Raw genomic sequence first — 109,282 nt, 5'->3', positions numbered from 1 at the left:
TTGCTTTGCGTAGTAAAAGTTTTTCACTTCACTTTTCTTAGCGACATCTACGCGACAATAGCGTTGCAGTACGAATTCACAATAGCGTTGCAGTACAAATTGATTTTTTTGTGCATTCACAATCGTTTTTTTTTTAATAATTAATTTTTATAAAATACGATTAAACAAAAGCACCCCGCTAATTAAAAGATGGTTTTGCATGTAGAGCTAACCGCCACCTTTAAAACGATACCTTATTTATTAATATTGGTTCCAAATGAGACCAGAAAATTAGGAACTAACACAAAAAGACCTTACAGAAATAATATATATGATGATATTTTCGGGGATATTGATATTAAATAACAAGTTAAAAATCATGATTTTATCATTATATTTGTATATATGAGCAAAAAATAGTAAGGTGTTGTTTATATTTTTACCCTTCTTAATTTATTCTTCAAAATCTATGTATGTCATCTCCCTCAAATTAATTCCCCAAGTTGACGGAGCAAACGAGTCATAATACTCATATAAATTTCCTTCTTGACAGTTTTGCTACTCGAATGGAATTCGAGGTGCACAACATGTCGAAAATCGATAAAACCGTCAACATTACCTCAATTTTCGATCCACTTTGACGAGGTTTCTTCGGCTTCGGCTCACCTTTGCCACGAAATTCAGCCGAGTGAGTGTCTGTTTCCAGGTCGCAAGCATAGATCCCATATTCATCACTAATAATACGTTTCATGACATCCTGGTAGTGGAAAAGCAATATTTCACAGACGTTAACGTGACTTTCCGTAGGTCCAAATAATCTTTTAAAATGGTTCTAGCTGATCCTTTCAATATTGCACCAATTCCTTTATTGACGTATTGAGCATCAATTGATGTTAATGGCCGTACTGGACGTGTTTCGTTGTCAACGCCTTCTCGACTCGCTTCGAATAATTTGTACTAATAAACAAGTAAGGAAGGGCTAAGTTCGGGTGTCACCGAACATTTTATACTCTCGCATGATAAAGTGATAATAATTTACATATTTTTTTATTTTGCTGTAAAATTAATTAGATTAGATCAATTTGTGTACTTTGAGTATTGAATTGTATTTTCATTTCCTAATGTATATATTATACATAGAAGGCATCAGATGGAATTCAAAATAGCGTTATATTGGAAGAAGGCGTGGTTGTGAACCGCGTGAAAATATTATATACCGAATTTCATTAAAATCGGTAGAGTATATCCTGAGATATGGTTTTTGGTCCATAAGTGGGCGACGCCACGCCCATTTTCAAATTTAAAAAAAAGCCTGGGTGCAGCTTCCTTCTGCCACTTCTTCCGTAAAATTTAGTGTTTCTGACGTTTTTTGTTAGTCCGTTAACGCACTTTTAGTGATTTTCAACATAACCTTTGTATGGGAGGTGGGCGTGGTTATTATCCGATTTCTTCCATTTTTGAACTGTATATGGAAATATCTGAAGGAAACGACTCTATAGAGTTTGGTTGACATAGCTATAGTAGTTTCCGAGATATGTACAAAAACGTAACTTTTCCAAAAAAATTACATCCATATATGCCCCTCCCTAATGCGATCCTTTGTGCCAAATTTCACTTTAATATCTTTATTTATGGCTTAGTTATGACAGTTTATAGGTTTTCGGTTTCCGCCATTTTGTGGGCGTGGCAGTAGGCCGATTTTGCCCATCTTCGAGCTTAACCTTCTTATGGAGCCAAGAAATACGTGTACCAAGTTTCATCATGATATCTCAATTTTTACTCAAGTTACAGCTTGCACGGACAGACGGACGGACGGACAAACAGACATCCGGATTTCAACTCTACTCGTCACCCTGATCATTTTGGTATATACAACCCTATATCTGACTGTTTTAGTTTTAGGACTTACAAACAACCGTTATGTGAACAAAACTATAATACTCTCCTTAGCAGCTTTGTTGCGAGAGTATAAAAACACTCGTTAGTGACATACTATTATCACCGAATGCCGTTTTCGCACATTCTGATGTTTCGGCACCCAAAATTTGATGAAACTTCTTTGTTGTTGAACCGTAAAAGTCGCCGAGTGCACTTCATGCACTTCAGAAAGGCATGAATATGCTAAAAACCAGTGATTATTATACCTGAGCAGGGTATATTAAGTTTGTCACGAAGTTTGTAACGCCCAGAAGGAAGCGTCGGAGGCCCTATAAAGTATATATATAAATAAATGATCAGTATGTTGAGCTGAATCGATTTAGCCATGTCCGTCTGCATATATCTGTCTGTATATATACAAACTAGTCCCTCAGTTTTTAAGATATCGTGTTGAAATTTTGTCCTCAATTGTCGGAACTGCCGATATCGGACCACTATAACATATAGCTGCCATACAAACTGAACGATCGGAATCAAGTTCTTGTATGGACAACTTTCACATTTGACAATGTATCTTCACAAAAGTTGGCACAGGTTATTTTCTAAGGCAAAAATGTAAGATACGAAGAAATTGTTCAGATCGGCTTGCCACAGCATATAGCTGCTGTACAAACTGAACGATCGGAATCTAGTGCTGGTATGGAAAACTTTTGCATTTGACAAGATATATTTACGAATTTTGGTATAGATTATTTCCTAAGGCAACAATGTAATCTCCGAAGAAATTGTTCAGATCGGTTAACTGAATGATCGGAATCAAATGTTTGCATAGAAAACTTCCTCATTTGACGATATATCTATATAGCGAAATTTTGTATGAGTTATTGTTCATAGAAATAATGTAATCTGCGAAGAAATTGTACAGATCGGCTAACTATAGCATATGGTTGCCATACAAACCGAACGATCGGAATCAAGGGCTTGTATGGAAAACTTTCGCATTTGACGTGGTATCTTCACGAAATTCGACATGGATTACTGCTTAAGGTAATAACATAATCTCCGACAAAATTGGTTAGATCGGATTACTATAGTATATAGCTTCCATACAAACTGGACACATAGTTACTCAAACAAATGCACCTGTCAAGGGTATAGGGTACGGTGCAGCCGAAGTTACCGTTTTTTCTTGTTTTGGATATTGATATGTAGTTCCAAATTGGTTTAAGTGTTTATTACTTCAAATTGTTCACTTATGACATAAGTTGCTGTTAAAAATCCATATTCCTATGTCAGGGTATGAAAGTGGGCGAAATCCGAGCATAACCACGCCTACTTCACATATAACACAATTAAAATTCTTTTTGATTCCTTTACTTTCTTGTACACTAATCAACTAATACTAATAATTCTTTTAAATATGCCTAAGATGACCAAAAATTGTTCAATTCCCAGCAAAATTGTTCAAGCCCCTAGGTATCGAATATGTGGACCCCAATATTTACAGTTGAATCAATTGATAATTGGCCGAAAATGTCGGTCTGTGTGTGAGATATACTTTATAATAGAAATTCAGACAGAATAAAGGATATTTTGACAAGAGTAATTCTTTGTAATAAAAATGAGTTGAATAGGGTCGATAATTCCCTGAGCCACTTATACCTAATATAAGGTTTTGAAACTTCCTGGTGACTTTATGCTAGATATATCACCCAATATTTAAGATATCTCTATGAAAATTACAGAACATATACAACATTTTATAGTTACCAGGATTTTGAACCTCCGGCTCACTTTGCTTCATATGATTGTATGTGAGGTATGTTAATGATACTCAGAACGCATTTAGTTAGTAGGTGGTATAGAGTTATGTATTTTACATATGGATCGATTGGTATTATATGGTATAGTTTTTACTTTGATTACAACGGTCAACACGATTTTTGGGTCTGACTTCTACATGTTAAATTTTTGTTTCTCCTATGACAAAAATAAGGAAAATTTTTTTTCCGGTTAAAGTTTGCTTTCGTACAAATTAGAGCAATTTTTCGATGATTTTTATATTTTTTCTACAATTTCAGTATAGATAATAATTAGAAAACTTTTTTTTAGATACAAGAGTCGTTTTTATTCAAGTTGTGTGGTAAACAATAAAATATAAATGTAAAATAACAAGAAATTACTGTCTAAAAGTGAATATTTTTATACTCTCGCAACAAAGTTGCTAAGGAGAGTATTATAGTTTTGTTCACATAACGGTTGTTTGTAAGTCCTAAGACTAAAAGAGTCAGATAGAGGGTTATGTATACCAAAGTGATCAGGGCGACGAGTAGAGTCGAAATCCGGATGTCTGTCTGTCCGTCCGTCCGTCTGTCCGTCCGTCCGTCTCCGTCTGTCCGTCCGTCCATCCGTGCAAGCTGTAACTTGAGTAAAAATTGAGATATCATGATGAAACACGTATTTCTTGGCTCCATAAGAAGGTTAAGTTCGAAGATGGGCAAAATCGGCCCACTGCCACGTCCACAAAATGGCGAAAACCCAAAACCTATACAGTGTCATAACTAAGCCATAAATAAAGATGTTAAAGTAAAATTTGGCACAAAGGATCGCATTAGGGAGGGGCATATTTGGACGTAATTTTTTGGAAAAGTGGGCATAGCCCCGCCCCCTACTAAGCTTTTTGTACGTATCTCGGAAACTACTATAGCTATGTCAACCAAACTCTACAGAGTCGTTTTCTTCAGGCATTTCCATATACAGTTCAAAAATGGAAGAAATCGGATAATAACCACGCCCACCCCCATACAAAGGTTATGTTGAAAATCACTAAAAGTGTGTTAACGGACTAACAAAAAACGTCAGAAACACTAAATTTTACGGAAGAAATTGCAGAAGGAAGCTGCACCCAGGCTTTTTTTTAAAATTGAAAATGGGCGTGGCCTCGCCCACTTATGGACCAAAAACCATATCTCAGGAACTACTCTACTGATTTCAATGAAATTCGGTATATAATATTTTCTTAACACCCTGATGACATGTACGAAATATAGGTGAAATCGGTTCACAACCACGCCTTCTTCCAATATAACGCTCTTTTGAATTCCATCTGATGCCTTCTCTATAATATATAGTACATTAGGAACCAATGATGATAGCGGAATAAAACTTTACAAAAGTACGGTATTTGAAAAATATGTAAATGACGTATAATGAAATCTCGATTATCACTTTATCATGCGAGAGTATAAAATGTTCGGTGACACCCGAACTTAGCCCTTCCTTACTTGTTTGTATTTCTTTTATGCTCACACAAGCTCTCTCGTATTAAACCCCAAATATACTTATCGATGTAGATCAGCCCAAAGCAAACCTAATGAACTAAAGATTAATATTTAAGTGTTTTTCAATGTCTAGAATCAAAATTCAAGCATGATAACAGAAACCCCAAAAAAATATTTTTTTTGTTGACCGGTGTTATAGTCCATTCACGATTTCATCGAACAATGAAGTTGAACCCATTCGCTTAATTTTCCAATATTGCCAACGCATGAAGTTATTTAGCCGGCTGAGATACTTGTAAGTTGCAAGAGTATAAACTGTTCGGTTACACCCGAAGTTAGCCTTGCCTTTCTTGTTTATTTATATATTTGTTCCTTAACAGACTTAATATAATCTTTTTAATGTAGAAAAATACAATACAACTGCTGTATGAATGTATTTTACTGAGTGATTTAAATCATTTTCGGTACTTTGATAATTTACTTCTTTATTTGTAATTTCATATTATTTTCGAACAAAAATTAATATATTTCAAAAATTTATGTTCAATTCCATTATTGCAAAATTTTTATTTAGGTTATAATAATAACAAACTTTTGTGTCCTAGTGGCAGATATAATGGACTGGAATTTGTATTATTTGAGGAAATACTTTAAGGTTAACTTAGATCTCTATAAAGTCATACGACTCATGGTATTTCAAAGGAGAATGTTTAGTGCGAAGTCATTTTACTTCCTTCAGCAAGGTAATTATCAAAACTGCCATGAAAAAGTAAAGCGAATATGCTGCAAACGCAAAAGTTTACACCTGTATTCCCTACATTTCCATCCGGGTACAAGCTCGGCTCGACTATATGACTGCAATTTTGCCATTAATAACACTAGTAAGTGTTTACAGCGTAGTAAACATCAAATGATATCGATGTTTTGGTAGCAGTTTCATACAATAGAGTAAAACAAATTACTTAATGAGGCGCCAATAAATGCAGCTGGCTGTAACGCCCAAAAGTAGGCAAGAAAATAAATATATTTTGCGATACAGAGAAAATACGAGAAAGAGGGGAATAAAACTTTGCATTTCGAATGCTATCTAAATAAAACTGCTATTTCAAGCTAACACGGTTTGATATTTGCTAATATGTACATGAGCTTCCATTGAACTTCTTCTTCTTCTTAATTGGCGTAGACACCGCTTACGCGATTATAGCCGAGTTAACAACAGCGCGCCAGTCGTTTCTCCTTTTCGCTACGTGGCGCCAATTGGATATTCCAAGCGTAGCCAGGTCCTTCTCCACTTGGTCCTTCCAACGGAGTGGAGGTCTTCCTCTTCCTCTGCTTCCCCCGGCGGGTACAGCGTCGAATACTTTCAGAGCTGGAGTGTTTTCGTCCATTCGGACAACATGACCTAGCCAGCGTAGCCGCTGTCTTTTAATTCGCTGAACTATGTCAATGTCGTCGTATATCTCGTACAGCTCATCGTTCCATCGAATGCGATATTCGCCGTGGCCAACGCGCAAAGGACCATAGATCTTTCGCAGAACTTTTCTCTCGAAAACTCGCAACGTCGACTCATCAGTTGTTGACATCGTCAAAGCCTCTGCACCATATAGCAGGACGGGAATTATGAGCGACTTATAGAGTTTGGCTTTTTGTTCGTCGAGAGAGGACTTTACTTTTCAATTGCCTACTCAGTCCGAAGTAGCACCTGTTGGCAAGAGCAATCCTGCGTTGGATTTCCAGGCTGACATTGTTGGTGGTGTTAATACTGGTTCCTAAATAGACGAAATTATCTACAACTTCAAAGTTATGACTGTCAACAGTGACGTGAGTGCCTAGTCGCGAGTGCGACGACTGTTTGTTTGATGACAGGAGATATTTCGTCTTGCCCTCGTTCACTGCCAGACCCATTTGTTTTGCTTCCTTGTCTAGTCTGGAGAAAGCAGAACTAACGGCGCGGGTGTTGAGGCCGATGATATCAATATCATCAGCATACGCCAGCATCTGTACACTCTTATAAAAGATGGTGCCTTCTCTACTAAGTTCTGCAGCTCGAACTATTTTCTCCAGAAGCAGGTTGAAAAAGTCACACGATAGGGAATCGCCTTGTCTGAAACCTCGTTTGCTCGGAGAGGTCCTTCCCGATCCTAAGGGAGCTTTTCGTGTTGCTCAGCGTCAGTTTACACAGCCGTATTAGTTTTGCGGGGATACCAAATTCAGACATCGCGGCATAGAGGCAGTTCCTTTTCGTGCTGTCGAAAGCAGCTTTGAAATCGACGAAGAGGTGGTGTGTGTCGATTCTCATTTCACGGGTCTTTTCCAAGATTTGGCGCATGGTGAATATCTGGTCGGTTGTTGATTTTCCAGGTCTAAAGCCACACTGATAAGGTCCAATCAGTTTGTTGACGGTGGGCTTTAATCTTTCACACAATACGCTCGATATAACCTTATATGCGATGTTGAGGAGTATAATCCCACGGTAGTTGGCGCAGATTGTGGGGTCTCCTTTTTTTTATGGATTGGGCATAGCACACTTAAATTCCAATCGTTGGGCATGCTTTCGTCCGACCATATTTTACAAAGAAGCTGATGCATGCTCCTTATCAGTTCTTCGCCGCCGTGTTTGAATAGCTCGGCCGGTAATCCATCGGCCCCCGCCGCTTTGTTGTTTTTCAGGCGGGTAATTGCTATTCGAACTTCTTCATGGTCGGGCAATGGGACGTCTGCTCCATCGTCATCGATTGGGGAATCGGGTTCGCCTTCTCCTGGCGTTGTGCATTCTCTGCCATTCAGCAGGCTGGAGAAGTGTTCCCTCCATAATTTAAGTATGCTCTGGGCATCGGACACTAGATCACCTTTGGGGGTTCTACAAGAGTATGCTCCGGTCTTGAAACCTTCTGTAAGCCGCCGCATTTTTTCGTAGAATTTTCGAGCATTCCCCCGTCGGCCAGTTTATCAAGCTCTTCGTACTCACGCATTTCAGCCTCTTTCTTTTTCTGTCTGCAGATGCGTCTCGCTTCCCTCTTCAATTCTCGGTATCTATCCCATCCCGCACGTGTTGTGGTCGATCGTAACGTTGCAAGGTAGGCAGCCTGTTTTCTCTCCGCTGCGGCGCGGCACTCCTCGTCGTACCAGTTGTTCTTTTGCACTTTCCGAAAACCAATGGTTTCGGATGCAGCTGTACGTAAGGAGTTTGAAATGCCGTCCCACAGTTCTCTTATACCGAGTTGTTGATGAGTGCTCTCAGAGAGCAGGAGTGCAAGCCGAGTAGAAAATCGTTCGGCTGTCTGTTGTTATTGCAGCTTTTCGACGTGGAACCTTCCTTGTGTTTGTTGGCGTGCGTTTTTTGCTGCACAGAGGCGGGTGCGAATCTTGGCTGCAACAAGATAGTGGTCCGAGTCGATGTTAGGACCTCGGAGCGCACGCACATCTAAAACACTGGAGACGTGTCTTCCGTCTATCACAACATGATCGATCTGGTTGGTAGTTTTTCGATCCGGAGACAGCCAGGTAGCTTGATGAATTTTTTTGTGCTGGAATCTAGTACTACAGATAACCATATTTCGGGCCCCGGCGAAGTCGATCAGCCTCAACCCATTTGGGGATGTTTCCTCGTGGAGGCTGAATTTACCGACCATAGTGCCAAAGATACCTGCTTTGCCCACCCTGGCGTTAAAGTCGCCAGGCACGATTTTGACATCGTGGCGGGGGCATCTCTCATAAGTGCGTTCCAAGCATTCATAAAAGGCATCTTTGGTCACATCGTCCTTCTCATCCATCGGAGCGTGGGCGCAAATCAGCGATATGTTGAAGAACCTCGCTTTGATGCGGATTGTGGCTAGACGTTCATTCACCGGATTGAATGATAGTACTCGGCGACGGAGTCTCTCTCCCACCACGAATCCCACACCAAACTTGCGCTCCTTTATATGGCCACTGTAGTAAATGTCACAAGGACCTACTCGTCTTTGTCCTTGTCCCGTCCATCGCATTTCTTGGACGGCGGTGATGTCAGCCTTTGTTTTTACTAGGACATCAACCAGCTGGGCAGCGGCACCTTCCCAATTAAGGGACCGGACATTCCAGGTGCATGCCCTTAAATCGTAGTCCTTATTTCGTTTGCCGTGGTCGTCATCAAAAGGGGGGTCTCTCATCCGAGGCTGGTTGTTACTGTTCATTGGGGTAGGCTTTTTACGTGGCGGGTCCCAAACCCAGCGCACAACCCTATGCAGGGGATGTTTCGCCTTCTCACTTTAGCTCACCTTCGAACGGATGTTCTTAGGCTACCCAGAGGATACTTGGTCAAAGACCGGAAGTCGTGAGCTGCTTGAGTCATATGTAAAAGAGTCGTTTCTGGCCACTCCCAAGTGAATGGCGATCAGAGAACTTTCCTCACTTGCGTGAACTTCTACACATGACCCCATCCTATATTTTCTAGATATGTGTGTTAAGGTGAAGCAGTCCGCGTCAAGTAGGCGTGATCTACACATTTAACTCTTATATAGTTACTAGGCAACAGTTCAATTGCCCCACTCTTGCTTATGTGTTGAAAATCATTTATATAGGCTAATTTTTAATGTGTACTTTCTTATATATTCGTAAATGTTCTGAAATTTAGTTTAAAATACGTAAAATTTTATAATTTTATTAAAGGAATCCTTATGAAAATACCCCCAGCTTTTTGTCGTATATGTAATTTCAGAACCATCAATTCTGATAAATAATTTTCGGAAAGTACAAAGTAATAAATTTTAGTTAATTTAATCTGTCAATATATACTAATGATCTCTTTGTAATTATTTTCTTAATTTTAGCTATGAGAAATCGTTAAGATATTTCGTAGTATTTTAAAAATGTATAGCTAAAAGCTTCTCAAACCTTGAAAGCTTTAGTCCGGACTTACCATTACCAACATTCTTCTGCAAAATCTTCCACAAAATGGACGAGCATAGCTCTAATTATTTCTCGCTATGACAGTCGGGCTCATTCAGGTTTTCTTCGATAATCTGCTCCACAGTATCAATAGTATCTGCGACAAATAAAGACAAGTGGGCCCTGAAAAATTCGAAAAATCTTCGATTTTGAAAATTAGCATTTCATTAGGAAGGGGACCAGACGCATAGCCAGTGAAATAAATATTTCGTCAAAATTCAATTTTTTGTTAAAGTTATTGAAGACTAAAATTTAGAAAAATTGGTAAAATGGTAAATTTGTAAAATTGTGAAATTACTTCCTCATAAACTACTGAAATTAAATCGATGAAACTTTGTGAATATTATAAATATCTTTCTACTGTCAATTTGTTTAAATAATAGTATTAACTATAGTTTTTTGTTAAAGAATTGACATTTTTAGTGTGTTTTTCACGGTTAAAAAAATTTGATAAGTATGTGACACAACGCGGAGTTATATGTTTGTAATATGGAGACTAGGTCAAATTTTCGCCCATTTTTATTAAATTTAGGCACAAAGATACACTGTTAATACGCTCCCTTATTTAAATTGAGATAAATCGCACGTAAGCCGATATTTCCGAAATAAAGTCACCACGAAGATCGAAAATCTTTATATTAGGTATTTGGGAATTCACAAAAAGCCTCTCCAACATCTCATATAAGGTTGTATTGAGCGAATTGTGTGAAAGATTAAAGCCCACCGTCAACAAGCTGATTGGACCTTATCAGTGTGGGTTCAGACCTAGAAAATCGACAACTTACCAGATTTCCACTATGCGCCAAGTCTTAGAAAAGACTCGTGAAAAGAGGATCGACATACAAAATCTATTCATTTATTTTAAAGTTGCTTTTGACAGCACAAAAAGGACCTGCTTTTATCCCGCTTTGTATCTCCAAAAACTTATACAGCTATGTAAACTGACGTTGAATAATACCAAAAACTCCGTCAGGATCGAAAAGGATCTTTCCGAGCAGTTCGATACAAAACGAGATCTCCAACACGGTGACTTCCTATCTTGCAATTTCTTCAACTTATACTTGGAGAAAATAATTTGAGTTGCAGAGCTCAATCAAGAAGTTAAAATCTTTTACAAGAGTTTACAGCTGCTGGCATACGTCGACAATAATCATATCATTGACCTCATTATCCGCGCCGTTAGTTCTCTCCTTTTTCCCGTGAAAAAAGATAAAAGGAAATATTTCCTGTCATCAAAACAACAGTTGTCGCATTCATAGCTTCGAAGTGGTAGATAGTTTTGTATATTTGGGAACCAGTATAAACACCACCAACAATCCAACGCAGAATAACTCTTGCCAACAGGTACTACTTCGGACTGAGTAGGCTATTGAAAAGTCCTGTTTCGACGAACAAATACCAAACTCAACAAGCCCCTCAATCAATCCCGGGACAATGACATCATCTGATTACTCGGTCTTAGGAGTATTGGAGAGAAAGGCTCTGTGGAAGATTTATAGTCCTTTGCGCATTGGTAACGGCGAATACCGCATTCGATGGAACAATGAGTTGTACAAGATATACGACGACATTAACATAGTTCAGCGTGGCTAAAAGAGGCCATATACGGCACACATACATATGCGTTAGATCTGTGTGAAATCGTTTCGCCATACACGACATACAAATCCATTTTGCGTTCGTTCTTCACAAAGTGAACATGTGCGACAGGCAAGCGGAACATATCTTGCAATTTATTTCTAATGTAGCACTTTTATTTATTTCTTTGTATTTCGTTAATAAGTAATTCCAACTTTTATTTTTCTCAATTTTATTTTTATATCTATCACTTGTAATGGGTTTTCGTCCATAGCTGAGGTATGCTCAGCCGCTCCAGGGTCAGCTTTGGGACCCACGAACCCTTAGCAAAAAAAGAGACGAGTTTTATCCTCGTAAAGTTATATCCACACCCCCACCCCTTATGCGGACAGCCAGACCAGCGTGATGTATACAGTGGTGATGAAAACCAACGAGATTGGCAAGCCAGGCGTTGACGCTTGTTGAAGCTGGCACGGTGATGAAAACGAACGGGATTGATGAGCCAGGCGTTGACGCTTGTTGAGGCTGGCACGGTGATGAAAATGAACGAAATTGATGAGCCAGGCATTGACGCTTGTTGCGACTAGCACGGTGATGAAAACGAACGGGATTGATGAGTCAGGCGCTGACGCTTGCTGCGACTGGCACGGTGATGAAAACGAACGGGCTCCTCTGTGTAGGAGAGATTTCATTAATAGCCAACCGTCTTCGTTGGCCTCCAGCTATCAACTGTCTTGCACTGTCCTTACATTACATGTCGCCTGTTAGTCGCGTTAGTTTTAATAACGGTGCCGTAAGCAGCGGTACTGATGCCACGTGTTCTCGACGCGGCTACGGCAGTGCCATCGCGAGCACTGGCATCACCCGGCGGTGATGCCTTTTCTGCGCGAGGCCTGCGCATTCCCCCAACTACCGGGCAGGGCCATCGCGAGCACTGGCATCACCCGGCGGTGATGCCTTTTCTGCGCGAGGCCTGCGCATTCCCTCAACTACCGGGCAGGGCCATCGCGAGCACTGGCATCACCCGGCGGTGATGCCTTTTCTGCGCGAGGCCTGCGCTTCCCCCCTTCTACTGTATAGGGCAGTCATCGCGAGCACTGGCATGATGCCTTTTCTGCGCGACACTGCCTACTTCTACTTCCTACTTCTATTGTTTTTAACTTACCCCTGCCTGATGCTGTCGATGGCGACCGTCCTCCCCAGAGTGCTGGAAGGAATGATCGCACTCGATGCTTATATAGCAGCACAGCGCAGCTTTCTTCACCGTAGCGAGGTAAGTATGCGTATGGTGCGTTAGGACGTATGGTGGACACCTCTAGAAGCTTTCAACATCGTAGTGAGGTAAGTTGTGTGCGCATGGTGCGGGTACACGGTGGAAGGCTCTAGCGGCGTTCAACATCGTAGTGAGGTAAGTTGACGTAAATTATTGTAAGGTGGTAAAAGCCAATTGCATGAATAACTATGGTAACTGGTAAAAAAAAACTAGTTTTAATTTCTGGCCTACGGGATGGATTGTACAGTTAAAGGTAATGCAAATACATACTTAAAGCTCATGACTTAATTATAACGGCTGCTCTGAGGTGTTACTCGTATAAGTGAAGCATGCATCTGTCCTCGCCGTAGCGCACCAGAACCCGGCCGCCTTCTAGCTTCTGGAGAGCTAGACGTCGGCCCCGGAAGAACAGCGTTCGCTTGGAGCGCTTGATAAAATGCTGTCTGGTCATCACCAGCCCTTCCAGGAACCCTGGGATTTCGCCCACCGGTGTCACTTGTGGGGGTGATGTGTCAGGCGTGGCCGGTTGTGCGCTGATCTCGGCAGTTGGAGGCCGGGTCGTCGTCGGGGTTGGCGTCGCTTTTGGGTGAGGCGGCGTCGTCTCGACGTTGGTCTTGTCAATTGCTGGGGCAGACGCCCCATCGTCGTTCGAGCATGCCGGCGTTGTTGTAGCGGGCGCCTCTTGTACCTTCTCTGCGAGTGACTCCGCGGTACTGGCTTCCTTCCTCGCGGTACTCTTTGCCGTGCCTCGCTGGCCGAGTTGGAGCGAAGCTGCAGTCAGCAGGTCGCTTTGTTTGGCGGAGAGCGTTACCTGGGCCTTCGCTTGGCCTGCTGGGTGCGTCGAGGTTTGGGCGGCGCGCGGCTCTGTCGCAGCACCAGCTTCACGGTCTACTTCCCGTTACGTTGGGGCTCGCCTGGTGGTCGTTAGCTTCCGGGCGTTGGTGCTGAGCGGCGTCTGTCGTGGCAATGCTTCTAATACCGCTGGTGCTGTGGCCGGCCGACTTCGGGTGGAGGCGTTGATGACGCTGCGCTCCAGGTGCTGTCTGGGTACCCTAGGACGAGTTCGGGCAGCTGACCCAGTGTTATCGGTACTTATCGCATGTAACGCGGTTGTATTCGGGTGCACCCGCGGTCGTGCTTCCGGGGGTGGCCGCAATGGTTGTGGCTTTTGAGGCTCATCTGGTGGTTGTGGTTGGCGCTTGGTTAGGCGGCCCGATGCGTGTGGCATTCCGCTGACTACGTGTTTCATTTCGTTGATCTGGAAAGAGATGAGCAAACGGTCTAGGATCGTGTTTATCTGGGGAAGTGGGTATGCGTCTGGTATGCCTGCTGCGTTAAGTTGCCTCTCGGTTACCATAGCAAGATGATCGGTGGGTGCCGGTGTGCTTAGGCGTGGAGCGGTTAGGGGTTGGTCATCGATGGTGATAGTCAGGTCTCGCTTCCTTAAGAAATCCATGCCTAAGATGACATGTTCCGAAAGCGTCGATAGAGCTGATACAAGTAGTCGCGTAGACTTGTTACCCAGCTCTATTGTAACAGGATACATTTTCGTGCTAGGTATATACGTCTGGTTAGCTAGCTGAATGCGACGAGTCTGACGTCTGGCTTTAATTTGGTGTTTATCTAGATGACGTTGAAGTTCTTTACCGATATATGTGAGCGTGGCTCCGGTGTCCACCAGAGCTTCTATCTGCATGCCTGCGATAGTAATTGGCAAATAATAACGGTCATCTTGTTTCCCTTCTTGGTACGGAATCGTTGCGTTGAGTGCTATTATACTGGGTTTGGACGGAGTAGCTCGTATCGTCGCATGTGTAGGACAATTGCAGTCTCGAGACATGATTCCGTCGCGTCCACAGCGAGAGCAAAATATTCGCTGCTGGTTGCGACATTGGTGCCTTCGGTGTCCCGGCTGCTTACATCGCCAACAAACTTTCTCGCAGCAATACTTAGTACTTACCGCCGTCAAACAGTGATTGGTGTTTCTTGCTTGCCTGGCCTCCTCGCTTCTTAACAATTCGTAGTCTTCCGTTAATTCGAGTAGTTCGTCTACGCTGTTGAAATCGCTCCGAAGGACATATAAGCGATATTCCACCCTTAGACCGTCGTATATACGCTGGGTGTGATCTTCATCGCGAAGTTTCGGGTGTTGGCGAATAAGCTTTTGGATAGCCAGCACATAATCCTTTGCCTTCTCTCTGGGAAATTGCTTGCGCTGATGGAAGGTTTCTTCCAGATGTGCGAGGTGACGTTTCGGTAAAAAGAACCGTTCAGCCTCGTAACGAAAAGCGTCCCACGTGTTGATGGCGTTGCGTTTTACACGAAACCATTGCAGCGCTTTGTCCTGCAAAATTTCCGGCATAGTAGCAAGAAGCTGGTTATTTGCTATAGAGTAGCATTCGGCGAGTTCCTCGCATCGCTCTAAAAAGTCGTATAAATTTTCGCAACCGCTGTAGCGTATGTTCCATCGCCGCACGGAGTTCATAACCTCCAAATCTGGCAATTTTGGAGCCAGTGTGATGTCACGTGTCGCTATCGCTTTGCTGGGGATTCTCACTGTGGTGGTTGGAACGAGTATGGTGGCTTTATCTTCCTCCTTCATTTCCCTTTCCAAAGCTTTTACCAGATCCTCCGTGGATTTATTGTGGCGCTTTGCACGGATGCAGGCGCTCAGCTCGCTACGGAGATCTGCTACCGTGCGCCCTTCGACAGCGATGTGGTGTCGTCTGCACTCGGTGATTAATCGGTCCTTCTTCAGCCAGTAAATCCAACTGGTCGTGTCCGTCTCCAGCGTTAGAGCCTTATTCGCTGGAGTACTGCGATGCTTGTGATTGTGTGGGGGGCGCGGCGAACCTGATTCATGAGCGTTGGTGACTGTTTCATGTTTTTCACTGTCACTCACGAAGTCAGGTCCCTGCTCGGGCGCCATTTGTAATGGGTTTTCGTCCATAGCTGAGGTATGCTCAGCCGCTCCAGGGTCAGCCTTGATACCCACGAACCCTTAGCAAAAAAGAGACGAGTTTTATCCTCGTAAAGTTATATCCACACCCCCACCCCCTATGCGGACAGCCAGACCAGCGTGATGTATACAGTGGTGATGAAAACCAACGAGATTGGCAAGCCAGGCGTTGACGCTTGTTGAAGCTGGCACGGTGATGAAAACGAACGGGATTGATGAGCCAGGCGTTGACGCTTGTTGAGGCTGGCACGGTGATGAAAATGAACGAAATTGATGAGCCAGGCGTTGACGCTTGTTGCGACTGGCACGGTGATGAAAACGAACGGGATTGATGAGTCAGGCGCTGACGCTTGCTGCGACTGGCACGGTGATGAAAACGAACGGGATTGATGAGTCAGGCGCTGACGCTTGCTGCGACTGGCACGGTGATGAAAACGAACGGGCTCCTCTGTGTAGGAGAGATTTCATTAATAGCCAACCGTCTTCGTTGGCCTCCAGCTATCAACTGTCTTGCACTGTCCTTACATTACATGTCGCCTGTTAGTCGCGTTAGTTTTAATAACGGTGCCGTAAGCAGCGGTACTGACGCCACGTGTTCTCGACGCGGCTACGGCAGTGCCATCGCGAGCATTGGCATCACCCAGCGGTGATTCCTTTTCTGCGCGAGGCCTGCGCATTCCCTCAACTACCGGACATTGCCATCGCGAGCACTGGCATCACCCGGCGGTGATGCCTTTTCTGCGCGAGGCCTGCGCTTCCCCCCTTCTACTGTATAGGGCAGTCATCGCGAGCACTGGCATGATGCCTTTTCTGCGCGATTTTCTACCCCATACTGCGTACTTCTACTTCCTACTTCTATTGTTTTTAACTTACCCCTGCCTAATGCTGTCGATGGCAACCGTGCTGGTGCTGGAAGGAATGATCGCACTCGATGTGAAGTGCTTGCTTATATAGCAGCACAGCGCAGCTTTCGTCACCGTAGCGAGGTAAGTATGCGTATGGTGCGTTAGGACGTATGGTGGAAAGCTCTAGCAGCTTTCAGCATCGTAGTGAGGTAAGTTGTGTGCGCATGGTGCGGGTACACGGTGGAAGGCTCTCGCGGCGTTCAACATCGTAGTGAGGTAAGTTGACGTAAATTATTGTAAGGTGGTAAAAGCCACACACTTTTCGTTTGCCAAATTGCCAATTCATTTTTTAAAAGACCAATAAATTCTGAAACGAAATCTTTATTAAGGGGGGAGCCTGCTTTAGAAGCTTCAAACAATCGTTTTTTTTTTTGCTTAAATCTCTTTAAAAATAATCTGAGAATATGTCCCCAAGTTTTAGATTCGAATTCGAAATATTATCGAAGCTAGAAGGAAAATAGTGACGGAGCGTCTAGCAGATATATGAGCGCTTGGATAAACAGCGAAAACTTTGAAGCGCGATTTCTCGGTTTTTAATTTTTGCGGTTATTCTTAATTGGCGGCAGGATAGAAAAAAAATAAACGTTGTATGGAATTGGGGAAAAGTTTATTATCTTTGGCATAAAATTATCTTCTATTTAAACTAAAAAAAACTAAGAAAAGTCAAGTTTGAACAAATTTTTAAACAACATAAAGTAAAATTTCTTGGGTCAAAAACCACTTTTTTCAATTTTTAAAATTTTACACTTTTTTTTTGGAATTTTCTTAGTTAAACTAGAAGATAAATTATTAAAAAAATGAATCTTTCGAATTTTTTGTTTCAGATAGAATTTGCGACCTGCATCCTGCCCACCGTCCGACAAATGCACATGCGAGATGCATCGGGCAATTGCTTCCCAAAGGTAGAATATCAAAGATTTCGTATCCAAAAAATTTGTGAAAAATGTGCAAATATATAACTATAAAACCTAGAAATTTCGCTGAATCAATTATTTCTTTCCCTAGCAAAAAAATTTTCAAAAAAATCGATTTTTTGAAGCCTCTAAAGTAGGCTCCCCCCTTAACACTTGCCATTGTTCGTCCGCGATCTTCACTGTTCGGCGACACGAGAGAAATGAGATTTTGTGTGCACACAGCGCCATACACGACACACATGTGTGCACACCGATCGTAAAAAATCAAACATTTTCGCGAACATGGATCGGTATGCGCACAAGTCCATACACGAGTAAACCGCAAACGCACGCGTACCGATCGAACGCATATGTGTGTCGTGTATGGCCACTCCTCAGACCCCCCCTCAATACTACCACACCACACATATTACCTACACCATATCAACACTACACACCACATCTTCATTACACACCCCATCATCATTACATTCCACATCACGCGCATCATAGGTTTAGTGCCACTGGAGTCTATTTTAAAAGTACTATTCGCATAACTTATTAATAACATTTGGAAAGCTACTTGAGCTTTTTTACACTTATCTTAATGTCCGTTAGGGCATAAGATTTTCATGCTTTATTTTTATCCAATACCTTTTGCCATCTTTCGGTCAAGTAAAATTGGTACAAGTGGTTTTTTTCGTCCTGATTTGAGGTGAAGGTTCTCCTATAAAAAATTTTTTGCAGAGACGGGAATAAGTAATATTTCGAAAATGCCAAGTCTAAGGAATACGGTGGGTGTGGTAGCACATCACATTCAAGTTGCAAAAGCTTTTGACACTTTATGAGACTTGTAAGAGGTTTTACATTATTTTGGTGTAACACTACACCTTTTATATTGATCAATTCTAAACTCTTCCCTTTGAGTACATCACCCAATTTGTCAAGCTGATCACAATACATTTCAGAATCAAACGTTATATTGTCGGTCAAAAGCTCAAAATAAGAGATTCCTCTGCAATACCATCAAACAGACAACATAACCTTTTTCCTGGTGACTATCGCCCTTTGATCGGATTTGAGATGATTCAATTTTTACGAAAATTTATTTGCGAAAAAAAATTCATTAAGATCAGCTGTTGTCATGAAACGAAATTAATTAGTGAACTTGTCGTTCAAAAAAAACATAACATTAATTTGCTAGCCTCTACTTTTTAGATTTTAAAAGGCGGTGTAATTATTTTTTTTTGTCAAAACTAGTTGCTTCAGCAATGAAAATCTTACTTACTTTTTACGACCTTCAACACAAACTCATATATGTTCAAACATTTTATTATGTAATTCTTTTTTTTAGTAACGATTAAGTACAAAAATAAATACATATTTTTTACATATTAACAGTACATATTTCTATACAAACATACATGCACATATAACCGATTTAAAATAAATTGGCGAAGCTATGGTATTATAAACACACAAGTGCTCTTAATTAAATATCTTTTTGTAGTATTCTCAGCATATTCCTCTTGTGCTATCCAATATTGAAAGCTTTGGCTGTACAACTCATTTTATGCGAATCTTCGTTGCGCCATTATTTCAAACACCCGTCACGTGGTTCTGTAGAAAAAAAATTAAAGGAGTCGAAATTTTTCCTTTTTTAAATTCATTTTAAGGACTTGCTAAATAATACCGACCTGGAATCTATTTAAGCTTCTGTTATAATTAATCGTTTCAAACGGTGGTACAGTTTTCAACTCCTTTATGTTTATGTTATATAGATATATGTGATGGCATTTGGACGAACTCTCCGCAATATGACAGTTGTTGCCTTCAAATCGTATGTTGGCCACTTTCTACTTTATATCAAGTAATGAGGCAATGGTCGCAGACCCTCGGGTCACCTAAATAACATGTATAATCCTTGAAGGAGATACGTCCAGTAAACTTCATTAAGATGTGACTTATGATTGGAAGAAAAGGCGCTTGAAAAATCCACTGATGGTGAAACCAGTTGGTCAGCTGGCTTTGTACCGCAGAGTACATTTGACTTCATATCGGGTTTACAAGGTAAAGCTAAAAAGAAAAGAATAGTTAGTTTTTCAAAGGATAAACAAGCATAAATTAGTTCATTATACTATATAATCATGTGGGTAAGACTTTTTAATTTAAATTTTGCGCGTAAACCTGTACTTCAAAATATTTTCTTTCTAGATCGGTATGATTATTAGTGACATTTGTGCCAAAAGATGGATCAAAGTAATAATTAGTGTCTAGTATACGCTTGTCTTTCTGAAGTGCACTCGGAGGTTTTAACGATGAGTGAAATTATTCAAGAAAGAAATTACACTAAATTTTGTGAGCGGCATCAAACTTTTCGTGTCAAAACGTTCAGAATGTTGGAAAAGGTCTCCAGTAATAATTATTTTTCGTTAACAAGGGTTTTTAATTGTTATAAATTACCCAAAGGGAGCAGAGAATGGGTTGACGATGAACCACGTCCAGGGCGGCCAATAACATCAACTGATGATAAACACGTCGATAAAATAAAGGAACTGGTACTTAGGAATCGACAATTAAACGTCAGAGATATTCCTGGTATCATTGGAATTTCGGAAGAATAAGTGAAGACATTTTGAAAGATCATTTGGATCTAATTAATAGGATTCCATCATTGGTTCCAAAATCACTAATTTTATTCGAAAAAATCGATTAAAATCTGTAAAGCAATGCTTTCCCTCTATCAGCACGTCATAAAACGTACATACGTGTTTTTTTTTTTTGTTTGATATACTATATGCTTACGATCCGAAAATCGTGGCAGAGATGAGCCGAAGCCTAAAAATCCACGCCATAACAAATAAAAATCAAGGTTATGTTAACAGTTTTCTTCGATGCCATCCGAATTTCTACCCACCGGACAAACTGTCACTGTTATGAGTCATTTGCGCGAGGCTATTCGTAAAAGGAAGTCGGAATTATAGCCGACAGCTGTTGTTTTTGCACCACGTAAATACACTTTCGAATACTGCATTGATTCTTCGCGGGTTTTTCGCCAAACTTTGATCCAATATCTTACCGCATCCACTGTTAAGCAAACTCAAACGACCGCTCCGGCGAAGATTTGAGTCAATTGAAGACATTAATCATGAATTTCTAGGCGCCTTGAAGGCAATTCCGGTAATTAACTTCTACAAATGTTTCAAGGTTTGGAAAAAACGTTATCACAAGTGTATTGGGCCAAGGGGGATTTTTTGGAATAAATTAAGAATTCTAACTTTGCGAACAAAGTTATTTTTCCTAATATATACAATAGGGGATTCTCTTGCTCTTGCAAGATTGCAGATTGCAAAAATCCTATACCGAAATATACAAGGGCAGGAGAGCAGACATTGCGGAATCTAGTGATATATGAACGGCTGATTCGGTCAATTTATTGTGAATGACTATTATGCATGGCTATTGTGAATTGGCGCACCTTCTGCATTCATTCTTAACACAAAAAACTATAACAAATCTTTATAATTTAAATAGAAATCATAAAATCTATTTAAAATTTACCTTCCTCAAATTTAACGTCAAAATATGTATTTAAGTAAAATGACAGCTAGCACAGTGTTGCAATTATTTTGTTACGTGTCATTGCACAAAATTAAAAATGGGTTTTGGTCTGACATATTTTGCAGCCATTGCAAATAATTTTCTCCGTGTGTTTGCTGTTGTGCCGTTGCAACAAGAGGAAAGTTCTGCAATTCGTGCACCGTGCAAGGGTTTTGCAAGAGCAAGAGAACCCCCTAATACACCCAACTCTTTTTTTACACGGTAGATACGTTCCACGGAAAACCGTGTAAAAAAAGAGGCGTTTCCTATAGTAAAATGGGGGATACGTTCCATGTCATCTGAAAACCGTTTAAGATGAAATAAGGAACTATATTTACTTCGAAAAACCGTGTAAAAAATGCTGAAAACTATAAAATTTCAGATATGCATACAAATTGTAAATTCATGTGGCATTTAATTGAATAGATTAAGCAAAAGCAAATGAAATCTGTTAATCCAGCATTAAGAACAAAAAGCTTAGAATAAAAATAAAGGAAAAATATTTACATAGCTACATAATTATTCGCCGCTTTTTGATAACAAGCGCAATTGTTTGCGACGAACTGTACTAAAGCCGGTATCATCACTGGAGATATCCATTTCAGCAATGTACTATAAATACCATGCGAACAAAATGTGTACGTAAGAGTAATCGAATAAAGGGATTTCCCAGTTGCTAATATGTATGTTCATTTCAGCAATGGTGTTAATTGTGGTAAAAACAAACATAATTACAAGGCAGAGATTTTAAAACCGTACTAGATTAAAAATTTTTTACAAACATTTTTTTATTTTTTCAGCCCTGTAAAAAAAGAGTTGGGTGTATATACATACATATATACTCATAAATATAAGAATCAAGAGTTTGAACTAGTAATTTTATATCAATAACCATCAAAAAATATGCATATCATATGTATGTATAAAAGACAAACAGGCTCTTCTTCAGAATGAATACATATGTATGCTACCAAAATTCTTAGTTTCCATCTCAAAGTTTATTAAATCTTAGATATAAAAATTAATCGCAACATGTGTTGCTAAGCGCACAACTCAACAACGCCTAGACCAATTTGGCTAATTCTGTTTTTTAAATGTTCGTTGAAGTTCAAAGATGGTTTGTACGGAGAGAAAAATTCCAATAATTGCCGGAAAATCTCTAAAAACAGCCTTTTTTTTCCCATACAAACGTTATATAAAAACAAGTAAGGAAGGGCTAAGTTCGGGTGTCACCGAACATTTTATACTCTCGCATGATAAAGTGATAATCGAGATTTCATTATCCGTCATTTACATATTTTTTTATTTTGCTGTAAAATTAATTAGATTAGATCAATTTGTGTACTTTGAGTATTGAATTGCATTTTCATTTCCTCATGTATACATTATACAGAGAAGGCATCAGATGGAATTCAAAATAGCGTTACATTGGAAGAAGGCGTGGTTGTTAACCGATTTCACCCATATTTCATACATGTCATCAGGGTGTTAAGAAAATATTATATACCAAATTTCATTGATATCGGTAGAGTAGTTCCTGAGATATGGTTTTTGGTCCATAAGTGGCCGACGCCACGCCCATTTTCAATTTTTAAGAAAAGCCTGGGTGCAGCTTCCTTCTGCTATTTCTTCCGTAAAATTTAGTGTTTCTGACGTTTTTGTTAGTCGGTTAACGCACTTTTAGTGAATTTCAACATAACCTTTGTATGGGAGGTGGGCGTGGTTATTATCCGATTTCTTCCATTTTTTAACTGTATATGGAAATATATGAAGGAAACGACTCTATAGAGTTTGGTTGACATAGCTATAGTAGTTTCCGAGATATGTACAAAAAACTTATTGGGGGCGGGGCCACGCCCACTTTTCCAAAAGACTACGTACAAATATGCCCCACCCTAATGTGATCCTTTGTGCCAAATTTCACTTTAATATTTTTATTTATGGCTTAGTTATGACACTTTATAGGTTTTCGGTTTTCGAAAATTGGACAATTGCAAAAAGTAGCTTTTTTCCATATACATTTTGTTTTCAATTTTTGTTTGTTTTGTTTTTCAATATTTTGATTTGTAAATTATTTTAATCGTTCAATTTCGGTCGCTTGCTTTTTCCGGCTATTCAAAAGAAAAATTATTTAGTGAAAACTTTATGTGTGCTTCACACAAAATGATAAATTACATATTGAAATTTGTTATGAAGCCATGAAGATGTCGCGCTAATATCGGTCGGCGTTCTTTTTGCCTTCAGCGTACGGCAGCCCATGGCAAGGCAAGAAGTACTCCCAGGAAGCGATGACATACGTGCGGAATTATAAATCGCGGTCAATCAGCAAGCGATCGCCACGATGGCACAGCGCGACAGTTGCGATGTTTGATGCACTTTATCTTGAAGGAATATACATATATGTGACCTGGTCTACGGAAAGGGGGCTTAGGTGTCAAAAAATCAATTTTCACTTTTTAGTTGATTCGGATGGAAGATGAGATGCTTTTTTCACGTGATAGAATCCAAAAAATCATAACTTGTTTGAAAGTTCCCTAAAAATGTAGAGAAAGAAGAGTAAAAATACGAAAAAATATAATTTTTTTTAATGAACAAAATACATTGAGTTATAAGCTGTAAAGACATGATTATACACTAGAAAAACGTATTATGGGCCAAAAATAATAATGCTGAGTAGTTGATGTATTTTTCTTTGTTGTCGTTTTCCTTGAGATCTTTTTACGTGTTGATCCTGAGGAAGATGGACCTGGTTCCTCGTATGGTTTGAGAACATCTTCACTAGTTTTTGCCTTCCGTTTCTTCGATGGCAAATCTTTCGGCAATGGAGCCACAATATCTACTTTAGATATATCCGAAACTAAGCTGCGAAGATTGTGATAGATGTACCACTGACGTTCCAAAGATAAACCGGCTGGTTGTATAACTTTCGGCATTTCAGGATCGATAGGTTTTAACAGAAGCTTAAAGGACTGCACTTCTTCACTGTCTGCGAATTTCTTTGTTTTTACACAATCTGTAGAGATTATAAAATGATGGAATTGCGTTATTCCAACAAGTGACTTGTACAGTGGTTTAAAATAGCTGTCCCATTCATACCAGACGACTTTTTCAGGCGATACAGCTTTATTATAACCCCCAGGTGATGATGCCTCGACACACTGCAGTAAATCTGCATACGTGTCGATGTTACTGACAGCATACTTACTTTTGAAAATACCGAAGTAACGATCAGGCGCGAACTTAGTGTGCCCTGTAAGTAGAAAATTGAATAAAATAGTTTTGTTAAGACCCCGAGCCAAACGCCATTGCAGATATGATAGCACAGTGTTATTCTTATTCTGCCCAACACAATTGGCACAGAAAAGTTGGCGCACTGTTACACCCTGTGCGGTAAAATGACGTACTAAATGTTCGTAAAGCTTCTTCCCACACGCATGTACAAAAAGGAAAAACGAACGACAAACAGGTACTCTGTAGAAGGTAAATGTAATTTTATGCCTCATAACTTCTGTATCCTGTCTCTGTCCATATTTCTTCCGCCCAGCAAGCTTTGCGTATACACTTTCTAGCTTTTCGTTACTCATAATTCCAGCTTCGATGTGACTTAGTATCACTAAATCAAGTTCATTTTTCGACATCCCTAAACAATTGTTCCGCGTACTCTCGATCATTTCCCGTGGTTTCAGTGTGTGACATTTATTATTACAACAATCTTTTGACAGAAATTTTGTTACCAGCTCCTCCTTCTTTACTTTAACAACAGACAGGTCAATCTTAACAAAAGTTTGTTCGGTATCATCTTCTGCCTGAGATACACATACTTCGTCTTCATCATAATCATCTTTTCATTGTTTTCATCACCCTTTTCATGGAAATATTGTCCGTATACGGCGCTGAACTCCTCATCAACACTCATGTTTCATTTCATGCGAAATGCGAAGACGATAATCAACAGAAACACTTACACAAATGTGATAACAGAACATCCGGAAAGAGAGACGAATGAAAACAAGACAACAGCAGCTGCGCGGTATTAGAGTAAACGTCACTTCTTCAATGTTACTTTTTTAAATGTTCCTCACTAGCAACTTACACGATAAACTATAATAATATTCCGACCAAAAACAACACTTACTGGACGTCCTTGCAGCCTCTGGAAAGGAGAACAATTAATGAGATAACGAGAAACTGACGAAACGAGTTGTTTATTTTTAACATCTGTTTCCCAGAAAACTAGTTTTCGCACGTTGGCTCCCTTTTCATAGACCAGGTCACATATGATGCTGTTAGATGCTAGATGTACTCCATTGAGTGGCAAAAGAGAGGTTTGCCGCACGCATACATTCTTCTTTGGATGGTGCAGATCAAATTGAAGGAATCATTTCTTCCGAAATTCTTGATTCAGAGAAAGATCCAGTATTATACGAAGTGATGAAAAATAATATGGACTTCACAATTCCACTTCGGTTTGTATGTCTGGCAATAAATGCACGAAACACTATCCACGTGCTTTTTTTTTTCGGAAACACAAACTAGAAATGATAGATATCCATTCTATCAGCATCGCTCACCAGGCGACAATGGCATAACATTCAGCACTCAATTTACGAGATTTTGCTCAACTTTCGTCAATGATCCGTTTGCGGGAACATTCCTCTATTCGGAAACTACTTGATATTATACGTGGAATGTACCGTCGAAGAAATAGCTACGCAGAAAGAAAGACCAACCAATAGATTGACATCCATATGTGTTCTCAACTAGTGCATTAGGACGAATTTATGTACATAATCCAACCGAAAAACGCCGATTGCTTCTACCTTCGGTTGCTATTGATTAATGTACGTGGTTCAACTTTATTTGAGTCATTTCGTACTGTGAATGGTAAAGTGTGTGCAACTTTTTGAGAAGCCAGCCAGCAATTACAATTGCTGGAACATGATTATCACTGGAATCAAACTATGGATGATGCGATAGGTACTTCGAATGCAAATGAAGATCGCACATTTTTCGTGATGATCATTTCGACATATCAGCCTTCAAATTAGCGTCAATTATGGGATACGAACAAACATGACATTGCTTTAAACAATTTACATCGTATTCGCTAAGAATTGGAAATAGGCAAATTCGGTTAATATTTCCAGTGGCTTGATATCAAGTCACCAGCCTTTTGTCAATTCACTTCAACGAAAGATGAACTCATCACGAATGTTTATCTGAACATTGGCCAAATTATCGTAACTACGATTCTTGAGTGCACGCGTAATTTTAGCTACCAAAAATACCGATGTTAATGATTTAAACTGGAAAATTCAAAGTCAAATTCGGATTCGATTTGATCGTCTTGACAATGAATACGACACCGTGAATTATCCAGTGGAATTTCTAAATTCTTTGATGAGGCTTGGTATGCCGCCGTATTACTTGCGCCTCAAAATTGGATCTGTCATTATTACGTTTCCCATTCTTCATGCGCCGAAACTGTGTAAGGGAACCCGACTGATTGTGACGCAGCAATCGAATACAAGGGGGCAGAATGCTTGATTCTACGAATTCCTTTGAGTTCCAACGATTTGCCATTTCAGTTCGAACGTATTTAGTTTCCAGTGAAAATTGCATTTGCGATGACAATCAATAGGGCACAAGGATAGTCGTTAAAAGTGTGTGGCATAAATCTGGAAATTCCATGTTTTTCACACGGCCAGTTATACGTGGCGTGTTCACGAGTTGGAAAACCATCCTCTCCGTACATACCATATACATATATGTGGGAACGAATAAAGGACAGACTAGAAGTGGGCGAACGTACGGACAGTAAGATGCAACACTGATCGCAATAGACAACGAGTAGCGACGAAGACAACGAGTAGCGATGAAGAAACAAGTAACGAAGACTTTGAAAACGACAGTCAAAGTGTAAACACAATGGCTACGACAGACTGCAAACTACATCTGTCAAATATTAAAATACACACGTTCTTATGGGCAGTGTTATTTTTACAGCTGCACGACTACACGACTGCAGGCCGACAGTTGTCGTTCTCGCTAACTTCAATATCCTCCTATTTTTGCCAACGACAGTACGACGACAGTAGAGTTGACAGTAGAATGGAAGATAGAAAGAGGAGGTAGAGTGGTGATGCCACTAATATGTAAAATGTAAAATTATTCACAGCTCTAACAAACTTGACGTTATTTTACAAATAAAAGCATAAAATAGCTATATTATAGCTCTATTATATCATTTGTAATAACAAGTGATAATTTAAAGCAAAAATATTTACCTATTTACTTATTTTTTGCATAAAAAATTTCACTTTGAACAAAATATTAAAATTTCATTGAAGTGAAAGGTATTAGTATGGCCACAACGAAATTGTGTACATGCAAAATGGACAACTGCGTTGTTTTGTGTACATGCTGGCCATTGTGTTGTTGTTGCTTCTCAAAATGTACATGTAGTAAGATGAACAACGACGTTTTCAGTTCACTGTCATGCCGCTGCAGTCTGTCGTAGCCATTGTGTTTACACTTTCAGTCGACACGCGGACGAGCACGGTGCCAGTTGAAAATAAAAACTAAAACATTGTTAAGAACATTTCATGTAAAATAAAATAAGAACATTTTATGTAAAATAAAATAAGAACACTTTTGTAAAATAAACACTTTTCTTATAATAAATACGAATCCACCCCTACATATATAGAAACCAAAAAATGTTATTTATCAAGCTGCGTTACAGTGAGAAAAATTTGTAAAAATCGAAAATAAATGATTTTTAACACAACGTAAACTCAACTTTCTTTTCTTTTCAAAACACATAGTCTCACTCAGGACAACGCCTGCGGGTTCAGTTACTTTTATATAAATTTGTTGCCGACATAGTGAAAAAACTAAAGTAAATGCCAAACTCAATCGAGAGCGAAAGTGGCGGATTGCTAACAGCTTGCGGTCAGTGTTCAAGTGCAACTAAGCGCCGCCCCGGTTCATTACCTCTCGCAATGCACAGGAAGTGTCGCTACGCTGCAATAGTCAAAGCTGTCATCACTAAGCGACAAAGAATTGCTAGCGAATTGCAATCTAATCCGGTAAGCAAAGAAACAAAAAAGTGTGGAAAATTAAAACAACGCAAAAGACCCGCACCATAAATTCTCAACCATGAATTAGCGTGGAAATTATAATGCAAACGAATATATGTGACCTGGTCTACAAAAAGGGAGCTAACGTGCGAAAACTAGTTTTCTGGGAAAAGCTGTTAAAAATAATCGTCAGTTTTTCATTATCTCATTAATTGTTCTCCTTTTTTTTGACACCTAAGCCCCCTTTCCGTAGACCAGGTCACATATACATGTGTAGCATTATAGCAGCATGTAGCCATTGTTTTTCTCTTGCTCAGAGGGTGGGGTATGAAACCGTAACACCAGTGCCATACGTCGATTAATGCGTGTACACGACGACATTTCAGCCGGCAGCTCGTAATTTAATCATCAGATATGGGCAATGAAAAGGCAAACAATGGTGACAAAGTGAAAAAATGTGTGGCATAAATCTTATTGCTCGTTTTTAAGTAATAATAGTTTCCTAATGTTAAAAAGTACTAGGTACATGTTTTTTGAGAAACAAAAATAAATATGTGCTAGGCAAATGTCCTGCGAAAAAAAAAGAAATACATGGAGTTTTAGTTCAAAAAAAAGCAATTTTTAGATATCTTGTGTGGGCAATATACACAGATATATATTATACATATATCCAACATATTAAAGACGACTTCAGGATAGTATGATAACTCTGAAAAATTTGTTGAAAAAGTGGTGTGGCTCCGCCATCTAATAAGTTTAATGTACATATCTCCTATACCACTTAAGCTACAACAACCAGATTTGTTGATTACAAATCTTATAAGAACTTCTACCGACATTGTGAAAATGGAAATCGGATGGAAACTCCACTCATTCCCCATATAACGGTACTGTTAAAAACTACTAAAAGCGCTATAAATCAATAACTACATAAGCCAGAGACATTAAATTTTACCACTAAGATGATATGAAAGAGCTCTACGAGAGACGTTGTGAAAATTGGACGATGACCGTGGTACCGCTCACTTTTGGTTAAGTCCCATATCTTGGGACCCGACAAACCGATTTCGACGAAATTTAGTATGTACAATTTTTTTAACATTCCGTTACAGTGTGAAAATAGGCAAAATCGGGCAACAATTACTCCCACTTCCCATATAGCACAGTTTAAAATTCCACTCGATTAGTTCAGTTTCCAGTACATAAATCAAGAATCAACTAATATTACGGGATAAAACTTTGCACGAATAATCTCTTTCCTCTTCTTCTTAATTGGCGTAGACACCGCTTACGCGATTCTTCTTCTTTTCGCTACGTGGCGCCATTGGATATTCCAAGCGAAGCCAGGTCCTTCTCCACTTGGTCCTTCCAACGGAGTGAGGTCTTCCTCTTGTTCTGCTTCACTCGGCGTTTACTCCATCGAATAATCCCAGAGCTGGAGTGTTTTCATCCATCCGGACAACATGACCTAGCCAGCGTAGCCGCTGTCTTTTAATTCGCTGAACTATGTCAATGTCGTCGTATATCTCGAACAGCTCATCGTTCCATCGAACGCGATATTCGCCGTGGCCAATGCGCAAAGGACCATAAATCTTTCGCAGAATTTTCGAAAACTCGCAACGTCGACTCATCGGAGGACTTAACTTTTCAATTGCCTACTCAGTCCGAAGTAGCACCTGTTGGCAAAAGCAATCCTGCGTTGGATTTCTAGGCTGACATTGTTGGTGGTGTTTACGCTGGTTCCAAGATAGACGAAATTATCTACGACTTCAAAGTTATGACTGTCAACAGTGACGTGAGTGCCAAGTCGCGAGTGCGACGACTGTTTGTTTGATGACAGGAGATATTTCGTTTTGCCCTCGTTCACTGCCAGACCCATTTGTTTTGCTTCCTTGTCCAGCCTGGAGAAAGCAGAACTAACGGCGCGGGTGTTGAGGCCGATGATATCAATATCATCGGCATACGCCAGTAGCTGTACACTCTTATAGAAGATGGTACCTTCTCTATTTAGTTCTGCAGCTCGAACTATTTTCTCCAAAAGCAGGTTGAAGAAGTCGCACGATAGGGAGTCACCTTGTCTGAAACCTCGTTTGGTATCGAACGGCTCGGAGAGCTCCTTCCCGATCCTGACGGAGCTTTTTTCTTTTTAGTATATGCCAATTTATGACCAAAAATTGTTAAAATCTAATAAAAGCTGTTCAAGCCCCTAGGTACCGAATATTTAGACCCCTGTACCCATAGTTGACTTTTGATCGAAAATGTAGGTCAATGTGTGATATATATAACTGGAAATAAAAAATAATTCTTCTCCTATAATAGTATGTCGGTATGTCAAAAATTGGTTCAATACTTCCCTGAGCACCCATATACCTAATATAAAGATTTTCGAACTTTTAGGTGACTTTGTACCGCATATGTATATCGACCAATATGTGAGTTATCACCATGAAAATAAGAGAGAGTGTTTTATTCATAACAGAGTATCTTTTTGCCTAAAATAGTTAAATTTGAGCAAAACCTTGACCTAGTCCCTATATAACTAATATCGGGATTTTCGAACATCCGGCTGACTTTACTCTATATGATTGGTTTTACGCCTTAAAGAATTTCCCTGGCTTTGATTCTTGCAATTTGCAAGATTATGAAATGTTCGGTTGCACCCGAGCTTACCCTCTTATTACTTGTTTTAATTTTATTTCCTTAATTTACGTATATTTAAGGAAACACACAGACAATTTCATATCGTTCCGGTGAATATGTCCGAAGTTACACGCAAATTTGAAAAGACGTTTCAGAGCGCTTGGGAGTGCAAGGCCAAACTTTAACCGCGTTGACCAACATTACTCGAAAACGACTAAACGGATTAGTCTCAAATTTAAACACAAGCTTCTTAAATATAGTTTTTAGTAATTAATTCAAGATTTTTTCTAACCGATTAATATTTGTTTTTTTTACTTTAAGGCTGAAATTTATGGAGAAATCGGTATTTTGTCAACAAAATTTATTTTGCTTATTCCTTCTATTAATTATTAGATAACTCTAACGAAATCTGTTTGGTTAATTAATTTTAGAGTATCCAATTCACAGATATAGTGGTCACCGCAAAACGTCTTTTTTGAGAGGAGCTCCCGGAAGTCGGCTGTAGTTCCGCTCTAAATAAATATTTTTACTAAGGCAAAGCCTATATGTACAAACTTTGGAATTAATAAACTAAAAAGTGTTTTTAGAAAAAGTTTTGGAAAATTCGTTTCTTTCGGCCTAACTGTGTAGAACCCATTAAGGGACCCACTTAGTGTGAAACTTGAAAAAAAAAAAATATTTTCATAATTCTATGGGACACATCCTCATTTTTATTAACATTCTAAAATTTAAAATCGATATTACAGAAAAATTTTTCGAAATACACTCGCTCCGTTCAATTAGGTCCATCAGCTTAGCAATATGTTGTAGGAATATAATTTAAAAAAACTGCAAATCAAACCTCTTACTATAGCCTGAAGATAATTTTTCCAGAAGGAAACATGCAATAAGGAAATATCCGAGATCCTATTTGCTTATTCTGTCAGTGTATTATCCTTTAGCTTTTCGATATCGATCTGATATTTCGCACACGTCCTCTTCTCCGTTAGAAACTGCATATTGGTCGGAACTGCCGATATCGAAAAATAGAAATTGATCGGTTTGAAAATTGAATTATATTAACAAAATTCGGCGAAGATTATAGTGCTAAGCAAAGCAACAGATCGGCATAATGTAGCATTTATACCGATTAAAAATACGATAAAATGCTTTTATTAGTGCAATCTTTATGTATAGTACGTTACCTTGTGATGTGTCTTTTTTCGGAACTTAAATCCAATAATATATATTTGATTGTGTGAAAGTTATCAACAGTTTGCAAAATCTTAAAAAATGCCTCGAAAGTATATAGGGTGTTGTTGTAACGGCAGAAATGCCGTCCTTGCCTGCGGGTCCGTTCCGCTTACGTGGACCCGACTATCATGGGAATGGGAATATAGGGCATATTAACTATCGCTGTCTTTCGGATAACAAATTTACCTAACACATGCTTAAGGACAGGGAAAACACTGAATGTAGCTACATAATATTATGAATACTCTTTGGGTATCACAGCTTCATTTCGAAGTTAACTGCGTTGAGAATGATAGTAGACAATTTAATTTTGAAACATATTCTGCTAAGCTAAAACTTTGTCCTTTGGCTTACATGAATGAAAACAATTAACAAACACTTGTGTTTAACGCAAAAAGTATATCTGTCTATAAATATCAATGCCTATAAATCTAAAGTGAGTATTACAAGTATATTTCGTCGAAAAAATAATTGTACTTAAAAGGTACAGAAGGCTTACTACTGTACGCAATCAAGCAGCTGAGAATGCATGTGTCTACCTAGCAATCCTTTAATATTAGAATATTGGCAATTTTTGTATACGTACTAATGTCAGCTTTCATTGGCAGTTGGATACTTCAGACATCTTACTGTTAAGCCAGTTAACAGCCAAGACTTCTATACCACAGATGCTTTTTTTTTCATAGCACATATGGGTATGTTCAGTTTATGTGATAACTTTATGCTCTGGTAATGCTATATAGACAATCTCGTTGCAGATTATAGTGTCAGCTTAGGAATAATACTAAATAAATAAATTTGCAGATTGTAAAGTCGCCTTAGATTGACGCCTAGCCTTAAAAGTCAGTGCTTTTAGTGAAGAAGGGAATTATTTAACAACGAGCATTCTTTTGAGGCCTGAGAACAGAAAATAGTCTCTTCGGGCCAGATCAGAACACCCGAATGACTATCAAGTGGATTTCAGAGTGAAACAATGGAGTTTCATCCAATAGCGCATTTCGATGCAAAAACTTGGGTTTGTTACGCTTGAACATCTTCAAACATTGTTCCGAATCATCAATTCGTTGTTGTTTATGGTCAAAAGTCAGCTCGCGAGTCACCCACTTTGCGCAGGGCTTTCTCATACCTAAATATTCATCTAGAGTGTGCGCAAAACAACTATACTTTCATTCGAAATTATTTTGTTTACTTTTTTGATGTTAACTCATCATCTAGTGAAGTTTTTGCTTTAACTGTATTTGTTTCCTTCAAAAGGCAATATTTTATCAACACGCGAAATTCATTTTTATCCATATTTTTCACTATGAAAAGAGTTACTTTATTCAAAATGATTTAATTCACGAACTAAAAATCTGCCAGCTGTCAAATTTATTTACGCATTTTATGAAAGTTAGGGCTAACTTAAAATCATATATTGTATGTCAGTACGGAGAATTTTCATTTTGCCTATTATTCTTACACACTTTTGTCACTTACTGTATATTTTATTGGGTCTCCGGTGTTTTGTTCTGGGTATTACAAACTTCGAAGTAAACGTTGCTCTCCCTGTTCAGGGTATAAAAAGGAAACTGTTTATATACCTTTCACTTACTGAACCGGAGCGACTTAGCAAGCTCTGCAAATACCCACATGAAAATGCATTTTCTGTGCTTTTTCCTTCCCCTTTGCGGTGTGAGCGATATTGACAGGCACAATTTTAACTGACATCTTTTGGGTTTATAGTGTTGAGTGTGACATGAAAAAAGAGAGAAGTCACCCGACAGCCGAGAGTAAGTGCTGACATCTCAAGTGGCATAATCGTTTGTCATATTGCCATAGTGGAAAGTGTGGTGCTGCTGTTGAATGCAAATCGTATGCACAAATATTGAAACTAAAGAAATCTATGAAAAATATGTTAAGAATAAATCAAAAATATATTAATGTTGCTTGTGCTTTTTTCTCTTACAACAGTTTGGAGAATACATGAAATCTAAAGCAACAACCGTTTATTGTCTTCTTGTAGGAATATTTCCAAAGATTGAGCTCAATTGAAGCGTAAAGGGAGAATATTGTGGGTAGAATCTTTTTAGTATACGGCGTAAACTAATTTCTATTACTTGAGCAGCATACATTTTCATGGATCTTCAAACAAAAGAACCGCTAGCAACTGCTAATTTCTTCAAGTGGTTTTGTTTCAGTGGGCACCTGTTGGTCTCTCTTTGGACAACTTCATTTCTCACATAGGAAAGTGCACTCACTATTGTGCGAAGAACTTTTTTTATGAAAGTCCTAAACCGGCACAAAATTATTTGATAACATTTTCTTTGTAATTTTTCTCCTAGAAATTAAAAAATATCGAATATAGTATCATATTTCTATTATGTACTCACATTGATTATACTCTCGCCCTGTGCCGTGATCCTGTGAATTCCATAAGCTCGATGTAGCACCAATATAAACATTGTTCAAGGGTGATGACGATGATATATCTGCAACATTCGATTTTGTGCGGTGAATTTTTATACTGAAACGTTGATCTATTTTGTCGAAACGTGCACCCATTAGAATTGTGTTTGTCATTTTAAAAGAAATTAAATAGATAACGTTAACCTCATTTATATTGTACTAATACACCCCAAGAAACACGATAAAACAAAAAGCATTGCTATGGAATAATAACATAAATGGGACAAGTTGATGTGTTAATTAGTTGAGGGACTTGCTCAGGTAAGTTAAAGTCAGTCAAAGTGAAGTTATGGATCTTAGGGGAAGCGTAAGAACTTGTGATGCTATAGACATAACAGTATCTATATTGTTTGTTGTGAGGTGGAGAACATGCGAGGAGCAGCAAAATAAATTTATGTAAAAGTACAAAATAATTGTGTTTGAGCATTTATTTGAATTAATTTTTATCTTTTCGGTTTATTACATTTATACACACCTTTGTTGTTGTATTTCGTAACCACTACTGGCACAGTATTTAGAGCCACCGTAGGTGCTAACGCGGTTACTGTCGTTGTTTGCGGAATATCTGCAATGAAAAAAGAGAAAATATAGAACAGAGGCAAGGAAAGTGAGAAAGAGTCGAGTGAATAGAGTGTAGTAACTATAAGACTTGAATTGGAAGTTGCATAGTTTAACTTTACACTAATTAAATGAGTGAATGAGTTAAATGAATATCACATATGTATAAAGAGATTTTATGATATTTTGTTGTTATATTGTAAGAAATATTTTGAATGGAATCAATTGGTAATAGTTTTTAGCAAAACTATAAAAAAGGGAATATAAAAACGTTTGTATTAAGTAAGTAGAACTCAACGTAGAAAATATTTGTATAAAACGAAAGTTAAAGTTTCGCATTCCAACTCACAGCAAAAAAATAGAACCAATTGGGAAATACATGCAACTGGTAATTAGGGCTATTTATAATTACTTTACTTCACTAAAACGAAAACGTACTAACGAATGTACCACCGAAAAGTTTTTTGGAAAATAATTCATTAATATTATTTTTTGTTACTAAGAACTTTAAGTTTTAATTCCTATTGTGTAGAAATCCTCGTTAATATTAGATTCGGTCTGTCGCTTTGCAAAAGTTTCCCTTGAAGCGATTTTTAATTTCATCAGCAGACTAATTTGCAAAGCCAGCCATCTCAAGAAGTTACACTTACACTGCCGCTCAACATCCAGGAAGTGTTCCCTCCATAATTTTAGTATGCTCTGAACATCAACTACTAGATAACCACTTTGGGTTCTAAAAGACTATGCTCCGGTATCGAAACTTCCCGTTAGTTGCCGTATACTTTCGTAGAAACTTCAATGGCCCGTGTTGGCCAGCTTTTCACACATTTCCTTTGTTCGTCCTCATTTGCGTCTTGCTTCCCTCTTCAACTCTCGGTATCTATCCCATCCCACACGTGGTTTGGTCATTCGTATCGGTGCAAGGTAGGCAGTCTGTTTTCTCTCCTCTGCGACACGGCAGTGGTCATCGTACCAGCTGTTCTTTCTGTTTTCCGAATACCGAGTTGCTGATAAGTGCTCTCAGAGAGCAGAAGTGTAAGTGAGTTGAAAACCGTTTAGCTGTCGGTTGTTATAGTAGCTTCTCGACTTTGGAGGCGTGTCGTCCACCTAACTTTTCGATCCGAAGACAGTTAAGCAGCTTGATGAATTTTCTTGTGTTGGAATCTAGTACTGCAGACAATCATATTTCGGGCCCCTGCCAAGTCGATCAGCCATGAGGGCTGAATTTTCCAACTGCTGTAACAAGGATGCCCGCGTCGGTACCATCCTAATGTAGAGACCGGACATTCCAGGTGCAAGCCCTATAATCAAAGTCCTTAATACGTTTGCTGTGGTGGTCACCAAAAGTGCGATCCTTCATCCGAGGCTGTTGTTTCCTTTTAATTGGGCGTGGTTTCTATGAGGCGTGTCGAACGACGAAATCCATATGTCGTAGCCCGATCAAGATATGTTTCTAATACCACACATTGGGAAAATAATGATTTAGTTCAGTGATTTAAATTATATATTGACTTCTTTTGTTCACATTTTCCTGATAACTTTTTTTGGTTTAGTTACACCAACAACTAAGTTAAAAAACTAACTCACTGTGGTTCTAAACTGTTGACTAAAGTTATAATACTTACGCAACGAAATTTTAGAAGTTTGTTTTCACTGACTCTAAGTGGTATACTATATCTAATCACAATACCCACATTATTATAATTTACTAGCTGACCCCGCAGCCGTTGTCCTGCGTGAAATTATGTGTTTTGAAATGAAAAGAAAGTTTTATTTATATATTGTTGAAAATCATTTATTTTCGATTTTTCTTAATTTTTTCAATGTAGCGCAGCTTGATAAACAACATTTTTTGGTTTCTGTTCTGGTGCGTAAATGTACAGAGAAGATGGTTTCCCAACTCGTGAACACGCCACGTATATCTGGTCGTGTGAAAAACATAACATATCCAGATTTATGCCACACTCTTCTAGCGACTATCCTTGTGTCCTGTTGATTATCACCGCAATTGCAGTTTTCCTAGAAACTGAATACGTTTGATCTGAAATGATTGTCCCCTTTTATTCGATAACTGCGTCGCAATCAGTAAGGTTCCATTACACAGTTTCGGCGCATAAGGATTGGGAAACATAATAATGACAGATCCAACTTTGAAACGCAAATGATGCTGCGACATACCAAGCCTCTCCAAAGAATTTAGAAACACCACTGGATAATTCGCGGCTTCGTTTTCATTGTCAATACGATCGATCGAACCTCCCGGAATTTAACTTTGAATCTTCCAGTTTAAGTCATTAGCATCGGTATTTTAAGCAGCTGAAATTGCTCGTGCACTCAAGTAATCGCACTGACGATAATTTGGCCAATGTTTGGATAAACATTCGTGATGAGTTCATCTTTCGTTGAAGTGAACTGACAAAAGGCAGGTGAAATTGATATCAATCCACTGGAAGTATCAACCGAAATTGGGCCATTTCCAATTCTTAGCCAATACAAAGTAAAATATCATTGGCAATATCTTTTTTTTCGTATCCCATAATTGACGCTAATTTCAAGGCTGCTATGTCGAAACGAGCTTCGCGAAAAGTATGCGAACTTCAGTGGCATGCGAAGTAGATATCGCATTGTCCATCGTTTGTTTCCAGTGATTATCATATTCCACCAATTGTAATTTCTAGCATGCTTCTAAAAAATTTGCACACAGTTTACCATTCACAATACGCAATGACTTAAAAGAATTTGAACCGCGAGACGCACAACAGTCGGAAATCTTTCATGAATAGCAAAAGTAAATATCCTAAAAAACGCTTTATTGCAGTTCACGTATCGACCCATTTGATACTTGCTAATCTCATCTTGTTCAAGGCCAACAATCGCCATGATGCTTTCTTTGGTGACGTATTTGCAAATGTATTTGATCGATTTCAGTAAACTGTAATACACAACATTGACAGGAGTTTTGAATGTGAATTAGACAACAGTGGCGAATATGGTACGATCCATGTGTTGTCAACTTCGATACTCACGCCTCTAAATTGAATGCTGAATGATCTGCCATTGTCATCTGGTGAGCGACACTGATAGAATGAATATTACCAGTTCACGTGGATAATGTTTCGTGCATTTATTGTCAGATATACAAACCGGAGTGGGATTTGTGATGTCCGCAAGGTCCATGAACCATATTGGTTTTCACCACTTCGTATAATTGTGGAACCCTTTGTTACGTTTACAACACCATCCTTTAGCAACGCTGTACTACCTTTTTTCATTCTAGCTGTAAGCAACCCGTTTCCCAGAATCCTATCATTCTTCCCTTTTTCCTACAAACCGTCATACCGAACGGACGTGTTCATTTGTAATAAAAAATTAATTCTATTATGCATCAAATTACAAAACGTTTCATGAAATATATTTAAATTTCGCATTTTCTTTGATTTTCATTGTTTTAAATTTTTATTAGCGATCTTGAACGGCGGCAACAAATTCCTCCGTTCACATATATTTTTGGTATAATTTCAATCTGGCCGTTCAACTGTCAAATTTCGGTAGGTGAGCGGCTTTCACATTTCCAGTGACAGGAGAGTTGGGGATCTCTTTATCTCTGACGAAACGTTGATGTGCTCGGTCGTTGGCGCGGTAGACAGGCGAAAACGAAAGCAAAGAAATACCATAAAATCTCGCCGTTATCGGCAAGAACAATTTGTGCAATTAAAATACACATATTATTGAACAAAACAGGTCTGACTACCTGCGGTCGTAAAGTCTTGCTATTTTTAATAGCTAAGAACTTAGTAAATATTAAACAACTTACTGCGAGTGTTAATTACAAAAACAAGTGTATTTTGGTGAACTAATTATGAATACTGTCAGCTGGCAGGTTGTCGGCACAACCTCAGCCAAGAGAAAACGAATGCTCTCACCTAATGGTGATAACCCAAAAACCGCGCGGCTTTCAAATGAAACTACAAGCGAACATCAATTTGATATACTACAGGATGAATATGTGGAAGATGATAAAAATCCTGAAACCTCTAAAAAAGATAAAACTCCTAAACCACCACCAATTTTTATCCCTAACGTTACAAATATAATATATATAATAATGATTGAATGTTTCAAAGAACTCATTGCAGTATCAGAATTTACTTATAAATCTCTTAGAGATGGACAAATTAAAGTGATTACAACTAGAATAGAATCATATAGAAAAATAATTGAGTTTTTGAATAAAACCAACACAATGTATCACTCATATCAGATAAAACAACAAAAAGCCTACAGGGTGGTAATTAAAAATTTGCATCAATCTACGCCAACTAGTCACATTGAAAGTGAACTAACTCAACATGGACACAAAGTTCGAAATATTATAAACGTGAGAAGTAGAATAACAAAGGAGCAATTGCCGATATTTTTTGTGGATTTAGAGCCTGACCAAAATAATAAATCCATTTATGATATGAAATATCTCAACAATGCTGTGATTAATGTCGAGCCACCCAGAAAATTTAATGATATAGTGCAATGTCACCGCTGTCAACAATATGGGCAAACCCAAAACTACTGCAAAAAAGGATTCCGATGTGTTAAATGCGGCATGGATCATTCAAGCAAAGACTGTAAAAAAACATTAGAAATGCCGCCTCGGTGTATCCACTGCCTACAAAATCACACCGCGAATTATAAGGGCTGCCAGATTTATAAAGAACTAATTAATAAAAAAAAATAATAATATCATGCAAAGAAAAATAAATAATAGCCAATGTATATCAGAAAATAACCCTTTTCCCAACAGTTACAAACCAAACACAACTAATGGAAACATGTCTTATGCACAAGCAGGAAGAGAAAATTCAAATCATCAATCTCAAGAAAATGTTTTCAAAAATATAGAAGTTCTAATGAATAAACAGGTTGAACTTACAAACACCTTAATGAATATGATGTCAATGTTAATTAACAAATTATGCAAATAGGTACTAGAATTGTTGCCTGGAATGTCAATGGTATTTCCAATCACTTATTAGAATTAGAACACTGGTCTCAGAAACTCACTAACATCCAAATCTTTCTGTAAATTAAAAGGTTATGACATTGTTCGTGCCAATCATCCAGACGAAAAAGCTCACGCAGGGTCAGCTATAATTATTAAATCTAGTATAAAATACACTGTACTTGATCCCGTTAGGGAAAAATATCTTCAAGCTGCAATAATCAAAGTTAAACATGACGACAGTGAGATAGTTATTTCTTCATTGTACTTTCCTCCATGATTTGCAGTCAAGTGCCATACTTTTATTAACTTTTTTGAAACTCTAGGACCAAAGTTTATTGCAGGAGGTGACCTGAACGCAAAACATCCTTGGTGGGGTTCAAAGCTGGCGAATCCAAAAGGCAAAGAATTCTACAAGTGCATACGAACCAAAAAATTTGTTACCTTATCTACTGGTAATCCAGCTTACTGTCCATCTGATATTAACAAAATTCCAGACCTTCTTGACTTTTTTGTAATTAATGGTATTCCTACGAGCTGCCTTGCAATCTTTGACTCAAATGATCTTAGCTCTGATCATTCGCCTATAATATTAAACTACAATAATTTCATGCACTCCTATACTAGAAGAAGAGGAATTTTTTCCAAATCCACAAATGTCGACCTTTTTCAAAAAGAGCTAGAACAAAACGCTAATTTGAAACTAAATATCAGTCTCAAAACATTTGAAGAACTGGATGAAGCTGTTGAAAATTTTAATATAGCGATTCACGAAGCAGCAATCTTGTCAACCCTTCAATGTAGGCAGGAGCTAAACCAAAATAGCAGCATTATACTCACAATAGAGATCAGAAAATTAATACAAACAAAAAGAACTATAAGAAAAAGGTGGCAAATCAGTAGGAATCGAAATGATAAAACTACCCTCAATAAAATAACCAAAGAGCTTAAACAACGTTTATTTGAATTTAAAAACGATTGTATACAAAATTACTTAAAATCTTTAGGCACAAAAAATGATGACTTCTCGTTGTGGAAAGCCACCAAATATATTAAACGCCCAACCCTTAAAAATTCCCTGATCGAAAACTTAAATGGTGAATGGTGTCGCTCTGACCTTTCAAAAGCTGATGCATTCGCTATGCACTTAACGAAAATTTTCCAACCTTTTAATCTTTGTACTGCAACAGATAATGATGAAATAAACGAATTCTTAGTTAGTCCCTCTCAAATGGATTTGCCCATCGAACCTTTCCATTCACACGAAATCGCTAACCAAATAATGATACTCAGCAACAATAAAGCACCCGGCTATGATCAAATTAATGCAAAAGTTTTAAAATCCTTGCCAGACACAACACTCAAATATATAACACTTCTATTTAACGCAGTACTTCGTTTACAACACTTTCCTCTTCAATGGAAGTGCTCAGAAATTATTATGATACAAAAACCGAAGAAGCCAGAAAGTGAAATGGAGTCGTATAGGCCAATAAGTTTACTGCCAACGCTCTCCAAAGTATTTGAAAAAATACTTCTTAGAAGACTACTGCCTGAGCTAGAAAAACAATCTATCATTCCCGAACACCAGTTCGGTTTTCGTCAAAATCACGGAACACCAGAGCAATGCCATCGTATTGTTAATACTATTCGAAATGCACTAGAATCTAAACAGTACTGCTCTGCTGTTTTTCTCGATATTCAACAGGCTTTTGATCGTGTTTGGCACACTGGGCTCATGTACAAACTCAAAAAACTATTACCTGCTCCATTTTTTCTATTGCTTAAATCTTATCTGAATGATAGATTTTTCTACGTCAAAGTTCGGGAAGAGCGATCAAATATTTATAGAATTGAGGCAGGAATCCCACAAGGTAGCGTGTTAGGCCCAGTTTTATATACAATATACATATTCCTTTGTTAGATAACGTACTAACTGCCACATATGCAGATGACACAGCAATTTTAGCATGCAGCCCTTGTGCAATTGAAGCTTCGATTATGGTACAAGAAGTAGTTAGAAGTATTGATGATTTGGCTCAAAAAGTGGAATATTGCAGTGAACACAGACAAATCTGTGCACGTCACCTTCACCTTGAGAAAAGGTAATTGTCCAAGTATTTTTCTGAATAATTCTGATGTTAAGTACCTAGGCTTGCATCTGGACAGAAGACTGACCTGGAAATTGCACATTCAAACTAAGAGAAAACAATTAAATCTGAAGCTTAAAAGAATGTACTGGCTTTTAGGGGAGAAATCAGAACTAAGTACAGAAAACAAATTACTACTTTACAAAACTATGCTTAAACTTATTTGGACGTACGGCATCCAGCTGTGGGGTACAGCAAGTACTTCAAACATCGAAATTCTCGAAAGATTTCAAAATATTGCACTTAGGAAAATTTTAAATGCAGCCTGGTTTGTGTCAAATAAAACAATCATTAAAGATACAGGTTTAGATTTAGTTAAAAATGAAATCAAAAGATTCAGTAGAAATTATTTTAATAGATTGAGTTATCATACTAACCCAGTTGCAATAGCCCTATTAGATGACTCAAACGAAATTAACCGTCTTAAACGGCTTCATATATTAGATTTGCCATATAGAAAATAAGCTGTTTATAAGTATGTACATAAGTATGTATATCTTATATGCACTTCTGTATATTAGTTCTGTACTCGTTGGAGTACAGCAACTTAGGTTAAGTTAATGTAGTATTACACAATTTGCTTATTGTCCTCGGACAGATTGTAAATAAAGGAAATCGAAAAAAAAAAAGAAAATAAATTGTTAAATAATATTTAAGTATTTCTAAATAAACTGTAAATAAACAATAAACTTCCAAAACTAGTGACCCCGAACAAGTGAAACGAATCTACAGATGGAACAGCAAGGAGAAACCACCGCACAGGCATCTCCGCCCGCATCCGTACGACCGGCAGTGCAGGCGAATCAACCTCAAGGCATTCTGGCCAGATCAGCTATCGAAGTGCATCAGCCCGATCTCCACGTGGATGCAGCAATGGTTCTCGCATTAGCCCGCCTAATATGAACGACACCAACATCGGATCTTATTTTTTGTCACTGGAATTCTGGTTCGCTGATGCAGGTGTGACCCACGACGCACGAAAATACAATCTGGTCATGGCACAAGTTCCACCAAGCATGCTAATGGAGCTGAAGGCCGTAATCGACTCTACTCCCTCTATAAATTGTTACGACTACATCAAGCCCAAACTTACATATAGTTCAATTCGCGGATAGCCAACAACGACGCGTACAACGTGTTCTTTCCGATATGCCATTAGGCGACTTAAACCCAAGTCAACTGTTCAACGAAATGCGCCGGGTGGCCGGCACAGCACTTTACGAGAGAGTAGTAATCGATATCTGGGCCTCGCGTCTACCTCCTCACGCTCAAGCTGCTGTGATCGCATCAAAGGGTGACGTAGCAGATATAGTTGCTATTGCAGACGCCATCGCGGACTCCATGAATTTTCGACAAATTAGCATGGTAGGTAACCAAGCACCGGCAACAGGCACCCGCACGCAAACTAACAATGAGCCAACCACGCTAGAGGAATTAAGGAAGGAAATCGCGCAACTGACGAGCCAAATCGAATCCATAAAAACGCACCGATCACGAAGCCGCAGCCGAAGCCGACCGAGACATGAACGAAATACACGACAGGAGTGCGCACAGGCAATCGAATTATGCTGGTATCACCATAAATTTGGGGCTAAAGCTCGAACTTGTAGGAAACCCTGCTCTTCTAATAACAGGCAAAAGAGCGAATGACTATATCGGTAACGGAACTCCTGCAGTCACACACCGCTTGAAACTCTTCGACGGACTTTCTCAATAAAACTTTTTGATAGACACCGGAGCAGACGCATCGGTATTTCCCAAAACCACTCGAAACAACAACATGAAGCCATCAACCGTTAAACTGTTTGCGGCAAACGGCACCCCAATACGGCGAAGAGCTTCTTAAAATCAATTTAGGCTTAAGACGAGAATTCCTTTGGAACTTCCTCATCGCCGACGTCACGAGCGGAATTATTGAAGCCGACTTTATAAGTCACTATGGACTGTTGGTTGACTTAAAAAAGAAACGATTAGTCAACAACCTGACTTCAGTGACATCGCCTGGAAAGCTCTTAAGTAACAATAAATTATCAATAAAAACATTCGACACGTCATGCGCATATGCAAGCCTTCTCAAAGAATTTAGTAATTTAACACGCGTGGCACAACCCGGAAACCAAGCCGTATCCTCAGTCCTCAGTTGGGCCAGCCCTCTTCACATGGTAATGAAAGCAGACGGTACCTGGCGACCATGTGGAGATTTCAGGGCACTCAACAGTGTAACAGTTCCAGACCGATATCCAATTCCATATCTACAGGACTTCACCTCTAATTTAAATGGTAAGACGATCTTTTCAAAGATCGATCTGCAAAAAGCCTTCCACCAAATTCCCGTAAATCCAGGAGGTGTTCCGAAAACAGCTATTACTATGCCTTTCGGCCTCTTCGAATTTATTTATATGCCTTTCGGTCTTTGCAACGCAGCGCAGACACTACAAAGACTAATACACGATGTCCTACGAGGACTAGATTTTGTATTTCCATACATGGATGACATCTGTGTAGCATCATCATCCTTAGACAAACATCTATCTCACCTCCGTCAACTCTTCGAGCGAACAAAAACATAACTTAAGACTAAACGCTACAAAGTCAATCTTTGGAAAGTCCGAAATCACATTCTCAGTACACACCGTCTCAGCAGAAGGAATACGACCTCTAAAAAAACGCGTACAAGCTATCAAAGATCTTGACAAACCAACTACAGTCAATGGTCTCAAACGATTCTTGGCCACAATAAAGTTTTACAGACGCTTTATCCAACATGCAATAGAAGCGCAAATATCTCTTTTAGCCAAGTGTCCCGGAAACAAAAAATTATCGCTCTAAGCTCCACTGGACGGAAATTACGACAGCAGCTTTTGAAGAATGTAAAACTCAGCTTTCGAATGCATCTCTTTTAGCACACCCCTCGAGTAACGCCGAGTTGTCTTTATGGGTCGACGCATCGGATAAAGCTGCAGGAGCTGTCTTACACCAGGTAACGGACAGATACTTTGAACCCTTAGCATGCTTTTCAAAAAAATTCGACAAAACGCAGGTACGTTACAGCACTTATGACAGAGAACTTACAGCAATAGTCATGGCCGTTCGTCATTTTAAATACATGCTAAAACGACACATCTGTCACATCTGCAGCGATCACAAACCACTAATTTAGGCCGACAAGCTCGCCAGCTTGATTACATTTCCCAGATAACTACAGACATTCGCCACGTGGAAGTAAAAGAGAATGTAACAGCTAACATGCTCTCCAGAATTGCACAAATCCAAATAACCAGTATAGACTACAACAAACTCGATGAAGACCAAGAAGTCGATCACGAACTCAAGCTTCTACTCCAAAACAACGTTAACTCATCGCTTCAGTTAAAATTATTCCCAATACCCGGATGCGATAAACCAATAGTCTGCGACGCATCGACCGGAAACATAAGATCATTCATCACAAAGAAGTTCCGCTCTGAAGTGTTACGAGCTACCCATGGGTTATGCCACCCAGGTACTCGCCCTACAGCCAGATTACTGACAAGCAGATTTGTTTGGCCTGGAATTCAAAATGACAGTATTGCATTCGCAAGAGTATGCGAACAATGTCAAAAGGCAAAAATCACTCGACGCACATTTACGCCTCTTAAACGCTATGAGTCCGGAGACTCGCGATTCGACCACATTAGTATCGACGTTGTAGGACCATTTCCCTTACATGCGTGTAATCGTTATTGTCTAACAATCATCGAACGCTCTCGAAATGGCCAGAAGCTATTCCTATACCCGATATGACAGCACCAACTATCGCAAAAGCTCTCATCCCCAATTGGATCGCAAGATTTGGAGTTCGAGCTGTCATTACATCAGATCGTGGACGTCAATTTACGTCTACCTTATTTGCAGAGCTAACAACATCGCTTGGCATAACACATCTGAAGACAACACCATATCACCCACAAGCAAACGGGTATAGTAGAAAGATGGCAGCGAACGTTGAAGGCTGCAATTTTATGCATTAACTCCGACCGTTGGACCGACTTTCTACCATCAATACTCTTGGGCCTACGAACCGTCTACAAACAAGACTTATGAGCGTCACCGGCAGAATTAATCTACGGTACAACGCTGCGAATTCCTTCAGAATTTTTCGTACACGATAGCCGAATTAAAACACAGTCAGAATTCGTTACTCAACTCCGAGACTTAATGAACACCATCAGACCATCCACAACATCATGGCACGGTCCAAGGAAAGTATTTGTACATCCCGATCTTGCGACGTGCGAAAACGTTTTCGTCAGAAATGATTCAGTGTGCCCAACACTTTCAAAACCATACGAAGGATCTTATAAAGTTTTATCACGAGATTAAAGGTATTACAGAATCGAAATAAAAGGAAAACCAGAAAATATTTCTATAGACCGATTAAAGCCAGCATATCTACCGAATGAAGATTTATCGCCACAAACTCACGGAACCTTATCAACTGGAGCAGAACGCCTACGAGTATCTTTCGTTACGCTTTAGCCACGATCTTAACCGTTCTTTTAGCATCCTTTAGCAACACTGTACTACTTTTTTTTCATTCTAGCTGTAAGCAACCCGTTTCCCAGAATCCTATCATTCTTCCCTTTTTCCTACAAACCGTCATTTCGAACGGATGTGTTCACGGACAACCTCTCGCCTTGTTAAATAATACTTAAGTATTTCTAAATAAACTGTAAATAAACAATAAACTTCCAAATATACCTTATATTCCTTCAAGATAAAGTCCATCAAATATCGCAACTGTCATGCTGTGACATCGTGGCGATCGCTTACTGATTGACCGCGATTCATAATTCCGCACTTGTGTCATCGCATACTGGGAGTACTTACTTCTTGCCTTGCCTTGGGCTGCCGTACGTTGGTGACAAAAAGAACGCCGACCGATATTAGCGCGACCTCTTCGTGGCTTCGTATTTTGTGTGAATCACACATAAAATTTTCACTGAATAATTTTTCTTTTGAATAGCCGGAATCAAAAAGCAAGCGACCGAAATTGAACGATTAAAATGATTTACAAATCAAAATATTGAAAAACAAAACAAACAAAAATTGAAAAAAAATGTATATGGAAAAAAGTTACTTTTTGGAATTGTCCAATTTTCCGACTTTTCCTCATGAAAAGTATAAGTATTTTTATTTCTAAACCTTCCCCGATCCACAACGAACAACCTCTGAAAATTTCATCAAGGTTGGTTCAGCCGTTCTCTTAGCGTTACCAACAAACAAATATTCATTTTCATATAACGTTTGTATGGAAAAAAGAAAGAGACTGTTTTTCAGAGTTTTCCGGCAATTATTGGAATTTTTCTCGCCGTAGAAACCATCTTTGAACTTCAACGAACATTTTTAAAAAGAATTGGCCAAATTGGTCCAGGCGTTGTTGAGTTATACGCTCAGCAACACATTTTGCGATTTATTTTTATATGTATACTAGCAGACCCCGCAGCCGTTGTCCTGCGTGAAATTATATGTTTTGAAATGAAAAGAAAGTTAAATTTATCATTTAGTTGTTTTTTTTTCATTATAACGGAGCTTGATAAACAACACTATTTGGTTTCTGTTCCGGTGTACGGAAAATATGGTTTTCCAACATAGCGTTTCCAAATTTATGCCACATACTATGCGACTATCCTTGTGTCCTGTTGATTGCCATCTCAAATGAAATTTTCACTGGAAACGTAATACGTTTGAACTGAAATGGCAAATCGCTAGAACTGAAAGGAATTCGTAGAATCAAGCATTTTGCCCCCTTGTATTCGATAGCGCAGATTGCGAAACATAATAACGACAGATCCAACTTTGAGACGCAAATGATGCGGTCGCATATCAAGCCTCTCCAAAGAATTTAGAAATTCCACTGGATAATTCACGGCGTCGTCTTCATTGTCAAGACGATCGATCGATTTGTATGAGCGCAAGTCTCCCGGAATTTGACTTTGAATCTTCCAGTTTAAGACAACAACATCGGCATTTTTGGTAGCTAACATTGCGCGTGCACTTAAGGAATCGTAGTTACGAAAATTTAGCCAATGTCCGAACATTCGTGATGAGTTCATCTTTCGTGAATTGATAAACGGCGGATGGAATTGCGTCGAACTACCGGAAGTATCAACCGGAATTGACTTATTTCCAATTTTTTGCGAAGATGATGTAAAATGTCTTCGGCAATGTCATTTTTGTTCGTATCCTATAATTGATCATAGCGAAAAGTGTGCGAACTTCATTTGCATTTGAAGTAGCTATCGCATCGTCCATCGTTTGACTCCAGTGATTATCATGTTCCAGCAATTGTAATTGCTGGCTTACTTCTCCAACACTTGCACACACCGTACCATTCACAGTACGCAATGACTCAAATGAAGTTGAACCGCGCACATTAATCAATAGCACCCGAAGGTAGAAGCAATCGTCGCTTTTCTTTGGGATTGTGTAAATTTGTCCAAATGCATTAGTTGACAACACACCTGGATGTCCATCTACTGATTGGGCTTGCTTTCTGCGCAACTATTTCTCGACGATGCATTTCATGTATAATATCAAGGCATTTCCGAATAGAGCAATATTCTCGCAAACGGAGCACTGACGAAAGTTGAGAAAAAAAAACTCGTAAATGTTAATTTAGTTTCTGGCGGTGCTTCCACTGGCTGTACTGTGTTCTTTGGGTTGAAACACACTCTTATTACACCAAATTGCAATACTCACCATTGATATGAGTTTTGAATGTGAATTAGACAATTATGGTGAATATAGCACGATTCGTGGGATGCTAACTTCGATATTCACTCTTCTAAATTAAATGTTAAATGTTCTGCCATTTTCGTCTGGTGAGCGACACCGATATCCATTACTTCTAGTTTGCGTTTCCGAAAGAAAAGCACGTGGTTAGTGTTTCGTGCATTTATTGTCAGAATACAACCCGAAGTGGGATTGTGGTGTGCGCAAGGTCCATGAACCATATTGGTTTTCACCATTTGGTATAATACTGTATCTTTCTCTGCATCAGGAATTTCCGCAGAAATGATTTCATCAATTTGATCTGGTTTAATCACCATCTACCATCCAAAGAAGAATGTGTGCGTGCGGCAAACCTCTCTTTTGCCACTCAATAGAGTACATCTAGCATCAAACTGGACCATATATACTATTCATACGTTGCTTCAAGATAAAGTCCATCAAACATTGCAACTGTTGTTTGAAAAGTCGTGCTGTGACCTCGTGACGATCGCTTTCTGATTGACCGCGATTCATAATTCCGCAAATATGTCATCGCATCCTGGGAGTACTTCTTGCCTTGCTATATTAGCGCGACCTCTTCGTGGCTTCGTAACAAATTTAATCAGTAATTGATCAATCTGTGTGAAACACACTTACATTTCACTGAATAATTTTCAATAATTTTTCCTTTGGATAGCCGGAATAAAAAAGCAAGCGACCAAAATTGAACGATTCAAATAATTTACAAATCAAAATATTGAAAAACAAAACAAACAAAAATTGAAAAAATGTGTATGAAAAATGTTACTTTTTGGAATTGTCCAATTTTCCGACTTCTCCTCATGAAAAGTATGAGGTATTTGTTTCTAAACCTTTCCCGATCCACAACAAACAACCTTTAAAAATTTCATCAACCGTTCTCTTAGTGTTACTAACAAACAAACATTCATGTTTATATGTGTACAAATGTATGTACATATGTATGTATGTATGTATGAAACGTTTGTATGGGGAAAAGAAAAAGGCTGTTTTTAGGGGTTTTCCGGAAATTATTAGAATTTTTCTCGCCGTAAAACCCATCTTTGAACTTCAACGAACATTTAAGAAAAAGAATTGGCCAAATTGGTCCAGGCGTTATTGAGTTATGAGCGTACGTACATTTTGGCGATTCATTTTTATTTATACTTACATACATACATATATACATAGATGTATAAGAAGATATAAAATTAGTTTTAATAAAATTTAACTCTTATTATTCAAAGAACGGTCATGAAATCTTGAATGCAAAACTATTTTAATTAGTAGTCCTTCTCAACTACATGTTAGTTAATTATTTAAGTTGAAATAATAAGTTATTCCTATATGGTTTCAAACATTATGCATCAGTAACTATTTATATTGTAATCTCGCATATAAAATAATTCAATTATTTGCAAACCGAAATGTTTTGATTTAATTTCTAACACCCATCTTAAATAATTAACACCTGCTTCAATGCAGGCCAACCACATAGCAACTTGACTATTGACCTAAGTGCCTAAGGCTCCCATATAACGAGTACAATTAAGCAAATGTTTATTATATTGGAGTGTAGTTGTATAGTACATATCTACATCCTTGTTCAACTCCATTAAAATTAGTGCCACATTACCTATGCAATACGCTTCGGTTGATCACAACTTTGTAAATACCTATGTATATATGAAATTACAATGGCTAAAGATGCCCTGTAAATTCGACATTTTGTAATTCTGCTAAACTAAAACTGAAGCCAAATGCAATAAAGTATTATATATAAGTGAATACTTAAATAATACAATTGCTTTTAAGTTTGGCTTACGAGCCAATTTATACCTAGAATTAACGAATATATTTTATTTTTGTATATATACATACATGTATGTTTGTGTACGTTTCTTTAAAATTTTTTTGTTGCTCTGTATTTTCTTCCATGTTTAGCTATCTACATTGAAAACATCTGTGTATAATTAATTAAAAACATAGTATGTTATTTTAACACAGTAGACACCAGCCTGTAATCAAAGTACGTCTTTTGTATATAGTACATTATTGATTGAATTTCTTCTTTCTCTATCGGCGTAGACGCCGCTTACGAAGTTATAACCGAGTTTGCAACAGCGCACCCATCATTCTTCCTTTTCGATGTTTAGTACCAATTGAAGATTCTAATTGTAGCAAGGTCCGGCCAGCCTTACGCAGAACCTTTCTCTCGAAAACTGGTAAAGCCGACTCGTCAGATCTTGCCATCGCCCATGCTTCTTCACCACATAGCAGGACGGGATTAATTAGTGAGTTATAGAGAAAAGTTTTTGTTCGTCGAGAGAGGACTTTACTTCACAATTGCCTACTCAGTCCGAAGTAGCACCTGTCGGCAAGAGTTGTTCTGTGTTGGATTTCAAGGCTGAACTTATTGTTGGTGTTAATGCTGGTTCTAAGACTGACGAAATTATTTACAACTTCGTCGTTGTTTATACGACATCTGGTCGTGAGATATTTTGCTACGCCGCGCATATCATCCTCACAGCACTCATCACACACAATCCACACCCAACATACTAAAGGTCACATAACCCAATACAACACAACATGTCATCCACACAAACACAGCTACACATCATACCAACCAAACTACACACCAACACTTCGCCGTTTTCACCACTCACAACCGATACAAAAGGATTGGTCACATCGGAATGAGCGCCTTTTCGAGACGTTCGTCGACACATCGCTCTACAAGTTTAAAAATCATTAAGTTAAACCAAAGTGCTAGTGGAATTTGAACATTTGTTGTGAAAAGAAAAAAGAGAAAATAAATACAAAAACCATTCATTTGAAAGTGAAATACTTCTTTTCTTTATTTCAAAGAAAATTTGCTAACTAAAAAATTCCAGGTGCAAGTGCAAGTGCAACAAGTGAGTATATCACCGACATCCGGGTGAACAAAAGGTTTGCAATTAAACAAATGGTCCTTCGAGCCTCTTTGAAAGGCACCTAGAAGAAAAAAAAAGAAAAATACAGAGTACAAGATACTCATACATACATATTAACAGTGAAAATAAATTATAATAAACGGGCGCGAAACAAATTGAAACAAAACTAACATAAAACTCAGTAAAAACTAAAAGCGGGCGCAATTTAATGAGAATAAATGGAAAAAAGAACAAAACATTAAGCACGGGAGAGGAATCCAGCAGGAAAGCAGAGAGAAGGAATGCTACATACAGCAATAACGCCGGAGCAAGGAAAAAAAACTAAACTCAGAGGAGAAGGAATATTCGCTTAAATAAGTATCTCACCCTGAAAGACCCTTGGCGGAAATTGATGTGAGTCCAGTCCAATTTATTTTTTTAAAAATTGAAGTTTTATGCACGCATGTATATACATATGTATGTATTTTTTTCTTTTAAGTAACAGTTAGTAATATTTCGGCATACAGTTACTTATAAAAAATTCTCAACTGTTCTTGATAATATATATGTATATATATATATTATATATATACAGTAAGACGGTTCGGTATATATGTATGTATGTACCGAAATAACTGACCTGCCTATAAGCTTATTTTGTGTTTCCAAACACACCGCAATATAACTCAAAAAATAAAATTAAATTAAAATTTTACAAAGTCAAGTATACCAACGTGCAACTATCCGGCGATACCCCTTGGGCTAGTAAGCAACAAGCAGGATCGTGTACAACTAATAAGCAAAGGCGAAAAAAAAAAAAAGGATTTTTTATTCTATTACACAAATATGTGTACATGCCTATGTAATTAAGTAATCAAATGGTACATACATAAATTAAATAACGCCAAGGTTCAACAACCTGCCTTTTCGCTTAATTCGTGTTTCCAAACACATCACAAAATAAAATACCAAAAAAAAACAACAAAAAATTTCCTAAGTCAAGTATAACTTGCGATAATTCTTACGATACCCCTTGGGCTAAAGAAACAAAAAAAAAAAAAGCAACAAGTAGGGTCGCTTTAAACATAAGCAAAGGCAAAAGAGAGAACCACAAAAGGTAATAAGCGAAATTTATGTATGTACACATATTTACCTTTACCTTTGCATGTCCCCCGCCGAAATTTATACCGCAATCACACTCACCTTTATGCTCATGCTCTTTCCGTACTCAATCTCTCACTAAAGAGATCCTTATAAAAACAATTGATACATATGTATGTACTGAACTGGGAACAAATACTTATAATCTTTCAATATAACACATTATTCATATATAATTATTTTTCGCGCTCTCATCGACCGGTTACCGATACATATATACATTTATGTGCATTTAGCATTTTTGCTATATTGGACATACGTTTATAAACATATATACAAATATATATACAACAATTGCAACAAAAGTTATAGAAACCTATGCAAATAAATATACAAATATTCTTGCTTATTACGGCTGTCCTTTCGCGTTCTTAAAACAGATAAGATACAGAATATAAAAAACAAAACAAGAATACAAATTAACCGCGAATGAAGCGAAGATAAATTAATTTGATACACGGTAAAAAAAAAAAAAAAAAAAAAAAAAAAAAAACATATTTAACAAAAACAATTACATACGAATACATACATATATGCATGAAACAAAGGATTAATCGATTTATGCGGTGAATAAGCGTTCGCAAAGTCATAATCTATTTCATTTATAATACACTTACAAAAAATTCTTTTTTTCACACATTTTTTTTCACAATACCAATCTTATAATTGTATATCGAACGAAATATTTACAAAAAAATTGTTTATATATTTTGTCATAATACTACCAATTTTACAATTGTAGTATTTCAAACGAAACATTTTAAGCTCAAAGCTTCCAATTCAATTTAATTAATGCAATCTGACAAATCAAGAGAGGTTAAGCCAAAAACACCTCTATCATTAGAAATTCCGAAAATGGCTGATGAAGATAAACCACAAGGCGCACCTGCTGAAGCTATACGCTCAAAGCAGAGTATAAAACAAAAATGATCAAAAGATCAGACAATATCTAGATTCATCACAGAAAGTGACAGTTTTATAAGATATTGTACAAGATTTCAAGCTTCCCCTATTACTGACATTACGGAATCAGTTTTAAATATAAAATTAGAAAGTGTTAACAATCTATGGGCTCGCCTTCTGGCAGCGTACGATACAGTACTAGATACCGACGACGCAGAACTCCCAGAAAACGCAAAAGCTTCGGCGACAGCCAAGTGTGATAACTGCCGCGATCAGTATGAGTTAACAAAGGGAATGATAACTGAACAAATAAGTTTAGTAAGGCCATGTAGAGCCACTACTCCCCCTCCCAGAGTAGTTACAACACCAAAAGAAGACCTAGATAAAGGCATGTATCTCAAAGTACCAGCTTGTGATACTGAAGTTTTCAATGGATGTTATGACCAGTGACCGTCCTTTCGGGACATGTTCACTGCCGTTTATATAAACCATCCAAAACTTTCACAAGCACAAAAGCTATATCATCTCAGGTATAAAACAAAAGTGGAAGCAGGCAGTATCGTCAAGCAATTCGCTTTAAATGACGAAAATTTTAAACTGGCTTGGGAAGCACTTGTCGAAAGGTACGAAAATGAAAGGGTTATGATAGAAAACACAATAAAAACTTCGTTGCATTTGCCAAAAATCCAACAAGAAACTAGCCAGGAATTTCAAAACTTACACTCCACAGTGACCAATTGTTTATCAGTGTTAAAACACAAAATATCTCCACAGAATCGTGGGACCCTATTATAGTTACAATTTGCGCAGAAACACTGCCTGATGCTGCGTTACTACGATGGGAACAATCACTAGTGGAAAGAAAAATAATGCCCACCTGGCAACAGATGAAAACATTCCTCACTGCTCAATACGAGATAGCTGAGCGAATAGACCAAAAAACTATAAAGCCAAAAAGTCATCACAATGACTCAAGTAAAAACTTGTTCAAACCCCAAGCCAGTAATAACATACAATATAATAGACACGCTAATAGAAGTCACACTTTCGTGTCAAACCAAACAAATAAATGGCAACCATTATGTGAAATTTGTAAGGGAGGTCATAACATAAGATCTTGCGAGAAATTTAAAAAATTATCCGTTTCTGACAGAAACAATCTTGTCAGACAACATAAACTTTGCATCAACTGTCTGTCGAATGCTCATACGACAAAAGACTGTGAAAGCAAATTTAGTTGTGTGTACTGTCAACGAAGACATCACTCATTGCTTCATATTACAAATTTTCAAAAATATGAAGCAAAATCAATTTCATAAAACCACCGGGTTAGTCACTACAACCAAAAGTGATAATCCCGAAAAAAGGGAAGAACAACCATGCTGCTCTAAAGCAGCAAAAATTCAAGCTCTTCATTCCGAAAATGAAAGCAAAATTCTTTTACCCACTGCGGTCATCACCATAGAACATAAGGGTGATTTGTTCAAACTAAGAGCACTAATAGATCAAGGATCTCAAAGATCCTTTATATCATCAAAGGCTCAAAATCGGCTAAAATTGCCTGTCAAAAATTCAAATTTCCAAATTTCAGGAATGGGCGGAAGAATTATACATACAAAATTCAATCAAAATTTGCCCAATTACTATAGTCTCCCCAAACGCGGATATAAGAATAGATGCACAAGCCATCGTTCTACCGCAACTCACAAATTTGCTTCCAAGCTGTGAAGTAAATAAAAAGCAATGGGAAAAATGCTCATATCTCAAATTAGCAGATCCCAACTGCCATACCCCATCACAAATCGATTTGTTATTAGGTAGTGACTTAATACCTCAAATAATTCCTGAAGGTATAGAAAAAATATCCAATAAATTGTTAGCCCAAAATACAATCTTTGGGTGGATAATAAGTGGCCAAGTCACAGAGAAAATTAATTCTTTTATAACTGAAGTTGAAAATATTTCAAACGAATATTTAAATGATGAACTCAAAAAATTCTGGGAAGTAGAAGAATTACCTCAGACTAATCAACTTTCAGAAGAAGATCAGGCATGCGAAGCCTATTACAAGTCCACAACAACAAGAAACGAACATGGTCGTTATGTTGTGCGACTACCATTCAAACCAACTTTTCCTGAAACCATAGCTCTAGGCCACTCTAGAATATCAGCAGTCCAGCAATTTCTAAGCCTGGAAAAAAGCCTGATGAAAAAAGGTGAGCTTAAATCAGCATATGATAATGTGATGGACGAATATCTAGACCTCAATCATATGGAAGAAGCTGTACCATATGAAAAGGTATCTAAAGGCAGATATTTATCTTTTTATCTACCACATCACGGGGTAATATGACCTGATAAAATCACAACAAAGGTACGAGTGGTTTTCAATGCCTCAAAGTGTACAAGCTCAGGCAAATCACTCAACGACGTACTATATACTGGCCCAACCTTACAACCTCATGCTGCTAATACTAAATTGGCGCATGTTTAAATACGTTTTCAATGGGGATGTAAAAAAAATGTACAGGCAAATTCTAGTACATGAAGATGACCAAGATTTCCAACGTATAGTCTTCCGCAAATCAAGTAATAGTCCAATCAGCGACTATAAACTTAAAACCGTCACCTTTGGCATCAATTGTGCACCCTATTTGGCCATTAGAACATTACATGAAGTGGCACAAACAAATGCAACAAATTTGCCTTTAGCATCTTCTGTGTTGCAAACACAAACATACGTTGACGACATACTATCAGGTAGCCACAGTCTGTCATTAGCGTGCGAATCACTATCTCAAGTGATCAAAGCACTAAATTCAGCGGGATTCCCCTTAAAGAAAATTACATCAAATCATCCCGAAATAATAAAAAACATAAAAAAGGAAGACTTATTAGATACAAATTTCCTTAAATTTGAAACGGCCAGTACAACAAAAACCCTAGGGATTCAATGGAATGCGATAACAGATCAATTCTCATATACAATTGAGTCAATATCTGCAATGTCCGCCAGTACAAAACGCCAAATACTTTCCTCGGTGGCAAAACTTTTCGACCCCGCAGGATGGCTTTCGCCAATAATGATTCAAGCAAAAATCCTCATTCAAGAATTGTGGCAAGATGGCACTGAATGGGATGAACATGTTAAAACCTGTACGTTTAACAAAATGGGTACAATTTGCTAACAATTTGCATACTATTTCAGAAATTCGAATCCCTCGATGGGTAAATTTCACCCCTAACATTAACACAGAATTACACGGTTTCTGTGATGCCTCTGAAAAGGCTTATTGCGCAACAGTTTACGTACGCACACAGTACGATAACAAAATATCTGCACACCTCTTGGTAGCCAAAGCCAAAGTTGCACCTTTGAAGACACTCAGTCTGCCACGGCTTGAACTGAATGGTGCTCTTCTGTTAGCAAAATTGATTTCAATAGTTCAAACCCATCTGAAATTAACCGATCACAAAACGTATCTTTGGTCAGACTCAGAGATAGTTTTACGGCTGGTAATCATAAATTCAATTATGAGGAGTTTACTACAGTACTCACTCGTATCGAAGCCGTATTAAATTCAAGACCTATATTACCACTCTTGCAAGATCCCTCCGATTTCACAGCTCTTACACCTGGTCATTTCCTCAGAGGAGCTCCTCTTCTCGCCATACCTGAGACAGAAGGAGACTCACTCACTTTGATAAATCGATGGGAAAGAACCAAGATTCTCCATCATGAATTCAGCCACAGATGGAAGGAGGACTATCTTAAAGATCTCCATAAGATATATCGATGGAAAACGATCCAGAAGGAACCCAGTACAGGCGAATGCGTCATCATACAGGACGAATGCCTTCCCCCAACCGAATGGCGACTCGGCCGCATTGAAAAGGTACATCGGGGACGAGATGGTCATATTAGAGTGGTAGATGTACGAACACAAACTGGCATACTAACTCGACCGTTGGTAAAATTTTTTTTTCTTCCGACCACCGAATAACTAATTACACAAACTCCTCGAAAAAAAACATTTTATTATTAAAATTAATCCGTTTAATCCTAAGTACTACCGTTATACAAACGATACATGCAAACCTAAAACCAATGAGCGATAACAATTAAACCGTAAAAAAAAAAACAAAAATATGTATAGTATATGATGATATATGTATCTATCTCTAAAACAAGTACCCAATTACATAATTCAATACATGAACCATACAATGTTCTAATATAGTATATTCCTATTCCAATAGAAATGGACATAGAAGACATCCAACTTACTCCCAAGACTGTGAAGTCCGCCATTGCTGCACCTAGAGCATCAGCTCCACCCATCGCCGCACCAAGGACACGAAGAGTCTTGAGTCCGCCAAGGCAATCATCTGTTGCAACACCCAGGGATGCATATGAAGATCCATTTGAGGAAAATTTGCCTCCACGATGCAGCTTATGCCATCGACCCCACGTTCTGAAGAGGTGCACTATCTTCAAAAGCATGAAGCCAGCTCAACGCCTACAGATCGCTCGCGCACACGGCCATTGCATGAATTGCTTGGCAGACTCCCACACCACCTTCGAATGTCCAACCGACGGGTTATGCCAATACTGTCAACGCCCTCATCATACGCTGTTTCATCGATTCCCTCGTCGAGTCGATCCGCCAGCAATAACAGACACAGACAACACGAGGATCCTGTCCAGCGCCGAAGAGGGCACCATTCCAAACACACCAGGGGAGCGCACTCACGACCACCTGCACCAACCTACGGTCATCGTAATCCACCCCGCAGACCCATTGGACTGAACGCCGTAGTGAGCACTCTGCAACGGTTGCAACGTCTTCTAGGCGATTAATCCGCCTAGGGGGGCCGGGATGTTTATGCGACATCTGGTCGTGAGATATTTTGCTACGCCGCGCATATCATCCTCACAGCACTCATCACACACAATCCACACCCAACATACTAAAGGTCACATAACCCAATACAACACAACATGTCATCCACACAAACACAGCTACACATCATACCAACCACACTACACACCAACACTTCGCCGTTTTCACCACTCACAACCGATACAAAAGGATTGGTCACATCGGAATGAGCGCCTTTTTTCGTTTTTACCCGTGACCGCTAAGGTTTTTCGCCATCGAGACGTTCGTCGACACATCGCTCTACAAGTTTAAAAATCATTAAGTTAAACCAAAGTGTTAGTGGAATTTGAACATTTGTTGTGAAAAGAAAAAAGAGAAAATAAATACAAAAACCATTCATTTGAAAGTGAAATACTTCTTTTCTTTATTTCAAAGAAAATTTGCTAACTAAAAAATTCCAGGTGCAAGTGCAAGTGCAACAAGTGAGTATATCACCGACATCCGGGTGAACAAAAGGTTTGCAATTAAACAAGTGCAAGTGCAACAAGTGCAAGTGCAAGTGCAACAAGTGAGTATATCACCAACATCCGGGTGAACAAAAGGTTTGCAATTAAACAAATGACTGCCAACAGTGACGTCGGATCCAAGTCGCGAGTGCAACGACTGTTTCTCTGATGACAGGAGATATTTTCTGAACAGATCCATTAGCTTCATTTCTTTGTTTTCTCTGAAGGGACTTTATAATGGTAAGGCAATGGAACGTCTGTTCCATCGTCATCGATTGGGTAGTCGGGTTCACGGGATCACCTCTAGGGGTTCTACAAGAGAATGTTCCGGGCTTTAAACCTTCTGTTAATACCCTAGTCGGCCAGCTCGTTTAACTCTTCGTAGTCACGCATTTCGGCTTTCAGCTTTTCTCTTGTATTTGCAGATGCGTCTCAATTCTCTCTTTGACTCTCGGTACTTATTCCATCCCGCACGTGTTATGGTCAGAAAATCGTTTGGCTGCTTGTTGTGATTGCAGATTCTCGACGTCGAACTTTCCTCGCGATTGTTGACGTGAGTTTTTTGCTGCACAGAGGAAAGTGGGTATCTTCGCTGCAACAAGATAGTGATCAACCACTGGAGACGTGTCTTCCTTCTATCACAACATGATCGCTCAGCTTGTTGGCTTTTCGATCCGAAGTCAGCCAAGTAGCTTGATGATTTTTCCACTGGGGAACCTGCTACTGCAGAAACCCAGTGCACAAGCGTAGTTAAGGATGGTTCGTTTTCACAGATTAGCTCGCCTTTAAACGGATATTTTTTGATACTTAGTCTAAGACCGGAAATAGTGTGCTGTAGACATATGAAAAAAATCATTTCTGGCCACTTCCTAGTCAATTGCGCTCAGAGAACTTTCCTCAGTTGACTGAACTTCTACACATGGCTCCATCCTCCTGATGGAATACTAAGTTAAAAAACTTGCCTTGATTTATTCCATTTAGAACTATGCTTTCCAGAAAGAAAATGTTAAAAAATTCCTATTTCGTTGTTACTCATTTCTTTAAGTTATTCTAAGTTAAGTCATAGAGTTGTCATTTATGTATATTTCAAGATTAAAGGACAAAAAGGAATATCGCAAATCAGCTTATTGTTTTCAAGGTTTTCTCCATTAAGATCTATACACTCTTTCATACATTTGAAACAATTGTCAAATCACTTTTGAAACACAGTTTGAGGTATGTTCAAAATATGCGTTCTGAGCTCATCAACCGCTTCTTCAGGTACCGAAAATCGTTGACCTGTTAGTTTATTTTATCGAATAAAAAGAAGTCATTCAATGCCAAGTAAAGAATAAATGGTACATGACTCATCAAATCGATGTTTTGAGTGCTCCAAAATGCAGTTATTTCAGACGGTACGTGAGAGCTTCGTATTGTTGTGCTGATGTGTGATTCGTCCTTGGCAATAGGGTTTGCTGATTCCTCGCAAATGGTTATGTCTACTCAAAATTAACTAATCTTTGTTGTTTTAATGGTATGGTTGTAACATGTAAAGTTTTTTCAGAAAAAAATTGGCAACTATTGCCGGAAGTTTGGTTAGATTTGGCTCAACAGGAAACACCCATACATTTGACTGCTGTTTACTTTCGGGCTTATACGTAACATATAAATCCACAATTTACCACCTGTAACGATGTCAAAAACGTGTTTCGAAGCATCGCTATCATATTTTTTTATGAGGCTTTTTTGAGCGAATGACAAATTGAGTTGGATCGAACGTGAAAAAAATGTTTACAGTCAATAAATATTGAATGTATGAATTGTCAAGATGACGATATATCGGCATGTGACCTGATCTGGCAATATAGGTTTGGTCACATTATCAAGAGCTTACGGACCAATAATTGATTTTAGACCACCTACACAAAATTCAACTTGTAGTGATGTCGTAGATTAAATTGGCTATTGTATTGATAAAAACTGGAGTTTCATTGTTAAATTTTTAATTAAGTTCATTGATGAATTGTTTCTGAGTTATGAATATTTTGAGTTGCTGTAAACAACACATGTAGCGTTCGTAAGTCAAAACGTTCTGAGTTATATATCAAACGTTTAAAATTTTACCATAAAATTGTAAGTTGCCAGATGGCAACATTAGAGGTCTACCATTAACGCACTAAACAATGTTATGGGCACTGCGAAATGCGCAGTAAGTGGCAAGCGATGGAAAGGCGGAACAAAATAATGTTGCTAGCTGCTTACAATGTGAAGAATTCCTTCAACACAGCAAAGTGGGCAAACATAATCAAGGCTCTATATGACATACGCGCTCCTTAATATCTTATGAAAATTATTACGAGTTATTTTCAAAACTGGCGACTATTATTCGATACTGATGAAGGCACCAAGAGTTTCTCAAAAGACGTTAAATTAATTACATAAGCAGACGACCTTATTGTGGTAGCAGTGGCTAAGAGGCCAATCGTTCTCCGTAATGAGTTTAGAATTGGCTGAGCAACAGAGATTAGTCTTGCTCGTGCTAGTAAAGTGGAGGAAAATATATCTCTCACCAAAGGGGATCGTGAGGTTCATTCACAGTCACAACTAAAGTATCTTGGATTAATAATAGAATTTAGGCTCAAATTTAAGGATCACCTAAAAAACACTGCAGGTAAAGCGAATAAAATTCTAAACGCTTTATCAAAAATGATGAGCACAGACTGCGTGCGTTTCAGCCGGCGAGTTTTACTCGCAAAGGTAATAGGATCGGTTGTATTATATGCGGCTCCAATATGAATTTATATAGGGGCAAGGCATTAAAGCATATGTCAGACAAATAAGCACCGTGCATAGGCTGACAGCACTAAGAGAACTCTTTTAACTCGGCACTAAGAGAACTCTATAACTTCATCAGTGCTTTCCGAACAATACTAAGTAACGCTGCTGAAGTAATAGCCAGTATGATGTCCATTGACATCTAGGGTGACGAATACAAGCGGGTATGCAAGTTATCAGAGACGTCTATAAAAGTGAAGAAAAGGTCAAGTCCGTGCCATAGAGAAGCCTTAAATGTATTATCACTTCCACGAAATAATAATTAATTAGGTGGTTTCATGGGAGTCTGGTCTGAAGTTGTGAGTAGGTTAGGCTTAACGCATTGAAGTTCCGCACTCCGGCTTTCGATGCTTCCCTCTTTTAAAAAAAAAATCAAAATAACAACACTAGGGGTTTTAAATCCCGAAAAAAGGAAAACTACCTAATTAGTTGCTTTATAGTTTCCTATAATGCGTTTGTGTATTGCAGCATCGTCCAAAAACTATTTTTTTACAAAATTTTGATTTAATATTTCGACTTCCAAGTGCAAAAATATAATTATTTCACTGCCCTTCTTTGGCAGTGGCCTAATTGATGATGATAGTACATATATCGAAAAAACACCCCATTTCTCTACAGTGTATCAAACTCATATTTAACATACAATGTGAGTTCCAAAGTAAACAGGACTTAATAAAAACAGAACAAATGGTTTCTTCGGCAAAATCAATTTATTTTATTCAAAATAGTCTCCTTCTGATTCAATACAGCTTTTTGCATGGTCTAAAAGCATGTCGAAGGAGTGTTTTAGCTCGTTGGGTGGTATGGCCGCCAGTATGCCGGTGCAAGCCTTTTGAATAGCCTCTACGCTTTCCTTTCGTGGGCAAATTCATTTTTCCGAGAAGAAAGAAGTCACACGGTGCCATATCAGGTGAATACGTGGAGTTGTTAACGATTAAAATGTGATTTTTGGTCAAATAATCGGTCAAAAGTGTCGATCGAATGATGGATTCTGAGGAAATTTTGGTCGTAAGTCAATTTGTGCGGAACAAACCGTGCACACACCTTTCGTAAGCCCAAATGTTCGGTTAAAATGCGTTTAATGGATTTTGGAGATGTTCAATTTCATTTCCATGAGTTTCAATGATGATTTCGCCTGATTTTGATGAATTCACGCACAGTTTCGATGGAATTTCCGGTAATCACGGATTTTGATGTTAATCGTCATTTATGTCCTCCCGACCACTTTGAAAACGTTGAAACCACTCTTGCGCTCTGCTACGGGATAGGCAATCATCGCCATAAACTTGTTTCATCAATTGAAACGTTTCGGTAAAAGTTTTACCAATTTAAAAGAAAATTTAATGTTGGCTTTTTGATCGAAGCTCATTTTCGCACCGATAACACAAAAATACTGACACTTATAACACAATAACTTCACTTCCAATCCATGAAATGAAATGAAATTCTCACTGGACAATCGATAGAGATAGCAGATTCTAACGAATCAGTCGAAATATAGATGGCGTCACCAGGAGGCGCTAGATTCAAACTTACTGCGGAAACAGACCTTCTATGTATTAGTATATAGGTTAAAGTGTTTTTCTGTTGTTTTCTTATGATTACATATATTATATTTGTATAAGAATATTTGTTTTTCATTTTCATCGTTCACTTACGATAGAGTTTAATTATGCCATCCGTATCACCAAGAGAATTCTTTGCCACACAACGGTAAGAACCGAAATCGGTTGTGTCAACCTCTTTTATGGTTAAACGAATAGTTATTTTGTAGCCACTTTCAAAAGTTTCGGATGCAAAGTGCTCACCTGTAAAATAAAATCATAATATGTTGTGTTAGATATATGTTATAAGCAACAGTATGTGTTTATAACTGCGCTTACGAAAACGCATAAATGTGGATACGATAATACGTATTGTCAATATGTATGCATGGACTTTCTCAAAGTATGGATTTATTTATTTATAAATTGAAATTCAAAAATACTACTGTTCTGGTTTAACAATTACCAATATGGCCAAGAAGTAAGCTTAGCTTCACTTGCAGAGTATAAGGAAACAAGAAAATAGTAGCCGATTGCAGACATAAATATGTAGTCAATTTGGACATCCTTTATTTGCCTTTGTAGTCATGTTGTTACCGTACGTGTTATCAGGCTATATATGAATTACATGTACCTTTGCTTAACGCTTAAATTGGAGTATTCCACAACCAGACGGGAACAAATGTATACGAGAAATAAAGAGATGCCCAACTTATCTGCCATTCATGAGAAAGAACTGCTAAACGTCAAAACAAAAATTGGTTTGAGGAGGAAATAAACATTTACTTCAAACATAAATTTTGGTGTATTAAATATAGTAGTCTTTATACTGCTTGATATCACGGTGAAAAATTTTCAAATCGACCTTCTTATATCAAATCCTACTAAATTAAAAAAACACATTATAAATCGAAGACGTGCGGACATACATATTATATTGCAATGTATACTACTGTAGACAGTTCGTGTATTGAATACAATAATTTTACAAAAACAAAATGATATGAGTCAAGTTTTGAAAATTTTTCGAGAACTTCTTCTGTAGTGACTTCGATGTCTTAATGAGTGTGCAGCAATCAATCTATCTTGAAACATGTTCATCCTCAACCAAATTTTCATGTGGCGAAGTGTCGAAAAAGAGCATTCAGAGCTCGCATTCCTCACAGGAAATGTGCAGAATATCTGAAGAAACCTATGAATTATGGGGTATAAATCTACATTGCAGTTCTTCAACGTTTCCAATGCAGTAGTCAGTAACTTGCTATCTTTTGACTTTTGCTTCTTCCTCCAATGGCACTGCCAGTGATCAAGTTCACCTTTGAGATTCAAACGCCACTCGACATTATCATTATATAAAAAACCTACAAATCTATCTATAAAGCAGTCAATAAGATTTTCCATTTCTTTGGTTTTCCAATCACATACTTTTTCTGGAAGCAGCAAAGTCGGTTGAAATCCATCCAATACTTCTCTGGAAAAGCCTGTTTTCAAATCTACGCCAATTATATCCAACAGAGGGATGTACTTCTTCTTCTTTAATGGCGTAGTCACCGCTTACGCGATTATAGCCGAGTTAACAACAGCCCTCCAGTCGTTTCTTCTTTTCGCTACGTGGCGCCAATTGGATATTCCAAGCGTAGCCAGGTCCTTCTTCACTTGGTCCTTCCAACGGAGAGGAGGTCTTCCTCTTCCTCTGCTTCCCCCGGCGGGTACTGCGTCGAATACTCTCAGAGCTGGAGTGTTTTCGTCCATTCGGAAAACATGACCCAGCTAGCGGAGCCGCTGTCTTTTAATTCGCTTAACTATGTCAATGGCGTCGTATATATCGTACATCGAATGCGATATCCGCCGTGGCCAATACGCAAAGGACCATAAATCTTTCGCAGAACTTTTCTCTCGAAAACTCGCAACGTCGACTCATCAGTTGTTGTCATCGTCCAGGCCTCTGCACCATATAGCAGGACGGGAATTATGAGTGACTTATAGAGTTTGGTATTTGTTCGTCGAGAGAGGACTTTACTTCTCAATTGCCTACTCAGTCCGAAGTAGCACCTGTTGGCAAGAGTTATCCTGCGTTGGATTTCCGGGCTGACATTGTTGGTGGTGTTTATGCTGGTTCCAAGATAGACGAAACTATCTACAACTTCAAAGTTATGACTGTCAACAGTGACGTGAGAGCCAAGCCGCGAGTGCGAAGACTGTTTGTTTGATGACAGGAGATATTTCGTTTGCCCTCGTTCACTGCCAGACCCATTTACTTCGCTTCCTTGTCTAGTCTCGAGAAAGCAGAATTAACGGCGCGGGTATTGAGGCCGATGATATCAATATCATCGGCGTACGCCAGCAGCTGTACACTCTTATAAAAAATTGTACCTGCTCTATTAAGTTCTGCAGCGCGAATTATTTTCGCCAGGTGTCACCCTGTCTGAAACCTCGATTGGTATCGAATGGCTCGGAGAGGTCCTTCCCGATCCTGACGGAGCTGTTGGTGTTGCTCAACGTCAGTTTACACAGCCGTATTAGTTTTGCGGGGATACCAAATTCAGACATCGCGGCATAAAGGCAGCTCCTTTTCGTGCTGTCGAAAGCAGCTTTGAAATCGACGAAGAGGTGGTGTGTCGATTCTCCTTTGACGGGTATTTTCCAAGATTTGGCGCATGGTGAATATCTGGTCGGTTGTTGATTTGCCAAGTCTAAAGCCACACTGATAAGGTTCAATCAGTTTGTTGACGGTGGGCTTTAATCTTTCACACAAATCACGCTCGATAGAACCTTATAAGCGATGCTGAGGAGGCTTATCCCACGGTAGATGTGGGGTCTCCCTTTTTGTGGATTGGGCAGAGCACACTTAAATTCCAATCGTTAGGCATGCTTTCGTCCGACCATATTTTACAAAGATGCTGATGCATGCTCCATCGGCCCCCGCCGCTTTGTTGTTCTTCAGGCGGGTAATTGCTATTCGAACTTCTTCATGATCGGGCAATGAAACGTCTGCTCCATCATCATCGATCATGGAATCGGGTTCGCCTTCTCTTAGCGTTGTACTTTCACTGCCATTCAGCAGGTTGGGGAAGAGTTCCCTCCATAATTTAAGTATGCTCTGGGCATCGGTGACCAGATCACCTTTGGTCGTTCTACAAGAGTATGCTCCTGTCTTGAAACCTTCTGTAAGCAGCCGCATTTCTTCGTAGAATTTTTGAGCATTACCCCTGTCGGCCAGCTTATCAAGCTCTTCATACTCACGCATTTCAGCCTCTTTCTTTTTCTGTCTGCAAATGCGTCTCGCTTTCCTCTTCAACTCTTGGTATCTATCCCATCCCGCACGTGTTATGGTCGATCATAACGTTGCGAGGTAGGCAGCCTGTTTTCACTCCGCTGCGACGCGGCACTTCTCGTCGTACCAGCTGTTCTTCTGCACTTTCCGAAAACCAATGGTTTCGGTTGCAGATGTACGTAAGGAGTTTGAAATCCCGCCGCACAGTTCCCTAATACCGAGTTGTTGACGAGTGCTCTAAGAGAGCAGGAGTGCAAGTACGTCTAGAAAACTGGGGACGTGCTTCCCGCATTGCACCACTATATGATGAAAAAATGCATTCAGAGGCTCATGACCCGTAAACAGAGAACCCAGACTCAGACAAAATCTGAAGTCTGGGTTATCCTCAACGAACCCAGCGTCCCGAATGTACTCGAAGGTCACTCGACCGTTAGGACGGCCCAACGTTCTAGCCACTTACACCTAACCCTATCATCTAGAAGCCTCTTGCTCCTTAGATATCCCTCCCTCTCCACATCATCGCCGGAAATCCAGTCATTCCGCAGCAATGACACACTCGAGCCCCTTGTTAACCTGAATGAAACAGCACTATGTATGACAATCAGGTCAAGAAGGGGTGCACCTAATAAAACCTGCATAGCATACGTTGAGACGGTGCGACATACAGGCAAACAAGAAAGCATCATACAACGCTGGATTAAGAGGTGATTTTGAGACCCCAAGACAGTCCTTTCACTCATCAATGCCGAATATCACATCACGACAAGTCGACGTTACGAGTTTTCGAGAGAAAGGTTATACGAAAGATTTATGATCCTTTGCACGTTGGCCACGGCGAATATCGCATTCGATGGAACGATGAGCTGTATGAGATATACGACGACATTGACAAATTTCAGCGAATTACAGCGACTACGCTGGCTAGGTCATGTTGTCCGAATCAACGAAAACACTCCAGCTCTGAAAGTATTCGACGTAGTAGTAGTTAAAACACACATTCTTTATCTTCATTTACTCTGAATTTTTTGAGTATAGCTAAATTATTAATAAGGCATTTAGTCCTTGGGAGGGGATATTTAAATCGCCACTGCGATTAGTATTGGAACGACTGAAATGGCCGGTTGACATTCAAACCAAAAATATTTGCGAACAGATTGATTTGTTGCCTTTTGCAAGTAAATTACTTTATTAAGAATCGAAAGAATAAAAGTCAGTTGTTTCAATAAATTATAAAATCATAAAAATTGTTAAATAGTTTTTGATATATGTATTAAATGGTAAACCTATATATAATAACAAATGTTGAATATTTTAATGCCAATAAACCAAACCCAAAAACAAGTATTTTGTCTGATCTGGCTACAATGCCAAATGTTTTAAAAACAACACTTTTGAGGCGCTCCCACACTGTAATAAGTTGGACATTCATTTATCACTGTATATACAATGACAATTAATTTATGTATTCAATTACATAATTTAGGAAAAGTGAGGATATTTAATCATAAAAATATTAGCTTATAAGATGATGTATTGTTAAAAAATGATACATAGGGTATGAAAGAAAAATTTAATGAGATGAAATATAATTGATTAACAAGCCCAAAAATTTATTCGAAGTTGCACTCTGTACGTGTCAATTTGACTTCAAGTTCATTGTTAAAAAAGTAATATAGTAAAGTGGCTATTTCAGCTTTTTTCCCAATTTTTTCTAAGTTGAATTAAAAAATAGAAATAAATAGTTGACTCATATATATCGCCTGTGTGAATTGACTTACTTAGAAAACGGAAAATATTTTACCTTAATACCTATTCTCATATGTTTAGGTTCAAGATATCCGTTCAATACAGTATGTCAAAAATTAAGAACAAACAAGAAAAAACGTTAACTTTGGTTGCACCGAAGCAAATATACCCTTCACAGGTGCATTTCTTTAAGTAACTATGGGTTCAGTTTGTATGGAAGCTATATGCTATAGTAATCCGATCAGAACAATTTTTTCGGAGATTAAAATTATCTTAAACAGTAATCCATGTCAAATTTCGTCAAGACACCACGTCAAATGTGAAATTTTTCCATACAAGCCCTTGATTCCGATCGTTCGGGTTGTATGGCATCTATAAGCTATAGTCAGCCGATCTGAACAATTTCTTCTGATATTACATTATTTCTATAAACAATACCTCGTTCTAAATTTCATGAAGATGTATCGCCAAATGAGGAAGCTTCCCATGCAAGCATTTGATTCCAATCATTCAGTTTGTACAGCAGATATATGCTGTAGTAAGCCGATCTGAACAATTTCTTCGTATATTACATTATTATCTTAGAAAATAACCTGTACCAACTTTTGTGAAGATACATTGTCAAATGTGAAAGTTTTCCACACAAGAACTTGATTCCGATCATTCAGTTTGTATGGCAGCTATATGTTATAGTGGTCCGATGTCGGCAGTTCCGACAAATGAGCAGCTTCTTGAAGAGAAAATGCCGTTTGCAAAATTTCAGAACGATATCTTAAAAACTGAGGAACTAGTTCGTATACATACAGGCAGACAGAGAGACGGACAGACAGACAGATAGACGGACATGGTTAAATCAACTCAGCTCAACATACTAATCATTTATATACATACTTTATAGGGTCTCCCGTATATAAGCAGGCAGACAGACAGACGGACAGATAGACGGACATTGTTAAATCATACTTTATAAGGTCTCCGACGCTTCCTTTTGGGTGCTACAAACTTCGTGACAAACTTAGTATACACTGTTCAGGGTATAAAAATATTTCGTCACGACTGAACCTAATTAATTTTGAAATTTTAATTTATTTGTGTGCATGTTTGTCGCTCAACATCTTTTTTTTCATCGACCTTATTTACATATTACTCCAAAAGCACCACATAATATGCACATGCAAATTCATTAGGGTGAACCAGAAAACTAATATATCGAATTCTTGGGTTTAAGTACACCACCTTATGTTGCTTGCCATTGTTAACCTAGGCGACTTTGAATACTCACCAAAAAGGTTTAAAAATTAAGCAAAACCTTTTCCTTTGTAGACATATAATATTTTTACATTTTATGTAACTATATTTTACTATAAATTTCAACAGTTTAGTGTTTGACTCTCCCTAACATAAATAGAAAAGCAAACCAGGACATTAACATTCGCCTGACAGGTTTTATTTGCGGTAGGGTGTACGAATCTTAACATGATGTGTTATATACGAGTATACATACATATATACATATATGTAGTTTTAAAAACATACTATCTATCGCTCATTGCGAACTTCAGTTTATTTAAGTTCTGTTCACATATTGATTGATTAATATGAGGAATGCACTGCGACCTTTGGTCTATTGTGCCCTCTCCTAACTTACATAGACTCACCTAGCCCCAGCGCATCGATGAAGTTCAGTAGCCTTCTGGGCGCTAGTGAGGCTATGCTATCCCTATCCGGAAGCACTGCTCCGAGGGCCTTAGTCCTGCGTCTACAGACTGCTGCGCAGTCAATCAGCAGATGCTCCGGGGTTTCAGGCTCCAGGTCGCAGAACCGGCAGTTAATGCAAGAGGATAGGCCCATGTTATACAGGTGCCTATTCAGCTTACAGTGGCCGGTATACCATGCGACCAGCAGCCTGAGTTTGTTCCTGGGAAGGTTTATTATAACCTTGAACCTGCTTAGATTGTATCCTCCCATTAGCAGTTTGGCATGTCTCATACCACGCGTTTGCCACCAATGCTCCTCTCTGCCCACTCCTTCTTCCCTGCGAAGTAGCTCCTTTATGGTGTGTGGACCTACCCCAATAAAGGGTTCCGGTCCCACCATCTTGGTGGAGGCTGCGGAGCGGGCTAGCTCATCCGCCAGTTCATTGCCGGCTATACCTCTGTGACCGGGCACCCAGATTAGGTGTACCTGGTTACGTTCTGCAAGGCTATTCAGCCTCTCCCTGCACTCCTGCACTAATAGCGATTTGATTTCGTAGGAAGTGATCGCTTTTAGCGCCGCTTGGCTATCACTGAGAATGGCTATTCTCTCATTGCGATAGTTGCGGTGGAGGTTTATTTCTATACACCGACTTATGGCATAAACTTCTGCCTGGAAAATGCTCGGGAACTCTCCCATGGGTATGGAGAGCTTAGTGCGTGGGCCAGCAATCCCCGCACCGATCCCCTCCGACATTTTTGATCCGTCGGTGTACCACCTTAGCGTACTATTCCTCAGCATCAGTTCGAGGTTGGACTCATTCCACTCATCCTTGCTGCCGAGGGTGACCTTAAACTTTCTCTTAAAGTTAACTATTTTGGTAGTGCTGTCCCTCGGGAGGAGGGCTGATGGTACATCGCCACTTATCTTTTCCATCCTCTGGGACGAGATTACTCTACCTTTGCCCCACCCCTCTGCCGTTAATTGCAGAATTGTGTGCTTGGCTACCTGACCGATAATCAAGTGAAGCGGAGTAAGCTCCGTCAGAGCCTCCAGTGCTGCCGTTGGACAGGTGCGCATTGCGCCCGTCATGCAGACACAGGCTAGCCGTTGCAGCTTCGATAGCTTGGTCCTAACCGAAGTCTGCGACGCTATTGAGGCCCAGGCTACCGCCCCATATGTGATTATAGGTCGCACTATCATGGTGTACAACCACCTGAGGATCCTTGGCTTACAGCCCCAGGATTTGCCCGCCAGCCGGTTGCACACCATTAAAGCTTTTGTTGCCTTGTCAGGTTTACATGCTGATTCCACCGCAACGAAGAGTCTAGCATTAACCCTAGGTATTTGACACTTCTGGTCATTCCTATCTCTCTGCCCCCAAGTGTAAGGTTCCTGAGACCGGGTAGGGACCTGCGTCTCGTAAACGGGACTACGGTCGTCTTAGAGGGATTGATGTTTAATTCAACCTTTTTACACCACATCTTCGCCAGGTTTAGACATCTTTGTATTAGGTCACAGAGAGTGTCTTCGTATTTGCCTCTTGCTATAATTACAATGTCGTCCGCATACCCTTGGCAGCGGATCCCATTGTTTGTTAGCAGTACTAACAGGTCGTCTACAACTAGACTCCATAGCAGGGGTGATAACACACCTCCCTGTGGGCAGCCTCTTGTTGTGCCAAGACGAATCCTTTTGTCACCTACTGTGGTCTCAGCAATCCATCTGCGCACCGGTGCTGCCACATTCCTTTTCTCCAATGCCTTGGCTACACTTTTATGAGATGTGTTGTCAAAGGCACCTTCGATGTCCAAGAACGCGCAAAGCATCACCTCTCCATGCTCCAGTGAACTCTCTATTTCAGAGGTTATCTGGTACAGAGCAGTGTTAGTGGATCTACCCGCTCTGTAGGCGTGCTGAGCCGCATGCAGGGGTGCTCTCTTCAGCGCTGTTGACCTTATTTCATTGTCCACGATCTTCTCCATGGTTTTTAGTAGGAAAGACGTTAGACTGATTGGCCTGAAGGATTTCGCCAATGAGTAGTCCTTCCTACCCACCTTGGGTATAAAGATCACCTTCGCTGTCCTCCATACTTCAGGGATGTACGCCAGTGCGAGGCTTTCCCTCAGCAGCCGAATCAGGTGAGGCAGTAAATGCTGCTCCCCCTGTTGTAACAGCGCTGGAAAAATACCATCCACTCCCGGAGACTTGAATCTCTCAAACGAGGCCATTGCCCACCGGATCGAGTCCGCCGTAAAAAGCCGTTTGGCGGTACTCCAATCCTCGCGGGTTGGCCTGTGCTCGATCGCAGGGAGACACTGGTCTTCCCGAACCGTCTCCGGGAAGTGCGTCCGCAGGAGCTCCGTCGCTCTGTCCTCTGCGCTGGTCGTGAATGTCCCATCACCTCTTTTGATTGCTACTACTGCGTCGTTGGTGCCTTTCGCCAGAGCTTTATGCAGCCGGGCTGCCTCTGGCGTTGAGGTAACGTTCTCGCAGAATCTCCTGAAGCTAGCCTGCTTTGCAGACCTGATCTCCTTATTGTATAAAGTGAGATAGCTCCTATATTCCTCCCAGACCCCCGTACGCTTCGCTTTGTTGAATAGTCTGCGTACTTTTTTACGGAGGTCTGATAGTTTCCTGGACCACCAGGGACTGTTTCGCCTTTCTGTGGTCACTTGTAGGGGGCAGCTGCCATGATAAGCGTTAATGACAGACTCGTTTAGCTTAGATAGCCTAAACTCCAAGCCCGGGCCTGACACGCTGTTATCGGTCTGCTCCGTAGAGACCCTCCATTGCGAGACCAATCCATTTGCAGGCTCATTACTCAAGGTGAGGTCCAACACCTCCCTCCTGTTAATGGTTACGAAAGTGGGTTCACACCCTACATTTTCAATCTCTAAATTGCTTCCTAAAACATATTCTAATAGGGACTCACCTCTCGCGTGCTGCCCCATTCTGTGTGGTGAGCGTTAGCATCGCAGCCGATGACGAGGGGGAGCTTGTGCCGTTTGCAGTGCTCTACCAGCCTTTCCACCGCCTCCGGGGGCGCCGTTGCTGTCTCTCCCGGAAAGTATGCTGAGGCCAGGACGAAGTCTTTGCCTTCAGTATCCCTGGCCTGTACCGCCACCAAGTCCTGTGTCAGAAACTCTGAAATGCAAAAGAAATCAATATTGCTTCTGACAACTATACACGTCCTAGGCCTCTCGCTAGAGAGGTCCCAGATTACCTTATTTGCCTCCGTCTTGAGGCCCTTTATCTCTCCCTTATATATCCAAGGCTCTTGGATCAGCAGTGCGCCCAGTTTCTCCGCAGTGAACCTGCTTGCAATGACAGCCGAGGCTGCCGCCGCATGATGCAGGTTCACTTGGGCAATTTCTATGACGCCGACCATCATAGAGTGGGCTCGAGGAGGGAGAGATCCTCTACCCCGCCGTCAATCGCACTGCTGCCCATTGGGCCTCCTAGTCCGTCTAGGAGCTCCTGCGTTGAGGGTAGCTCCGTGCTCCGGTCATCCGCGGGGACGTCAGTGGTCGTTGCTGGCCCTGCCTGTCCGGACTTGCTCCCGCAGGGCTGCTCCGACGACTCGTCCACCTCCATTTTTGTTTCCTCCGGGGCGGACTCAGGCACTGCCTGATTGTCGACGCCCTTGTCCTGAAGAGTCTCAGGCGCTTTAGCTTCCTTGCTCACGGTGTCAGCAGGCTTGTAGGGCCGCATGACGACCGTGCTATACCTGTAAAACAGGCGGAAGCTCGCGGCCCGGACATACTTGTTTGACTCATCGTTGATGTAGAGGTGCAACCTCCATCCCTCGATGTCACCTAGCTTCTCCTTCTTGCTGCCTGCAACACACCAGGACGAGATACTGAGTCCCCGGTTCTGGTTCCTCACCAGGTTTAGGGCGTGCTCGTATGTCCTGTCCCCGCTCCGAGGGAGGAACATCGTCATGCTGTGCATGATTGGCACATCCTCCTCCCTCTTCACGCAGAGGACAGGGCCCGTCCAGCCTTCCAACTTTGGAGCATGCTCCCTCAGCCAGTCGGCGGACGACTCGTCCAGGCAGTCTACCTGCATCATGCCTCCCCTGAAGTCGATGCCTAGGAAGGACGCCGTGTATTCCTCTCCTTTGGATCGCCTGAGCTCCTCCGGTTTCAGCGACTCCCGCCGGGTATCAGGATGTCTTGAAGCACGGTGAGCTCCTCCGGTTTCAGCGACTCCGCCGGGTATTTGAAAGGCAGGACAGCCATGCGGACGCCTCTGACAGCATCCGCATACCCGCGCCGCCCTTCCTCCACCCGGTGAGGAGCCGGTCCAGATGGTTGGCCCCCGGCTGCCTTTGTATCCGTGCCTCGCACCCTTTTGGATCGGGGGGGCTCCTGCGGCGTGATTTGGCCGCTCTTTCTTTTTCCGGCTTGAGCGAACGTGCCCGCGGGCATTGCCCTGCTGTCGCCTCGCCTTACGGTCCGAGCTGTGCTGACCTGGCCGCGGTTGCTGATACCGCTGCCTTGCGCGCGAGCTGGCACGTTGCTGTTGTTGCCTTTTGCCGGAGACGCGTCGTTCTTTTGGCCCTTGCTCCTCGCTAGAGCCTCCGCTGCCTCCGGGGATTTCCCTTCACGGAGGTGCCGTAGGTACCACTTCATGGTGGACCCACTCATGCCTTTCCTGTGAGGGTCGTAGCACCCGCCGGGTTGGCCACCTTCAGGGAGGGGGCGTTGCCCACCTCTTCTGCGCCTTCTCCTCCTTCTCCCTCTTGCGGCGTCAGGCTCTGCCTGATGGGGCCCGCTCAAGGCAGACCCACTACACCTGTCGGTGGGGGTCTTGGTGTCCTTAGTTGGTAATGCAGGGGCACCAGGCGTTGCCACCAGTTGCGCTCCGCTGCAGGAGGGCACGTCATCCTCATCCTCCCTGGCGTGCTCCTCAAACAGCGAACGCTCCTCTGGCGAAAGAGCGTCGAGGAAGCTAAACTTCCGCCTAGCCCCTCGACCCCCCGCACCTTCCGCTGCCTCGAACTCCTTCTTCGTATCAGCTGTCGTAGTCCTTCGTCGTTGCTCTTGTCCGTCATCAGGTTTAGTGCTTGTGTTTGTTTTGTTGTTGTTGCTCATTCTGATTTTCGACCCTTAGCTCAAACAGGGTGAGCTGTCGGGTCTATGTACTATATGGGGAACTAAGAGGTCCGCCACGCCAGAGCCCCTTGACGCGGTAAGGCCACCGTTACTTCCCAATTCGGCCCGGTGTTGGGAAGGCTCCGTTATAATACAGCCACATTAACTCCCGGCTGCAAAGTTCCAATGGGCACGGGAGTCGCATAACACCCTGGATTAGGAGGTGGTAGCTCTTGGTTGACGCACGCATGCGGCATCCGACATCCCGCGTGGTCCGTGCTTAACAGCACCAACCGCACAGGATTGGGGGGCGCCGGTATGCCTTGCGCCTAAGCCCCTGCACCGCGGCAAGGTGCCTACCAAACGCAGAGGTCACATATAGTATATCTAATTTTCCTATAAATATATTATTTATAGAGGGTAATAAATTCTAAACTCCTTACTTATTTAAGTAAAAACACAGAAACTTCAAATTTAATAGGGAACGTTTAATTCATTCGAAATAACATTCTTTGGCATTTATTTTTTGAAGATTATCTCCTGAGCTATGTTTCAGATGATTCATCCGTTGATTCCAATTTTCGGTAACTCGCTCGATCACTTCGACGGACAACTGGCGAATGACACGCGAGTTATGGTTTTTGGAATAAAAAAGAGCTTCGGCCTTTTTTTCGCAACCGCCTTTATTGAGCTGATCCTTAATGTCATTGCTTGTTAGTTTTCTTACTCCTAATCATAAGGCTAGCTGTACTAACATTCTTTGTTAGTGCGCTTAATTCTAATATTAAGATTAACTGTATGGACATTCTTTGTATGTATGTTTATAGTTGAGTTGAAGTTGACATAACAGGAATACGCTCACTTTAAACTCAACTTAACTGAATTTGGAAGCCATATGTTATTACGATATTATTATGCTTGTACGAGACTAAGCATTTACTATACATATACAATATATGTATATAATTACAACATGTTTAAAGTATAGGAATGTAACTCCTCCACCCTTGGATTTGTATATATAATAATTTTATTAAATTTTAATTAATTCAGAAGTATAAAGTAAGTTATTTTTTTTTTTTTTTTATAAATGTTTAATTGTTAACATTTTCAATTTGGAGTTTTAAATATGATTTTAATAGCTTAGCGTATCTATAGAGCTTAAACAAAAGAAACGTTGTTTCATATTAATATTAATATAAGTTATGATAGGTAATTATTGTTTTATATTTTTACAATTTTATTTTATTTTTCGTTTACAAATTTAAAAGGACGTTTAATATTTGATCTATGTATGTACGTCTTCTAGATTTGTTTTAATAAATTTTGGTTCTTCTTTGTGTCTAATGCTTTTGTAATTTCCAATAAAACCTTCTCTCCTTGTTTTTAGGTAATTTTCCTTTCTTGTATTATATTTAGAAATGATCTTCAATTTTGCTTCATCTAACCGATTTTTAATTATGCTATGATTAATTTTGTTATATTTAACATCTAAAGGTGTAGTTTTTATTGTAGCATGAAATGAATTGTTATAAAGCTTTACGGCTTTACACATTTGAATATTAATTGGAACTTTTTCTTCTAAATTTAGTGTTCTGATACGTTCGGTAAGAGTATTATTTTTTCTTTCTAGGGTGGCATGAAATTTTATATTTGCTCTATTTAAAAATTCACGGATTGGTTTTGAATTAAATTCATTATCGAAAACAAACTTTTTTATATGGCCTTTAATTGACAAAAATGCATTAATTTTATCTATGATCGTTTGACTATTTCTATCGGGTAAATGGAAAGAAATGACATGATTTGAAAATCTATCGATAGATATTTTAAATGACTATTTACTGTTAACATAAGTATCTATATGAACAATTTCATTAACTGTATTTGGTGTTTCGGTAATTTGAAATTTAGCTTTGATCGGATTTCTATCATATTTTGCACCATTACATATGTGGCAATTTTTTATTATTTCATGGATTTTAATTTTTAGTTGTGGATGGTATACGTTACGCTTCATTCCCTCGTAACTTGGATTAATGCCTGAATGTCCTACTTCGATTTTATGGAAAAACGATATTTGTCTCTTTAGTTCATATTCATCTTCGATGTCTTTGGCAAAGTTTGTACAATTTACAAAATAAATATTTTGATTGTTTGCGTAAGTATTTAAAAGTATTTATTCCACTTAATTATGTTCTTTTTCATCAAGTTTAAAATATATAGCGGTCTTAACTTTTTCACAATGTTTATTTACAATATTATTGACGTTGTGAGAGTTGATATCTCTTATATCGATAAAAATGCGTTTGCATTGGAAAATATTTTCTACTTCTTTTTCTTTTGCTTCAACTAAAATTAATTGCTGTTTGAAATGATTACCGACTGTGTTGGAGCAAGAAGCGTTTTTCTTACTTTATTTATTATTTTAAAAATGCGGGGGTGTAAAACAAATTAAAGTGCAGTGTGCTCCTGTTCACGGTTCCTTAGCGAGTGATTTATTTTCAAAGTTGTTCATATGTATATACATAATTGCTCTTTCGAAGATTGGAGTATTGACATAAGTAAAGAAAATTATGAGTACAATAGGTGTATGTATGTATACATGTGTGTACAAATGTAAGTAAGCGTAAGCAATTGAGTTATTAACAAGCAATGAGATAAAGAGAGATTTATAATAACAATATGTTGCTTTTATCCGGAGCACGGGTCACTGTCATTAGGGTGACCCAACATCCCGGCCCGCGTTGAAAGAACTATCTTTCAAGAAATTGGAAGAATGGCTAATTTATGTATCGGCCTACAAAGAGTTCCATTGGCAGTTCGGAGATTCACCACTCTAACATGGCCATCTCGTCCAAGCACGGTTGATTCGACCCGACCTAATCTCCAACGTTGCGGTGGCAGATTGTCATCATGTATGATCACTAAAGCACCCTTAGTGAGATCAGGTGAAGGTGTTGTCCACTTTACTCGGGCTCGTAGTTCGTTTATATAATCCACAGACCAACGACGCCAAAAACTTTGTTTGATGGCAGTGATTGTGTTGTAGCGATCAACGTGTGAAACGGTCTTCAGCTCCAGTGAGCGCTCAGGCAAGCCACGCAAAGAATCACCGACCAAAAAATGACCAGCTGTCAGTGCACCAAAGTCGTTGGGATCTGATGACATTGAACATAGTGGACGTGAATTAAGAATGGCTTCTACTTCTACAGCAACGGTGCTTAACTCTTCGAATGTCAATTTAGTGTTTGCCAATGTGCGATTTAACAACCCTTTCGCGCTCTTCACCGCAGCTTCCCAAAGGCCGCCGAAATGAGGTGCCCTGGGTGGAATAAAATGGAAATTAATAAAATCAGAGGAACAATATTTATAGATTTCATTTAACGTTTCAGTCTTGAATAAGAACTGTTTGAGGTCCTTTAACTGGTTAGATGCGCCCACAAAATTGGTAGCATTGTCGCAAAAGATATCACATGGCATTTTACGGCGACCACTCATTCGCTTTAATGCATTTAGAAATGCGTTTGTTGATAGGTCGGAGACCACCTCGATGTGCACAGCTTTAGTTACGAGGCATACAAATACAGCTAAATATGACTTGGTGGGTGGTTTTCCTCGAATTCGAAGATATGTGTTAATTGGTCCACAAAAGTCGATTCCGCAACGTTCAAATGGGCGTGCAGGAGTAATACGTGTAACTGGTAGTGGGCCCATTACCTGTTGTAACAGCACTGGCTTGTAACGAACACAATGCACGCAGGAACGAACGATGCGACGAGCAACATCTCTAGCGTTGACAATCCAAAATTCTAATCTGATGAAGGCGACCAATGCCTTTGGGCCTGCATGAAAATTTCGCAAATGTAGATGTCGAACGTACTTTAGTACAAATTGGGAATCGCTGGGTAGTAGAATCGGATGTTTCTGCGAGTTGGGTAAATCTGCATAATCTAGACGTCCGCCAACTTTTATGAGTTCAAAACCGGTTACGTTGTCCAATTTTGAGAATGTTAAAGTGATTATAAAGATTTTCTCCATAAGAATGGCTAGTTTGGACTTCTATTGAAAGCATTGTTTGGTCCTGTTGTTCACCAGCATTTAAATCTTTTATTTGCAACATTTTGTTAAGGGTCATTCCCAAGTTTTCGACTTTCGACATTCACCATGTTTATTTGATTACTGTGAATTCAATTTAGAAAATCTGCTATGCTATTTTCTGTACCGGTTATTTAATTGATTTTTGCATCGTACTCTCCTAATTGTACCAGCCAACGTTGTAGTCTTGGATTTATATCCTTACCAGAATATTTTTTCTGTAGCCATTCAAGTGGTTGGTGATCTGTTTTTAGATCGAATTCTCTTCCATATAAGTTGGGTCTGTAGTGTTTTACTGACCACACTATTGCTAATAGTTCCTTTTCAATGGTTGAATAGTTTTTCTCGTGAGTATTTAATGTGCGTGAAGCATATGAAATTGGATAGTCGTCTTGTGTGAGAGCTGCGCCAATAGCAAAGTTGCTAGCGTCTTTAGCTAGCGTCAATTTAAATCTTTTTGTAAAAATTGGATACCTTAAAATGGGGGAATTTGCAATAATATTTTTTAAATTTTCGAAGGCGGTTATATAACTTGGGTTATTAACGTTAATTTTTGCATCTTTTTTCAGATATGCGACCATAAGATAAGCTATTTTAGAATAGTATTTTATAAATTTCCTATAGAAGCCGGTTATGCATAAGAAAGATTTTATTTGCTTTTGAGAAATTGGTTACTTTAATTTTTGGATAACTTCAACTTTATTTGGATTTGCTTTTATTCCTTTAGGAATTAGTATATGGCCTAGAAAATCTGTTTCTTTCTTTAAAAAACTGCATTTTTCTAAACGTATTTTCAATTTTGCTTGTTTTAGTTTTGTAAAAATTTTCCGCATATTATTTATATGTTTTGACAAGGAAGTACTAAAAGTTAAAATGTCGTCAAAGTATACAACGCATATCTTGTTTATAAAATATCGAAGTACTGAGTTCATAAGACGTTGGAATGTCGATGGAGCATTTTTAAGACCGAATGGCATTCCTAAGAATTCATGATGTCCTAACGGAGTAGAAAACGCTGTTTTCTTTCTATCGATTTCATCTACCAGTATTTGATGAAGTCGTTTCGCGAGGTCGATAGAGGAAAAATATTGTGCTCTTCCTAGTTTATCCATGATATCATCGATATTAGGTATAGGGAATTTATCGCTAATAGTAATTTCATTTAATCTCCTGTAATTGACAACGGTACGCCATTTTTTATTTCCGTTTGCATCCTCTTTTTTGGGGACTATCCACAAAGGGCTGTTGTAAGCAGAGTTGCTTTCTCTAATTATATTACTTTCTAACATTTCTTTTATTTATTTTTGTCTTTCTAATTCATGAACTTGTGGATACCTATTAATTGTCGAACAAATAAGTATATCGTTTGTTGTAATAATTTGATGTTAGATTTCATACGTAAAAGAAAGTTTATCTCCTTCTTTGAAAAATAATTCGTTAAATTCTTGTAATAGATCTTTTATCGATCGGCTTTCTTCGATATTTAAATGGTTCAAGTTTAATTTTTCCATATCACTGAATTCGAGTGCGCAAATTTCCATTTTTTCATAAGGAATTCGTTGATCAAAATGGATTATGTTTCCTAATTTATCAATAAATGTGTTTTCAACATCAATTTTAGCTTTAAAAGGAATAAGAAAATTTTATTCTATGTTACAATTTTATGTTTTATTTCGTTAATTCCGTTGATAGTTCCATAGCTTAACGGTTTGGAAAGTTTTTCCTTTTGAAAATTTTCGAATAGGGCGTTTGGTGTTACTGTTATTATGGGGAGTTGAGACGGTGTTAAAAAATTTACTTCTTTTTCTTCACCATTACCAATTACCATCAAATTTGAATTATTGGACAAACAACTTGTACTTGGATTGTAATCGACGCTCATGTGAGAGCTTTTAGTTTGTATCGATAGATTTGGTTGTATTTTATTTGTAGAATTGTTGTCCCGTAATCGTAATTATTCCTATTGTTGTAATTGTTTCGATTAAAATTTGTATTATGTATGTAATTGTTATTGTTCCCGCTTTGTTGTCTATTTGGTTGTTTATTATCGATATTGGTTTGTCTATTGTCTGAAATTTTATTATGTTCATAAAATCTATAATTTTTCTTGAGACCTTCGTAATTTGATTTGTTTTTGTAGACATATTTTCGATGTCTCTGAAGTAATTTTAATTTTGAATATTTTACGATTATATCATTTAGTGTTTCCGTTTCGGTTATACGTGGCCTTATAGGCCCATCGATTTTCTCTAACAGTATATCGACTAGGTCCCTATCTACATTATCGGGTTTGTAAATGCCCGGTTTTAAAGGATCGAATATGAATATTTCGCTTATGTCTGCTTTACATTTTTCAAAAATTACAAATAATTCATTGATATTACTCACTTTGACCATCCGACAATAGTTGAATACGTCTGCGTACGTTTTTTTTTTTGGACGAGAGCCTTGTAGAACATTTGGCTTTGATTGTTTCCCGCGATGAGTTATCCTCCAGCTCTCTCGTTCTTTTTAACGCGGTGCCCAGTATTTTCTCGTTGGTTATAATGTTGATGCGATATTGGATGAGTTCCTGGTCTGTGCCGCAGAGAGAAATGTTGGTTTCGACTCCTTCGATAAACCCTTTAGGTTTGTGGTGGTCGTCTAGTGGTAGATGTTGAGCTTGTTGTTATTGCATTTCTTATTGTTGAGTTTGTTTCAAGTTTGTTCCAGCTCGGCGATGGTTTGGTTTAGATTTTCCATTGTTGTAGTAGTTGTACATAAGTCGTTTAATTGTATGTATCCTCCTTTTTTATTTAGCAAACGTTTTAACGTTGTAGAAACTTTTTTATTTGTAATTTGTTTCTATTTCTGGATGCACATGAACCTAGTTAGTTGTAGACCGCTGTCCTTATTATTTTTCGCGTATCTAACTGTATATATGTCTTTGCTTTAGAAATTTTTCGATTATTTTTTTCTGTTTTCAATATTTTCACTATTACCAGTATTACTTGGTGTGTTTTGTTTTATTTTGATAGTTATATTCGATTGTCCGTAACTGTATATATTTTTATGTTTTAGAATTATCTTTGTTTTGTTTTTTTAATAATTGTTAAATTGATTAACTTTCAAAAAAATATTTCATCACTTTCAATATACATATATGTATATATTTTTTGACACATTAATAACACTGTGATAGTCAAAAAAAAGGCAAGACCAAATTCGACGGTTTCCCCCTATTTCGGGTCCTACGAATCGAACTGCATCATTACTTTTTTGAGTTACAATCATGGTTTCATACAAAAATTTTTGTTGAAGTTTTTCATCAAAGTGGCCCATTGTAAGAGAAAGGCACATTTTTCTTCGGTCTCTAACTTTTTTAATGTTGACTTTTTTGGTAAACTTTCTTTGGCAAAGCTTCTCAGAATAAGTCCGTCTTTAAGTTCTTAGATGACTGTAAACCACAAAATCAATGTTTTTTGTGTCCTTATAGCCAATATGTCGAAAAAACTGAAATTTAATCCATTTTTTTTTAATGTTTTTTCCCTCACGTTTCGTCAATATTTTAATTTACCCTTTGATACTTATACATTAAGTGACATCTTGTAACAGTAAGAAACTTAAGCAAAGACAACGTTCTGAGCAAACTAACCATTAGAAAAAAAACAAATTAACAAAATTTGTATTTTTTAAAAAAGCTACACTAACTATGTTTGTGTGCTGTTTTATTTTTTTTGTATCTTATAAGTGTTATCAATAAGTATCATAAATTTGTACAAAATATTTAAATTAAATTTAATAAGACTTATCTATCAATGTCCAACACAAATCAGCAAGCAACAAGTCAAGCTTTTGCCGCTGTACCAATGCTCAAGGGGGCGGCGACTTGGTGAAATCTTTCTCCATGCTCATCGGATTCAGTCGGAACTTGCTGCTCAAAATGGTCCTTGTGATGGTGAAGGAAATGAATTTTTAAGGACATATTCACACCTATTTCTTCAAAAGCGTCTACCATGTCATCCACATATTTTTTCCAATCTTTGGACCGGTGCACTCCTAAGCAATGGTTTATAACGGTCATAACGGAGTTCCAGGCAATTTTTTCATTTGGCCTTAGAAGTTCTCCGAATTTTGCGTTCTTCATAAGTTTTCTTATATCGGGGCCATTGAGAACACCTGAAAAGAATGTATCAACATAACATTCGTTCTATTAAAAGACTTAAAATACCTTCTTTTATTTTCGCAACACTTAGTCTTGGAAATATTTCTGTCAAACATTTAAAATCTTCGGCATCTCGACTTATTGCTTTTATGAAATTTTTGACAATTCCCAATTTTATGTGCAGTGGTGGTAGCAAAATGTTATTAGCTGGTATCAGCGGAATATGGATAACATTTGCCACATTTAAATGATATTCTGTGCGAAGCTTCCAATCACGCATTCTATATTGGTTTCCGCGGTACCTTGAGTCCCAATGACAAATGAAGCACATATTTTTTGTGTATCCTGTCTGCAAACCAGTAAGCAAGGCGATAACTTTTAAATCCGCACATATCTTCCATTAATGCTGCTGATACTGAACTCTGTCCAAAATTAATTTCATTGCTTCGTACGTTTCCTTTATGCTGGAGCTTATGGCGATTGGAACCGGATTTTTTGTTATCCACATACAGCAATACTGCTTTTAAACTATTTTTCGACGAGTCAATAAACAAGCGCCATTGCTCTGGTTTGTACTCACAGTTCATGTATTGCATAAGACCAGGAATATTTTTACAATACGAAAAAGTATTGTCGCCATTAACCTCAAAGAAATCTAAAAGCTCCTCCTGTCTTTTGCGGTATCCATACACCTTCACATCTTTAGACAATATATTTACCGATCGAAGATGATGTGCTAGGCAAATCGCTTGTCTTTGCGATAATTTCAGCTGCCGTACCATCGTATTCAAACGGGCTTGGGAAATCTCCAAGTGACGACATGGGCTTTCAACTTCGGTTGGGTTATACATTTGGAGTAGCTCTGTAGGCTCGGTGGAAAATGTTGGCGAAATATATCCGTCAGTTGGACTTGGACATCTCGGTATCGGAACATTTTCTGAGTGAGATACTGGTAGCTGTGCAGATTGAACACTTTTGTAAACTGTGTTTTTTTGTTGAGTCTTGCAAATTTGTTCTTGCACGCGTAGCAGTTACCAGTATGATGCCCTTGTGGATCTATCCAAATCATTGGGATGCCGAACCCCATTTTTAGGCACAGTTTTTTTGACCAGTTATGCAGGTTGTTGTTGCATTGCGTGCAAATGGTATTTGGCACCCAATCTACGTCTCTTAAAACGGGCAAATCGAAATATTCCTCGTAGATGCCGGCAGTTCCCGGAGATATTTTGCGTCTACTCCGAGGGCTTGTAAATTTTCCACATACGTAGCAGAACAACGATAGGCCAATTGGACACTTATTCATTTTAATTTATTTTCTTAATTACAAGGCATTAAAACAATGTTCTTTCCGCGAAGTCAAAGTCAAATTAATTACTGCAATCTATGCTTAAATTTTGACTCTTAGACAAGCATTTAACGTTTCTTTCAAACGTTACTTGTTGTTAAAAAAATAAAACAGTACACAAACATAGTTAGTGTAGTTTTTTTAAAAAATACAAATTTTGTTAAGTTTTTTTTCTAATGGTTAGTTTGCTCAGAACGTTGTCTTTGCTTAAGTTTCTTACTATTACAAGATGTCACTTAATGTATAAGTATCAAAGGGTAAATTAAAATATTGACGAAACGTGAGGGAAAAAACATTAAAAAAAAATGGATTAAATTTCAGTTTTTTCGACATATTGGCTATAAGGACACAAAAAACACTGATTTTGTGGTTTACAGTCATCTAAGAACTTAAAGACGGACTTATTCTGAGAAGCTTTACCAAAGAAAGTTTACCAAAAAAGTCAACATTAAAAAAGTTAGAGACCGAAGAAAAATGTGCCTTTCTCTTACAATGGGCCACTTTGATGAAAAACTTCAACAAAAATCTTTGTATGAAACCATGATTGTAACTCAAAAAAGTAATGCAGTTGATTCGTAGGACCCGAAATAGGGGGAAACCGTCGAATTTGGTCTTGTCTTTTTTTTTTTTTGAAAAAAGCTATCACAGTGTAATATATCACTTCTTTTTCTTAATATTTTTCGTTTTTGTTTTAATTGTTTTACTTTTTTCTCCAATAAAAAAAAAGAAGAAGAATAAGGTAGGTGGCACGCTTTACTATGTTGAAAGTTGGCTTTAATTTTGTTACCATGTGAATATTTTTTGTTTAAACTGTGAATTGGTTTTGTTGGTTCCGCAAAAATATTTGTTTTTAACTTGCTTTTTTGTTGCGTTTTACAAAACGTTTGTAAAAATGTAGTTGCTTGTTTTCGAAACTGTACATATATATTAGGGTGTGTCATTCTGAGGCAAAATGTGAAAAAGAAAGTCACTCGAAAGATGAGCTCTTAATATTAAAATTAAGAGGTGCCTATTTCAAATTTTCTGTTTTCCATATAAATTACATGGAAAAAAATCATTTTTTTTTGTGGTGGTTATTGTGCGGAGGTTATTATATGTGCACGCGATGGCTGCCAGTAGGGATGGTAAACTCGATTCCGATTCTACTGGAAAATCGAGTTTTCTCGTAAAATAATCGATTTTTCGAATGTCAAGAATCGATTCTCAATCGATTTCGACTACTGAAGAAAAAAAAAATTAATTTTTGATGGATGTATTTAATGACCTAAGTTAATTATATTTTACTTATGTATATGTAAAAAAATATGTAAAAAAGAGTAATGTCCGAAAATGTATATACATATGTACATACATTGAACGGCTATGAGCGGATGCTTTTACGAATCGCAATAGCAGCGCTTACTGATGGACTGTGTCCATAGCATTTTCTCCTTCTGTTTTGTTAACTCTCTTATCAATTATTTTATGGCATACGTACATTTCTTATTCATAGAATTTGTGTGCTATTTTCTGGTGAAAAATATTTGAAATTAATTTATTTCTGCATTAAGTTTAAATTCCTTTCATTTTACTTACCCGGCACAATGATCGTGTTATTTTTCGTCCAGTAATTGATAGACTTTGGATACGCCTCTGACTGACACTCAAGTGCTATGTGTTGGCCGGTGGCAGCACCGACTAGCTGATTTTGTATCCAAATCATTGGAGGAACTGTAAGAAAAAAAAAGACAACAATCAGAAAGATTATGTAGTGTATATACATAACTAAATCTGAGAGCGGAACCGGTCAAAGGTCGCCATTCAAGGGAACACGTTTTCCTAATCTTACAGACGAATTAAGGTTACCTCAAAATTATGAAATGTTCTATATAAAGATCTTTATGTTGATTTTTATCGGTCAGTTTAAATAGCAGCTGTATGTTTTATTCGGTTTTTCTCAACAATTGTTTCGAAAATTATATTCCTCTAGCAATATTATGTACCGAATATCGTGAAGAGATTTAGTCACATAAACATTTTCCATTCAAGAACATGATTCCGATTGAGTAGTTTCATAGTTCATGCTATAATGGTTCGATATCGGCGCCCCGTAGATGTGCAGTTTTTGGAAAGGAAGAAGTTTAGTGAACTCTTTGTCGTCAGTAAGGCTAGCCTCTCACCAGTTGTGTGGCTTTTAACTGGTCTATTTCCTCTTGGTGTTCACGTAGTAAGGTTAAGAATCTCGTATGCGAGTTGCCAACTGGAAGTTTGAAAATCTTGTATTAGGTAGATGGGAGAGAGGCGTGGTATTGCTCTCTGAGTTTCATTAAGTTGTCTCACATAGCACACCGGAAACAATATATAAGCAGAAAAGTTAACCGGATGTTTGAAAATCCTGATATTAGTGATAAGAGGGCTAGGCAAGTTTTCGCGTGTTTTTTAAGTTTTAGGGTAGAGCTGCACCGTTAAATAAAAAACTCGCTCACAAAATTTAGAATATCACCTGATATATGGGATTTTTAGTCTGGTTGTTGTTCTAAAATCTACCTATAAGGTAAATAGGGTTAAGGGAAAGAAATATTGACCCGATTGACCCGATTCAACCAATTTTTTACCAATTTCATTTTGGGGAACAAGTAAAAATTACACGGAGCCAAATCTGGTGAATACGGTGGTTGATCTATGGTATTCATTGCGTTTTTGGCTTTAAATTCGGCAACAATCGTGCTTTGATACGATGGTGGATTATCATAATTTAAAATCCATTATTGTTCTTACTACTGTGATCAAAATTAAAGGTAAATTTGTAATTTATACTTCGCGTGTTTTTCGAACCAGTAATTTTTTTTGTTAATTGGTAGTACTGTTAGTGACATCTATGCCAAATTTCATGTCAAAATATTCATTAGTATTTGGGATACGCGCCGTTTTGTGAGGCTCTAAAAGTGAATTCTTCGATTTTTACTATGTCTGAATTCGTGATCATTTCGTCACATTTTCGTGCCGCAACCACCGCATTCGATTGATTAACCTTCGTGTAACTTCTGGCCCTTCAGCAAATTCACATGACCACTCCGAGGACACCATTTTGACTCAATTGAAGATATAAAAGCTGAATCAAAAAAGGCTTTGATGGCCATCACGAAGGAGGATTTTTTCAAGTGCTATGATGACTGGAAAATTTGGCATAAGTGCATTGCAGCGGGAGAGGATTACCTTAAAGAAGATGAAATTGACAAAATTCACATTTCAATTTGATCACAGTAATATACAATTCTGGCCGTTTTCGACGAATCTTCTCACGCAAAGAAATTAATATAGCCAAATAGAACTCCTTATTGACCGTCTGTTCTTCCAGAACATACTCATGATGTACGAAACCACGAATATCGAAAAAAGCAATGAGTATCATCCTAATTTTTCCCCTTCATTCCGAATAATGTTGACTTGTTTGCATGTCAACCTCATGTAACCATCTCTCATCGTTAGTTATAATGGTCTCTATGAATGTGGGATCGGAATTCAAATGGTCAGGCATGCTTAAAGAGATATGTTTACCACACTCTTTTTGAAAGAAATTCAGTTTTATCGGGGCGAGTTGAGCAAGAAAGCGTTTCATGCCCAAAATATTCACCAAAATCTTTCGAACGGACTCGAAGGAGATGTCAAAGGCTCTTTACCTCTCGTAGGCTTGTATTTTTGATAAAACTGATTTACCGTAAGGCTTTTCCAACATTCGCAACGATTCCGTGCACAAAATTTGGTTAGGAATACAAAAGTACAAACAAATTCTTTGTTCCATATTTGTAGCCATTTTAAAAATCGCAACGCGCTACTGAGGTATACCGACTTATGTAAGCATCTACTGTAAGCAAATTGGTTGACTGTTCGCGCTCATACAAGTATTTGGCACAATAATTTTCTACCAACTTAGCAAAATACATTTTTTGGAAACATCATTTGTTTGGAGAATTTAATTACAATTTCCGGGTGCTTGTTTGCCACAATGTATATTTCACAAATTATAGTTTTGTGTCTTAATATGCAGCTTAGTTATGCCTTTTAAGTTTTCTTCTAATGACGTTTTGTGCGCGTGGCAGTGATTACGGTTACGCCCATTTACCACCTTCTGATCATATATGTATGTACTTACATACATATTTACTATGTATAAGCTTATATCTCTGTAGCAACTTGTAACAAGAGTATCAAAAGCGCTGACATCGGTTCCATAGCAGAAATAATAAATTTCGTAATTCCTTAAAATAACTTGGTGCCGCTAATGATCAGCTTTTTGGAAGAGTTCTGCATAATTTCAGATCGACATTTCGAAAATTGAGGAACTAACTCGCAGACTATATAACTTTACAGACGGACAGACAAACATGGCTACATCTACTCAAACCTTCTGGCTACTACAATGAAATCAGAATGAAGGAATTGCTTGAGAAAAACAATGATAGTCATAGATGAAAAGTCATTACCATATTGTGTGTACAATATTAATTTCATAACCTTTCCTTAAGCAAGTAGATATACTTACAGTGCACAATCAACATTACGCGCTTGCTAACCGTTGGAGGAATGCCATTGAAGGCGATGCACAAATATGCACCCATATTAAGGCGTCGTACTTTAGTGATCGTCAGGTAGGAGCCATTGTAGGCGATGACTGGAAAAATAGAAAAAGAGAAAAGGTGTTTTAAAAAAATTCAATTATTTTTAAGTTCACGAGCAAGGAATATAAAATTTATATTTAGAGAAGACTAGCTGACCCCGCAGCCGTTGTCCTGCGTGAAATTATGTGTTTTGAAATGAAAAGAAAGTTGAATTTATATTGTGTTGAAAATCATTTATTTTCGATTTTTCTTAATTTTTTTCAATGTAGCGCAGCTTGATAAACAACATTTTTTGGTTTCTGTTCTGGTGCGTAAATTTACAGAGAAGATGGTTTTCCAACTCGTGAACACGCCACGTATATCTGGCCGTGTGAAAAACATAACATATCGAGATTTATGCCACACTCTTTTAGCGACTATCCTTGTGTCCTGTTGTTTGTTATCGCAAATGTAATTTTCCCTGGAAACTGAATACGTTTGACAATCATTTCATCCCTTTTTATTCGATAAGTACGTCACAATCAGTCAGGTTCTATTACATAGTTTCGGCACATGAAGATTGGGAAACATAATAATGACATGATGGATGTTTCACGGCTTCGTTTTCATTGTCAATACGATCGATCGATTTGTATGAGCGCAAACCTCCCGGAATTTAACTTTGAATCTTCCAGTTTAAGTCATTAGCATCGGTATTTTAAGTAGCTGAAATTGCTCGTGCACTCAAGTAATCGCACTGACGATAATTTGGCCAATGTTTGGATAAACATTCGTGATGAGTTCATCTTTCGTTGAAGTGAACTGACAAGAGGCAGGTGAAATTGATATCAATCCACTGGAAGTATCCACCGAAATTAGGCCATTTCCAATTCTTAGCCAACACAAAGTAAAATATCATTGGTAATATCATTTTTTTCGTATCCCATAATTGACGCTAATTTCAAGGCTTCTATGTCGAAACGAGCTTCGCAAAAAGTATGCGAACTTCAGTGGCATGCGAAGTAGATATCGCATTGTCCATCGTTTGTTTCCAGTGATTATCATATTCCAGCAATTGTAATTTCTAGCATGCTTCTGAAAAATTTGCACACACTTTACCATTCACAATACGCAATGACTTAAAAGAATTTGAACCGCGAGACGCACAACAGTCGGAAAACTTTCATGAATAGCAAAAGTAAATATCCTAAAAAACGCTTTATTGCAGTTCACGTATCGACCCATTTGATACTTGCTGATCTCATCTTGTTCAAGGCCAATAATCGCCATGATGCTTTCTTTGGTGACGTATTTGCAAATATATTTGATCGATTTCAGCAAACTGCAATACTCAACATTGACAGGAGTTTTGAATGTGAATTAGACAACAGTGGCGAATATGGTACGATACATGTGTTGTCAACTTCGATACTCACGCCTCTAAATTGAATGCTAAATGCTCTGCCATTGTCGTCTTGCGAGCGACGCTGATAGAGTGAATATCCATCATTTCCAGTTCACGTGGATAATGTTTCGTGCATTTATTGTCAGATATACAAACCGAAGTGGTATTGTGATGTCCGCAAGGTCCATGAACCATATTGGTTTTCACCACTTTGTGTAATTCTGGATCTATCTCTAGATCAGGAATTTCCGCAGAAATGATTTCATCAATTTGATCTGGTGTAACCACCATCCCCATCCAAAGAAGAATGTGTGCGTGCGGCAAACCTCTTGTTTGCTTGTTGCTCAACAGAATACATCCAGCATCTAACATCATCATATATACCATATATTCCTTCAAGATAAAGTCCATCAAACATCGCAACTGTCGTGCTGTGACATCGTGACGATCTCTTGCTGATTGACCGCGATTCATAATTCCGCACTTGTGTCATCGCATCCTGGGAGTACTTCTTGCCTTGCCATGGGCTGCCGTACGTTGAAGGTAAAAAGAACGCCGACCGATATTAGCGCGACCTCTTCGTGGTTAACAAATTTCACACACACATAAAGTTTTCGCTGAATAATTTTCAATAATTTTTCTTTTGAATTACCGGAATCAAAAAGCAAAGGACCGAAATTGAACGATTCAAATAATTTACAAATCAAAATAATAAAAAACAAAACAAACAAAAATTGAAAAAAAAAATGTATAAGGAAAAAAGTTACTTTTTGGAATTGTCCAATTTTCCGACTTTTCCTCATAAAAAATATGCGGTATTTTTATTTCTAAACCTTCCCCGATCCACAGCGAACAACCTTTGAAAATTTCATCAAGATTGCTGCAGCCGTTCTCTTCGCGTTACCAACAAACAAACATTTATTTCTATATAAATAGAAGGGCTGTTTTTTTGGGTTTTCCGGCAATTATTGGAATTTTTCTAGCCGTAAAAACCATCCTTGAACTTCAGCGAACATTTAAAAAAAAAATTGGCCAAATTGGTCCAGGCGTTATTGAGTTATGCGCTTAGCACCACATTTTGCGATCCATTTTTATACGTACATATATAAGATAAGTATGTATGTACATATGTACATATGCAAGTATTTAGTGAGATTTTGGGGAGAGCAAATTTTAGGTATTAGTATGTTGTTTTGAATACTATTGAATACTACCGGTGTGTCCGGTTCCTAAATTAGGAAGGCGGTTGATGTCCTCGTAAGAGTAAAGGCTGACATTACCGCCGTTCAAGAAATGCGTTGAACAGGACAAGGACGGAGACGAGTTGGTCTTTGTAACATTTACTAAAGCGGGCATATAACGGAGCGCAAATTTTGTGTGCGACTCATTGTGGGAGAAAGCTTCAAACCGTATGACAGGAAATTTTTCGCCCCCGGACGATATAACCAAAACTGCCTTTTATGAACACTCATCAGCAAATAATAGCTGGAACGAAAAGAACTGTTGTGTCGCAGGGAAGAGACATCAGACAGACAGCTTTCCTCGCAATATTACGATCGACGACAACACGAGCGTAGTGGGATAAATACCGAGAGTTGAAGAGGTGGGCGATGCATGAGTATGAAGAGCTTGACTACCTGCCCGAAAGGGGTTATGCTGGAAAATTCTACGAAAAGATACGGCAATTAATGGGACGGTTCAAGACCGGGAACACTTCTCCAGCCTGCTGAACGCCAGTGAAGGTGTAACGCTTGGAAATTGCGAACCTCATTCTACAATCGATGACGATGGAATAGATGTTCCATTGCCCGACTATGATAAGGTTCGATTAACAATTAGATTATGGGGTTAATTTTTTTTTGTACACATTCCTTAATTAGACTATTCACTACATGTATAAGTGAGATACTTTCTTGTTTTAATATGGACTTTTTCTAAATCCGCAATTGATTTGATAGAAATATAAAAAATATTAACAAATTTGTCACGAAAGAATTTCGTTCAGAACTTAACTAAATTTTATATATACACACGAGATGCATTTTGAATTGCATGTCTGCTGAAACTACCGAAATTGGCTTTAATATTCATAAAACTTTTTCGACGAAGATTACAAATTTATTTCGTTTGCAATCACAAAGTATGAAGTCTAATCGCTATGCAATTGGGGAGCGTATCCTTGCAAAAATTATGTCATAAAATTTGCATCCAATAAAAATGCAAAGCCATTTTGCCAATGACGTTGATGGTTTTCCCCTATTTAAAAATAGTTAGAATCGTTATCTATGACCCTTTCATTGTTGAAAGAATTACTCAGTTTTTGCCGTAAAATTTCAGTCACATGGTTTAAATGCGGAAATCAATAAAAGAACGCGCAATTTCGTGCAGAATTCAATGAGCTTATCTAAAACAATTGGTTTGTAGAAATTTTAAAGAATTTAATTACGGTTTCGAGTTTCGAATTAAATAGCTTCATGATTTTGTCAAATTTTGTTGCAATTTGCAGTTTCACAATATTTAAATTTCAGAGTTTCTTAAAAATTGACAATAGACACACTGATGGATAGACAATATCCGGAATTTGTAATTTAATTCCCCGGATAAACGACATTTCAAAAAAATTAATTGTCCTAAGTTGGACTGTCCTTAATTGCTGTGCCAAATGTGAGATATGAACAATCAATTTGTCAGCCAGTTAGTTTACAGCAGCTGCTTAAGTCGGTACACCTCATGAATTCTTACTGATGAAAATATGAGCTCAATATCTCTCGCGATTAGAAACGCGTTCTTGCTCAACTCGTTCCGATGAAGCCGATTTGTTTTAAAAAATAATACGTAATTTGACTGCCAAGAATTATGCTTTATTACTAAGTTAAGACTAAGCCATTCCAGTTATTACGACACTAAAACGAATACAACTTTAAACATAATTTGAATTTTAAAAACTCTTTTAGGGAGATATTTTTTTATAATGAGATCATGGTATTATGAAAATACCTATTATGTTTTAATTTTTAGACTAGAATACCTCTTAAATCCATTAGTTGCAAATATTTCAAAATTAATTGTGTTAAGATTTTCACTGAGTACGCGTCAAGTAAAACTAAAATAAAACTTACACAGCGGCACCTTTTAACACACACACATTTTTGTTATTTTAAGGCCAGAAACAATGTAATTTAAACATAATGTCAGCGAAATGAAAACTGTTGAATTAATCGCTAATTTCAATATGTGCTTTGTAATAAAATAATAGTAACTTTGGATTTAAATGCGCAATTTTTGTTGTACACATTTCTATTTAAAATTTGATCTAATACTTGTATGTTGAAATAAAATTTTGACCGTTGTTTTTATTAAGTCGTCGTGTTCGAAGTGTACGGTGTTTATTTAATTCGCTCCGTGCATTCAATCTTTACAAAAAAATAAATAATAATAATCAAGCAAAAAGTAAAACAAAAAAAAACAATTTATTGAATTGTAAACAAACAAAGAACAGTGCACACAAATTAATAATAATAAACATAAAACAAATAGTGCTCGAATCAACAAGTGAAAACAAAAAATCAAACAAACAATAATGTGTGCTTCGCAGCCTCCATAAATGCCTACTTCAGCTTTGTCGATCCAACAACAACATCTACTACTAGCAATAAAAAGTGTTACGGCGATGATGAGTCATCGCGGCGATCAGCTGAAAAGGAAACGAAGCAAAGAACGCAGTCAGCAGAAGCAGCAGAAAACAACAATCGGGCAACAACAAATGCGCTGACAGCAACCAGCAGAGGATAATGGGATGCCCAACTTATTCCAGTGGTCAGATCGAACAAAATAAGAATTTTTGGGCATTTTAAATTAAAACACCCAACATTTATTACGATTGCAAATTATTATATATTGGACTTTTAATATATGACGAAACTACTTAAATCCTTTTTTATGATTTTATGGTATATTAAAACAACATACTTTTGATCTTTCAATACTTAATAAGGTGAATTAAGCCTGTTAGTTCTCAATTATCAAATGTTGTTAATCATTTGTAATTGAAAATTAATTCTATTATGCATCAAATTACAAAACGTTTCATGAAATATATTTAAATTTCACATTTTCTTTGATTTTCATTGTTTTAAATTTTTAATAGCGATCTTGAACAGCGGCAACAAATCCCTCCGTTTACATATATTTTTGGTAAGATTTCAATCTGGCCGTCCCTCGTTTCCAATTGCTAAACGTCAAAATCACCCCAATCCAGTCAACTGCCAAAGTTTAGGTGGTTTTGACGTTTAGCAATTGTTCTCTCACTTCCAGTGAGAGAGGAGTTGGGCATCTCTTTATCTCTGGCAACCAATCTGCAAGTACTAGCAAGCGCTCAGGCAACGAAGAAAATCACAACGCAAGGTGAGAATGTACCAATAAAAAAAAGCCCGTCTGTACAAACTGACCGTTGCGTTAATATAAAAAGGAAATTAAGTCCTTCAAAGTCAGCGGTCAATCCTAAAAAGTTTCAAGGCGGCACACCAAACAAAAATAAAACGGAAGTTTTAAATGGCAACAGATTTGCCATACTAAGCAATGGTTCAGACGACGATGAGAAGAGTACCACCACAGTCGTTAAGGCCAAACCACCTCCAATATATTTCGCGAGCGTAGCAGTAATACTCTGTTGCGAAATTAAGTGAAATTGTAGGTACTAACAATTTTCATATAGTGACTTTGAAAAAAGGCAATATAGTGTATATTATATGAAACAAAAATTAAGTCCTAAACTAAAAAAAGTTTTATGGAAATCGTTAAATTTCTGTCAAATAAAAACAAGAATTATTATTCGTATCAACTGAAGTTGTTGTAATTAAGGGTATAGAGTCCGCCGTAGAAGTCAAAGGAACATTGGAAGAATGCGGGTTTGGTATTAAAACCGTTGTAAATATATTTAATAGAAACAAAGTACCACAACCAATGTTTAAAATTGAAGTGTAACTGAATTGGAATCAACTTAAAAAAAAATGAGACCCATCCTATATACTTACATATAATCTGAAATATTTACTGCGTCATAGAGTAACTGTTGAAGAACCACATAAAAGAAACGGTCAAGTGCAATGTACTAACTGCCAACAATATGGGCATACTAAGTCATATTACACTTTACGCAGTGTTTGTGTGGTGTGTGGTGATTTACATCCTACTTCAAAATGTACCCCTAAGGGGATACTCTGGTTTAGAAGCCCGAATTTTTGGTATTTTTTTGACGCGATAAAAAAAATCAAAAATTATTTTGAATATCCATTTTTTTACATGCTTTTTATTGATATTCTAAGAATACAAAACAAAAATAATATAAGAAAAAAAAAATAAATTTAAAAAAACTAGCAGGTCTGCGAAGTAGAGACTGATGAAACAATGGCTTGTCCTGGTATGCAGGACATAAATCCTTTCCGTGAGCTAAAAAGAAAATTTATGCGAAATCCGTGAGGAGTAAAAGTGTAGTTATCACACTACCAAACGATTTTGAAAAAAAAAATTTTATGAAATGGTGGAGGTTTGAAAAAAAAGTTTCGTATTTTCCCTGTTTTTTTGTGGTTCGGAATTTTTTAAAAATAAGAAAAACAAGTAAGGAAGGCCTAAGTTCGGGTGTCACCGAACATTTTATACTCTCGCATGGTAAAGTGATAATCGAGATTTCATTATCCGTCATTTAAATATTTTTCAAATACCGTATTTTTGTAAAGTTTTATTCCGCTATCATCATTGGTTCCTAATGTTTATACTCGTATTATACAGAGAAGGCATCAGATGGAATTCAAAATATCTTTATATTGGAAGAAGGCGTGGTTGTGAACCGATTTCACCCATATTTCGTACATGTCATCAGAGTGTTAAGAAAATATTATATACCGAATTTCATTGAAATCGGTCTAGTAGTTCCTGAGATATGGTTTTTGGTCCATAAGTGGGCGGCGCCACGCCCATTTTCAATTTTTAAAAAAAGCCTGGGTGCAGCTTCCTTCTGCCACTTCTTCCGTAAAGTTTAGTGTTTCTGACGTTTTTTATTAGTCGGTTAACGCACTTTTAGTGATTTTCAACATAACCTTTGTATGGGAGGTGGGCGTGGTTATTATCCGATTTGTTCCATTTTTGAACTGTGTATGGAAATGCCTGAAAAAAACGGCTCTGTAGAGTTTGGTTGACATAGCTATAGTAGTTTCTGAGATATGTACAAAAAACTTAGTAGGGGGCGGGGCCACGCCCACTTTTCCAAAACAATTGCGTCCAAATATGCCCCTCCCTAATGCGATCCTTTGTACCAAATTTCACTTTAATATCTTTATTTATGGCTTAGATATGACACTTTATAGGTTTTCGGTTTCCGCCATTTTGTGGGCGTGGCAGTGGGCCGATTTTGCCCATCTTCGAACTTAACCTTCTTATAGAGCCAAGGAATACGTGTACCAAGTTTCATCATGATATCTCAATTTTTACTCAAGTTACAGCTTGCACGGACGGACGGACAGACGGACGGACAGACGGACGGACGGACAGACAGACATCCGGATTTCGACTCTACTCGTCGCCCTGATCACTTTGGTATACATAACCCTATATCTGACTCTTTTAGTTTTAGGACTTACAAACAACCGTTATGTGAACAAAACTATAATACTCTCGTTGGCAACATTGTTGCGAGAGTATAAAAAAAAAATTCTTTCGAAAGCTCTTCGTAGTGCGATACTATAATGTATAAGAAAGCTCTGTGTAAAATTTCATGTGAATCGGTTGAGTAGAACTTGAGATATCATGCACACCGTTTCTAGAAAAGTAGTTATGAGAAAAACGAGTTTAAAGTTTGAGAACTAGTCGCGCGCAGTCGGAGTCAGAGTCACAAAATGAGCTGTAACTCGGAAAATAATTTGGAATTCGGAAAATCCTCATAGGGACATTTTCTTGAAGGGTTATACTATAAAAATATTAAAAAAAAGACAGATCGATTTTTTCGAATTTCTAAACCAGAATACCCCCTTAAGAAAGAAGAATTAAATAAAAAATGCAGCAATTGTGGAGGAAATCACACTGCTAACAAGAGGTGTCCCTGTATATAAAGATTTGAAATCGAAGTTGTCACAGGGCATTCAAGTACTTCGTATCCAAATGTTACAAACACCCCGTAATGAAATTATAGCAACCTCAGAGAAAAGTTCAAATCCTATTACTTCTATCAATAATAATATGCTAGGAATGCAGTGAAAGGCAACTTTGTACAAATGCAACTGCCGTAAAATCCTTCAAATAGATGCATTATAACTATGATAATAAATCTAACACAATGCATGACAAAATTTATGTCTACCATGCGAAACATGATCCAAGATTTAATATAATCACAAAATCAAATGCTGCAAAATTCATTAAATAAAAAATGAGCTTACTAAATATCTGTATATGGAATGCTAACGGTATTAACCAACATAAATTAGGGATTATCAGATTTCTGACTGAAAAAAATTTAGATGTGATGCTTATATCAGAAACTCATTTAACAAATAAAAATAATTTCAATATACCGGGATTTAGACTGTATGTCACAAATCATCCGGATGGAAAAGCGCATGGTGGTACGGCAATGTTGATTAGAAATCGTTTAAACCACTAGCTCTAGTATCTCATGCTACTCCATAGTTACAAGCTACAACAATATCACTAAACAAGTAAGGAAGAGCTAAGTTCGGGTGTCACCGAACATTTTAGACTCTCGCATGATAAAGTGATAATCGAGAATTCATTATCCGTCATTTACATATTTTTCAAATACCGTATTTGTGTAAAGTTTTATTCCGCTATCATCATTGGTTCCTAATGTACATATACATATGTATATTATACAGAGAAGGCATCAGATGGAATTCAAAATAGCGTTATATTGGAAGAAGGCGTGGTTGTGAACCGATTTCACCCATATTTCGTACATGTCATCAGGGTGTTAAAAAAAAATTATATACCGAATTTCATTGAAATCGGTCTAGTAGTTCCTGAGATATGGTTTTTGGTCCATAAGTGGGCGACGCCACGCCCATTTTCAATTTAAAAAAAAAAAATCTAGGTGCAGCTTCCTTCTGTCACTTTTTTCCGTAAAATTTAGTGTTTCCGAAGTTTTTGTTAGTCGGTTAACGCACTTTTAGTGATTTTCAACATAACCTTTGTATGGGAGGTGGGCGTGGTTATTATCCGATTTGTTCCATTTTTGAACTGTATATGGAAATACCTGAAGGAAACGACTCTATAGAGTTTGGTTGACATAGCTATAGTAGTTTCTGAGATATGTACAAAAAACTTAGTAGGGAGCGGGGCCACGCCCACTTTTCCAAAAAAATTACGTCCAAATATGCCCCTCCCTAATGCGATCCTTTGCGCCAAATTTCACTTTAATATCTTTATTTATGGCTTAGTTATGACACTTTATCGGTTTTCGGTTTTCGCCATTTTGTGGGCGTGGCAGTAGGCTGATTTTGCCCATCTTCGAACTTAACCTACTTATGGAGCCAAGAAATACGTGTACCAAGGTTCATCATGATATCTCAATTTTTTACTCAAGTTACAGCTTGCCTGGACGGACGGACGAACAGACAGACATCCGGATTTCGACTCTACTCGTCACCCTAATCACTTTGGTATATGTATATAACCCTATATCTGACTCTTTTAGTTTTAGGACTTACAAACAACCGTTATGTGAACAAAACTATAATACTCTCCTTAGCAACTTTGTTGCGAGAGTATAAAAATCGGGTTGTGACTCAAACCTTACGGCTATATACTGTCCACCTCGTTTTAAAATTACAGAAAGCGAATTTAAAGTGTTTGACTTGTAGAATCAAGCTGTTTGGTTTGTATAGATCAAACGTTAAAACTTCAATAAGATTCTTTAGATCCTTACCACCGGTGGGGAGAAAACAAAGACCTAATTCAAGCTGAGAAATATTTCATTCTAATTTTATTATATTTCTTGAGTGCATGCGTATTACATATTAATGCATACGTGCCTCATATATGTACATACATATGTATGTTGCATATAAATGCATGTATTTTTATGTGTTTATTTATGTATGTTTTGTATTGCCTTTGCCTTATCTAATTTATATTGACTGTATAACTATCACAATAGCTAGAATATTTCTTATCTTATTTAATATTTGTAAAGAATATAAAAATGTCTAAATATAAGTATATTAATACATTCCGCCTTTTTGAAGCAATGAACGTGTTAAATTTTGAACAAAAGACTCTTTTGGAACACTAGGTCAAAGATTTCTAGCAGGTGGAGATTACAACGCAAAGCACACGTATTGGAAAGGACGAAAGGACAGCTCACGAAAGGACGACTGCTGTACTACACTATTATGAATAAGCATAATAAGCTGGATATAAAAGCTCCTGGTAAGCCGACATACTGGCCCAGTGATAGAAAAAAATACCAGACTTAATAGATTTTGCTGTAGTCTAAAATATAGATAAATCGCTTATGACAGCTGATATATGTACAGACTTATCATTTGATCATTCTCCTGTACTAATAAAGTTATACGAACAGCCCATGATATTTGAGCCAAAAGTTTCTCTAACATCACATAAAACTAACTGGTTGAAGTATAGAAAGTATATCAGCAGCCACATCAATATTGATTGCAAAATAAATACTGGAAGACACATTGATGAAAGTATAAGAGAATTTAATGACGTAATAACTAATGCAGCTGTATTGGCAACACCAAAAAGAAACAATAAACCACTTGATTTTAGAAAGATCACCAATAATGAAATAGAGAAACTTGTAAATGAGAAAAGGCGAGCTAGGCGGGAATGGCAGCTAAATCGCTCGCCTTCAACTCTGCTGTACGAAAGTTAAAAAAGGTGCTTAAACGCGAAGAAGAACACAACACTGAAAATTACATAAAGAAACTGAGTCCAAATTTTAACAAGCAAAACTGCCTTTGCCTCTAAGACAGTTGAATGGTAATTGGGCACGTAGTGATGAGGATAAGGCAAATTGCTTTGCAAATTACCTAGAAAAGGTATTTCAACCCAATTGCCCAAAGAACAACTTTAAGTTGCCAACCTCGCTTGTTCCTATTAGGTGAGGTGATAAGGTGTGGAATGAGGGCCTTTTATTTAAGATTAAAAATATTCTACCTTTAGAATTGTATAAAACATTGGAGTCTTATTTAAAAAATAGAAAACTTATGGTAATGGTGGGAGATTTCATATCTGATGAACGACAGATTAGGGCTGGTGTAGCCCAGGGCAGTGTTTTAGGCCCAACACTATACATTATATATACAGCAGATCTTCCAACAGCTAACAATATATTAACTCCAACTTTTGCAGACGACACAGCTATAACCGTAACAAATGCCACATAACAGAATCAAGAATAGTGCTCGGCTAATATAAGGGGATATTCTGGTCTAAAAATTTAAAAAAATCGTAATGTTTTTTTACATTTTCAAAGTTTGACTATTCAAAAATATGTGTACCAGAGGATTTTTCAAAATTCAAATTATTTTCGGAGATATAGGCATTTTTCTGACCCGGCATCCAAACTGGTTCGGCCGGAACTAATCGAACAAACGAACGAACGATACCCACGATTTCTCAGGTTCGACTAGACCGATTTACTTGAAATTTTTATAGAGTCTTCTTTATAGGCTTCTCTGAGGTTGGAACTAGCCCCATCCCAAAATTTTTATACTCTCGCAACAATGTTGCTAAGGAGAGTATTATAGTTTTGTTCACATAACGGTTGTTTGTAAGTCCTAAAACTAAAAGAGTCAGATACAGGGTTATATATACCAAAGTGATCAGGGTGACGAGTAGAGTCGAAATCGGGATGTCTGTCTGTCCGTCCGTCCGTGCAAGCTGTAACTTGAGTAAAAATTGAGATATCATGATGAAACATGGTACACGTATTCCTTGGCTCCATAAGAAGGATAAGTTCGAAGATGGGCAAAATCGGCGCACTGCCACGCCCACAAAATGGCGGGAACCGAAAACCTATAAAGTGTCATAACTAAGCTATAAATAAAGATATTAAAGTGAAATTTGGCACAAAGGATCGCATTAGGGAGGGGCATATTTGGAAGTAATTTTTTTGGAAAAGTGGGCGTGGTCCCGCCCCCAACTAAGTTTTTTGTACATATCTCGGAAACTACTATAGCTATGTCAACCAAACTCTACAGAGTCGTTTTCTTCAGGCATTTCCATATACAGTTCAAAAATGGAAGAAATCGGATAATAACCACGCCCACCTCCTATACAAAGGTTATGTTGAAAATCACTAAAAGTGCGTTAACCGACTAACAAAAAACGTCAGAAACACTAAATTTTACTGAAGAAATTGCAGAAGGAAGCTGCACCCAGGCTTTTTTAAAAATTGAAAATGGGCGTGGCCTCGCCCACTTATGGACCAAAAATCATATCTCAGGAACTACTAGACCGATTTCAATGAAATTCGGTATATAATATTTCCTTAACACCCTGATGACATGTACGAAATATGGGTGAAATCGGTTCACAACCACGCCTTCTTCCAATATAACGCTATTTTGAATTCCATCTGATGCCTTTTCTGTATAATACGAGTATATGCATTAGGAACCAATGATGATAGCGGAATAAAACTTTACAAAAATACGGTATTTTATGTAAATGACGTATAATGAAATCTCGATTATCACTTTATCATGCGAGGTATAAAATGTTCGGTGACACCCGAACTTAGCCCTTCCTTACTTGTTATTTTTATAATTTAAAAAAAATCGAAATAGTCAGAAAAAGTGATCCAAAAAAACTTTTTTTTCAGTCAGTCGCCATTTTGTGAAAAAAAAACTTGTTCCCACTTTTCCGTAGTTCCGGCCATTGCGACATTATTATAGGTTAATAATCTTTTTTTTTTTGCTTTCAGATAACTAGGAGGGTTGAAATCATGGGTATGGTCACGTGGAAATTTTTAGAGACCTCCCATTTCGTCAGCTCATAATTTGATGAATGAAATTTTTTACTTTTTTTAGTTTTTAATTTTTTTCTGTACTCTTCTAAAATAAACAAATAACTAATAAAAAAATGGATAGTAAAAATATTAATTGCCTTTTTTAAAAAAAAAAAATTACCTGAAATTCATGCCTCTAGACCAGAATACCCCCTCAAGGTTTGTCGAAGAATGGCTAGCCAACTGGCGTATAAATGTGAATGAACAAAAATGCAAGCCTGTTACGTTTTCACTAAGACCTAAATGTGTCCGGCAGTAAAACTGAACAATATTTTAGTACCCCAAGCGAATGAAGTAACTTATCTTGGTATTCACCTAGATAGAAGACTTACATACGTGGAGAAAACATATATCTAGTAAAATAACTTGCATGGAGATAAGAGCTGCAAATTTAAATTGGCTATTAAATAAAAGCTCCAAACTTAGCCTAGACAACTAAAATGCTTAGATCAATCACGTGTTCGTCATGGTACATGCGTAATGAAAAGATCCACAAAGACCAAGGTGTTTCTATGGTAAGGAAAGAAGTAGAAGACAGCAGAATTAAATATGTATATATCTAAACTTCGAGATCACCCAAACCCTTTGGCTAATGCTTTGGTACATTCCTGTGATCAAACACGACTTAAAAGAAGAGATATCCCTGCGTATTAAAGAGCGATGTATCACCAAAACAGCTCAATCACTTGCTTGAGCTTGTCTAGTTTTTAAATAGATTTACGATTTTATAACTCATTGTTAGGCTTTTAACACAAAAAGCAGATTCAATAAATAAAACGATATTGAAACAAAAAAAAAAAAAACAAAACATGCAGGCTTTCAAATTAGTGATTAGTGCACTAGATATTTCACAATTTTGATGTCTCGTTGAATTATGGCCAAATTAGATGTTATTTTATATATTGTAACTAGAGCTGTTCTGTTTGTAAGGAAAAGTCAAACATTTTAAAATAATAGGAAAATTAATCAATTCTTAACACAGAAAATTGTAGATACATACAAGTATAAATAATGGGTTTAGTAAATGAAAATCCATCATTTTTAAATTATATGGAAGGTTTAGCAAAGGTAGTAATCACTTTGTGCCCAGCCTGGACTATAATGTTGATGCGTAGAAAATTGTAGATACAAGTATAAATAATGGGTTTAATAAATGGAAATCCATCATTTTTATACTCTCGCAACAATGTTGCTAACGAGAGTATTATAGTTTTGTTCACATAACGGTTGTTTGTAAGTCCTAAAACTAAAAGAGTCAGATATAGGGTTATATATACCAAAGTGATCAGGGCGACGAGTAGAGTCGAAATCCGGATGTCTGTCTGTCCGTCCGTCTGTCCGTCCGTCTGTCCGTCCGTCCGTCCGTGCAAGCTGTAACTTGAGTAAAAATTGAGATATCATGATGAAACTTGGTGCACGTATTCCTTGGCTCCCTAAGAAGGTTAAGTTCGAAGATGGGCAAAATCGGCCCACTGCCACGCCCACAAAATGGCGGAAACCGAAAACCTATAAAGTGTCATAACTAAGCCATAAATAAAGATATTAAAGTGAAATTTGGCACAAAGGATCGCATTAGGGAGGGACATATTGGGAAGTAATTTTTTTGGAAAAGTGGGCGTGGCCCCGCCCCCTACTAAGTTTTTTGTACATATCTCGGAAACTATTATAGCTATGTCAACCAAACTCTACAGAGTCGTTTTCTTCAGGTATTTCCATATACAGTTCAAAAATGGAAGAAATCGGATAATAACCACGCCCACCTCCCATACAAAGGTTATGTTCAAAATCACTAAAAGTGCGTTAACCGACTAACAAAAAACGTCAGAAACACTAAATTTTACGGAAGAAGTGGCAGAAGGAAGCTGCCCCCAGGATTTTTTTAAAAATTGAAAATGGGCGTGGCGCCGCCCACTTATGGACCAAGAAGCATATCTCAGGAGCTACTAGACCGATTTCAATGAAATTCGGTATATAATGTTTTCTTAACACCCTGATGACATGTACGAAATATGGCTGAAATCGGTTCACAACCACGCCTTCTTCCAATATAAAGCTATTTTGAATTCCATCTGATGCCTTCTTTGTATAATACGAGTATAAGCATTAGGAACCAATGATGATAGCGGAATAAAACTTTACACAAATACGGTATTTGAAAAATATGTAAATGACGGATAATGAAATCTCGATAATCACTTTACCATGCGAGAGTATAAAATGTTCGGTGACATCCGAACTTAGCCCTTCCTTACTTGTTAAATTATATGGAAGGTTTAGCAAAGCTAGTAATCACTTTGTGCCCGACCTGGACTATAATGTTGATGCATAAAAATATCCCTACTACAGCCATACTATGAACAAAAAATAGTAACTATACCTTCGTTGAGTGCATTTCCATTACCTTTTGTGTATATTTTATTCAAACGCAGAATAAAACTAAAGGAAACATTTTTGTTGAGATCTCGTAAAGCATACAGTATTATGGATTAATTGATTTAAATTTTCATCGCAGTTAAAGAAAAGTATATGTCGTAAAATGGTAAATTAGCCCCCTGTATATGTGTGGCATAGGGTACGAACAGAGTGGTCGCTTGTTGCCGAGCCGAGCCGACTGACGCTTATTGCGAGAACTTGTTCATGCGAGAAACAAGTTTGAGTGTGCATAGTGGATGCGAGAATCAGCGCTGATATTTTATCTATTATTTGTGTTTTATGTATGTTTGTATGCATTTGGGTTTGTTGTTCATTCGTGTTTGTGAAATTGAAGTGAAAAGATATGGATTCGTCAGATGATGAGTATTTAGCTTCTGCTACTGTTTTAAAGTATTTTATCAACAAAAAATCATTTGGAAAACATCCAATAAATGATAAACAAAGTGAATTTGGAGAATTTCATCACTTATATAGTGATTTAAGAAAATATCCTGCCAAGTTTAAAGAATATACTCGAATAAGTATTGAAATTTTCGACTATATTCTCGAAAAGATTGGTGATAAATTAAAAAAGAAGTGGAGTAATTTTATTAAAGTACCAATATGTCCTTGTGAACGCTTGATAGTAACTCTCAGGCAAGACATTTTTTTTATGTTTATATATTTGTATTTATTATATTAAATTCATTTTATATCGTATTAAATTCATGAATACATTTTTTATAAATAAAAAGAAAAATTAAAAAAAAATTAAAAATAAATAATATAAATTAATTAAGAGGAATTTAAAGATGAATAAATTACAGTTTCCATTGTATTTTGGTCTGGAACCAATGATGATGAAGTTGATGGTATATTTGTACCTTCAACTGTGGTAAATGAGATCGGTTGAAAACAAGGAGTTGTGCTAAGGTCTAAAGAATTTATCTGGTAGCTTTCAGAAGAAACGCTGATTGGTGAAGACAAAGGCGCGTATCTTGAAGTTTCATAGGGCAGTGTGGCATATTTTTTAACTTTTGCATACACGTATTTATAAAGTACATTTTGCATTTCCATTCGACACAGAAATTTATTCTCTGGGTCCAACTTCCGAATATGCGGCAAAAGAGTTACAAAAAATGCTTCATCTTCATCCAATACAGTCTTTTTTTCCATCTTTTTATTTTCCAGCAGTGCCCATTTTCTTTTTTCAATTTCCAACAATTGGGCAGTGCTGTTAGAGGTATTTTGTTTTTTTTGATGGAACTTCCCATCTGAACTCGTCATTGTCACACAGATCTCTTGTTTCTTCGACTTGTGAAATGTTGAGAATATCTTCAATTTCTTCTTCATATTCACCCTCTTCTTGGGTAGCTTTTACACTTGATTTTTACCCACTTAAATTTCTGTATTTCATTTGGTCCTTTAAAAACAGGAGAGAATGAAATAAGGCCAACTCGAAGTAATTTGTGATGCGGCATCCCCGATTTTGGAGTTGGAATTTTGCGTACTTCACATCGAAATTGATCGCGTAAATACTTCCATTTTTTTTTAAGTCTTCTTCTGCAAGATCAAATAAAACCATATAATAATAAAATATGATAAAAATTATATGCATACATGAATTTAAAAACAATAAAATATACAAAATTATAGAAATAATATAGTATAAATTAAATAACAATTTTTGTTTTAACTTTCTTATTTAGATTTCTGGCAACTGGAGCATCATTTGCCTAACTAGCTTTTTCGTTTCGGCTAGGCAAATCAACAGTAGGAGCTAAATATTAGGGAGACAACCCAAGTTCTATGGGATAATATGTTTACTATACATATGCCGCAGCCAAACGAATAATGTTTTCAAGAAATTGCAGAGCAATACTGAAGCTATGGAACTTCCCAAATTGTATTGGTGCTATCGACGGAAGCACATACGAATCAAGTGTTCAGGAAATACTGGCTCCATGTATTATAATTATAAACACTTTTTTTCTATTGTGTTGCAAAAGGTATTGCCGATGCCAACTGCAAATTTATTGCGGTTGAAGTTGGTGGATACGGAAAGCAAAGTGATGGTGGCACTTTTAGCTCTTCCAAAATCTTTAAACTTTGAAAAAGTGGAGAACGACCTGTTCCAGGAAATACATGTCTGCCAAACAGTGAAGAAATTGTGCCATATGTATTTCTTGGGGATGAGGCTTATCCCCTTTTAGGAATGTTTGTTATGGCCGTATAGCCGAAAGGAGATAACGGAAGACCATGAATATTTTAATGCCCGGCTTTCAAGAGCTAGAAAGTGCAGTGAATGCGCCTTTGGGTTATAAGTGCAAGGTTCAGAATATTATGGAAACCCATTGAAACGGATCCTTTTTTTGCTGAACTCATTGTAAAATGTATATGCCTTCTACACAACATAATTATTGATTTAGAAGAATTAGATGAAAATTTAAAAGAAGAAGTGCAAAAAAAAACATTTGGAAAAAATCATAAAAGAATTCAATAAAACAAGTGTCAAAAATGGTAGATTAATAAGAGATAAATTTGTAATTTCGTATCCATGAATAAAATATAATAAATTTCAATGTAACTTACTTGGTATTTTCATTTCTGAAGCAACGGACATCCATAGCTTTTCCACTAAAACACGGTTATGATAACATTTATTTTTCTGATCCCACAAAGCCGGCCGAGAAAAACTTCACTTATTAATTGTTCTACATTCATATTAAATAAGCCAAAACACACGACTGTACTCAAGAAAAGTTCAACAAGAATGCCATTAAATGATGAATGACAGCATATAATTTTTGATTTCACTTTTTCCAAAGAATTTTATGTCCAAAACTAGCTTTTCGCAGAATAAACGATGTTTTCGGCGCTGGAATACGCTTTGGAACTGTTTTCTCGCATTCAATCAGCTTTGCGCTCTGACCAGCTCGGCGCCCACTATGACCTGTTCGCGCTTATTTGTACTAATTTGTATAGTGCCAGTTTTTCTCGCATTTGTTCTCGCAATAAGCGTCAGTCGGCTCGGCTCGGCAACAAGCGGCCACTCTGTTCGCACCCATAGAATGGTTAGTTGGACCATTGTGCATGCATGTACATTTTTGAATGGCGACACGATGTCGCTAACGGTTCTCAGAACGCACAGCGGCTCAGGGAAAGAAACATACTCTGCTGCTGAGTAAGGTCTGTTCGTAGGGGCGTAGAAAAGAGATGGGATTATGATTTGCATAAAAGTGTGAAGTAGCTTAGGATGTGCGTGGCGAGTTTAGTTAATGTTGCGCCCACCGAGACGAACAGAACTTACTGCGTGTTGAAAATGGAAATAAATGAGATTCTCCGACATCAGAAGTGGGATCTGCTTTGCCTACTGATCCACATTTGTTAGCGTTGGAACTGCAAAATCGCAACCTGATGGAAATATTTAAAAACATGCAGAATCCAAAGGCGCCGCAATCCGATGGTAAAGCGTCACACATTACCCTACCAAAATTTAACCCTGACGTTGCTGGAGTGGAGCCCTCATCTTGGTGTAGCACGGTGGACCTCATATTTGCTGATAACG

General features: G+C 38.1%; 1 protein-coding gene across 2 annotated transcripts; it reads right to left on the bottom strand.

The window, feature by feature from the left end:
- Positions 1-19,024: 19,024 nt before the first annotated feature.
- LOC126767217 (protein CEPU-1-like) lies at positions 19,025-89,929 on the bottom strand. 2 transcript variants are annotated; one of them, XM_050484784.1, is made up of 7 exons: positions 89,797-89,929; positions 86,850-86,984; positions 63,988-64,137; positions 35,148-35,237; positions 34,597-34,743; positions 19,370-19,748; positions 19,025-19,292 (listed from the first exon to the last, which is right to left on the bottom strand). In XM_050484784.1, exons 1-6 carry the CDS (start codon positions 89,870-89,872, stop codon positions 19,573-19,575), a joined length of 774 nt encoding a protein of 257 aa, XP_050340741.1. In that variant the 5' UTR covers positions 89,873-89,929; the 3' UTR covers positions 19,025-19,292; positions 19,370-19,572. The 2 variants fall into 2 exon arrangements, with proteins under 2 accessions (XP_050340741.1, XP_050340742.1); XM_050484785.1 differs by having other exon boundaries at positions 34,597-34,695.
- Between the last annotated feature and the right edge of the window lie 19,353 nt (positions 89,930-109,282).

Source organism: Bactrocera neohumeralis, unplaced genomic scaffold (genome assembly GCF_024586455.1).
Source record: "Bactrocera neohumeralis isolate Rockhampton unplaced genomic scaffold, APGP_CSIRO_Bneo_wtdbg2-racon-allhic-juicebox.fasta_v2 ctg476, whole genome shotgun sequence".
Taxonomy (NCBI): Eukaryota; Metazoa; Arthropoda; class Insecta; order Diptera; family Tephritidae; genus Bactrocera; species Bactrocera neohumeralis.
This window is presented reverse-complemented; position numbering and strand designations above follow the sequence as displayed.

Coding starts and splice junctions, on each gene's coding strand:
- LOC126767217 (XM_050484784.1), bottom strand. CDS start 89,872: ATGGGTGCATATTTGTGCATCGCCTTCAATGGCATTCCTCCAACGGTT. Junction 64,138..86,849: donor TAACACGATCATTGTGCCGG/GTAAGTAAAATG, acceptor TTTATTTTACAG/GTGAGCACTTTGCATCCGAA. Junction 19,749..34,596: donor AGGGCGAGAGTATAATCAAT/GTGAGTACATAA, acceptor TTTTCTTTTTAG/CTTTACCTTGTAAACCCGAT.